This window comes from Amphiprion ocellaris, chromosome 4 (genome assembly GCF_022539595.1).
Source record: "Amphiprion ocellaris isolate individual 3 ecotype Okinawa chromosome 4, ASM2253959v1, whole genome shotgun sequence".
NCBI lineage: Eukaryota > Metazoa > Chordata > Actinopteri > Pomacentridae > Amphiprion > Amphiprion ocellaris.
This window is the reverse complement of record NC_072769.1, coordinates 16338907-16456949: the sequence shown is the minus strand read 5'-3', so window position 1 is coordinate 16456949 and position 118043 is coordinate 16338907. Positions and strand designations below refer to the sequence as shown.

Sequence of the window (118043 nt, the reverse complement as noted above, 5' to 3'; positions counted from 1 at the left end):
GTAACTAGAATGAGGTAATTGAGTACATATAAAGGAACAAATTAAAATGTTGCATACAATATAGTTATTTAAAAACACAAGTTCATCCTATTTTGTTGGCTTTTAAAAAAAATAGACGAGCAAACGTGATGGTCTTTGAAACAGTGCTAACAGATAAAGGTGATACAGCATTCTTGAACAACAATGCAAGAAAAAATGTAATGTTTAATTATTTATTGAACAAAAATACCAATGAATCTAAGTTCCTTCTGTGGAAAAAGTACATTTCTGCATGGCCCCAGAGGATATATTTGCTTCTTTTGGCAAAATAACCTCCTCTGGATATTTTGCAGATTTGCTGTCCAGTCTCTCACGTTGGTTTGCTGAGATTTTTGACCTCTCTTCCATGTAAAATTCTTTCAGTTGGGGGAGACTTTTTTTTTTTTTTTTTTGCAAATCCCACCACATCTGTTTGTCTTGACTAGGCTGTTCCAGAACCCTTCTTCTTTTTTTTTTCTTTTTGAGCCATTTCTTGGCTCCTAACCCTAACTCTTGGTGGATTTGTTGCTTGTATTGCATCATTTTTCTGTTGAAATATCCACTTCTGGTTCAACTTTCAGACAGATGGTGTCACATTATCTTCAAGCACTCTTTGATATGATACAGAATTCTTAGCTGAATTAATTACTGAAAGTTGCCCCGTTCCTGAGACAGCAAAGCAACCACAAACCATAACATTTCAACCGCCATGCTTCACAGTTGGTATGAGGTTCTTCTCCTGAAAAGCTGCCTTTGGTCTGCACCAAACATGTCTGTTGTCACTGTGGCTAAACAACCCAGTCTTTGATTCGTCTGTCCAGACCACATCATTCCCAGAGGCCTGCTCTTTGTCTTTATATCCACTGACAACCTGTAGTCTTAATTTAATGATTCTTTGTGGACAGCAAGGGATTTTTCCTGGCACACCTCCCATGCAGGTCAGATTTGTGCAATGTCTGTTGGATTGCAGATGCAGAACTTTGGCACCAACAGTTGCAAGAGTTACTAGCAGATGTGATGAAACTTCGGGAACCTCTGAGACATCTTATTGCGTCAAACAGTCTGCGGTTGGGCAGAATCTTCAGCCAGTTCTGGACAAATTGGCATCTGACTGAAATCTACAACACTTGTAGATGATTATCTTTAAATAACTTGGAGCTCTTATTAAACTCCTCACCTTACTTCTTCCATGTGACTTGTCTATTTTCGTTGATCAATTAATGAAAGCAACTACAAAATTTAACTTTTATGTAATTTGTTTGAGGATCAATGTTTATTCGATCAAATAGGTAAAAAAAAGTCTACAAGTTTTAATATTTTTTTAACTGTATATGCAATACATACATAGTGTGTTTCAAATTTTAAATACACCCACATTGCATATATATATGTATATATACACTACTGTTCAAAAGCTTGGGGTCACCCAGGCAATTTCATGTTTTCCATGAAAACTCACACTTTCATTCATGTGTTAACATAACTGTACAAGGGTTTTCTAATCATCAATTAGCCTTTCACCACCATTAGCTAACACAATGTAGCATTAGAACACAGGAGTGATGGTTGCTGGAAATGGGCCTCTGTAACCCTATGGAGATATTCCATTAACCCTTTGATGCACAACATGGGTCAAAAGTGACCCAAATCCAGTGGAAAACGGATATTTCTTGACCCACACTGCGCATCAAAGGGTTTAAAATCAGCCGTTTCCAGCTAGAATAGTCATTTACCACATTAACAATGTCTAGGCTGTATTTATGATTAATTTATTGTTATCCTCATTGAAAAATTTGCTTTTTAAAAAAAAAAGTAAGGACATTTCTAAGTGACCACAAACTTTTGAACGGTAGTGTATATATATCTACACCGATCAGGCATAACATTATGACCTTCCTTCTAATATTGTGTTGGTCACCTTTGTGCTGCTAAAACTCCTCTGACCCAGTGGGGCATGTACACAGGACCTCTGGGGATGTCCTGACTGGGATGGTGGCAGTGAATTCTGTGGGTTGCAGGGTGGAACCTACCTAGATCAGGCTTATCCTGGAACATCCCATAGATGCTCAGTAAGATTTGGATCTGGGGAGTGTGGAACCCGGGTCAACACCTTAGCTCTGTCGTGTTCCCTGGGTCACTCCTGAGCAGTTTTTGTGGTGTTTCAGGGTGCATTGTCCTGCTGAAGGTGGAAATTGGCATCAAAGGAGTGTTGCTGCCATGGGGGGTCTGGAGGGTTGGAGGGCTGCTTAACCTGAAAGGTTTAGGTGGGTGGTATATGTCAAATAGCCACATGAATGTCAGGACTCAAGGTTTCATTGCTCAACATTGCATTATAACAATATGATCGATGTTATTTTATTCACCTGTCAGTGGTCATAAGGTTGTGGTTGATCGGTGTATATACTAGTAACATTTAATTTCTCTGTCTCTGAAACTTATTGACACAAAACAACAACAAAAAAGGGCACTTAGTCAGAAATTAACTCATTTATTGTTTAAACTGAATTCAATGGGATTTCTTTGTAAGCTCAGTCATGATTAAATAATAGAAGATTAAGACAATGTATTGGGCAGAAAGGAATTTCTGCATAGACCAGTGTTTTTACATTTAACCTAACTTGAACCAGGAACATTTCTGTATGGAATTAATGCACTTATGGAAAATATTCTTCTTGGACCAAGAATTTTTATAAGTTCCTACTGTCGCCTTGCTGGAAAGAGAGTTTCATTAAACCTCATCAGGCCACAGTTCCAGAACACTTAAATGATGCATAGCACCTTATTACTGGAGTTGCATGTGATATAGGTAAGTCTTTAAATTATCTGCAGGATGAGCTTCAAAACATTTAGAGATAAATGGGGAGCAACCGAGGCCTGAAAGGTATGAGTTCAGTTAAACAGAGGAAACATATAGGCTACTTTGTGTACACAATATTGAGTTAATAGACAAAAAGTGAAAAAGCTGTAAATTATTACTCTTTAAAGTTGCTGAAATGTAAAAGAGCATAGCCTAGTTTGGGCTGGAGACAAAGAGGACAAGTTAGTCTGTAAGGAAGACACACATAGAAGCATGTTCCAAAACGATAATTAATTAATTTCCTTTCCAGTTCAGCATTATATTTTAATAATCATTTAATTGATTACATGAAAGGAAATGCAAATGTGTATGGCTTTTAAACATAGCGACGTTGGTGACCTCCTGACTGGTTCCACTTGTCTGCTGCTTCATTTCCCTTCAAAGACATTTCTAAAGCTAATGATCACATTTCCATTGTACTTGGCATTAGCATGCTATATACGCTAATATAATTTAATTTTACGGTCTCACAGGGCTAATTAAAACAGGCCTCATCCTTGTTTAATTTGTGATACAAATAGTTGTCCACTGACTAGAATAAAGAACATGCGGTGGTCTACATTCATGAACATTCTGTTTATCACATATATTTATCTAAATTTTAAATCTGCATTGAATTTAGACATAACTTGGGCATACATGGTATTTAGTACATATCACTGCTGTACGGTATGCTACAGTTACAGCACAAGAGAGAATGGTGTAATAAAGGGATGACACCTGGTGGTTACACTTGTGTACTACATTATTTGAGACGGGGTTTGGTCATACAACTGGCCACATAAATAAGTTTGATTTTGAGACATTTTTAATCCCTACTGTAGCGCAATAATAACCAAAACCAGTGCACCAGAGATTTGAATAAGATAGTAAACATGCAAGAATAATGATCCCCACTATTCACTCCACAAACCCATGAATCCTCATATATACTGAATACTGCTCATTGTGTAGAGTAAAACAGTAATTTTATTTAAAGGTCTGAGGAAAAAACACAGAATGCTGATGACACCAAACCATTTCACTTTCTTTATTTGAATCAATGGGAATTTGTAATAGAGAATAAACCATGTCATACTTTGTGATTACATACATTCATAGACATAGATTTTAGGGGCAATGCAGGGATATTTAGATCAATATTTAGAAGTGAGCACACACCTGTGTTGTATCTCTTCCATATAAAGTGATTCACAATTGTTTCACCTTACAGTAATTAAATCACTTCTAAGTTGAACATCAGGGTATTTGCTCTGATGCAAAATTAAAAACTAATAATCGCAATTTACTATATTAAAAATACAGGCACCTCAGTGGGAATATCTTCCATTATTAAGATGAAAATCTTTTTTTTTTTTTTTAAATACTTCTTATGATCGCCTTTGTTTTTTAAATTGATTAATTCTGCTTGACCTGGAGAAAGTTTGCAGTGTTGCACAAATTTCTAGAGAGATGTTCTGCCATTCTTCAGAAACAGCTTCTTCTAGTTGTTCTTTGCTGGAGACGTTGTGTTGCTTTGACTCATTGTCATGCTGGAATATTCCTCTTCAGTAGCCAGTACCCTCAGCCAGTATTTTGGTTACAGACATTTACTTTACCATCTATAAATGTCATCTCTGCAACACCTTTTGCACTCTGTCAGAACTATGGTCTGACAAATACAGAACATTCACTGTGATCCACCTCTAAAGGTTCATACCAAGCATGCTGCACCCCATCTGAGCAGAAAATATTGAGCTTGGTGTCATCAGACCAGCATGCTCCCAGTATTCTGTCCTGGTCTTTAGCAAAGTTTCATGTTTTGTGCTAAACAGCAAGTAAGGGTTTGTTGCTTGCTACCATCCAAAGCTTTTCATGCTATGCAATGTCTGAGCTGCCACCAAAACTCAGATTTCCTTTGCTAATCCTGTGTTATCTTTTTTTTCAGAGCTAAATTGAGCAAGTAGAACCATGTACATGGTGTCATTTTAGGAGGACAGTCGGTGCACCTTTGATTAGTGGTGCCATGGCTCATACATTTGCTGATTGCTGCAAATGTGATTTGACAGATTTTTTTTGTTGTTGAAAGATCATCCTGTATCCTTTTCCATCTTTGTGAAGCTCTGCAATTGGATTTTGTAGTTCCTCTAGCAATCCTATTCCATTTAGATGCATGATGCAGATATGGAGATCAACACAGTCCATAGGTTCAACACCGAGAAAGTTCTGGAGGTCATGTAATTTTATAACCTGCAACTGGGTTAATTGGAAATCACAGGTGTACTCAGTGTTGTTTCAGGGATCAGAGGTTTTCTGACTTGTGTGTTAGTATTGTTGGACTGAGTGTCTACTTCTGGGCCTGTGTTTTCAATATGGTCTTTGTACAGAACGGCTTGTTTTAGATTGTTCATAGGAGGAAACACTCTATTTGCCAACTTACAAATAATAAAGTTTATGTGAGCTGATACAATTTTAAACAACATTTGACATTTAAATGATATTGTACATAGGTATACTTACTTCTTTTGTGTGCTGTATTTTTATTAGAGGTCCGGATTTGGTCCACAGACCGCTGTTGTCTCCCAACAACTGCAGCCTGCCTCCTCCAGACTGTAATTACTCCAACCCGCCAGGTGGCGCTGTGGTGACATCATCAGGTGCTTTTGACCAATCAGCGGCGTTCAGCGGTTTGAACAAGAAGCGGGTCCTGCGGCGGATTTGTTAAATTTATAGAAGAAAATAATGAAGAACACATAAAAAAGAGATACAGATAAAACTACCGGTCATGGCGAAGGGTTGAAACAGCTCTTCGGGTCGAGTTTAAATAAGCTTCGTCGGTTTCTGTTAATAAAATGTAAGAACGGTATTACAGTGAATTGTGTTTGTCTGTTAGCCGAAGCCGAGCTATCCGGCTAGCCTTCAGTTGACTGAGTTATGTCAGTTGCATTTGAACTCTGCTCCGTTCATTTTATGTAAACTTGACTTGTTAACACGGTTTTAGCTGCACTTTTAAACATGAAGCCGTTAGTTCTGAAGACGTACGGTAAACAGAGGCGAAAGGTGTCCGCCTGGATTTCACCTGATGTCCGCAAGCAGGCCTTCGACAGCAGCGTGTCAACAGATGATTCCGTGTTTGAAATCCGAAAAACGACGAGGATGAGGTTTGTTCAGTCCAGTAGTTATGACTGTCAACTTTACGATCAATGCGCGGTACTATGATATTTATATATCCTATATCACATTGCTTTTTCATCAGGCTTTCCAGTTACTTATATTTAAGGGGATTTGTACAGAGCAATATCTAGCAAAGGTTACCACATATAAGGTTGCATAAAGTTCATTATTATTAGGGAAAGTATGCCAGGATACATTAAATACTTAAAAAGAAACTACAGTGGTATGCACATTTTCACACAGGAGTGTCAGCTTTGTAGTCTTGTACTTTCTTCATAAATCCATTACTTGTCAGCTATCAAATTGATTCCCAACTATGTTGATAGTCGTTGAACAGATCTGAGTCGTTTTTGACGAAAAAAAGTAAATTATCTGATACAAGCTTTTTAAATATTCAGCGTTTTCAAATTTCTTTCCTTCTGTCTTTGGGTTGTGGACAAGACATTTAAGGATGTCATCTGGGGCTTTGGGAAACACTGATCACCATTTTCCACAATTTTCTGGCATTTTACAGACCTAATAGCTAATGAATTGATCGAGAAAATTAACAAAAGAGGAATCAATAATGATAATAGTGCAGTGCTAATACCACCATATCTAGTGTCATTATGAGCTGCAAGTTTATCATCACACAAATCTGCAGTAACGAAGTGATCTGTTTATAAAAATGGTTATTTTAAACAACCCAGCACCACAGATCATTGATCAGTTTATCTCTCAGTTGTGAAATATCTATTTCAGTCTTTGCCTTGGTTACAGGAAAATTAAAATTTAAGGGATCCTAATCAAAATGTCTGTTTTTGTTTAGTGATTAACATGTTAAGAAAATGAACAGATGACAATCTCAATTTGGTTTTTTTTTGCTTGTTTTTGCAGTGAAAATTTATAGATTTTTTTTTATGCCATGTACGCAGACCTCTGGCAGATATATTTCCACGCCAGGAGTGTAACTATATCTGAAAATGGCTGCATAGGTGGCACGCACAGATTGCACATATGGAAAAATACTCAAAACTCTCTGTGGATGTAGCATACATCATTGTACAGAAATTAATTTTTTTTAAAATTACCTTCTGAAATATATAAGACAATAATTCTGGTTTGATTTGTATTCAGTTTTCTCTCTAACCTGCTTGCGCTCATGTTTAAAAGCATATCTTTATAGCTGGTTAAGTTTCCGCCTGTCTTTCATTTCACAGAGGCAAGCAACCGGAGGCTGGTGGTCGTCAAGCAATGCGTCCTGCCAAGCAGAAAGCCATGCTGTGTCTGACTGAGAAGAGTTTTAATGAGGAGAACATCATGGTTCATTCTCCACCTTCTCAGCAAATTAAGACCAGGTTGATGGATGGATGGATATTTTTATTTTATTAATGCACATTTTGTAATACTTACATCATTAATAACGTGTAACACATTTGCTGACATTATTAATATTTTTTTATTATTCTGAAAGATTGTGTAATACTTTTATCAATCCCAGGACAGATATATTTGAGGTTCACTGTATGGTCTTTGCATCATTTAATATCATAGTTTTTTCTGACGTATTTGTGCATACTTATCTTTTTTTGACCATCCTTAGAATGAGGAGGAAGACAAGTGTTGCTGTTAGCAGAGAGGTCCATCCTGCCAGGAGAAAAGCCAAGCTCTGTCTGTCACTGACCAGCAGTGATGAGGAGAACAAAAGTAGACCTTCTTCTCCCCCTCCTCCGCTCACTCAGCAGAGCAAGACAACCAGGTCTGTGCATAAAAAACCATAAGCAGAACATTATTTAAATGCAAAGGATAGTCAGCATGTGTAGAGGTTAGTGCTTCTGTGTTTTTATGTTACTTCAAGAGTGTCTGCAAGCATCTATTTGACATTAATGGCAAACATAGGACTTAAGCTTTGATTGTGGAGGCCCACATGGACAACTGCAACACCACCGGCACCTACTTGTAGCTATTATGCTACTTTCTAGTGTGCTCGAAAGATGTGTCCCATAAATATGCAGTAGACGGGTGTCCTCCTGTTTCACTCTTGCACAGCGCTGCCTTTGTAATGTAGTGGCTGTGTGGACATAAACTTTAGGCTGCAAATGGACATCTGCAGAGGGACCCGCTTGGACTCTCCCAGATGCAGAATGTATACACTGGCCTTGTGTTTTTAAAAAGAGCCAATTGTTTTCAACAATCCACAAACCCAAAGAAGTGCAAATTTATGATGACAGACAAAAGCCTCAAATGTTTGCTTTAGTTATGTGGAAACTAGATTAAGTGTTTGTACACAAGAAAAGCTGTTATAGTCATTTATTTTCTGATGGTAGATTTTGTTGACACATTGACAACTGGTTATATACTAAGATTTTAACTGCATTCCCACAGATTTCCCTTCATGAATGCACATTTTAAGTCATTACTGTGTGCCTCCTTGAAATTAGTCACTTGCAGAATTAAGTTTTGCATCTGTTAATGTATTTCTGAAATAATCTTTGTCTCTGAACGCCAACAGAAAAAGCCGGCTTGTGTCTGAACCAGATGTTGTGGCAAGGCAGAAACCCCAGCGAGTTTTTTCCACCAGTAAAAGTGAAGAAGAAATGTCTGCACCAAAACGCCACAAAAGTTCACTTCAAATGAAGACAGACTCTGAGTAAGTGCTCTGTCTAGTTTTTAAGGCCTCATTACTTGTTTTTTTTTTTTTTTTTTTTGAACTTGTTTATGACACTTATCCAGATTTTTCCCCCTGACTAGATCCTTGCTTGTGCTGTATCCACACTCAGATGTACGTCACTTTGGATAAAAGCGTCTTATAAATGAAACTGTAGAATTAAAAGACTGAAACTCCTCCCGCTCCCCCATCCAAAAACATGCACAACCCAGAGATGGAACGCTTACCCACCCCACACCCCCCTGCTCTCAAACAGAGACTCACTGATGGACAATAATCATTTTAATGTGCAATAACCATTTCATACCGAGCATTTTACTTGCATCAGTCACTTTAAAGCAGATGTTGCACCTCATTGCACTACTACACTTTTACACTTTAAAAAAAAAAAATACTTGTCTCTACTTGTTTTATACAGCTGTTTGTTGTTTGTTATATTATGCTGTTTTTGTTTTTTTGGAAGTTCCAACAAAATTTCGTTGCAGAAATGCAGTGACAATAAATATCCTTGAATCCTTGAAAAGAGACCGTTACATAAATGTTCTTAGTAATTGCGGTAACCATGAGGTCTTCTTCTCTTCCTCTTTGTGTTCTTCAGTGTTCATCCTCCTCCTGCTGGCCGTTTTGTAACCCACCGCAGACGTACAGCTGCCACGAAACCCAGAATCTCCAAAGCAATAGCCAGCATACTCAGCTCTTCTGATGATTTTACTCGCGGAGTGTTTGGTTCCAGCAGGATTCATCGACCTTCCAGGAAAAGGAAGGTCCCACCAACATTTGTGGTGTCAAGTGCAGAGAACTCGATGAATGCTGCAGGGACTTCCAGCTTTGCCACCAACCCCTTCCGAGAGATATCTCTCAATGAGTTGGCAGATCACAGTCTGGGACCCTGCCCCAGGAAACCCATCTTCTGCTCTACGCCCTCAGCAGCCTCTTCGAGCAAACGCAGACATCCTAAACTGTTTCCTATCAATGATCAGTCCTCGGCTTCTCAGTCCATATCAGTAAGCTGCATAGGTGGCTTGAACACATTTGAAGAGGATTCACCAGAAAAGCCTGCCCCGCCGCCTCTTTGTGCATCAATTACTGGACTCGACTCTAAGGAGAAGCTGCAGCCAAGCCTTGATGAGCTGCAGGAAGAACCAGACCTGCATCACCATGAAGAACCATCTGTTAAATTATTTATGGAGCCCAGGAGAAGGCGCTGCAATGACGAAGCAGTGAGCAACAGTAAAGACTCCGGGACTAAGAATGATGGGCAATTACCAAGTGTAAATCTGCTCTCCACAGACAGTGGAAGCAGCAGTCATTTTGTGTCAGCAGCAGCAGGGTTAGAGTGGCTGATAGAGGCTCTGAAGGAGAAATGTTTGACCGAGCGCTGCACAGTGCAGCTGGAGAGATTAGACTTCCTCACTGTGACTCAGCTCTGCAGTCAAACAACTTACTCATCCTGTTTGGAACATTCAAGCTCAGCTCACAGCCAGCAGACTGATAAACACCTTCACTCTGTAGATGGTCAAATGGATGATCTTTCACAGTCTGTAGAAGCAGCACTTCATTTATCTGTGACAAGCAATAAAAACAGTGATTATTTACACTCAGTAAATAGTTTTGAACAAACATCTTCAGTGACTGACAGTCCCAGCAGGAACATTTTATCATTAGTCAACGGTAAGCTGTCTGCTGAACACTCATCCACTGAAGCGTTCATGGAGCGGCCAGAATCGGTGCTTTATGCTGAATCTACTCATCACACAGAAAGCAGCTTTGAGATAGCCATGGGCACACAATTACCAGCCAGTAGCACGTTGCAAACACGAAAACAGAAAGCTTTAGCTGTGAAGGAGCAGTGTCTTACTAAGAAACTTTCAGTTCAGACTGAAAAACTGTCTTTGTCACAACTCAAAAGCTTCGCCCAGCAGAAAGAAGCAGGTTTGCCTTGCAATGAGAGGCGTGTTAACCAACATGCATACAAGCGTGAAAATGACCACACTCATAACATGGACGACCCAGAAGACATCAAACATTCAGAAGGAATTACTGAAAGATTTGTGGTTTCTAATGATCAATTAAATGACCGTTCAGGAGCAAAGAGAAAAAGAGAAGAAAAGGCAGCGATGTTGAAGGAGAAATGTGTAACGGACAAATTTATTGTCGGGATAAAAAAACTAACTTTGTCACAGGTTAAAAAAAATCTGCAACTCAAAGATGGCACGCTTAAATCATCCACAGATGTGTCAAACTCAATGAGTGATGATCAGACAGAGACTGACCGCTTGTCTGAGAGTGACTCTAATCACTGTAATGAAGACACTTCTATGAAAGTCAATGTAAAAAACCAAAGCTCAAGTTGTTCGGAGGATAAGATTACCTCAGACAAAGAGCCTGAAAAGAACTCCGGCAATTCTGTCCATAAAAGGAAAAAGACGTCCTTGGCTCCTAAAGAAAAGAAAAGGAAGAGCATGTCCACAGACCGACCTGGGACAACAAGGAAGGCGTGTGTGAGCGGTATGAGCGTGAGTCGCTGGAAAATCAAAGGCAACACCAGCACACACGCATTCAGGGGCAGGACTGCACAAACAGGCCGGACCAAGGCTGTGGACTGTAGCATCAATGAGCTGATCCCCAAACAACACAAACAGCCAAGGGTGAGAACAGCATTCACAGAGACACTACAAAGTACTGCTTGGACATTATGGCCATCTAATAAATATCCACAGACATGATTTAGACATTTAGATTCTTAGAAGGTTAATCAGTGAAGGTAATTATGTTGACACTAGCATTTGATGGTTAAAACCTTTAAAATGTGATGATTTGCTGCAGCTTTTTGATATATCACTGGACATTTAATGGTACATGTCTGTGAGCACATAATGGAAACTCTGTAGGGTATTTTACTGTATATATTGTTAGCTGCTGCCCCCTAAAGAAGCATTTTCAGTAATTAAAAGCTGAGTATGCAATTCTAATGTGATACACTTTTTGTCAGATTCAGTTAATATCTGGTCAGTCTGCTAGCTGTCCGTTCTGAATGCGGCTTGATGAAAGTCTGGTGTTCATGCACAGCCCTGATACTGTAAGGCCTTATACTGTCTACATCCATGAGCACATGATGGAAGGGTCTGAGTGGCATGAATTTCACCGTAAGTTCAAATCCACAAGAGTGCACATGGACACGTCTGTGGACACCCACATGTAGCTCAAAATTTGTGTCCACTATGAAGTTACAAAGGCAGTCCACATGCTCAGCAGTAGCCTGCATGCACGGTATATGTAGGCCGCGATTCACTGTGCATATATAGAATGGTTCCTCGAAGTAGACGGAAAGCTGTAAAATTTAGAACAACTATACATCTGTGGTGTCTGGAGTTGTCCATATGTGCAGGGGAGTATAAATCCGGCTTAACAAGGAAACAAAGTGGTACGGACTGATCCAGACAACACTATTTCAGCGTATCCTGTGAATGGTTGTGCTCATTTACAAGCTAAATATGTGCAATCTTTCTTCAGAATTGCAGACTCCACTTGTAACAAATGTATTTGTTCTCCCACTTCCTTGAACACAGCATTATGGCAGTGGAATTTTGTTTTTGCACTCAAAGCATTAGAGGTAGACAACAACAGTATGTCTATTCAGTTACAGTACTCTGGTTGCTCCACAGACCACAGAAATCTTTAGTGCTTATTTTCACAGTAAAAAGAAGGTTCTTCATAAAAACAGCACTGAGGCAATTTCTAGTCATAGGTGTCGTCCAAACCCCAAACTATCCATGTGTCCCTAAAGCTAAGATGGAAAATATCTTTGTTGGTGATTTGAACATAAACATGTTGCATATCTGTTTAAAGTGTGTTCTGCCACAATCCACCCAACAGAAATTAAATATCAAAAGCTAGGAAGGATTTAAAATATGCATTGCGTATCTTGTGTGCAGGATTTGTGGGCAGCGACTACAAATTTCTCCACTCCAGTGAAAGCGAATCAGCTCAACCTCTCGTCTCTGTTGGCGGATTTCACACCGAGCACCCAAACCTGGAGCCGACTCAAAGCCGCTCTCTCTGTCCACCGCAAGGCCATGGGTAAACACACACATCACTAAGTTTTAATCAGGCCGTCAGTGGTTTTTGGCTGTTTACATTTTACACTCACAGTTCCAGTACACATGTCACCTCTGATCGATTTTGCTCGTCTCTGTTCCCTCTCATCAGTGCTGCTCACTCCGAGGAGTTTACGTCTCTCAGCGTCACACTCTCCGATGCTAGCAGACGTCAGCCAGGATCTCTTTGCCACTCCGATACGGACACTGCTCCCCAGACGCCTCCAGTCACAGCTGCAAAGCCGACAGTCTCTGGTACAACACACAGTCAACTAATATGAAGTGATAACGGCACATTACTGCATTCAAGTCCCAAACTGACAGGCTTGACATTATATTCAACTTTCTTCCTCTTACTTTCTAAATACTTGCTGCACTACTATGAACGTGGTCAGTCTGTGGATGTGTGTAACCTCAACCATCCCATCTTCTGTTGCAGGTTGTGTGTGAAGATGCAGAACTGTCGGATGCAGAGAAGGTGTATGCTGAGTGTGGCCAGCAGCAGCCCCTGCCTTGGGAGGAGTGTATTCTCCCGCATCGAATGAAAAAATGTGTGAAGATCGGGGAGGGGACCTTTGGAGAGGTCTTCTCTACCACCAATGCCTCGGGAGACACCGTTGCGCTCAAAGTATGTGTGTTTGTGTGTGTATGATTTTGTGTTCGTGTTGTTGTTTTTCTTAGCATCTGACAGTGTGATGTAAACCATACTGCATCATGTGTAATGTCACACCTTTGAGAGGGTTGTACATTTAAGGTTCACTCAATAGCTTTTTCCAGATCTTCTGACCACCTGCCATGGTGATCTTCAGTGAAAAAAACTTGTTTTAGGTTTAGTTTAATTTTAGTCATAATGATAAGTTGTATTTGTACTTTTAAGCAAATTGTATTTACTGAAAAAGCTGTGGATTACAGTGAAAAGTTATGAGGAAAGGCCAGATTTTTTTTCACATTTTAGAAAAATACATTTCTTGCCAGGGTCAAGAATGAGCCTTCATATCTAAACGGAAGAAAACACATATATGTTCAATAATAACGCCTAGTTTTCAATGTTACATGCAAATTATGTGTACAGTGTAATCTGAAGGAACACACTGGCTTTTATTTTCAGATCATTCCTGTAGAGGGCAGCGAGAAGGTGAACGGAGAGAACCAGAAGACTTTAGGAGAGATTCTCCATGAGATAATTATCTCAAAGTAAGCAGTACACTGAGTACAGACTGACACTTCACTCCACATGAGTCCATTTGCTGAAACGTTTCAGTTTAGTGATACCTAATGATGAACCTTTGAAACCACATCAACGCAATCCGGCGATAATGAACAGCTTTGGCTTGTTTTTCTAACAGGGAACTGAGCAGCCTGAAAGAGAAGCATCAAAACCAGACTCATGGCTTTATTGGACTCAATGAGTGAGTTTTCTCTTTGGCCTTTGTCTTTATGTTTGTAAGCTTCTCAGCAGTTCTAATAGTTAATGTGACTTGATGTGTCTGGCGTTCCCTCATAGTCTTCACTGCGTCCGAGGCTGCTACCCTCCAGATTTCCTGAATGCTTGGGACACATTTGATCAGCGTAAAGGTTCTGAGAATGACAGACCAGGTCAGTGGCACTTTCTTATGACTTTCAATTACTGTCTGTGATTATTAGAGAACAAACAAAATCAACTAAAAGAAAATCTACACTGATCAGCCACAACATTAAAACACTGTCAGGTTATGTGAATAACATTATGTATCCCGTGACAGTTGCACCTGTCAGTGGGTGGGATATATCAGACAGCGAGTGAACAGTCAGGCCTTGAAGTTGATGTGTTGAAAGAAGAAAAAATGGACAAGCATAGGGATCTTGGACAAGGGCCAAATTGTGATGACTAGATGGCTGGGTCAGAACATTTCCAAAATGGCAGATCCTGTCAAGTGGTCCAAGGAAGCACAACTGATGCACTGGTGATATGTTCATGGGGACCCAAGGATCACTAATGCATGTGGCTGTGAAGGTCGGGCAGTGTGGTCCAATCTCACAGCAGAAATTGCTTAAAACTGTGTTGCTTGTTATTAAACAAAGGTGCCAGAAAACAGTGAATCACTGCTTAGTGTGGAGTCATCATGCCGATGCTAAACTCTGTGTAACACTAAAAGCATCTACAATGGGCACCTGACCATCAGAACTGGACCATGTAGTACTGAGAGAAGGTGGCCTGGTCTGCTGAATCACATTTTCTTGTAATGTGCTGAAAATACATTCACAAAGACACCACCTGGAAGCTTCCAGGACTTAAAGGATCTGCTGGTAACACCTTTTTGCCTGTTACAGGACACCTTCCAAGGTCTTGTGGAGCCTCAACAGGTCAAAGCTGTTTTGACTGTATAAAGGGGGTCATACATGATATTAAGCAGGTGGTTTCATTGTTGTGGTTGCTCAGTGTATGTATGTATATACTGTATAGTTTACTCCCTATTAATTTGACTACCAGTAGAATTTTAGTTTCATTGGATTTTTCTCTATGTATCTTTGCCTAGATTTCTTTAAAAAGGATCAGTTATTCATAATCCTGGAGTTTGAGTTTGGAGGCGTCGACTTGGAGAACAGCAATGGAACGGTAGGAACACCACATCCTCATGACAGATGACTTGCACCTTCCCTGTACCACTGTTGGAGATAAATTTTAAATGCTACTATAATTTCACTGTTTCAGTGACAGTTTCAAGCGCTCTGTCTTCAAAGTGAAGCATGATGAGCTACGCTCTCCTCTCATTACACAGGCTTCAGCTCATTACACTTGCACACTAGCTGTATAATGTGCTCAAACATTAATGAAGACAGAATGCATTAAAAAATAATACTGTCTTGAACTGAGTCATTACAACTTAATGTCAGCGAGACCATACATTAGATCCATGCCTGAGGAATTACAGAAAGACGATGCTCAGCAGCTTCACAAAACCTCCAGTTTCTGCAATTGCTGTGTACTGATTAGAAACAACAGGAACTATATTTTCTAATCATTAGCTTATGATCCCGCAGTGTTTCAGTGGTGCAAGAGTGAAAGGCAGCCTTTAATTTAAGCCTTTTTTATGTTAAGTTTACATCTTTAAGGGTAGCGAAGAGCATCCTTCATCAAGTTACTGCTGCCTTGGCTGTCGCTGAGCAGGAGCTACGCTTTGAACACAGGTGGAGTACAATCACACGCACACTTCACAAATTACACTACAGTTTGATAGATCACTACTTTCGTACACTGAGCAGGAGATGACACCATGTAATTAAAATTTCTAAAATATCGATCACAGTTTCCCAGAGTCCAAGATGATTCTTCAAACATTTAGTGTTGTCTCACATGCAAACCAAAACCTTTCAATATTATTTATTATAATTAAGAAAACCAGAAGATTGACAAGGCAGAAACAGTAAATCTTGCATTTTGTTTAATAAATTTGAATAATTCTAAAAATTGTTGATTAACTTAAATATCAATTGACTAATCATTTAAACTCTAGCTGCTATAGAGGCAAAGCAGATCTCTCTGAATTTATGTTTTAAGTTAATCTGTGTTATCATTGACTAACACACATGTAAGCATTCCATAACTTGGATAATTCTAAATACATGTAACTTACAATATGTACACTTCATGTCTAAAACGACAACAAATACTTTTAGTCTTTCCTTTAGGCGATAAACTTGAACTCTGCCGCAGCAGGGGAGAAATGTGGCGTTCAGTCAAGTCAAGTATCAAACTTCGTGGTGTAAGCCAGCGCAGTGACGCAGTTGGTGTAAATGTGGTGTGAGTGTGATGGATGATTTGTTGGTGTCTTGTAACAGTGGAGAACTTTATCCCCTCTGTCCTGTTAACTGCAGGGACCTCCACTGGGGCAACGTATTGGTCAAAACAACCAAGCAGAAGACAGGGAGCTTCCTTCTGAGTGGAACAGCCCACTCTGTGGAAACCAAAGGGGTGCTGGTCCGCATCATTGACTATTCATTGTCCAGACTAGAAATCGGTGAGATATTTTTCTACGCCCAACCTTCTGCTGTCATATTAGAGTCAGTAACTTCTTTTAAATCACTTCTGAAAACCCACTTTTTCAGACTTGCTTTTATGTAAGGTTAACTTTTAGCTTTATTTAGTTTTAGTGCTCTATTTCGTATTATGTCCTGTTTATTTTAGATGTTCTTTCTTGTTGTGTTTTACTTTTAGCTGCCTGGTTCTTTGGTGTTATGTCGTCTCTCTAATTCTTTAGTTCTCTAACTTGTTTTTAAATTTTTTGTTTCTAGCTTTAACCCTCAATCTTATTCTCTAATTTTTAAACTGCCTGGTTCCTTTGTTTGATATGAGTGCTAATCTAGCTAATTATTCAATTAATTTATTGTAATTTTTACTATTTATTTTAAATGACTGCTCTGACTTGTCTCCTATATCTTGTTTGATGGTCTGTGTTGCATGTTTTAACTGCCAAAGTATTCAGTGACCGCTGTTCTCAAGGGTGCTATATAAATAACGTTATTATATTATTATCATATTTTAAACAGCTGGTTTTGTGCTCGTAATATACAGTAAAAATCGAGAGCAGTGTGACGAGCTCATGTTGTGTTTTCTACAGATGATCTAACGGTGTCCTGTGATATTTCAAATGATGAGGACCTCTTCCTGGGCCAGGGCGACTACCAGTTTGAAGTCTACAGACTGATGAGAAAGGAAAATGGGTCAGTCCATTTATTGTTTTGTATTTTTCGTTCGCCATTAGCTGGAGTTTCACTGTGCTGTGAAAGTGTCGCATTAATATTAATGTGAATTTTATCTTAATATGTCCCTCCACAAACCATCCTCTACTTTGCCTTTCTTAGCTCCTGCATCGACCGTTGCTATTATAAAATGTGGAGAGTCTTATTGTGTTTATACCATATGATTACATGCAAAATACTATATGTATCCAACTAAAAACACTAGTCAATAGTTCTGCCATATGGCTATTTCAGATCTTGCTTTCCTAATTTGAAGTGCCTCTCTTGTCTTTGATTTAACCCCTGAAAAGTCATCTCTGTGCATCAAAATCACATATTTAGACATTTTTTCCCCTGAGAATAGCCCCTTCCTACCTTAAAATGGCTCAGATATAATGTATTTTAACCATACTACTACACTAATGGTGCTCATTGAGCTCCGTCTTAATGGTACTTTTTGTTTTTTTGTGGTAATGTTGGAGTAATTCAACCACATCAAGAGTAATGATATGGAAAGTTTCACCTCCGTGTTGACTGGATTTGTTCCTTAGATTTGTCTCGTGCATGACCCCAGGAGTCTGAATACTTTAGTTTTATATGTGTAGAAATTCTATCATCTAGCTAAACGTGAAGGTGTTTGCACAGACCAGGAATTTTGTAAGCCAGATAAGCCGATCCAACAGGAGACATTTTCACTCCTGTTAATCTCAAGAACAGAGAGAAGTGAGATAACAGATGGAAAGCACATTTTTCTCCCGTTAGAAAGCTGCTTCTCCCTTCTCTCCCTACTACCACAGCCTCACTGTCTGACTCTCACGTCTTCACACTTACCTGTGAGTCTTCCACATCTCTTTATTGTACTGTGTGGTTTTAGTTGCATCTTCTCCCTGGTTTTATCTCTTTCCTTTGCAGCTGTTCCTCAGACTGCAACTAACATTGTTAAGCACCTCTATTTCAGTCCTCTTTCCACTGTTAATATTACAGACAATTTAAATTATATTTCTGTAGAGATAACTGAGAAACTATTCATTTAGGGTGTTTTTTTTTTTGGATTGCTGGTGGTACTATCTTCCAACCTATCAAAATCGAACATATATAACAGGAGATGTGGGATAAATAGAGCCTAGATATTCCAAGAACCTTCTTATTGATTTGATTTTTGCTGAATCAGTCAATATGATGTGTAGAGAATCAAAGCAGCCAATTAGAAACTTCAAAGTAGAAGGCAAGATGGACACATCTTGGGTTTGTGATATTGTGACTTTTCCTCAATTTTGTTTAGAGTTGATTAAAAACCTCCGTCATATCCCTTTCTCACATCAGTCTGTTAAATATGAAGCTACACCCAGCAACCAGTCGTGCTTTTTCTAATGTCAAACTGTTGCTTAAACACACAAGAGCCGTCTGCCTGTGGACCATTCTGCTCTTCTACGGCGTCAAAGCAACACCTCAGAATTGTTGTGGTAGCGATTTATCGATCCCCCGCTGCTGTTTTTGTCTTCTTCCAGAAACAACTGGAGCGACTACCACCCCCATACCAACGTGCTGTGGCTCCACTACCTGTGCTCCAAGCTGCTTTCAATGAAGTACCGGGGCACTGGAGGGAGGAGCGCCAAGGACATGCGAGCGGAGCTCACTCGTTTCTATGACAACATCCTCCAGTACAGCTCTGCCACAGAGGCGCTGCAGAACTGCCCCATGTTTCAGTAGTATGTGAGTGCTGAACAAATTAGGTGTGAGAAGGCTCATGTAGGGTTGGGGTTTTTTTTTGTTTTTTTTAGTCTGAAGAAGGTGCAGTGTATTTGAGTCATCTGATTTCAGCTTCCTTCATTCCGCAGTACGTTTGTCTCCTTTGTTAAACTTAAAGACAGTTATTGATCCTCTAGTAGCATACTAGCAGAGATGAAGGTTCTTTGGAGAGCCATGTACAAAGAGCTGTCTTATGACGAAAGTTATTAAAATGACGGTCTGAAAACAATGTATTTGTGTATTTATGGAGCTTGTTTTTCACTGTTACTACATGTGTTTATTTTACTGAGTTATGCATGTTACATATAAAGGCAGAAAAAATGTTTTCAATACATTTTGGCGTCGGATTTTTGTAGATCTTTGTAGTGATATTGTGCTCAAAATTAGTTTTTGAATGGTGGATGTTAATTACCAACTCTTATAACTCATCTATCCAGCAAAAATGTTTAATATTCTCTGGTTGTAGCTTCTCAGATTTGCTGCGTTCTGATGCAGGTTGAACGAGAAATTTTAAGATGTCGCCTTTAGCTGTAGAAAATGGTGATTATTTTCTGAATTTTAATGGGTAGGATGATTAATCTATTAGCTATTTTTTAATTAGCTTATAATGAAAATGATCGGTTCATCAAGAACCAAGCTACAAATACTGCATCTGAGGAAATTAGATTAGAAAAACAGAGCAGGCCACATCTGGTCATATGAAATTTCCAATAATCTGTTGAAGCAGATGTTAAAAAACATTGTCAAAATGGGCAACTGCTGTCCAGTATACAGGTGAAGCGGGCAAGTTTACATTTTTTAAAATAGGGATGTGAATGTGTTACTATTTTGCAAGAAAATTTTGAAACATTTCAGTCTCCCTGCTTGAGATCGATGGAGTTTATCTTATTTGAGGATTAAACAATATGATGGTATTAAAGTCCTAAATTTGTCAACTGACAGACTTGTTCCTCTTAAAAAATGTTTTCTGTGGCTTTTGGATGCTCGTAATGATCTTAATTTTTAGCATTTTACATGTATTTCATTCTTGTTTTGCCTTGCTTGTAGTATTTTATGTTTAATCTGTGTTTATGTTGATTTTAAACTTTTTAATCCTGTTTTCAGTCTTGCGTTTTTGCACATGTATTTGTCTTATACATGTTGCTCATTGGTCAACTGTGGGTGATCTAAAATGTGCTGATAAAGAGATTTTATTTGACAGATGTTGGCCAATAAAAATGATATACATTTAGTTAACTGCATTATTACTGGAAATTATTAACTCAAATATCTGTTAAATTCAGAATCTGTCTGGATTTAATGGTAATTTTTGGTGATTTCTTGCAACAATTAGAAGCAGGAGCTTGATTTGAGGAACACAGTCCACCTCTAAAATTAAACCTACCTTAAACTTTTGTGACATAAAATTGTGTAACTTGATTTAATGGCAGAGGACACTGGGAGCAGTTCTTCATGTAAGTAGTACAGCATGCAGACTAAAACTGCTCATTATACTGCTTCAATACCAGCATCATAACGTCTAATTGTTTCAGTTTTGTGGCACCTAAGGAAGAGCCCTGAAACCACATCAGAGTAGTCCAGCTGGAGGGCGGTGACTGAACAGCAACGGTGTTTTTCTGGCCCAGAGAGAAGCAGCAGAGCCACACTCATGGCTTCACTGGACTCGGTAAGTCTTCTCTTTGGTCTTTTTGATTTTGGTGCTAATGCGACTTGATGCATCTGTTCCCTCACAGACTCCACAAAGCTGCGACACTTAATAGCTTCATAATTATCTGATACACAGCAACAACAAGGCCTGAAGGATTTTTTTTTCTTTCCAGTACACAAAGAAGAAGTGCTTACAAAAACAAAATATTTTATTCAATTTCTTCATTAAGATATTTATACATTTTTGCATTGAAACAAGCTTCATTTTGGTATGGTGAGTCGTGTGTGTCCATTTTGATGTGGATCTTGGTTGAATATGTCGAATGCTTCCATACTCAAAAGAGACACTTGGTTGTTTGATTTTAGGAAATGTACACTTGCCTGGAGGGACCGTGTGATGAGATCAGAGCAACAGTTAAAAAAAGGAAGACTGCCTTTTTTTTAAAAAAAAGTTACGGAGACATTCCAAACTATACAAACAAGATCCGGCAGGCCTTATGTTCTGAGAAGAGGTCAGGCATGTGTTTGAGAAGCACTTTTTGGTTGAGCTTTGAGGCAATGTTTGAGATGGCCTTGCTGGTGATGAGCCTGTATGTCCGTTAATGTAAATGTGTCTGTTTGTGTTTTTAAAAGTCGTGTATGTGTGTGGGAAGCGAACAGATGTGTATAAGAAGCAATGAACTGTATATGAGATGTACTTGCAGCTGCTGTGTGTGTGTGTTCGTGTGTGTTTTGTGCTCAGAAGGAGAAGTATTTGGTGAACCACTCCTGCTTCAGCCCTTCAGTCCCCCTCTGCTCCAGGTATGGGCCCCTGCAAAACACAACAAACACACATAGTAGTATGTTTAACCATCACTGCAAAAAAGGTTCAGAGCATTTTAACGAGAGTTTAAGACCAGAACACTGGGGAAGCTGCACATTTATGACTTAGATTTGTTTATTTCAGCTTATGAACACTGACATTTATTTAACCCTATAGAGCCCAGAATGGCGCCGGCACTACGACTGCATATTCGTTTTTGATTGGCGACAGATTTGAAACTAGGTAAGATAGATCGATCATTCTTTTTGCATATAAAATCTGTGGAGTTACACTAGCATTTCACACATTCACATGTCTCAAGGCGATTTTTTTGGTGCAGTGATGGGTTTGTAAAAACACAACAAAGTGCACATGACAAAAATCTTAGTAAACCAGTCTTTTTTTTTTTACAAACTTGAGGGATACAGCTATGCAATTTCTGTATTTTGAAATATATGTGAAAAAAAACAAAAACAATTTTCATTTTTTTAGGTTTATTGCACTTTTAAGCAATTTATTGTAGTAGTTAGTAGTAGGGGAAAAATTAAAAACATCATATTCAACATTAAAAAAGTAAGTTTGTGCAAAAAAAATTTAACGTAAAAGAGCATTTCCTATTTCAGTGACAGAAGTATTGCACAAATATTGACCAAACTGTCAAAAATGAACACGGTTTAAGGAGGTCATCCCTCACATTGTGATTTCATTGGCACCCTAGATTCTTCCTCGTCTGGCCCACAGAAAACCTCCCCAGGAATAAGTCTGATTCTTAGACCCTGTGAGCATTTACAACCCCATCTTCATTCCAAATCTGGAGCAGGTACAGCACCTAATGTTTGTTCTAAACCTGTACCTTTTTGCCTGTTATTGACTGTGGAGATGTGTTGAACATGAAGGCCTCTGCTAGTTGTCTTAGCATGCTGGATAGTGTGTACCATGGAGAACTGAGATTCATTATCAGATGTGGTCCCATTAGTCACCATTGTGTGCTCTATTCTAAAGCTAATTGGACATCTTTAAGCACCCAACGTCTCAGTCATTGGCATGTGTTTATTTACAGAACCATTCTGGGTATTGCAAGTTTTAATGTTCATTTTATCTGCTGTTTACTGTTTTTAATGTGGCCATGCTGCTGGCTTCTTGTAAAGGAGATCTCTGATCTCAGTGGGACTAAACTGGTTAAATAGATGTTAAATAAAAAATAGATTTCTTCTCTATTTCATATAGTGCGAGTGTAAACAAGCACGTATATGATGGAATTCCTATGTATGTTCATGTAACCCACATATGTTAATTCATTTGGCAACAGTGTTGCTTTGTTTGGTTGTTTAAAAATAATAAAATATAAACAAAAAACTAAATAAATCAAGAGGCACAAACCAAAAAAATATAGAAAAAAGGGAACAGAAAGCATACATTCAAATTACAGAAAACACAATTCTGTCTAAACAAAACAAAACTTTGGTATTTTTACTGGGTACATGTTTGTATGAAAAATAAAACTAATTAACTAAAGACGACAAAATTCAAAACTCTTCAATTTGTCCTTTATCCACCTATATGTATAGTAAAGTTTTTTAATCTGATTGCAAGCTTTAAGTGTTTAGTATAACACATACTTCAGTAAAGTTACATGAACTAATCATTTTCACTTAGTTATCATCTGTTTAAATAATGGTATGACCAAGAATTATTATTCTAGTAATGTCCCTGCTGCTTTTCTCTCACTTTAGTACATTTTATATGGTATTTAAAGGGTCTTAAATAAAAGTTAAAGATCAAGTAAATGTGTAAAAAAATTAACCTGTACTCGTATTTCTATGAACAGAAAAATGTTCAGGGGTTATGTTTCACTTTTACTCGATATTTTGCTTTGACATGACTGATAGTGTAAATGTACTTTTCACCCAGTGACTTAAAAGATATTTCAGATGTATTATCTTTCCTTTATTTAAGCTTTTATACTGAAGATGACTTTTGTCCTCAGTTTTTCTGGTTTGTGCTTGTCGATTTCTTAATTACATATTCAAATACAGTTTGCGACACATCAGCCTTTACAAGCTGAAACAAATACATCGTGGTTACGAGTGTGCAGCCGTCTGTAGGTCTGTACCTGATCGAGTGGGCCTGCAGGTGTGCATGTGGCTCCTGGCAGGAGGGGGACACGTATCGGATGCCCGTCTGAGGCGAGGGGCAGACGGGGAGAGGAGCCGTCGGCGCCGGAGTGGGAGGGATGCAGGAGGTCCGGGACCTGGTGGAGCGGGGGAGGGAGGGGGAGGAATGTTGGCTGAGGGACAGGGAGGTGTGCTTGTGCGGGAGGGAGGAGGTGGAGTAGTGGGGGGAGGTGTGGGGGTGGGAGGAGGACTGGTGGGGGAGAGTGGAGGAGGAGTGCTGATGGATGGAGGAGGAGGAGGAAGACGAGGACGAGGAGTGGGGCTGAAAGACGCTCCTGTCGTAGGTACCGGCGCCGGAGATGCTGGTGACACGAGGAGGCGAGTCCACGCGCTTCCTCTGTCAGGAGAACATACAGTTGGGAGATTCTTCAAAAAGATGCTACAGTGGGTTCATTATTCTTTTTTTTTAGGACATACTCTGCTATTTCTCTCTTTTCACACTAGCAGTATGTTCTCTGGTGTCAAACAATAACTCCTTCCTTTCTCATTTCTCTCTTTTTTTTTTTTTTTCTTTTTTGGTGTCTCATACCTCCCAGGTGTATGTGGAGGTTGCTCGTCGGTGGTGGAGTCAGATCTCTATTTAAGATTACTTCTGCCTTTGTACCAAACTATTTGCCTGATGAAGGTCTAGCACCAAAACGTCGTACTAATAATTTTATCAGTCTAAGTTAGACAGTGTGCGGGAGTCTGTTGTACCTGCTGGAGGTTTACTGTGGGTGTTATATTAGTATAGTTTCTCACAGTTGACACGTCTAATAAAACCCCCAAAATATATCCCAAGCCCGATGTAGCGCTTTCCTCTGCACTTCCAAAGCTCTTTATTAATGTTATTTATTTCATAGTGAAATCAGTGACCCACATATTTCTTTATTGTGACAAACACGACCTCTTTTGTTTATTTTGAGTCAATCCCTCATGCACTGTCCTGGTGCTGTAAATGCTTACTAGCATTTTCAAATGTGCATTAATCCTCAGCTGAAAATAGTCCTTTACAAAAACACTGTTCAAGTAACTTCTGCTACAATCTGCAGTGCCCAGTTGCCAAGGAAATGTTTGTCTATTTACATCTGTATTAAAATTAATACATTAATAATAATGAGAAAAGCACTGAGAGAGCAGAGCACTCTGCCAAGGCTCCTCAGTCATCATATCATCATTTTTGGGATTGATAAGTCCCAATAAGTCCACAGCGGTGGATTTGTAGTCGGATTGCAATCAAGTGATCGTCAGCAGGCAGCTGACGTAGCGTTCACTTGTCATAGTTACAGTGACGCCATACTGTTATCTCGCAGTGATACAGAAATCTTTAATAAATCCATGGATCCAGACTATAAGCTGCATCACTGCCGAAATCTAATGGGGTGGTCATTTCTGTGTCATTTCTGACCTTCCCTGAAAATTTCATCCAAATCTGTTGGTCCATTTTTGAGTAATGTTGCACACAGAAAGACAAACAGATGGACAAATGTATGTGGGCCGTCATAACGTCACATAACTATTATTACTAATGGTAATAACTATCATCAGCCTTGCTTAAAAGTAGTAGATGTGTAGCTGTTACTGCGGAAGAAGACAAAGCTTAATGGTTTCTCAAACAAGTAGCATTTATACTAAAACATGCCCCTAGTAACAGCTTTATGGCCATAAACCAAACCTCTGTAGCCTGCATTCATCACATGAGGTTGGAGGTGACGCTGTGCTTCAGCTTTTATCCAGATTTACAATCCCAGCTGGTGTGTAGTCACTTATCCGAAAATGACTGTAGGAAAATGAATGCAGGCTGCTCTTAGTTGCAGCCTCAAATTCTGATTTAGGCTGCTGAGATGCTTTTGTTTTGGGCACCACATTTTTTGTAGTGTAGCTTCTATAGCATGATATCTGCAAATTGCATATAGTCATATTTGCATGCAAAGTACTTCATTAAAACGGATCTCAAATCCAGTTGAGACAGATATCACATCAATTGAACATATGGGGCATAAATAAACTTGCCACCCATTACCTCACTTTAAAAGAAAAAAAAACTTCACACACACTTTTGTACCAGTACTGTTCAAACGCAGTGTAATTAAAATCAGTGCGATGGAGTTATTACACCGACGAGCTGCGATGTGACGAGTGGGCGAGCTTGTACGTTTTACCGCCTCATGCCACAGAAACAGAAGTTGGCACCGACCCACTGAGCCCTCCTGGCGGGCTCCCTTTGACGAATACATTATGTGCATGAGTCGAACAGACAAACTCACCCTCATGGTTGGCGTGATGCTCCCGGGGCGGGACTTGCTGTCACGGAGCCTGAGGGTGCTGTTGTCCCCGGCAACAGGAGGGTGGAGCTGCAGCTGATGCCTCTCTTCCTGGAGGGAAGGAGGACGAGGAAGGACTTTCATTGGCCTTATTCATTATTGGTGCTCTTGTTGTTGTTGTTGTGTTTGCGCTGTGGCTGCGGGGTGTGCTTGTTTGCTAAGCTGCCTCATGCCACACAGATGGTTGACGCGGCAATCTGTCAGAGGACACTTTTCAAAAATGCAATATTCTCCTACGCGTACATGACCGCTGATGATTCACCAAGACACAGTTCCAATTAGATCAAGTCTGACCAGTTACAGTAATTACATTTTTTACATCAACCCGTGGGCACAACACTGCTAACTATCTCCAAGAATGACTGGCATTGTCGCTGTAGGGGCGACGTTTGGATGATGCTTGATGCTGATTGCTAGTCTAAATGACAGATATTGGTATTTGCCATTACTTGATGGCAACTTTTGAGATGCAGACAGAAAACATGGAGGAGAGAGAGCTTCAGCAACAAAATTCCCTGCGGGGAATCAAACCAAGAATAGTTTTTAACCACTAGGACGTCGCCCAGGCTCAACATGCAGAACACAGAGATGCTCAGATAATTAACAGCTATAGTCACAAGGCTCCTGCGCAAACTAAATGTGCCAACAGGAACTGTGTGATATGGTTTCCAAGGTCAAGCATAATGTAGAAAACATCCTGACTGTTTGGCTGGTGAGGGCAAACTAAGTCTTTATTCTTTATACATTATTACCAGAGATACAGCTGACTGGAAAGTGAAATCAGGTTCTTCTTCCACAGCCTATATGGAGGAATTTTGGTTGCCTTGGGAACACAGTATATGGCACAAGCATGCTTCAATGAGCTGCCTTTGCATAATGTCACGTACAGGGACAATCCAAGAATTTAAAGATCCATCCATCCATTATCTTTTTCTAACAAATTGTCAAGATCTAGTAATAATTTTAAATACACATTATTTTCCACGTCTGTGTAGCAATCCTGACCACCTGAACTGACCCAAGATGCAAACTAAATGGGAACTGTGAAGGAAGAAGTTATCTCCCTGCCTTGTAAATATATTCAATTTATGCAAAAAATAAACACTGCCTGTCCAAAAAAAAGTCACCACTTGGATTTAACTAAATAAATAGGTAAGAGCCTTCCATTGGATAATTACTGCAGTGATGAATATGTTTCAGCTGCAACAACTTATTTAACCCTAGCTGATGCAGTGAGGAGCTTCTCATTTCTGAAACAACCATGTTGGAAGACATATCCTGTGGTCATGGAAAGGATGTTAATCTGTCTCAGAAGGGTCTAATTATTGGCCTGCATCAAGCAAAGAAAACAATTAAGGAGATTTCTGAAACTACTAAAATCAGGTCAAGAACCGTCCAACACTTTATTAAAACCTGAAGGATAGTGGTGAACCATCATCTTTGAGGAACAAATGTAGTCGGAACAAACTCTTAAATGATCGTAGGGAATCAACAGTAGAACTCACGGCTATGTTTCATAGTGAAAGTAAGAACATTTCCACACGCACAGTGTGAAGAGAACTCAAAGGATCTGGACTAAACAGCTGTGTAGCTCGAAGAAAACCACTGATCAGTGAGGCTAGTCGGAAAAAAGTCTTCAGTTTGCTAGGGAGCATAAAGATTGGACTCTGGAGCGATGAAAGAAGGTCATGTGGTCTGATGCGTCCAGATTTACCCTGTACCAGAGTGATGGGTACAACAGGGTAAGAAGAGAGGAGGATGATGTGATGCACTCATCATGTCTAGTGTCTACCAGCCTGTGGGGGTTTAGGGTTATGATCTGGGGTTGGTCAGGTTCAGCAACATTATGTTCCCAAAGAATGAGGTCAGCTGACTACCTGAATATACTGAATGACCAGGTCTTTCCATCAATGGAGTTTTTCTTCCCTGATGACATGGACATGTTCCAAGATGATGATGCCAGGATTCATGGGGCTCACATTGAGAATGAGTGGATCAGGGAGCATGAGACGTCATTTTCACACATGGATTGTCCTCCACAGAGTCCAGACCTCAGCCCCACTGAGAATCTTTGGGATGTTCTGGAGAAGACTTTGGACAGCGGTCCGACTTTCCCATCATCAGTACAAGGTCTTTGTAGAAAATTAACGCAACTCTGGACAGAAATAAATGCTGTAGAAGCTTGCAGAAGCTTATCGAAATGATGCCACAGCGAATGTGTGTTGTTCTCAGAGCTAAAGGTGGTCCAATGAAATACTAGACTGTGTGAGTTTTTTTTAGTCGGGCAGTGTACATAAAAGTTGTGGCAGCGCAGTGGACAAATTTAAAATAGCAGTAACTTTAACTGAAAGACAGCAGTTAATGTCGTCTATGTAATTTTTACACTTTGCAAAGTCGTCTCACTGTAACTGGACTGGACACTCTGACTGGCCGGCTTTGGCCTGCAGGCCGTATGTTTGACACCCCTGGCCTAGAGCAAATACAGACTTTGAGTTCTCACCACTAATCTTTTAATGAGCTGGTCTCTCTCCGTCAGTCTCTCCTGGAGTCTCCCCAGCTGCAGGTCGTCACACCGAGGCTCCCTCCTCCTGCACCGCTCCTCCCGCTCACGCAATCTGCAGTTAAATCATATACAGAAACACAAAAACTTTCTCACATACCTGCGCTGATGTTCACCCACAGGTTCAACCACAGTATTTTTTACGGTTCGTCGCGTTTCCTCGTGTCTGTCCTCTACTCACTCGTTCTCCAGAGCCACTATTCGAGCCTGCAGGTGAGTCTGAGCGCTGCTGTATTCCGAGACCAAACTCTGCATCTCCCTCTTGTGCTCCCTCCTGATCTCCTCCACCTCCTCCCTCCTCTTCTCCTCCTCCCGCTCCTTCTTCTTCTCCTCGTCCAGCTCCTCTTCCTTTATGTCCTCGTCTTTCCTCTCCTCCCAGTGTTTCTGGGATTCCTCCAGTTTCTCCATTTCCACCCTCAGTTTCTCCACTTCCTCTTTCAGACGTTGTGCTTCTTCTTCCAGCTGGGCGTCTCTCTTCTTCCTCAGTTCTGTGCTTTCCTCTTCTTTCTCTTCGGCCTCTGAATTCTTCTGTACTGACCTGGGAAGGACAAATATATACAAGGGCAGACTGAAATAATGGGCGTGGCCTCTTTGACACAATAAAACAGTTATGATGAGTTGGTCTACTAGACAAGGCATCAGGGATCCTGTAAATGATAGGATCCATTAAACCTTGCTGATTTAGGATGCTTACTGCTATACTAGATCTAATTTCAGTGTAGTATCTATTGTAGCAGGTCTGGTTTTCATACAAACCACTGCACAATAGTGCAGAAAAATCACAAATATACTCAAAAGAGGTGCACTTGGGCATATTTTGTCACTTTATTTCATGCTGCCCAAATGTAAACAACCCTTTACAGGTTTAAAAAGATGCCGTTTGCTCAGTATACAATAAATCTACATCTATTTTTCAGTACAATAACATGTAGTAATCAGACGCAACAATACAACTCAAGCCACGACGTCCGTCACCATGTTGACATTCAGAACCATGAGTGCTCAGTAGTAACCATTATATTATTACCTGCTGGAGTTGTTTTCGTCTTGTGAGTCTGTGTGTGTGTGTCGTGGCGGGTTTGAATGCTTTGGCAGCTGTTTTTCTGGATATCTGTGGACAGATTTTGTCAACATTTTGTCACAACCACGCAGGACGCTGCCAAAAAAAAAAACATACAAGTGTGTAGCTAAGATTAAAATAAAGTTGAAAAACGGTTCGATCCACAGTGAGCAAGGATGTAAAAATGGAGAAATGACTGCTGGGCTGGAATGACGGTTGTTGTGTTTGGTGTGATTCTACCACAAGTTAGTACACAGTATTCATGTGTCAGATTGTAATTACGCAGCCTTCATGTTGTTCTCAGCTACACATCTGTAAAGTTTCAGAACTGTGCCTTGTGCAGCTGCAATATCATGTTGGCAAAATCTGTCCATAAAAACACAGACATACACTACCGTTCAAAAGTTTGGGGTCACCCAGGCAATTTCATGTTTTCTGTGAAAACTCATACTTTTATTCAGGTGCTAACATAATTGCACAAGGGATTTCTAATCATCAATTAGTCTTTCAACACCATTAGCTAACACAATGTAGCATTAGAACACAGGAGTGATGGTTGCTGGATTTTCTTTCAAAAATGAGGACATTTCTAAGTGACCCCAGACTTTTGAACAGTATTGTATGTCCTGTGTTTTTTTTCACCATTTTCTCACATTTATCAACTAAAATGACAGCAGATGAATCAAAAATGAAAATAATCGATAGCGGCAGCCCCGAAAGGTGGCATTAACGTCTACATAACAGGTTAATTATTCTTACCGTTCCTTTAACTGCTTCTTTAGTGCTGCATTCTCCCTCTGCAGCTCCAGCATGGCACAGCGACTCTCGTCCAGCTGTCGCTCAAACACCTGATACTGGTTCTGCTGCTTCAGATCCTTCGCATCCACAGAAACACAGTGTCACACAGTAGATACATGCTCTGAATCTGCATCACGGTGGCGTTTCAGAAGTTGCTTTTTAAAACGGTTAGTTCTGCTACATGCAGTAATGTGCTGCGCTGGCTTAATCCCACAGACACAGAGGATTTTATTCATGAGGCAGATAATAGTATCACTTCTAAAATTGCTGTGATTTGCTTGAGTGTGCACACAGAGGCAGATTACACCAGTGAGTTACAGGCCCCACCCCCCACCCCAACACACAGATAAAGAGAGTGTGTGTGACACATTGTGCACGGTGTGTGTTTGTGTCACCTGTTGCAGAGCCATCATCTGTGTGTGCGCCTGTAGCTGGGCCTGCAGGTCTTCTATCTGCTGCATGTGTCTCTGGGTCATCTGCCTGCTCCACTCCGTGTGCTGCTGGGTCAGCTCCGCACGCTGCTTATCTGACAGCACAAAAAAATAAAAAAGCCATACAGAAAAACAAAATCAATTTGGCCCACTGTTACAGGCACCCTTCTTGCTGTTGCCATGGTGAAGGGTATCCATGGCAATGGCAACTTCACTGTTGAATTTTAAATCTCGACGTGTGCATCGCCGTGCGCGCGTATCCTTGTGTGTGCGCTCATATTTTTTTGGGTTTTTTTTGTTCGTGCGGCTGTGCTAACGCCCACTTATGCTAATGCCCGTGTGTGTTTATGTGTGCGCGTGCATGTGTTTGTTACCGAGCTCCAGGTGGTGCATTGTCTGAAGTCTGTTCCTCTCAGACAGCAGATCTTCTTTTGCCTGTCTCTCTAAGGCTTGCAGCGCCATGGCGTGACTGTGTCTCTCCTCAGCTGAAGACTGGGTTTGGGGCTCCTCCAACACATTAGCACACATTTTTTTTTTTTTTTTTTTAAAACAACATTTCCATTCTTTAAACCCACAAAATCCCATCTTTACAGTACAGATATACAGCGCTTTAATGTGCAAATGCGCACTCATGGAACAACATTGTCTTGCCTCTTCACTGCAACACTTTCAAAGCTGCTAAATTATTCATCACAGGGAAAATCTATAAAAGATTTTTCTAAAATGTGTGAGTACCTGCAGCAAGTCCCTCAATTTCTTGTTTATCTCCTTGGTGTCTTGGACCTCCTTCCTCAGCCTCTCGATTTCGGGGTTGCCGTGGCAATCATCTCCCTGTCCCGCCTTCTTTTTCTCTGCCTGCATTTGGGAGAAATCGTGAGCTTTTTTTTTTAAGGCTCTGTGTGCTGTCAGCATAATCCTGAGATGATGAATTTGCAGCAAGAATCGAATGGAGACGTCGCTTTTGTTTTAGAGTTTGAGGACTCAGACAGCTTTCCTAAAATAAATAAGAAAACACAGACTTCAGTATGTGCTCAACACTGGCTTATGGAACTAATTAAAAGCAATGTAGTACTGCACTTCCACAAAGTCTTTTTTGTTTTTCCACTTTTAGTATCTGCAATGGGTCCAAAAACGCCAGCTCCAACAGTTACACTCCACATAATCTCCTTGCCTCGTAAACGCCCACATCATTGTTTGGAAATATGTTTTTAGCTGTTGGTCAATCAAAACAAGACATTTGTTGACGCCATCTTGACAACAGTTATAATTAGTATATTTCAGTGTTTTGACAATTACAGCAGTTCCATTAAACAAACGGTGAGGCACATCAAGCTGTGTAGCTCGATGCTAGTCTGAGAATATCACAGTCATGCTGGTTTTCTGCTCTGTGTAAGTCAGTGTAAGTCAGTTAGCCTTCTCTTTTAAATGTGTTTACAAAATAAGCTTCAGAACATAACACAGGAACTATAGATGGCCACGGCACATAACAACTCTGACGGTTTCCTGACGAGTTCAACCCATAGACAAACATAGAAACAGCACCCATCAACCAGATTCACCCTCCCACACGTCCTATGTACGGAATACACTTTCCTGAGTGACAGTTGAGAAGAGAGAGAAAAAAAACGGGGCTAGAGAGAGGCGTTGAACAGCTTAGATGTCTCGTCAAGTCAAGCGAGGTAATGTAGGAGAGAAAGAGGTCCCAGGTTCTGTGAAATCTTTTGACAGATCTTTCGACTGTGAGCTTCTCAAAGTGGAGAAAAAAGATTCGATCTTTTAACCAAGAAGCTGTTTCAGTAGGGTTAGGACTCTTCCGATGTACAATATTTGGCTATGGGTCCAGAATTGGAGGACATTTGGGCTTCAAAAGTTTTGAAAAATAAACCTTCTCTTTTACAGTTATCTGCTCCATATTCACCAATAATAGGTAATAAACTATCACAAGCTCAGCTTACGCATCAATGGTACCATTTTTATTCTATGTTTTATTTGTTGTTTGCTAACCCTACTCTAATCACAGTAACAGGGTTGTTAATCCATGCTGTTAGCTTTTTCTCAGGAGTAGAAGCTAAATATTTAGCTGTTACTGCTGACCAAGAGGACAAACTTACTGATGGACAAAAGTACAAAGAATTTGTCTGATCCTGATAATATGAGGTAGAGTGAGACATTCAATCAAGGCTGACAATGTTATGAAAATATGACAAACAGAAGAGAGGACATAGCTTTGCTCTACTCATTCTTCTGGAAAACTGCTTGATGATGTTAATTCCAGCGTTTCAATTTGGTCATCAGGGGGGTGGGACCAGAGAAAAATGGCATTTTAGGGAGAACTCCAGACTTATTTGATATTTTAAAAAATATTTTCAAACATTCTTTTCGCCTAGTTTTTTTTAGATTTGGTCTCAGGACAAGTAAATTTACACAACAACTGCATGTTTTTGTGTTTTGTATATGGATTATTTGAAATTTAATGGGTGGAACGTTAAATGTCCTCCAATTCTGGAATGCCCCCTATAAGGGCAGCAACAATGTCTTCGGTAAACCTGTGTTCAACTGGGAACACACTAAACATAGCAGGTAAGAGGCAGGACGTTGTAGGGAAATATGTTAAAAAAAAAAAAAAAAAAATCAAACATCTAAAAAGAGTCAAGCATCGAGGAAGAGAACAATGTAGTATGATGGATCTTGTAAATCACTTTGAAGTGGAGCTGAACTTGAACACTGCGTCTCTCCACCCGGTTTCATCCAGATTGAGCTCCATCTCAAACTTAACTGTGTGACTCCATCCATAATTAGATCAACATGGTTCAAGACTTCAGGGTTGCTCTCAAAAAGTCAAATTTTTTTCAGCTACTAAAGCAGAATATGAATTTTTTAAAAAAATCAAAACAAAATTGCAATTCAGTCCAATTATGTCTCAAAAGTGAAAATCAGGATGGCTCTCAGCTTCATAAATGTGTTTTTTATAGTTGAGTTGATGAATTCGTCTCACCTGTGACTCGCTCAGCTGACCCTGCAGCTCAGATATCTGGCTGTGCAGCTCCTGCTCTCGGTTCTGCCATCTCTGTTCACTCTCAGCGACGGCAGCGTTCATCTCTATCCTGAACTCTGCTCTGAGACGATCTTCACACTCTGCCCTGCAGGCACGCATCAGAACACGGAGTGAGACGGAGGGTAACCTACATGCAAAATTACTATTTACGTCTTCTCGCTTCACTCTGCTGTTTAATCGCTGCGTGGTGTCTTGTTTTCTTGTGCTTTTACCTCATGTTAAAAGGACTATTTTTAAATCCAGCATGCAGGGTTGTAACCTGATTATTTCTCACTTTACTGAATAACTTGATTCCATGAAGCACATAAGAGCAAAATCTGGTTTTCATTGCCATATTAGGAGATTAAAAAAATAGTCGGCTGTATTTCTGGAGCAGAATCCTCTTTAGCCTTAGCTATCAGGTTTTATATATGTGTCTTTGAACGGAAAATATGATTCAGCTGTAAAGATAAGCAGGGGAACTGGTGCTTTAGATTAATTAAAGACATTTAAATTAAAAGTAACACTAATTATAGTCAGTATACAGTGAGAAATAAGCAGCTAAATCTGTAGAACTCTATGAGACAGGACAGGTCAATGCTAATTTGAAGCGTGTTTAATTTTTGTGATGGCGCTGACACGATTTAATGACTCACTCATGTCATTTTAACTGCTGCAACTTATTTCTTGGCATGTTTGTGTTCTGGAAAAAAACACTGTTCATTTCAATAAAACTCGTTTAAATTCAACCGGATCTGAAGCTGAAGAAGAGGTTCGCTTGGAGCCACAATTTGAATGATTAGCTCCCCACCTTTGATCTTCCCCAGTGCTCATTTACAGTAAGTGAAGGGCAGAGGGAGATTACAAGCGGAGTCAAGACTTTGTAATGTAAGCCTAAGCAAGTCTGGCAGGTCCGTGTTTACTGCGCTACCTGATCCGGTCCTCGGTGTGCCGCTGGCTCTGCTCAAGAAGACTCCTCTCCGTGTTCAGCCGGCTCTGTTCCAGGACTTTCTCCTCCAGCCGATGCTTGTCAGCTCTCAGGGATGCGATCTCTCTCTGCTGTCTGTCTCGCTGCCTCTCCGCCTCCTCCTGAATCCGAGCCAGTCGACTCAGAGCCTGATGGAGCTCCTCTTCCAGACGAGAGCACTGAGGTCCACATGAGGGTGCAGCTTCAGGGGCCACCTTTTCTTTCTTGTCTCTTTGTTGGATCACCGACTCCAGCCGGCAAACCTGAGAGCGCACAATGCAGGAGTTACAGCTGATCTGGTAAATGTTTTCATCTGATAAAAACATGCACTCACTGGCTGACTCCTCACCTCACTGGTGGCGTCTTTCAGTTTTGTCCTCAGCTCATCTGTTTCCTTCTCCATCCCGCTTCTTTGCTCCTCGGCAGCTCGCCTCTCCTCCTCCAAACGCACACACACCTTCAAAGAATATTCATTATCAAAACCATTATTACATTAGCAATTTATCTTCTTTCTAGCACTTAACCCAACCATTCTGTCTCCTTCTTATTACCAAACCTAATTCATAATTAGTCATAATGAAGTGCACATAGTAAGAAGGCTCAAAGGGCAGCCAATTATGTGATAAAATCTCTTTATATTTCTACTTTTACACTGGGGGAAAAAAGATATCCATTAATCATGCTCTTTTAGCCCAATCGGCGAGAGGCCAACCCTCCCTCAGGGGGTCACCAGAGAATTAAGTACATCAGAGAACAAAACATTTGTGCTACACACAGTGCTACTTTTTTCCCCACACATTTGCTTAATCTTTATTTTTTCCTGACAACTGTCTCTATAATTTCACCTCTTGGGTTTAATGCATGTGCAGCTGCTAAAAAAGTGAGAAAGCCTTGGTTTGTTTCCAGGGTTTACAAGCTGAAAATATTTAAGAATCAGTGATTTAGACTAAAGAGAAACCCTGCTTAGGCACAGATGGTGTGTCTAACTCAACTAGTGTAGTAGGGTTAGTTACTGTAGCTGTTATGCAGTAGCCTGATGTCTTATATGTCAAATAAAGAAAAACTACTCCACCAAGGAACGAGACGGAGGTATGTGACGATTGGTGTACGTTTGTCTGTCTGTCTGTTCGCAACATTACTCAAAAACGGACTAACGGAATTGGATGAAATTTTTAGGGGAGGTCAGAAATGACACAAGGAGCAAGTGATTAGATTTTAGCAGTGATGCGGCTTATAGTCTGGATCCACGGATTTGCAAAACATTTCTGAATCATTGTGAGATAGCGGCACTGCGTCACTGTAACTATGACAACAAGTGAACACTACATCAGCTGCCTGCTGACGATCACATGACTGTGATCCTTCTACAAATCCACTTGCTGTGGACTTATCAGGACTTATCCGTCGGAAATGATAGGAGGAACAATTGATCAAATTGTGGGGGTGTTTCCAGGTCCCATCAGTTCCAACCGCCTGCTACATATTTATGTGATGCAATTCGGTATCTGTACATAACGTACACATACATAACATACTCTTGTGCTCAGTGCAAAGTCATTTTGGTTATCATCAATAACCAATAAATAAACAAATGCTGCATTTCTAAAAAAATAAAAATAAAAATAAAATAAAAAGCTGCATTTCTCACAATGCTATATGGGAGAATGGACAGCCTTGACAGAGGACTGCGCTCTCTGAGTGCTTTTCTTGTTCTTATTAGGATCGTTAAGGTTAGATGGAAAACATTCTGACTGGACAATCCAGTCAGAATGTCTGAAAGTTTTCACAAGAGCACACAGTAAGTGCATCACAGAGACTCAGAACAGGGAAAGTTTTACTGTCACAGCTGTGACACAGGATGAAAGGAAACGTTTTTACTGGCAGAAATTTGTCCCCATATCCAAAATAATGGCATCCAAAGTCTGCCTGAAAGTGAAACTAAAATAATAAAGCCTGCAATTATTTGGCTTCCACAGCTGAACAGCAGGATATTTTTTAAAGTGGACATTATAGAGAAACTACATTGTCTTTTGCTACAGGCTCTATTGTCTTATTTAATCATCTGTCCAGAAAAATATCTCCAATATACTGTACACAGTCTTGGTTAGGAAACTGTAATTAAACATCCTGGATCACTAAACAATAGTGTAGAAATGCAGATTTTACAGTAGACAGGTTATCGATGTTAATTCTCCAACCTGATTTTTACTCTTATGAGAACTGCTGGAGATGTTGATGTGCATCTTTCATACATCTAGTGGTAATTTGTAGTTAAACAGAATAAACTCTCCCCCAAGACAGGCGCTGACCTCTTGGTTGGTTTTCTTCTCAGAGCTCAGAGCTTCCTGGACGCTGTTTAGTTCAGCCGCATGTCTCCTCATCACCTCTTCAATCGCCTTCCGCACTTGTTCCTTCAGCCGCTTCCTGTCCTCCTCGGCCTTCTCCACCAGCCTCTTCTTCTCCTCCTCCAGCTTCAGCTGCACGTTCGCTCTCTCCGCCTCGACCTGCTCAATGTTCTTGTCCAACTGGGATCGAATCCGCACCCTCTCGACTTCCAGTTCTTTGCGCAGCCGGTCCACCTCTTCCTCTTTTTCTCTCCTCACACGTTCTCTGACCTCTTCCACTTCTTTGTGCAGCACCTCCTTCTCCTCGTCTCTTTCTTTGCGCATTCTGTTCCTGTCCTTCTCGAACTGGTCCTTTTCTTGCTCCCTCTCCCTCTGCAGGCTCTCTCTTTCTCTTTCTATCTCCTTCTGCAGCTTGTCCCTTTCGTCGTCGGCATGTTTTTGGATGCGACGCAGCTCCTCTGTCTGGGCTCTCACCATCTCTGAGCGCAGACTGGACAAGGCCTCAGCATGCTAGAAACACACACACGGCATGTATCTCTATTTGCGCTCGCATTTTCGACTGCACTGCATTTCTTCATCTTTCTGTGTGTTACCTGGCGTATCTGCCGGGCGTGGTCACTGTTTCGGCCGCTACTCTGCAGCTCCAGCTCTCTGTTCCTGCTCTGCAGACGACTCACTTGGCTCCTCATTTCCTCCATTTCAGCACAAACACAAACCTCACAGCCTCCACGATTCAGCAGCTCCTCTAATACACACCAAAATGGACACAAGACGTGAACACAAGACTTATTATGTATGAAGAAGCAGAATGGACTTCCATCAGACTGATATTGGATGCGGAGGAGCCCAAAACAAAATTTATTCTCATGCAATAAATAAAATTCTGGAGCTTTTTTTTTGCTGACTGGGTGTGATGACACTGTGATGAAACTGTTTGCCTTTGTGGCGGATGAATAATGTGGATTTGTTGCATTCTCTGTATATATTATAATGTCAATGGAAACGCACTGAGCTCAGCTGAGTTTCCTTTCTTTTCGAGGAGACAGCTGGACTGTGAGAAAGTACCTGCTCTGCTCTGCAGCTCGTCCTCCTGCAGCAGCAGCCTCTCCTTGGCGACCGCCAGCTCCTCCTCCGCCCGTTTAGCCACGCCCTCGGCCTCCGTCACGCGCCTCCGATCCAGCTCCAGCTCTTCCTCCAGGTCCTGAAGGGGAGGCATAAAGGCCAGGTGGGAGTTTTTAGCATGCAGGGGAGCGTAGAGGGTTGACAAAGTGCACAGGGGAATAGGAAGGAGAGGAAAAAAAAGATAGATGAGGAAGAGACAGAAGCCGACGGCAAATTTGACACAGATAAGAAGGACGGGGAGAAAGAACACAAGTCAGACAAACTGGAGGTGCGATAGAAAAGAATGAGGGACGAAATGTGATGCGTCAGGGAACTATCTCGACCAGCTGTGAGCCTTTAATGGTCTGCTGTGAGGGCTTATGTCAGCTCTGTACCAGCTCTCACAGGGCTGCTTAATGTTCATGCGTGAGGGGGTAATGGTGGTGGTGCAGCGAATCTATCCTGCTCAAACTACTCATTAGCAGATAGTTGGCAGTGGGAATAGCACTCAGCGAGGGCAGCTTGTGGTTAGACAAGCAAGATTTCCCTCTTTTCTCTCTTGCTGCTTCTACCTCACTCCCTCCTTTCCCATCAACACAATCATTAGCTGGGTGCATCACAGAGTTGCAACATTTCAATTTCCTTTCACCTCCCTTTTCCACAGCGCTGGGTTCTATTTTTAGGATGTGTGAAAACAGAGTCCAATACGGATTGTACAAATATGGTCAATATTTGTGCAATGCTTCTGTCACTGAAATCGGAAATGCTCTTTTAAGATGCAATTTTACTTGACTGCATTTTTTGCACAAAGTTACTACCCATGATTATTGTCTTTGCGTACCTGGATCCGCTCCTGCAGTTTCACCGTGCTCCTCTTGCTTTCAGCCAACCTCTCCAGGTGACCTTCCACCTCTGCTTCAGCTCTCTTCACTCTTTCTCGCAGCGCGCTGTGCATCCCTTTCTTCTCCTCCTCCTCCCTCTCCTCCCACCTCTGCCGCTCCTCCCTCCACTCGGCCTCGATCTTCTTCCTCATCTCCTCTTTCTCCTCGTTCAGATCATTCACCTTCTGCTCCCACTGCTCCCGCTCTTCTTTCACCGCTCGCCTCTTCTCCTCGTCTGCTCGGTCCCTGTCCTCCTTCAGCGCCCTCAGCTCCTCCCAAAGGGCTTTGACTCTTTCCAAGTCCTCGCGCTGCTCTGACTCTCTCTCTTCCTCCTCTTTCTTTTTCTCCTCGTCTTCTCTTTGTCTCTCTTCTTTCCTTATTTTCTCCTCGTCAGCAGATTTCTGTAGCTCCTCACATTTGGCGTCCAGCTTCTGGAGCTGCTCCCTGGCCTTCTCCAGTTCTTCGCTCAGGGACTCGCTCTCCTCCTGGGCAGCGCTGACCTGGGCCTTGGCCTGCTGGAGTTCCCCCTCTGCAGCCTTTAGCTGCTCCTCAAACTCTTTTCTCAGCTCCGCTTCAGTTTCACGCTCCCTCTCCTCCGCCTGGATGCGGAAGATCTCAAAGTCTGCCTGCACCTGGAGGCACAGAGGATGAAAGGATAAACTGCACATTGCACTTACATACACTACTGTGTATGTAAGTGCGGGGTGTGAAAATTCACACTTTCATTCGTGTGTTAACATAATTGCACAAGGGTTTTCTAATCATCAATGAGCCTTTCAACACCATTAGCTAACACAATGTAGCATTAGAACACAGGAGTGATGGTTGCTGGAAATGTTCCTCTGTACCACTATGGAGATATTCCATTAAAAATCATCCGTTTCCAGCTAGAATAGTCATTTACCACATGAATAATGTCTAGACTGTATTTATCTTCATTGAAGCAAACTGATTGTCTTTCAAAAATAAGGACATTTCTAAGCGACCCTAAATTTTTTGAACAGTAGTTTATGAGCTCGCTGCCCACTGAGTATGCATGCTTAGTAGTGAGAAATACACCCTTTTCCTTAAAAAGTGCCCAATTTATTTCAGGCGGCGATTCAAAGGAATGATATTTTTTCCTCAGAAACATGTCATTTCTGTCATGGCACATCTGTACTACAAATATCCTGTACTACATCCTCCTGAAGGTGTTTGTAGAGCTCTAGAAGCTGCGCAGACCAATGGGCAGTGTGCATACAAAACATTTAAAAAATGCCATATCTGTGGTCATAAAGGCCAGTTACCTACAATGTTGTGACATTTAATAATATATATAATATTCAGTATGTGCCAAAACATCATTATCAGTCTGTACTGTTCAGATCAGGCAGGTTTGAGCCATAAATTTCTTCTTTCTGGCTTTTTTTTTGCCCCAGAAGTAACCAGGATTCAGAAGTAAGCCATAATATGAAGAGGGTTGCACTGAAAACTAACAACAAAGACAGAGACTTTTTCAGGTATTTTGTAGTTACAGTGAAACTATGACTTATCTTGCAAAATAGGCTCATTATTTGAGCATTATTTGAACCTTTATTCTCCATATATGTTGCACTGCATACTAAGAAATGCCACATTTTTATATTCTCAGCTGACCTGCTCAATACTGACTGCAAGAGAATAGATTTACAAAAAATACTGTGATATTTACAGGATTTTTTTTCAGATGCAGTTTGGAAATTATCACAAAATTATTCAGAAATCCCAACCAAAGAAATGAGCCACCACTGACTAACTAGTCTTTTATTTCTGAATATGTCGTTGTATTGACTGAAACTATGCTGAATGTTTGTTGATGTGTGAGTTTTAATGAATCTTTGAATTAAATTATTTTAGGTGGATATAACATGAGACTAGGCTCCACAATTGTATGTTTATGGCAACACGTTACATCATTTTCTTTTATTTATAAATGCAGCAGTAATATTAATCCAGACACATCATATGTAATTGAGAAACGCTGACAGGGATCATTTTACTTCACAACAGCCATAGAATACTTTAACATTTGATTCTTCCATTAAATTTTGCTGTTGATACTTACATAGTTTTATTTAACCTCCTAAGACCCGAGTTTTGGTTGGGCTTGCATTTTAGATTTCTTCTAGTTATGTGGGATAAAGAGTAATCAATAAATATAATAATCGGATAATATCAAATATCTGATTATTATATTTATCATATTCATTATATTTCATTCTATTTATATAGTTATTATTATTATCATTATTATGAACAATATGGTCTTTTGGGGGGAAAAAAAGATGCCCACATATGTGGACACCAGGTCTTAGGAGGTTAAATAAAGTTTTGAATTTAGAACCTTTATTTGAACGTTTTATTAGTACTTTTACTTAAGTAAAGAATGTGAATACATGAATATATACACTAATAAACACTTACAGCTGCATACTATTACGTGTTTATATGCTGCCTATGAATGTTAAACAGGAAGCCGTAAAGCAAAATGTCCCCATGTTTTAACATTTGCATTCTTTTAGTGTTGGCATCAGTGAAACTTTTCTACTCTCATAATATCTGATAACGTGTTTGTCCCACTATTAATGTTGTCGTTCTTGTTCCAGGTTGCGCTGCAAGGCACTACGATTGTTTTTGCACCTCTGGTCACCAAAACTACAAAACCTATTTGACTGCAGTCATCTGTGTCCGCAACCAAACCCATGAAGTTCACTTGTTGAATTCATGTATTTGCTGTTAGTTATGCTCTTATTACAGACCCACACTGATCCGACTGCTTTGAATCTGCAGAAAAAGGCTGAACAGAGAACCTTACAACAGGCGACAGATAAACCACACAGATGAGCGAGACGTCTCAGAATAAAAGTTTAAGGTACATGTACATTTTTTATGTCTGTAGATGTTAAGATGCATTTTTGTTCCCATAGAGCTCATAAGAAAGTCATGCGGGTATTTATGATTCATGCTGATGCTTTATTGTGCTGCACAAGGGATAAATTATTAAGTAGGGCTATCTGAAATGGTTTGGCTGTTACAGGTCACATTTGGGGCAGGTTTGATCTGCTGCTCCTGCTGGGAGTTTACACATTAAATTACAGCGATACAACGTGCCCTTGAACAGCGTGATCGGGAGGGTAAGAGTGCATCCACACACACACACACACACACACACACACAGAGAGACATGCACACACCTGGGCGCCGACTCTCTGCTGCTCATCCAGAGACTCCTGCAGCTCCAGGAGGCGGGTCCGTAGCGCTGAGCCCTCCCCTTCGTGACACGTCTCCATCAGGATGCGGTGGAGCTCGTCGTGGTGGGCGTGGCTCAAAGCTTGCAGCGCCGCCTCCTGCTCCTCGTTCCTCATGTTCAGAGAATAAATCACCTGGAGAGCAAACGGGGCAAAGATTGAACAGCTGTGATTTAACAGCGGTGTCCTTGCTTTTAGGAATATAAAATCACGCTTCACCCTTGCAGCCAAACAGGAACAAATTACCGCTGATGGGGCTTTAATATTTCCTTTTGTTCATCACTGTGTCTTGTGTTCCTAATCAGGCTTAGTTTGTAGTTATTGTGATTTTTTTTAATTAAATAGCTGTCAAGCCGCGTTTTAGGGTTCTGCATCCCAAAGGTCAAGTGATACAGAAAAATGTTTTTGTGCAGCCTTTTACCCATTTTAGAACTAACTGTAGAGTAATTTTGAGCTGAAACGGTGAATTACTGTTGAATTTAGGATGATACTAAAAGAGGGGATTTTTAAAATGATTAAACATTGACCTACAAGCCTTCCTATTTAAGTGCATATTTGGTGTGAGACTGTTTTTCCATTTTTCTTTTACGTGACTGACAGAATTTCATTTCTATATTATTGTTTGGTGATAATTTTTCAGTTGTACATTTTTTTAGAACAAAAAAAAATCTTATATTGAATTTGAGCAGACCTGATTACGGTTTACATCCCCATAGATTCAGATAATTCACTGCATGTTTTTTTTCTCCCCCCGTTCTGCCTTTGTTTAACAGAGGTACATCAGAACAGCAGCCAATACCAATACTAGTGCACACGCATTATGGAGTCAATATTTTGAGCTGGCAGCTTCACGATAACAAACATTAAACTGACTCTGATGTGCAAACACAATAACACACAGAGGTTAAACAGCAACACTGACACGTCCGTGCGCTGTAACCGAAGACCTGTGAGCCATTACAGCCCAGCTTTATGGAGTGATACATGCCAACATAGGCGCTGCGCCTCTCCAACATTCCCATATAGAGTCTGACTAACATATGAAATATGGCCTGTTTCACCCCACTATTCACTTCAACCTCTACTCCACGTCGCTTGTGTCATCATCTGCTCCTGGTGACCCTGACGTCTCACTTACTCGCTGGCAGAAGAGTGTGTGCGTGTGTGCGTGTGTGCGTGTGCGTGTGCGTGTGCGTGTGTGCGCGTGTGCGCGTGTGCGCGTGTGCGCGTGTGCGCGTGTGCGCGTGTGTGTGTGTGTGTGTGCGCGTGTGTGTTTGTGTATGTGTATGGGTGTACGCAGGAGACACATGGGCTCATATTTTACCCAGACGCCTCTCTGTCTGCAGCACACAGCTGGTACAGCACTGCCAGACATTCCCTCTATATATGTGTGTGTGTGTGTGTGTGTGTGTGTGTGTGTGTGTGTGTGTGTGTCTTCCAGATACACTTCCTTGTCGACCTCCAGTAATCTACGATGCATTTCTTATAGTCCAGCTCCTGATATCGATGTCGGATTTGACCTCTCCCCAAACCCTGTCACTCAAACACTGGAACGGTATGCCATCCTGGCTATTCAATCACGTCACCGTGCACGAACTTTGGCTTATGACTCAGTGGAATGAAGGGGACTCTGAAAGGAGGGTAGGCTCTGAGGGGAGAGCGTTGCGCTGTTCTTGGCCACCCTCTTTGGTGGTTTCAAAATGAGACCAGGGAAGGAAATATAGCAAGAGAGAAGGAAAGACAAGGTGATTTAACAATGGAATGGCTGGTTCCCATCCTGAGATAGAGCAAAGTACACTATATGACAAACAATATGATTGACTGATTGATTGATTGATTTCTTTGTTTTTGTGTTATGCACACATGAGTTTACAAGACACCGATATACCAGCATTGCAGCAGTACAGCCAAAACACACATTATTCTGCTGCTCAGTTCTCAAACACAATATGTTGCCTGTTAGTCCAGGCCCAGCAAAGAAATTCTGCCATGAAAAAGATTCCCCTTCTAAAGCACAGCTCAAGTTTTTCATGGTCATCCAACCAAAAGAAATCAAAATAAACAGCGGACATCTTCCTGAAAAGCACCTCCCTGATATCTTCATATACAGGACAGTAAAACATAAAATGAACTTCATTCTCAACTTCACCTAAATCACACAGCAAACAAAGTCTGTCCTTCTCTGGAGCAGCATTAAACCTCCCAGTCTCTAAAACTAATGGTACTGTTCCTGAGCGTACCTGTGCACAACATACAGGTACCTGAACATTACACTCACTTCTGTGATTGTGGAACATCTCAATCCAAGACTGTATTCATTAATATGCTGCTGAAAGAGCCTGCACTCTTCTGGGAAGGCTTTCTGCAAGGTTTTGGAAACTGGCTGCAGGGAATTGTCCTCCTTCAGCTGCAAAAGCATTAGTGAGGTCAGCTGGCGGTGTTGCCTGATACGGCCTGGCTGCAGTCTGCATTGCAATTTTTCCACAAACGTGCTGGATGGTGCTGACGTCAGTTCTTCCACACCAAACTCGGAAGATCATTTCTGGCACTGGATATTGTCCTTTTGGAAGATGAAAGATGCTTCTCAAGACACAAAGTTGGAGACAAATTGTTGTCTTAACTACAGATGCAGCCTAAAGAGATCCATTTTAATTTATACTAAGGGACCATGACAAACAGCTCCAAACCAAAAAACGCACAAAGCCTTCAAGACATGGTTTTGGGCATAAAGTGCAAATGCCTTTAAACTCTATGTGCTTTTAAAAAAGTACTGAAACTAATGATTATTTTCATAATTAAGTGATTATTTTCCTGGTGTGGCTGCACGGGGGCGTGGTGGTTTGCACTGTCGCCTTGCACCTAGAAGATCTCCGGTTTGAGTCCTGGCCTTCCCGGGATCTTTCTGCGTAGTTTGCATGTTCTAACTGTGCATGCATTGGTTTTTTCCAGGTTCTCCACCTTCCTCCCACAGTCCAAAAACATGCTGAGGTTAATTGGTGATTCTAAATTGTCCGTAGGTGTGAATGTGAGTGTGATTGTTTGTCTTTATATTATGCAGCCCTGTGATAAACTGTTGACCTGTCCAGAGTGTCCTCTGCCTTCACCCTAAGTTAGCCGGGATAGACTCCAGCCACCCGCAATCCTAATGAGGATTAAGTGAGGCATAGATAATGGATGGGTGGACTTTCCTGGTCTAGTAAATGGTAAAAATTGTATAAAATGTCAATTTGTGTTTCCCAAAACCCAAGATGACGCCTTCAAATGTCCTATTTTGTCCACAACCCAAAGACTGTCAGTTTACTGTCACAGAGGGGGAAACACAACAGAAAATATTCAATTTTAAGAAGTCAAAATGAGACAATTTGGACTTTTTGTTGTACTCAAGCAAATTAATGCAGTCCATCCATTATCTATGCACCACTTAATCCTCACTAGGGTTGGGGGCGGGGTTGAAGTCTATTCCAGCTGACTTAGGGAGAAGGCAGAGGACACCCTGGACAGTCTATCACAGGGCTACACAGAGACAAACAATCACACTACGGACAATTTAGAGTCACCAATTAACCTCAGCATGTGTTTGGACTGTGGGAGGAAGGCGGAGAAAACCCACACATGCACATGAACAAGCCAACTCCATGCAGAAAGATCCCAGGAAGGCCGGGACGTGAACAAGGGATCTTCTAGCTGCAAGGTGAAAGTGCTAACCACCACGCCAAAGTGCAGCCCCAAGCAGATGAATTGATTAGCACAATAGTTGGTGATTAATTTAATCGCTGACAGCTAATTGATTATTCATTGCAGCTCTACCTAAAAGATGGAAACCTTCAAATTTGCCACAAATACCTCAGTTTAATATTTTCCAGTGTCTCTCAGCCTTGCTTTTTCTCTTTTGTAACACTGGATGGCTTCACCTTTTCGTTCCTCTGAAAATTATTCAAATGACCAGATCTAAGAAGATAAAACTATAAATCCAAGCTCATTGGTATAAAGCCAGAGCAGAGCAGCTATCATTGTTTTATCTTAATGAGGCACAAGTCATAAGGGTGAGAGATCACTGATCTAAATCTCTTTAAAATGTTTTATCTCCATCATAAAGATCAGACATATCTTCACACTTTCTCTGTAGAATTTAAATAAAGTATAACATCTGAAAGAATAAATAACACGGTAAAAATGCACTCCTGTTCAATTTCATGCACTCAGGGTTTTTTGCTGCTACATTAAATTTAAAGTACGTTAAATTATCTATCTTCTGTATATATACCAGTGTTGCACTACGTTTTAGCATTTAACATTATTTCTAAATCTGTACTTGCAGCCACAGAAGCTGCTGTTTAGCTAAAAGTAACATTGGTTCACTCTAAGGCTGAGGAGAGCGTTAATGATGATATTTATCAGCCAGTCCTCTAATTTTACACCACATACAGTTGGGGAAAACGCTAGACGTCACTGTAAAAGCCTTAATGTTTATTACATCTGTGACACCTTTATTTTACAGCGCCACTGCAATAACTGAGGACTAGAGGCAGTATCACACTTTGATGTAGCTTTTGGGGCGTAAATCTGAAGACATTTGGCATGGCAGCTTGGCCAGAGAAGCGGCGAGAGCCCCTTGATACTGTAAATTCTGACTCGAGATCCCCATATTGATCCTGCCAGTCGATAATGTTATTCATGTAGCCTTGCGAGCCAGTGCCTGTGCTTAGTGACAATAACTTCATAGTCAGCAAAGCATGAAATTAATATTCTGTCTTCGGTGTAAAGGAGAGCTGAGACAGGGCAGTTGAAAGATGAGTGAGATGTAGACTGACTAGTTGAGGAGAGGTTGAGCAAAGATGTAAAAAGCTTGGACACTTCTGCTTGACATCAGCACCCCAAACCAACTAACCAACCAACCAAAGATCTCAAATTTGGACTCACCAGAGCAAAGCACAGATTTCCACTGGTGTAATGTCCATTCCTTGTGTTTCTTGGCCCCAACAGTTCTCTTCTGCTTGTTGCTTTTCCTTAGTAGTGGTTTCTTAACAGCTATTTGACCATAACGGCCTGATTGGTGCAGTCTCCGCTGAACAGTTAATGCAGACATGTGTCTGCTACTAGAACTCTGTGTGGCTTTTATCTGGGCTCTAATCTGAGCTGCTGTTAACTTGAGATTTCTGAGGCTGGTGGCTGGGATGAACTTATCCTCAGCAGCAGAGGAGACTCTTGGTCTTCCTTTCCTGCAGTGGTCCTCATGTGAGCCAGTTTTGTTGCAGCACTTGATGGTTTTTGTGACTGCACTTGGGGATACATTCAAAGTTTCTGCAATTTTCCAGCCTGACTGACCTTCAGTTCCTAAAGTAATGATGGACTGTGGTTTCTCTTTACTTAGCTGATTGGTTCTTGCCATAATATGGATTGTAACAGTTGTCAAATAGGACTGTCAACTGTGAACCAACCTGACTTCTGTACAACACAACTGATGGTCCCAACCCCATTAAGAAGGCAAGAAATTCTACAAATTAACCCTGAAAAGGCACACCTGTGAAGTGAAAACCATTTCAGGTAACTACCTCATGAAGCTCATTGAGAGAAGGCCAAAGGTTTGCAAAGCAGTAATCAAAGCATAGTGTGGCTACTTTGAGGAAACTAAAATATAAAACATATTTAGAGTTATTTCAAATTGTTTGTTTGCTACATAATTCCATATATCTTGCTTCATAGTTTTGATGTCTTCAGTATGTATCTAAAATGTAGAAAGTAGTAAAAATAAAGAACATTGAATGAGAAGGTGTGTCCAAACTTTTGACTGGTAGTGTACATACACATGCACGTCCCTCCACGCATATCACAGGCTGCTGGGCGTGCTTTAAACACTACGACAGTGTAAGTGCAGGAAACCCAAAGACAGAATAGGAGCTACCAGTCAAAAGTGTGGGTGCATATGTGCACATTGGCTTTCATATGCTGCTGTTGATCTCCGTGAGTCACGTCAAGAGACTCTTCTTCTCTCTGTGCTCATGTGGGCGTGTGCATGTTTGTTCTCGCAGCAAGCTTACGTGAACATTCACAACAGCTGGCCCGATATGGTCAGCTCTCGCTTTCTTCCCATTGGCTTGTTCCGCCGTGTAAACACACTCCGACGTGCTGCTGGTTTATCTTTAGCAGCGTCCATTCAGTCAGGGCAGACCACTCTCTGACGGGGAGGGAGGTGATGGAGGTGGAGGAAGGGGGAGGAGAGGGAGTTGTGCAAGTCAAGCAGAAGTGAGGATGGGACAGCCAGACGTGAGGAGGTGTGTTGAGTGCATGTGTGTGTGAACAGGGGTTATTAAACATCTAAGGTTTCCACAGCTGACCCATTTCCCACTTCCTCTGCTCTCCTCACCCGCCCCAAAACACTCAAATAAACCATGTGTCACATGCGCAGCGTCCCAAAGCTACAGAGGAAATGCTTACACCAAATATCAGCCTTGATGATTCTTATATTTCAACAGAGCTGCTGCAGGGTTTCGGATTTATATCCTGCGGTCACTGAAGAGCTAAAGCGGGCTGGCATGGCGTGCATAAAGTTTCACGAGTCCACGAGCTTCACGGGAGGAACACCAGGATGGAAACAGCGGAGGAGGGCATGAGAGACAGAAGGACGGTTCCTTAACAAGCACAGACACATGTGCTGACCGCTCATCTGTATCATCTTTGTCTGCGTGTGCACGAGAGCAAGTCTTTTCTTTTTAAATAGCGCACACAAACACAGATGCAGCATGTTCAGCGCATTGCACACATGTATTTGTGGACTTGCAGGCTGCACAGAGGTGCACCCATGAGGGAGGATGGGAAGTGCACAGTCATCAGTAATTGTCATAGCTCAACAAGCGACGGGTCATGCCCTGCCTCTGTAAGCATTATTGTGGAGCACAGAGAGGGAGAATCCCCACAGAGCAACGCTCTCCCTATGAAACGCCAGCAGATAACAGCTACACCTGTCAGACCTGCACATGGAGGAGGATGTATCGGCATTAATCAGGAAAAAATGTCTAAATCGCCGCAAAAACTGTTACTGACCTCTCATTAAATGTGTGTTATGACGAGAATTATCAGCAATTTGCTGGTTCCAGCTTTTATCTGCTTCATATCACCGTTAATTGATACCTTTGGATGCATTTTTTTCTCCACTGGTCAGACAAAGAAGAAACGTTTTGTTCTCTGGCCCAGTGTGATGAGCAATCATTTGTATTTTCTACATTCAACCATCTAAATTAGTGTAAATGTATGCAATGTGCAGATAATCCATAAAATAACTGATTATTAAATGCATCTTAATTGCTGCTCAGACTGTTGAAGCTACACCTAAAGCTCTCAGTGATCTGATGTCAGATTACTGTCCGTCACGAACAACCTCCTTCAAGTTGTTTTTTTAATTGTCAGAATTAGCCCAGCAGATAATGTGATTTGTAACTCATCTTATTAGAGCACGACCTTCTGTTTGTGCTGCTCCTCTGAATATAGGATTAATCTCCTATAGACTGATTTCATATTTGCATAAGCATTTACATTTCTGCTGTAGCATCTGTTCCTGTGAAATCACGGAGATGGCAGATAGTCGGGCAGCCATCGGATCTTCCGTTCAGCCGCCACACTGACACCCGGCGGCGCGCCTCTCTCCCCGGTGTCACCGGCGGATCTTACCTTGGTGAGCTGAGCGATCTTCTTGCACATTTTGCTGTGCATCTGGTAGTCGTACAGCTCCTGCTCGATGTTGGGGAAGTCTGCCGCAGTCCCGTTAACGGCGGAGCCCGGCCCGGGGGGCTGTGCAGCCTTACCGGCGCCTGAAGCCATAATGAAACCCCCCCAAGGGAACTTCCCAGACCGGAGGATAGTCACAAATGATCCTGCCGCCGCTCAGATGAAAATTCCCATCGAAATCGTGACAACTTTTTTACTCGCGCATCTCATTCCTCTGTCGGTGCATCTCCTCCCGTGGACGGTATCTCGAGGAATTCGCTGCAGAACAGTCGCTGTTGGATCGGCGGGGCTCTCCTCCTCGTGCGGTCCGGCTGCTGCCCCCCTCCCCGGCGGTCCGCCCGGTGCTCGCGGAGGTCACACGCTGGAAGTCCATCGGGGACGCGCTCGCGCCGACCGACCCCTCTCGTGCTGTCAACAGATTTTTATTTATTTTTTCCTGTTTATTATGAGGGGCAGCGCTGGAGGATGGAGGCTAACAGTCCGACCACCTGTCTCTCGGCAGGGGCGGAGAGGGGCGTGCGTATCCTCTGGAACATTACCGGAGACAGCTCAACGGAGAGGCGCACTGCTGCAGTGCCGCCCCGCCCCTACCGGCGCTGCTGTATCAGTGGCGATCAGCGCACGGAGGGGAGGAGGGGAGGAGGGGGTCTCCGGGGTCTGCCCGTGTGATTTTACTCCATCAGTCAGACGTCGTAAACAGAGAACAGCGAGAAGAGCACTTTCAGAGGCTCACGGTGACATAGCAACACGCGAGAGCACATGGTTGGCCCGTTTGTTTTCACTGTAATTATAGCTACTGGAAAAGTACATCCAGTAGGCTGGTACTTCTAACAGCCCCGTATGGAGCTATAGAAACCTGTCTCATACACATTAAAAAAAATCATATATTTTGGTTTATTTCTACATTTATTGCAAGTCTTCTGGGACAATGTCTAAATATGATGGGTCAAAAATATACATACAGCAAATCTAGCATTCAGTTAAATGTCCTCTGGCCATTTTCACCTCATTTAGCCACTTTTTGTGGCTGTCTGCAAGCTTCTGATTGTATCTTTGACCACTCATCTTGACAGAATGGGTGCAGTTCACCTAAATTCGTTGGCTTTCTGACACAGACTTATTTTTCATGACAGTCCACAGGTTCTTGATGGGGTTTAGGTCAGAACTTTGGAGAGGCCAGTGTTAATGTTTAATTCTGGCCTGATATATAGCCGTTTATTTACCACTTTTGATGTGTTTTGGGGTGATTGTCTTTTTTGGACGCCCAACTGCAACCAAGACCCAACCTTCTGGCTGTTGATTTTAGGTTTTACTGAAGAATGTGGAGGTAAAACTCCCTAAAACTTCCACTGGCACCTAAACAGCCCCAGAGTATAATACTGCCACCACCATGCTTGATGATAGGCTTGGTGTTCTTGGGGTTAAGGGTCCCTCCATCTCTCCTCTAAACATTTTTATAGTAATTTTGGCCAAATAACTCATTTTGTTTCCTTCAGAAGATCTTTTCTTTGTCCATGTGATCAGCAGCAAGCTTCAATCGAGCCTGAAGGTGCCGCTTCAAGAGGAAGCGCTTCCTTCTTGCATGGCAGCTTCTCGGCCACGGTGATGTAAAACACTCTTGACTGGACCACTGAGCAGCTTCTAATGCATGGTACACTTGCTTTTTGGTGATTCTTGGATGACTCTTGACCATCCTGACCAATTATATCTCAGCAGTAACTGATAGTTTGTGTTTTCTTACTGATCATGGCAATGACACAACTGTACCATGCACTTACATTTACAAGTAGTTGTTTGCACAGGTGATTTTGGGGTCTGTACCTGCTTTGAAGTCTGTGTAGTTTCTCATTCATCCAGGTCAACTTTGGATACCTGCTTTGAAATGGCTCCAGGTTAGTTTCCTGACTTTTTCTGGTCAATGATTTGCTTGTTCAGAACTTTGCTAAGCTTTTCAGCCATCCTCACTGTAGCATTTACGTGAGAGTTGAATGAATGTATGAAATGGGCCCTCTTTAAAGTGGCTAAGAGAAGTCAGCAACTGTCACCAATTGTGAGTTTTAAGGCTGATCAATGCATGAAAACAACATGTCTTTGCCTGAAGTGTCCCACCTTTAAAGAAGAATACCACAAACAGACAAGTTAGGTAAGAAATTCTGACATTGTATTGGTACCGCTCTGGAAATTCTGCGCACATTTCCTATAGTGCAGTTCAGCAGCATCCCTCTCTGACTTATTGTTAATGTCAATGTATTTTAAGTTCAAGTCTATAGTTGTTAATGGAAGCTGCTAAGATTTGTTGTCTATATGCTAAAGCTGAGATAACCCTGATGATGTCACAAGGGATAAAGGCTGGTTTATGGTCTGTCAGAATGTGTTTATAAGATGTGCTGTCAGACCACTATGGTAATCTGAAGTGTTTATGTCTGATCCGCATGCCTACGCTCAAAGGCGGCATGAAAAGCCGATCGTCAGGAAGAGGAGACATATGATATTATTCAAATTTAGAGATAGTGGCCCACTTTTCCAGACAGACAGTCTCTGTCTGAGAGGAAGGACCTTCATAGTGTTGTATTCAGTTGAGAACTGCAGAAAAGTTTAATACATGATTCTTTTCTCATTTCCTCAGAGCTGGTAAATCATAGTGGATGTGAATGTTGTCGGTTCAGAAACATGCAGACATAGCTGCCCACGTGACAACTAGTCAGGCTTTGTGTGAGGTGTAAAATTCTGACTTAACCCAGGTGACCTAATCCCTGATGGGGCCCTACTGATCCCCTTTACCCACCACTTGTTTATGCTGTTTGTGTTCCCTTTCACTATCCAAGTTCCTATCAAGAATAGTGGACACAGCAGACATGGCACAGCAAGAAGGTTTTGGGTTTGAAGCTGCTGGTCTCCCAGTTTTAGCCACACTCCAAAGACATGCATGGGGGTTAATTAGTGATTCTAAACTGTATGTGAGTGCAGGCATGCGTGGTTTTCTGTCTCTTTGTGTTAGCCCCATGATGGATGGAAAAGACTCCAGCTCCCGGAGATGTTCTGAAGGATAAAGCAGGTATAACTGTGGTCCAGACTTCCTGTGTTAATTAGTTTGTGGCGATTTCATTAAGCACAACCTGATTATTTACTGCTGTTGCACCATCTGAGGATTGTATATGATGATGTTTGAAAGGTTCTCCTTTGAAACCTCATTTATTCTTTATTCAGCTCTGTCAAACTAAGTGCAACACCATAAACGTCTTGCGGCAGAGTTTGTTGAAAGTGTGTAATTGGAAGGCAATTAGGGAGGCAGAAGGATTCTGCAAGATGGAGACGTTTAGGCTTTTTCCTCCTCCTTTGATGGCGACTATTTTTGAGTCTTTGGATGTGATCTAATGTCAGCCCAGTTTTTTCAAAGCATACTGATGCTTTAAGACATTGTCACACATCGTAATTCGGGACTGGTGCATGTTGTTTGGTGGTGTACATGCATAAACATATTTGCAATCAGATGATCTCAAAGAAGAGTTCCTTTGGGGAAGCTGTGGGCACATGATCCCTGGGTAATTTTCTGTTTAGCCAGTTTTATAAATCAGGCTCAGTCACTGAGTTATATCTATTGTTGCACATAAGACATTAAAGGTGTAAAAATTCTAACTCCTTTACCTTCTATGGGAGTTTGATTATTGAATGCAGGTGGTAAATCTCTCTAACAGAGATATGGATAGCTTAAGATGACTTAGAGAAGCACTATAGGTGGTTTTATCATGTTTTTGGCTCACAACATAGTAGTGGTGTGATCTAATGAAGAGATTTTTCGTCCCACTACAACATAAATATTTAATATGATAATACACCTTCATGATAATCCCTCACCCACACGCATGGAGGTCTAAAGCAAACAGCCTGGCCCAGTAACATCTATTAAATTGATTTCCAGAGATAGATGCCATAAATTGAGGAGTGCTGTCCGCATGTGGAGAAGCTTATTCCAGCCTTTCCCACGGCTGAGCTGTCCCCTCCACAGCTGTCCGGGCAGCTGCGACCCTGAACATCACTACACCAACACTGTGGCTGCACATGAGTAGCCTACAAATGGCTTATGTGACACACAGTGTACAACAGACTGTGAGCGCACCCCTGTGCAATATGACTTAAATGCCAAATAATTCAAAACTGTGCCGCCTCTCAGTAATTTCATTATTTCTAAGTTGAGCAGTGGATTGTTTTTAGTTATGAACAATCAAAAACAAATACTCTAGAAATATTTAAAACACAAGTCTAGCATGTTTACCATGCACCTGGTCACGACTGCCACAATAGATGCATAGTCCTGAAAGTGAAGCATGGAAGTGGGAGTGTGATGATTATGGGGCTGTATAAGTGCAATAGATGTTGGGGAGCAAAAACAAGTTGAAAAAATAGTCCCCGAAGAATGGCTGAACATCTTTCCAGACATTTGGTATGTTCTATGCCAAGGAAGATTTTTGTCATCAAGAATAAATTTGCACATAGGAAATATTTAAAAAATGTAAAGATCTGCATCTAACATTTGTGGGATGATGTATACTGTATTAGTCAATTAACTGTGTTTTTAACCGGAAATTAAACAGTATGATCACCTTATTCTTTATGGCTTTAAATCAGAAATCACCAAATATTCAACAAAACCCAGAATGTCTACCTTCACCATTGTGAACTAAATTTAAATTTGTTGTCTCATTTAGCCACTGATGTCTGAGTGCCTTCTGGCACATTTTCCCCCATAATTTTTTCCAAAAGAAAGAAAGAAAGAAATTCGGCTAACACCTAGTACATATAATGCAAGCAGACTGTTATTATTATTATACATGCTAATTTTATTTTAAAGACAGAAAGAATCACTTTGAACCTTTAGAAAAATAGGATATATTTTTAAAGGCCACAACTTTTGTGTGATTATCAATCTATAATTGATTATCCCAGCTAATAACATACTTTTATAATCTGTAAAATGTCAGAAAATTTTGAAAAAGCAAATAACTGTTTTTTTTTTTTTTTACTTATGTGATCAAGAATCAAAAACTTAAAATGTCTGGTTTACTAAGAACCAAAAAAGCAGCAAATCCTCACACTCCAGACGTGTTACCAGTGATTATTTTCTTAAAATAGGAAAGAGATCAACCAAATAAAAAAATCATGTTTATTAAATGTCTTTCGATCGATTAACTTATTAATAAGTTGATAGTTTTAGCGTGATACTCTGTTAAACCCACTATAGAGCTTTCAGCGCTGCCTTCAGGCTGTACGCAGGGCTCTACCACTAAACTTACGTCATTACGTAGAGTCAAGATTACACATCTCAGTTCTCGCGAGAATTCACGACAGTTGAATTTAAAAACGGGCGGCAGTTAGCGAGCAGAGACCTGACGGAAAGGTACACTGCAAAACTCACAAGAACTTTATTATTTTCTGTATAATACCATGTCTGTCTTTAACAGACTGATAAATCACTCTTGAAAATGTCTCCAGTGAGTTTATTGGCTGGGTTTCGTTGTTTTCGTGGTTTGGTTTCATTGGGGTTTGGTTCGCTAATGAGACACTGGAGACCAACGGGCTGTTATTGTTAGCTAGTGAAGCTATTACTGACACTGAAGCTACTCTGAGCACAGCTGCTGCGGCCGTTTGACTAATTCTGTGTTTCAATTTGTGTTTTTTCTGAAGCAAAAATGACTGCGGACAATGAAATAGACATCAAGGAGGCGTTTCAGCGCGCTCAGAAAGGCCACAACAACAAGGCAAAGCTGGTGGCGAGTCTGAAGAGCCGCTACAACAAGGTACGAACTGGGAGCTGATAATGGGACGCTGCTACTCTCTACAGTCGCTACTGTTTGTCAATAGATGTACACCGCACTTCTTTATAGTATTAATCAACCTTTTGTTTAAAGTTTAGTTGTGCTGTATCTTGGTCTCATGTTCCTCTGATTTAAGAATACAGGGTTAAATCTTTGTTATGAAAAAATAGACATAATTAGGCATTAATAGGAAATGCAGACTTTTTTGGATTTAGTTCTTTCAGAAACAATTCAACAAAACGAGCAAAAGAGCCATACTTTAAAGCGAAATATATTAGAAGCATAAGGCAATGTTAAAAGACTGAATAGGTTTTAAAAAATCAGAATAACTGCTTGTCAGTGTATCTGCCTGTTGTTTTTTTTTGTTGTTGTTGGGTTTTTTTTTTTTTTTTTTTTGATAATTTGGACTTTGAGATGTCAAAACTGGCTTAAGAATGTCCATCACAACCACCAAGATCTTCAGATGTCTAATTTTGTCCAATAAGCAAAAAAACCCCAAAAGATAATCATTTTACAAAGATAAAACCGAAAAAGGCATGAATGAAATGAAACAAAATCAGTCATAATACAATGCAATTATAGTTTAACGGGGGCTATTAATGTATAGCCACATGTATAACTAAGTAAAATAAAGTGTAAGCAGAAAGGTTTTAACCCATAATTCAATTGTAAATGTAACAGTATTGCAAGTTGGGATGGACCTTCATTCTTTTAAGAGTTTTTTTTCTTATTACAAATACACTGTGCTGTGTAGAAACTGCAAGCTGCTTCTCAGTGTTTTGTTTTGACCCATGGGACAGAAAGTAAACTTGTCCCAGATGGTCTGAAGCATCGGGATGGTTATCTATGCTGTTGTAAATAATTATTGTTGATGCTGATTACATTGACTCTTACCTACCTTATATTAAATCTAAATTCTGGCTTCTCCTGGTTTGCATTTCCTGTTGTGTGTCACTGATCATCTCCTCCCTCAGCTCGAAGACAAGACGCTGTTCCATGAGGAGTTTGTCCACTACCTTAAGTATGCAATGATCGTCTACAAACGTGAACCTACAGTTGAAAATGTCATTGAGTTTGTTGCGAGGTTCGCCACAAGTTTCCAGTCTCCACCTAAAACAGAAGAGGAGGAGCAACAGCAGCAGGATGAGGAGGAAGAAGAAGAAGTTGAGGATGATCATCCATTTCTGAGTTTCATCTTCAACTTCCTATTGGAGGTATAAACATTATTTCAAGAGAGTGTCCATGCAAAGTTACATTTTAACCCTATTTGTTCTGTATGTGTTGTATGATTAAAAACAGACATGTTTTGAAAAATTTGCAGTAAACTTCTTTAGAGATGATCTGTTCTGTTTTTCTACATTAATAGCAAGACCTCTCAGACTTTGTTGTAAGCATTTGTAGGACACAGAAGCCCTGATGGGATTGATGTCTCTGCTGCATTTTAATCAGCTTTTTTCATGTCCCATCTGTCTCCTCTCTTTTTCTTTTATATTCAAATCTGTTTTTTTACCTCTATATTTTCTTGTGATGTTGAACCCTTTTCTCCGTCTCATTTATCCTCTTTACTTTGATCTACCATTATCCCTGAATTGCTTGTGTTTTTTGTTCTCTCCTCTCTTTTCCTTTTCTTGTCACGCTCGTTTGGCATTTTCTACCACTACTTTTTCTCAGTCTCATAAAGCCAATAGCCATGCCGTACGTTTCCGAGTGTGTCAGCTGATCAACAAGTTGCTGGGCAGCATGGCAGAGAATGCCCAGATTGATGATGATCTCTTCGATAACATCCACCAAGCAATGCTGATCCGTGTCACTGACAAGTTCCCAAATGTGAGGATTCAGGCTGCTTTGGCCATGACCCGGCTTCAGCAGCCAAGAGATACTGACTGTCCCACCATTAATGGTATGTTTTTTCACCTCCTTACTTTCAATATTAGGAAATATTTAAATTCCATACATTGTTGACAGCCCAATCTGTGAGCATATGCATATAAACACAAGCACTTCTGCAAAAACAGTGTTCCTGCTCACTTTGTATTCCCAACCTGGTCTTTTGTCACTCGTCTTTGTAGCTTTGATATGTAAAATAATGTGTCTTTCTTCTGTTCCAGCCTATATGTTGATTCTGGAAAATGATACAAATGCTGAGGTGCGACGTGCCGTTCTGTCCTGCATTGCAATGTCCCCTCAGACCCTCCCGAAAGTACTTAAACGCACCCGGGACATTAAAGAGAATGTCCGCAAGCTGGCCTACCAGGTATGCAGTCTAATGATCAAGTTGTTTTTTTTTTTTTGTTTTTTTTTTTTTTAAAGCACACATACCAGATGTTGTAACATTTTTGTGTTTGTTTTTGTAAAGGTTCTCGCTGAAAAGGTTCACATTAAAGCTTTTACCATCGCACAAAGAGTTGGTCTACTGCAGCAGGGTCTCCACGACAACTCAGGTAAAAGTAAATTCTGTGTCTCATGAGTATGAAATGCTCTTTTCCCTCTGACAGATTTTTCACCTAAGTATGTGTACTTATCATAGTCAGTTAATCAACCAGTTATTGTCTTAATTGTTTAGTCCGTGAGATGTCGAAAATGGTTTAAGAATGTCCATCACAACAAACAGGCTCTTAAATGTTTGGTTTCATCCTATGAACAATTTAAAATTCTACAAAGACATAAAATGGGAAAAAGCAGTAAATTCTCACACTGCAGAAGTTGGAGCCTTTTAGTTATTCATGGGAGATTTTTTTTGATTTAAAGGGTAAGATAGAAACACAGCGGATGGTAACAATATTTTATAATACATTTTCATTAATCATCTTTACATTTTTGTAAGCCTACTCAATATTTCTGACTGTTTGTGTGATTTGTAGAAGCAGTGAGGGACATAGTTTGCAGTCGTCTACTGCCAGCCTGGCTGCGTCAACTGGACGGTAACGTCATCAAGATGCTGCATAGGCTGGATGTAGAGAACTGTGCTGATACAGCTCTGGAGACACTAAAAGCCGTCTTCAAAAGCACACCTACCGAAGAGCTGCTGCAGCACAGAGTAGAGCTTGACAACAGGTACGCTCACACTTCATTCTCTTACATGTAACCAAGTAGGATGTTAAAGATTCATTGTGGTTTTTTTTTTTGTTTGTTTGTTTTTTACAGGAAGCTGATCCCAGTGGACTCTCTGACCTGTGAAAGTGTGCTTTACTGGAGAGCCCTGTGTGAGTTCATCAAGAGTAAAGGAGATGATGGTGATGAAATGCTGGAGCAAGTTTTACCAGATCCTGCTACTTATGCAGACTACCTCTGTGGGTAAGAAAAGAGCAAGAGACTCTCTGGATTACATTTATAGGTTTCTTGTTGCCAGCTGTATATTTTACTATTATTGCAGACTAAATCCTGGGTCACACAACTCATCGGCGTGGCTGACATTGAATAATTTAAAGTATTCAATGTGGTTTTAGTGTCCTTGTGATGGTCAGAATTTCATAAATGCAAAATCCAATTGCCATAATGACCATGTTGTAACTCCAGGTGTCTGAAGGCAGGTCGCGCGTTCTCAGAAGAACCTGTTCAGTATGTAACTGTGTGGCTAACTCAAGGCTTATATAACTACTTCACCAATGTGGCTAACTAACTGCTTATGTTAAACTCAACCTGGTTAGTTATATTAGTGTGACATTTATATAAAAAAGATCACTGTCAAACATGTTAAATTAATTTTGCTAGTGCTCAGTACACATGTAAACTGGTGTGTTTTTGTTTACAAGATCAAAGCCAGATACCGGAGAACAGCTGTGATTAAGTTAACATGCCTCAGGGCCCCAAAAGACCATTTACCATCATAGTTGAAATACCAGATTGCTCTTATTATACAATAACACCTTGGAATTTTTTGTATCTGCACAGCATTAATTTTTTATTCCTTAAGATTTGGTTTTGCTTTTGATGGGTGGAGAACCATCCAATCATCTAGAGACCTTGTTAGAGTAGATGTTTCCTTTAAAAAGGCCAGTGTTTACCAGAGTACACTGATTTAATTGGTTATAAATATACACTAGGTTGTATCATAAATCACAGATTTCTTTCCAGAATTTGTCATACTTTTAAACTTCACAACTCAGCTATAATCTTATGCACTGATAGAGCACTGTGCTGTTTTATCACCTGCCAGATGTGTGTGATGCTGTAGTTTGACATGCTCTCTAAATGAGTTTGCTTGAAGCGAGTGGCACATTTAACATTTATCTGCTTATAAAATAAGTTTATTATTTAAGAGAAATGACAAGTTGCTGGTTTGTATAAATTTCTTTGAGGCTACTTGATAGCTGACATCGCTATATGTAGCATTTTCTTGTAGATCGTAATGGTGCACTGTCATGTTACCTACAGTGTTGCATTCAGTATGAGTGTGTTGTACATTCTTGTGACTTGAAAGCCTGAAAATTGCTTGTGCTGTCATTTAGAGCTGAATTATCTTATCTGACTGGGTTCTGAGAGGCTGTGACTTGACTTTCAGTTCGTCTCTTGTAGATATCTGAAGGCAGTTCCCATGCTGTCAGAGGAGCAGAGGGCCGACTTTAACCAGCTGGAGCTGGTCATGACCAAAGAGTTCATCTCGCAGCAGCTCATCCATCTTATTGGGTGTCTGGACACCAATGAGGAGGGTGGCAGGTAAGACAAGACGGAGATTGTTGAAAACATTGGAGTGGAATGCAGAGATGTGAAAATCATGTTAACAAACAATGTGGGCTTTAGCTGAGAACTAAATGAGGGGAATAGATTGACAGTGGCTGTACATGACAAATGCTACAGGGAGAAAAGATTTACTTTGAACACCATTTTGTGGGGATGACCAGTGTATGGCTGCCACTACTCTGCCAGTTATTTTATCAATCGATTGATCTACCCCCAGAAAATAGGAAAAAATACTCAATATACCTTCCTAGAACCCAGTCTGAAGTCTAGTTCAGATGTCTTGTGTTTTTTAAACAGCAGTCTAGATCTCAAAATGTTAAATGTATTTTCATACATAACAAAGAAAAGCAACAAATCTTAACAGTGAACAAAATGGACTCGGAGACCAGTTGCATTTTTTTGCTTGGAAAAATAACTGATTATTTTTTTGTTGGTCAGCTATTCAATTATTAAACTAAATTAATTAAATTAAATGATTTCTGGACTGACTGGTTAGATGTTATTTATTGTTGGAGCTATCCTGTGAATAAATACTTGAGACAATTTATTATTATTTAAGATAGGAGTTCATATTATTTGCTTTTTTTTTAAAAGTCATTTTCTTGTTGATCCCCTGTTTTTTTTTTTTTTGTTTTTGCTTTTAATTTTGTCTAATTTGCCAAATATTATAATCACCCCCTTTGTGGTGTTTGTATTTAGACTTCAAAGTTGTGTTTGTTTGTAGGAAGCGTGTGCTGGCTGTTCTGCAGGAGATGTTGGCTCTTCCACAGACCCCCTCCTCCCTGGTCTTCCTGCTTACTGAGAAACTTCTTGCCCTCATTCCTGATGACCACAGACGCATACAAACTGTAGGTTACATTTCACACCCAAGTATAGACCTTTTTACTGTCAAGTCAGTGTTTGTTTTATCATGACTTCTTTTCTACACAGACCAGTTAAAGGGAAATTATTTCTAAATATTTCCTAATGGACAATAACTAAAGGCCTTTCTTAGATTTGAAAATTGAACAGAATTTCCATTTCAGCTGAGACTGATGTTCAAATGAGCTGACTTTGTGCTCCACAGGTGGCAGAAATCATATCAGATGTGAGGGAGCCCATCACAGGGACCAGTCAGCCCGTGGATGAGAAGGATATCCGCCGGCAGCAGGTCCAGGTGGGCGACATTCTGCCAAATGGAAGCACCCAGAAGTATTTAGCTTTTGTAATCCCTTCCAATTGCCTTAGTGTTTTTGGATGGATGAAAACAATACATATCACCACGTAACTACTTCATGTTTTGTCGAAAATTTCAACTAAGTGCTAAATGACAGATTGAGCGTATACATTTTCCTAACCTGTGAACATTATGCTGAACAGAAAATGTCTAAATACAATAGATAATATTTAATAAAACATATTGACATTTGACTGTCTTGAAATTCGATTTCTGACTATTTTTTCTCATTTAATTCAAATTTTTTCCTATGTGCTACATTTCTTTTGCGCTCTATTTACATTCCCTCCTTGTCTGTCTGTTTCTATATTACTGTTTGTTCATCCTGCTCTACCTCCAGCTGGTAGATGGTTTATATTTTGAGGCAGAGTACTTTTCAACTAGTGAAGTGGAAGATGCATATCATGTCAACTAAACTCATCTTGGCCTACTGTATCCTGGTCCATTAGTTTTTCCTTTGTCAGTTTTTCCTTATTTAACCTCTGTAATTACCTTGGTACACATGTGTGCTGTATGCTGCACTGAAAACTACACTACACTGAAAACTATGCTGGAGTTCAAGTAGCTGCTGAGAATCTAAATCCTAGCCCAGGTGTTAAGCTTCCATCTATCCTGTGCACCTGGTGTCTCCCATTGCTTGATTTTGCAGCGAGTAAATTCAAAGTGGACTCTAGAGGGCTGTAACCTGGCTCAGAGCCTCAGCTGTTGTTTTCCTATTAGTGGAGGTGCAGTTGCCTGTCTCAGAAGTCAGCAATCCTCTGAGGTGTACTTCAACTAAGGAATGACTCTCCCCTCTTATGTCTATGTTCTCACCTTTTTTTCCCTTTCCCTCACCCATCTAGCTTGCAGAAGTGAAGGTGCGTATCTTAGAGGCTAAACAGACTCTAGAGGACTGTATTGCTGCCCAGGAGTTCAACCGAGCAGCAGAACTGAAGGACTCCATCACAGACTTGGAGAACCACAGGAACCAGATTCTCCAGGAAATCGCAGAGAGCAACCAGCCGGCTGACAAGGAGATCCGCACTGAGAAGGTAAATCACTATATTGGAACCACTAGCACTGTGTAATTACATATCAGTTAATATAATTTACCTCAACATAGTAAAAAGACTTTATCTTTCTGGAATAGCATGACTAAATTATAGTCTAAATTTGTGTGTGTGTGTTTTGTCCTCAGAATGACCCAGAGACTCTCTTGAGGTGTCTAACAATGTGTGCTGAACTGCTGAAGCAGATGAGCATCAAGACTCGAATTGGTCCAACCATAAGCGCCTTAATGTCCTCACTGGTAAAAACCTGTACCCTACAATTCACTAATGTGTGTACTGCAGTATCTTTCAGAAATTGGGTAAATCAGAGCACCATTTCCGTTCAGGTTGTGGTTAGTATGTAGGTGTAAGCTTTATCGAAGGATTGTGCAATGAGGCGTCCATTCATGCAAATGTTTAAAACAATTCCCCTACCACTATTTTGCAAGGCTACTGTTAGTACGTCCTGAGCTTTGTAATTGTTTTTGAATAAATAGAAACAAGCCAGAGCCTATTCCCTCTACAGCAGAACGAGAATGACGTGCAACCAGACCGTTCCCTGACGGTGACACAGCAGTAGAGATAAGTTTTGGCTAAGCGAGACTAACTTTGTGGTTCACAACAAACATAGGTTGCTCTAAGCAGCTCACTGAGTATCGCAAGGAGAAGCAAACTGATGTCGACAAAGCAATGAAAAAATATCAAAGTCCCTCCAATTTGAAATTTTCACATTTCAAAGTATGAAATGGCAATTAGGGGGAACTGTGGAATCAAGTCAAGACCTATGATACCAAGACAACTTTCAGAAAAAAAAAACATGCAGGTCAGCTGTGCAAAAAGGCAAAACAAACCAGTGTGTAACTGCAGAGGTGGTGGTGTTGCAGAACTGATGCACAAACATGGAAGAGTCAACATCTGAAGCACACAAAGCAACATCTGGATAAGCCAGAGTCATTTTAGAAATATGTTCTGTGGGTAAACAAATCACCAGAGTCACAAAGCATATGTCTGGGAGAAAAGGACAGTTGCTATTTGAAAAATGGTCTCTACTAAATATCAGCAAATTCCCTGATAATCTCTGGGGAGATCTTATGCTGTGCAGCCTAAAATGTCTCACATTCTCAAATTGTAGTCTTCTTTGGGGTGCCCAAACCTTTGCATACAACCATTTATGTACTGCAATAAAATGCTTGTTTTTTCATGTTTTTTGACACTACTTAACTGGATCTGAAAGTTGAAGCACGGTACATTAAATCGTTACAATGTTCAACAGGGAACTTTCAAAAAATCTTGACTAAAACAAAAAAACAAATGGAGATAAATGTTCTCACTGCGCACTAAACTACAGGAACAAATAAACATTTAAGATTGAGGACAGATAGTAGTTTTAACAAAGAGAATTGCATTTATTTTCTCTGGTATGTCTATGTTGTTTCACTTGCATTGCTAATGTCTTCTCAGCTTTAAAACTCATTACCGTACTTTGATTTGTTTTGAGCATATTGACGAGCCTCTTTGGAAGTGTAGAGGGAAGCAAAATGTTGAAGTCATTATTTTTCTCCAGATCCTACCCAGCATAGCAAATGCTCACCCTGCCGTCCGCAACATGGCCGTGGTGTGTCTGGGAACATGTACTCTGCACAGCAAGGAGCTGGCCAAAACCCACATGGTCCTGCTGCTACAGGTAATTTCACACATACACGTTTCATATACCTGAAATTAATTTGCATACAATAATGAACATGCTTCATGTTAAAGAAAATGTTTTCACATTTATCGTACTTATGTCACTTAATGTACTAGAAACACACTCAGAGAGTGCAGTACTCCGCCAAGGCTGCTCATTCCCCCATCTGACATTGTCAGAAATGCAGCTTTTTTTTTTTTTTTTTTTTTGGAAATGCAACATTTGTTTAGTTATTAATTACAGATGATCAGAAATCATGACAACATAGAATGTGTCCATTTAATATAGATCAGGGTTTCTGCAGAGCATTAAAAGTATTAATAGTCATTAAATTGATTTTGTGAAAATTAAGGACTTAAATGGCATTAAAAATCCTTAAATTTGATTCTCAGTGACATTAAAAATTCTGTATTAAAAAACATTAAATTTGACTGGCTGATCTCTGCAGAAACCCTGTAGATGTATCCACAAACAAAATGACCTTGCGCTGAGCACAGGAATGTGTTATTCATGTGTACGTTATCTACAGATACTGAATCGCATGACCTAAATATGTAGCAGGTGATGGGAATTGATGGGACAATTTAGTCAGTCGTTCCTTGTACGATTTCCAATGAATAAGTCTACAGTGGTTGATTTTTAGAAGGATTGCAATCATGTGATCGTCACCAGGCAGCCGATGTAGTGTTCACTTCTTGCCATAGTTACAGTGATGCTGTGCCGCTATCTTGCAATGATACAGAAATCTTTTACAAATCCTTGGATCCAGACTATAAGCCGCATCACTGCCAACATCTAATTGGTTCGTCCTTGTGTCATTCCTGACCTTCCCTGAAAATTTCATCCTAATCCGTTTGTCCATTTTTGAGCAACGGTGCGAACAGACAGAGACAGACATACGCCGATCGTCACATAACTCCACCTCGTTCCTGGCGGAGTAACAATATAATACTGTATATAACACGTTGTTTGGGGCGTTTTAGTATTTCTGCTGTTTTTGATAACGCTGTACTATAGCCAATAAGAACAAAGTTTTAGGACTAAATACAACCAGGGCTATGTGGAATTTTTCAATTTTTTTGTGGCCGCCCCAAAACGAAAACATGACTTGGGGACTGTTGGTGCTAAAACTGCTTTGTGTGTTTTCAGATTGCCCAGCTAGATGAGGTAAAAATCCGTATCAGTGCTCTGCGGGCCATCATCGACCTGCTGCTGCTGTTTGGCTTCCAGCTGCTCTCTGAAACCGCTGCCACCCAGGCAGCCCCGCCATCCCAGTCACCAGACAAGCAGGAGGATGAAGCAGCAGTGGCCAAGGACAAGGGAGACGCTCCAGAAGACACCGCACAGAGTATACTTCTGATGCTTTCAGAGTTCCTCGATAGTGAGGTGAAACTGAATAATTTGCTTAATAAACTGCAGCATGCATCTATTTTTATTTTTCCAAGAAATTGTAAATGTCTGCACCATTCCCAGGTGTCTGACCTGCGTACTGAGGCAGCGGAGGGTTTGGCCAAACTTATGTACACAGGCCGCATGTCCAGCACCAAGATGCTCTCTCGTCTGGTGCTGCTGTGGTACAATCCTGTCACTGAGGACGACACCCGCCTACGTCACTGCCTCGGCATCTTCTTCCAGCTCTACGCCCGCGAGAGCAGGTCACACATGCACCCACTCAGCAATGTGGTTATCCCTATAAAGCCCAGCGTGGCACGGGCGCTACAATTGCATGTTCATTTTTGACTGGCTGAAGATTTGAAACCGGATAGGATAGATCTATCATTCATTTTCCACATAAAATCTGGGGAGTTACTCTAATATTTCACACATTCACCAGATCTCAGAGCGCTTTTTCATTGCAGTGATGAGTTTGTAAAAATACACAATAAAGTGCACCAAACAAAAATCTTTATAAACAAAACCACAGGATATTGTGCAACTTTGTTTACAAATTTGAGGGATATAGCTATGCAATTTCTGTATTTTGAAATATATGTGAAAAGAAAAACGATTTTCATTGTTTTTAGGTTTATTGCACTTTTAAGCAATTGTAGTTGTTAAGACAAAAGTCAGTACGTATTATTAAAACTTGGAATATAAGGGTTATGTTGATGTAAAGCAAATAAATATACTCTAAAAAAATTGCACTACAGTATGTAAAAATGTAAGAATGTGTCCTGGCTCACTTGCACAATGGTAGGTCTTAAAGGGTTACATTTATTTATGACAACTGTGTGTGTAGTATGAGAACTTGCCAAGATGAAGCGATGATTTATGTAATATCGTCTGACATGTAGTTTGTCTTTCTGTGTGTTAGGGCTCATCAGGAGGTTGTAGAGGAGAGTTTCCTGCCGACTGTTTGGACCCTGATGAATGCCCCAGCCACCTCTCCACTCGCTGAGGTGGATATTAACAATGTAGTCGAACTAATTGTTGAACTGACCCGCCCAAGTGCACTGATTAAACCTTCAGCTAACACAGAGGTAAGAAACACCCACTGAGACTTGAGTAAATCCAAAAAACCCTCAGTAAGGTAATTTGGGTAGTCCCCCGAGAAAACTTCAGTTTGTTAGTAGACTTGTTTTTATTGCCTGCCTGAGGTTTTCATTATATTGCCTTCTTCCCAGAAATGCATGTTAATACAGTCTGCAAATTGTTTACCTGATTGCTGCAGGCAGAGCATTAATACACAGCTGAAGTGAACCATTTCTAAGTATTAAATATCGCTATTAATGTATTCTAAAATGATTCATTTGATGACATTGAGGCTAAAAAAAAGAATTCGTCTCTGACTGGTTGTGTGTTTACATGTATATCTGTCTTCAGGAGGTGTGTGTGCACGACTACTTGGCAGTTCGTATGTGTGGCGAGATGCTGAAGGACCCCACAGCTCCAGAGGTGCGTCTCTACGCCAAGACTCTAAGCAACCTGGAGCTCAGCAGAGACGACACTGTCAGGAAGGATCTGCAGACTTTGCTGCAGCAGCTTGTAGAGGTACATACTGTAGACTGTAAATGAAGCTGGATGAACCCTCTGACGTCACCCACACGTTTCCTGAACAGTAGGTTTTTAAGCTCAGTACGGGCGCTGCAGCCGTCGCCATCATGGTGGTGCCTGCCTGACCAACTCCTGGCTAAAAAATGCCAAAGATTGACAGAGAGAGAGTTGAGGCAGGCAGTGCAAATATCTTACGGCTATGGCAAGGCAAGTTTAAATTGAAATTAATTACTAAGATGATTTAAAAGGTAGACATTAAAAGCATGCATTAAAATCATAGAAGTAAAACATAATTTCAGCAATAAAATCAACATGAAATTGTATGATAAGAAAAAAAAAACTCCTAAAAAGTGAGATAAAATAAAATCACTTTAAAAGTTACAGTGCAGTTCTGGTATTAAGATAGTCATTAATCAAAGGCAACCTTAAGTAAATAGGTGTTTAACCTTGATTTAAAGGAGCTGACAGTTTCAGCAGACCTGCAGTTTTCTGGAAATTTGTTCCAGATATGTGGAGCATAAAAACTGAAAGCTGCTTCTCTATTTTTGGTTCTGACTCTGGGGACAGAGAGCAGACCTGGACCAGAGGACCTCAGCGATCTGGATGGTTCATATAGTAACAGAAGGTCACTGATATACTTGGGCCCTAAATTATGCATACTTTTATAAGCTAGCAAAAGTATTTTGAAGTCTAGCCTCTGAGAGGCCGGAAGCCAGTGCAAAGACCTCAAAACTGGAGTGATGTCATCGACTTTTTTTGTCTTGATGAGGACTAGCATCAGCGTTCTGGATCAGCGGCAGTTGTTTTATGGACAGTCCTGTGATGGTAGCCACCACTCTAACGGCCACACCCTGAATTACACACATATTTAAGCCTGATTACAATTAAACATGTAAATTGTATGCAAAATCTTGCTAACATGCTCGCTGTGACCTGGCTGACACGTGTACAGTATTTGTCAAGTATAATGTTTGAGATGTTCACCAAAGCATTTTATAATGCTAGAAAGGACAGCTTTTGATACTTGCACTAATCACAGCTGGAGATAAAGGCATGTTATTGGTTTTTGGTCATGAACTGGAGTATTGGATAAATTTAAATTGTGCTCTGATAATAGCATGTTATGTGACTATTAACTACAATTCATCCTGAGGGGAACATGAATGTCAGCACAAACCTTCTACTCCAAATATCAAATGTAAATCTCATACTGGCACAAAGGAAGTCAGAAATCATGAGGATTCATCCTGTGGGACCCACGAATGCCTGTACAAACTTTAATGGCAATCCATCAAACCTACATCTCTTAGAACGAGGTGACAGGAACAGCAGATACTGCCGCAGCTAGAACCATGTCACAAGGTGGCTAAAAACACACCGCTGTGTATCTGTATGTCTGCATCTTGACAGGTCTAATGTTCATTTTCTCCTTCTCAAATTCTTCTGTCCTTCAGGTGGTGACTGATCGTGTTTGTCTCCGTGCTCTGGAAAAGATGGTTTCTCAGCTGGTGGACTCCAAAGAGCAGGCTGAGCTTCTCAGTGCCAGTGCACTGCAGCCCCTGCATGTCAATGCAGATGGTACACATGCAAACAAAAGCCACCTGACACCCCGCTGAGCCAACATTACCTTCTCAGTGTCTATGCCTAACTAGATTTACACTGCACATTTGTGACACCTCCTCCTGTGAAAGGATTATTACTTATTACCAGAATGTTGCTAAGTGGATTAAAAATGCCTCATTCCCTCCTATTTGGTGCGTCAAGACAAGAATGCAGCTAACAGGAAGGAGATGCAGATATCTGAATGATCTGTCTGCTGTGTTTCCACAGATGCTGCAACAGACGATCCATCTAAATCTGCCAAGAGAGCCAAAAGAGGTAACGCAGGTTCTGTATGCTCATCTAAAACCGCAGTTGCTCACAGCTCCATTATATTTTTAGAGCAGCTCTCGTCTACCTGAGTGAAGAAGTTGACTCAGCACAGCGAGGTAACCTGAGTGTTTGTGTGCACAGGTCAAAGGAAAGCCTGCGCAGCCAAAGGGGGCAGAAAGCCAAGCAGAAGGGCAGAGTCGTCAGAGGAGAGGTGATTTTAGTACAGAAGATATAATTTATTTTAAATATCTAGTGTATATTTGACGGTCTGACACTGTTTCTACGCTTTAATATTGTCATTTCTCATATATATCTTTGTTTTAGCGACAGCGACGGTGAAAACGTTCCAGAGTCAGTTCCTGTTGTTCGTCCGTCACGGAGAGCCAAGACTGCAGCTCTAGAGAAGACGAAACTGGACCTCAACCCCCTCATCAACCAGGAGGCCAATGTGTCGTAAATGCTGGGTGATAACCGTTTTTGTAATAATACTTTTTGTCATATGAATATACTTACATTTCTTTGTTTTACTGGCCTCAATAAATGTAACTGATCTTGGCACCTTTGTGACCCGAAGCCTGTCCAATGGAGTCACCTCCTAATATCAGTCATATTTCCTCTGTTCTGTTTCTTTTTTCAGTTTCATGTTTTGTCCTTTTAATCATTAAAGCAAAATATGTCAGAGCTCGTCCTCTTTTCATTTTCACTAAATTAGATGTAACCTTTTGGGTTTGGGATCAGTATGGACGTACGTCCTGAAAAAGATAAAGGGAAAAACTGACAAAGTTTGTTTTAACCCTTTAGAACCCAGCGTAGCGCCGGCGCTATGTTTTGCATATTAATTTTTGATTGGCTGTAGATTTTAAACCAGAGAAGATAGATTGATAATTCTTTTTGCATATAAAATCTGGGGAGTTACACTAACATTTCACACATTCACCAGGTCTCAGGGTGCTTTTTCGTTGCAGTGATGGGTTTGTAAAAATACACAACAAAGCGCACACAACAACACTCTTTATAAACCAGACCACCGGTATTTGGAGGACTTCTTACGTTGAAATAAGCGTGATCACGTTGTGGCCATGACCTGTCACATGATTCTTATGTGTCCATACCCGAGAGGCTCCCGTCCCCATCAACAGGAAGTGACGTGGTTGCCGGGTGTTGTAGTTTTTCAGCCGACAACTACAACTGTAGTTTTCGGCTGAAGCCTGCACAGATACGAGCTCTCACTCGTTTCAGTCCCACTTTTTTTTTTTTTTTTTAACAAAAACATTCAGACACACAGCCCACACACACACCAGACATCCACCACGGTCCGTGTACGGATCTGGTAATTGGATTTTCCGTTCTGAAACGGGTATTGAAAAACAATAAATGAGTGGTTATTTGATTTTCGTTTTAAAATACAAAAATTGAAATTGAAATACAAGGCGTTTTTCCTTTTCATGATCAAAAAGGTATATACGATTTTTTTTAAATGCTTTGATTTTCGTTTTATATTTAGAATAACAAGAAAGTAAAATCAGTCAGAGACAGAAACGAAAAAAGATCCGTTTTTTCATTTTCTGAGACCGGAAGTGGTCATCAGGAAGTGTAGAGCCAAACAGAGTACGGTGCATAGACTGTACAGACATTTTTTTCCGTTAGTTTTCATGGTCAGAATGAGAGATCAGGTGGCCGATCTTAAAATAAATCAATATTGATTTTTTTTATAGAGCATTAAAGTTTTGCAAAGCGAGGAGGCGGGACTACTTGATTGACAGTCCGGTCTGGAATGATTGACAGGTCCTATGGAGGAGGCAGCAGAGACTCTGTTCTCCTCGTTTGGATTAATTCTGATATAATAACTGTTGGTTTATTTATCGGTGGAGCAGCAGAACATTTTCCAGGCAGTTTTCCTTCCCGTTGGCTTGTTTTAACCAGTTTTCTACCTTCGGCTGATTCTACCAGCAGACACTGAAAGGACTCTGATAGTTCGGTAAGTCAATGTTTACTTTCGTATCGGTGCCGCTTTTAATGCACTTTATATGCAACTTTAGTGTCAGATGTAATGTGTGCCATGCACTCCAGATGTTGGTGGAGTTTGTTTCAGTGTGTGTTGACCAGAGAAGAAAGTTAGCATAGTAAATATTAGCTTTAATGTTAGCGATGCTAACCGAGCTAGCTGCTCAGTCTTAGCCTGATTAAAGCTAACGTAGCATCAAGCTAATGTGTTGAGTTTCATGTAAACAGCTGAAGTGTGTTGTGTTCCTGTAATGTGGTTCATTAAGTTCATAAAACTGTGGCTGGTTGACATTAATGTAACGTTCAGGAAACTTAAATGTGATTAAAACAGTAATGTTAATGTTCTAGTTGTCAGTAATCAGCTTTAATTTGACACTAAAACAGACTGATAGTTTTAAATGACATCAGTTTCATTAATTTGTTGAAAATTTTCTCATTTGTTGTTGTGATGTTGCTGCTGATTCATTAAAAGCAGATGATCCATGTTGAAGATACGTTTAGTTCTACTATCAGAAGTACAAGAAGGAAAATGGAAGTTTAGTTCTGCTACATCAAAGATTTTAGGATTAAAATAACTAAATGGGTCTTTATGCCTCAAACTTTATTTTTACAAAAAAGAAATAATGAAATAATCACAGATAATAAAATATAAATAGCAGAGAAAACCTGAGAGAATAATTTCCTGAAAAGTCTGTGAAGGAAAAGCAGCTTTTTATCCTGAAATATCAGAATCAGCTCCAACATGTGCATCTGACAACATCAAGTCAACCAGAAAGAAAAGAAAAAAGAAAATGACTTCTTTCTGATCACATCTGTTCCGCTGCTCACAGTCTGCTGCTGCTCACATTCTTCACATTTATAGTCCACTTTTAAAAGTTCAGCAGACAGGTGCTCTGCTTTGGAGTGTGACGATGTCGTCGGTGATGTGGAGAGTGAAGTTTCCATTTCACCCACAGCGTGCTTTAGGGCAGCCAGGTTGGACTTGATGTTTGAAATACTGACCTACAGCTCAGATTTAACTGTCTGCAGTTCCGTTTTGATGGGTGTTAAACTTTCACTCAAAGCCGCCAGGAGCTGGGTCTTTAAAATAACTGCCATCTCGTTACAGAGTGAAAGCAGCAGTTCCTCCTTAAGGTCAGAGATTGCAGCATCTGAGGACCTCTTCAAAAGAAGATGTAGTTGATGAAGGCGTTCTGGAGCAGGACCAGAAAGACCACGACCAAGCAGCCTTTACATCTTAGGCAGCGTCTCCCTGAGGTGGGTGTCAACGGTGTTCACAGTCAGGTCTGTGGTAATCCCGTCAAAAAACAAAACAGAAAAAAATCTAGATTATAAATCAACATGTAACCAAAGTACTCTGTGTATAACGCCATAGTATAGGATGTAGTTCAGAAAATGTCAAATTATAGTATACTTTTCAAGAATAACATAGTATGGCCTGTAGTTCATGGTATAGCATGTCGGCAAAAAAACCCAACTGATTATTATGTGGTTCAAAAAGTGCAAAATGATAGGATGTTGCCTAAAATTGTCATGTGTGATACGTGGTTCAAAAAATGTCATAGTGCAGTATATTGTCAAAATAGTATGTTTTTCAAGAAAACATCAGAGTATATGTCATCTAAAAAATGCCATACAATAATATTTCATTGCACAAGTAAAAGTATAGTAATTTTTAAAACTGTTCAAATTCTTATATGTTGCTAAAAAACAAAAAAAACTAAAACATAAAAAGCCATAGTAATATGTCAATTTAAAAAGCCTATAGTATAGAGTGTCGCCCAACAAACGTCATAGTATAGCCTGTCGCTCTAAAAACGTCATGGTATGGCCTTTGGTCCAAAAAAAGTCATAGTATAGCATGTCGCTCTAAAAATTTCATAGTATAGCATGTCGCTCTAAAAATTTCATAGTATAGCATGTCGCTCTAAAAATGTCATAGTACAGCATGTCGCTCTAAAAACGTCATAGTATAGCATGTCATCCAAAAAACATCATGGTATAGCATGTCACTCTAAAAACATTATAGTATAGCATGTCACCCAAAAAACGTCATAGTATAGCCTTTGGTCTAAAAACGTCATAGTATAGCATCTCGCTCAAAAAATGTCATTGTATAGCATGTCACTCTAAAAATGTCATTGTATAGCCTTTGGTCCAAAAAAACATCATGGTATAGCATGTCGTCCAAAAAATGTCAGAGTATAGCTTTTGGTCTAAAAACGTCATAGTATAGCCTTTGGTCTGAAAACGTCATAGTGTAGCATTAGGGCTGGGCGATATGACCTAAAAGAAAAATCTCCGATTTTTTCACAAAAAGTCCCGATTCCCGATTTATCCAATTTTTAGTTTTTTTTATGCCCCCTACCTAATCTCCGCACACCGGAGTCCAGTCTACTTTATGCAAATGAGCTGCAGCCCTCTCCAGGTAAACACACCTGATCGCAGCTGGAAATGCCCCGCATGTGGCATGCTGGTCCGGTTGCGGTGCGTTTACCACTGCGATCCGGTGTGTTTACCTGGAGAAGGCTGCAGCTCATTTGCATAAAGTAGACTGACTTCTACTTAATGCAAATTCAGTGAGGCGTGTTGAGATTCCACGCATCGTGAAACTGTCCTCAAACTTCTAAACTAGGCGTCAGTGACCTAAAACGAGGACAGATTCAGCTGCTGCACAGATTATTTCTCGCCTCAAATGCTTTCAGAAATACTTTTTACTTTTCGCTGACGTGTTTTTTTGAAATAAAAGGGAAAATTTGCGGCTGAACCGCTGTGTTTATCCGACTTGTCTGCCGGACTGTCCAGCTGAAAGCTCGGTCACGTGACCACTCTAAAAACATCATAGTATAGCATGTCGCTCTAAAAACATCATAGTATAGCCTTTGGTCCAAAAAACGTCATAGTATAGCATGTCGCTCTAAAAACGTCATAGTATAGCATGTCACTCTAAAAACGTCATAGTATAGCATGTCGTCCAAAAAACGTCATAGTAGCCTTTGGTCCACAAAATGTTGTTTTGTCCTGGCTGTCTGAAGTAGGTGAGGAGCAACACCAAAACAGTCCAAACGCTGGTTTCCAGAGGGTTAGACGAGTATTTATTTGAAAGAGGAAGTTTACAACACAACATGTGAGGGGGTTAAAAGCAAATGGGTGTTAGTAAAATAAAAATAAACAGAACTAAAAGTGAACTTCATGTTGACATTGATGGGCATTCCCACCAGGAACAAAGTAAAAGATAATCAATACGAAAGAAAAACCTCTTCCTGTTCACCTCTTCAAGCCCAAAAACACACCGCAGTAGCACCCTAAACTAAAACTACAAATGGGTTCCCTGTTGTCCTTTCTGAACAATTCAAAGGTCCCTCTCTATCTCCACACACATCCACCAACCACTGGAACACATCTCCAAAGTTCTGCCGGGCCAGCTCAGCTTCCCCTCAGAAGAAGTGCTACCAGATGAAGGAGCCTTTTGAGAGGCAGCTGGCATCGTGATTGGACTGTACTTTGGTCTGTTCCAATCCAGCTTCAGCTCCAGAGACGGCAGGCGGGACGAGTCAACGGAGGCCGGGTGGACGAAGGCATGCAGCTGAGTACAATCCAGAAAACAACAGAGGAGGAGTGCAGTGGCCCAGGGCCAGAACAAGCAGAGTACCATTGTATGTCTCTTAGAAAACATCATAGTATAGCCTTTGGTATGAAAAAAACGCCATCATATACATCGTATATTGTACAAATAACAAGTCAAAGGAAAGAGACATACATTGTAGAATTGTAGTAATTGTGGGCTGACTGATTTACTGATTATCAGTATTTTATTTTATACTGATTTATGGTAATAAATACATTTAAAAATGGCGCTACTTTGGCTCTGAACCTTAATCTACCTGTGGTCGCTCTGTCTTCTGGAGTGATTTGATTGGTTATACGTCACGAATAAAATTCCTTTAACTTAACATCTGTAAACAAAACAAAAACATATCAACAAAGTTTCCTGTTAGAGTTTGTGTTCTTCTAAGTTTAACTCCAAGATTTTAAATACTTTCATTTACTGCAAATGAATATCGACTCCAAATGTCTCAGTAATAATCATTATCAGCCTTAAAAACCCACAAAACACCCCTCTATACTGGACCACACTTAGTACAGTCCGGTTCCCCCTTCTATAAATCTGCTTGGAATCTTCCACTTCCTGTTTGTCAAAGTGGCCTTCTACCTGGACAGGTTTTGTTGGAGCTCATGCAACAAACATTTTGGGTAACTGCACTTTAATATGGATGGATGACACTGAATTAGAGTCTGTTTTAATGAGACTGAGTTAAGATGTGTAGCTGTCATTAAATAGTGAATTATTTCTCAGAATTCACAGAGAAAAGTCTGAAATGTTTGCTAGGTTAGCGTCCCACATGTTCTTTGGCTCAGCTAAAGCTAACTCTCTCCAACTTCTGGATCTCTTGAGTTGCTTGTTGTTAAAATATCTTGCTAGAGGTGCTGAAGCTCAGAAAGTCTGAGATGTTTGTTCAAAATAAGCTCATTCTCAAGTCTTACCTGAACTGTCCTGTTTTGTTTGAACTTTCCCTAAACTTAGGAGTTAATGTAAGAGCAGCACATCCAGACTCAGTCTCATTTATGTAGAGATTAAACTTCAGTGTCATTCATTGATGTTAAAGTGCAGTTTTTCAAATGTTTGTTGCACATGCTCCCGACCAAACCAGTCCAGGTGGAAGACGAGGTGAAGAGAAAGCTCCAGAGGATGAATATCACACATTTACGTTGGAAATAAATGTCCTTTAATTAGACATTGTCATATAAAAGTTGGATTTCCCTTTAATGATGTTCAAATCTTTGTTTTGTTGATGTTTGTTTCTAAATGTTTTCTGACACTCGGCCCCAAAGATTAAAACCTTCTACGGCTCACAAGCTGCAACAATTCACACATTATCAACTATCTTTCTGACTAAACTAAGATAAAAAGTGAAAAACTGCCTGATTCCTGCATCATGAATGTAAATCTTTTTGGTTTTTATGGCAGTAAACTGAATATATTTGGGTTTGACATTTTATAAACCAAAACAAGAAATGAATTAGTGGAGAAAACAATCAACAGATTAATGGACAAAGAAAATCTGTTTTCCAACATATATGGCTGAATTACTCCATTACAAGATACATACAATTTTAATTCAGTTTTATTTATATAACGCCAATTACAGGTCAAATTGTCTCAACGCGCTTTATTTTTATATTTTTTGTCATTTAAAATATGACAAAGTAAGAAATTTTAACCTCTTGACTAATCCAATTTATTATTTGGTTTTTAAGAGACTAATGGACAATTAAAATAAGTTTCTCCACTAAAACTAATAAACATGAGGTCAAATAGAAGGAACAGTTTTAAATACTGCAGTCCCACAATGACAAGAATAAAGTTTGTCAACAAAAACTAAATCTGCTGGTGGATTCCATTAAAGTCCTAATAAATGATAATAAAGTGTGATACTGAAGGTTTGTGGTGCTAAAAATGTCCAAGTAAAGATATGAAGTTGAACATCTGGATGGAGGCTGATAAAAGTTGACCTCCCTTCATTTCTGTGGAGCGACTCCATGGATTTTATGGATGGTGGTTAAAGACCTGCTCTTCTAGTGGTCTTCCTTCTAGTCGCTGTAAAAAGTCAGTCCATCCTGGCCGACTTCAACATCTCTTCATGACAACTTGTTCTGCCTCGGACCTGGTGGAAACTCCAGAAACTCGAGAAAACCTGTCGAGACTCGAGGAACTCATCGAGACTCGAAGAACTCGTGGAGACTCGAAGAACTCGTGGATACTCGAGGAACTCGTCGGGCGGGGGAAGGTGTGGTGGGCAGTAGGGGGAGGTGGGGGAGTAGAGGGGGGAGGCCACCACCCACCTCCCCGCCTACTCTCCGCCCTGACTCCACCCAGACTCCGCCTTGGCTCCACCCATGCGGTCACTTGAGGAACTACGATGCCAAAGGGACGACGAATTTATGTCTTTTCATATGATCTGTAGCTCAGTGAGTTAAGGATTTGCCTATGGAGCTGCAGGTCGCTGGTTCAAGACCAGACAGTTCTTAAATTTTCTCAAAATCCTGACAAAGACAAAGAAAGAAAAGTGCCGGTGGTGGGTCTTGAACCAGCGACCTTCCAGTTGGTAGTCACTCTTCTTATCCCCTGAGCTATACACTCAGATACTAATTCTTCTTTTTTTTGCGCATTTATCATCTATTTTTTGTCGTTTTCGAGTTTTTTTTCAACTCGAGTCTCGACTCGACCGTTTTTCTCAGGAGGTTGGACTTCGGCCTTTGTGCTGGAGGGTGGAACCCTCAGTTCCAAGACTTTCCAAAGCCTCCACACCTCCCGAGTCCTCAGGACCTGAGCTTTCAGACAGTCTGAGGGCTGAAATTTTCTAAGTCCCACAGTAGTTCTCTGTTAGTTTGAACCTTCAGACAGTCCAAGGACTGAAATCCTAAGTTCCTGAGTAGTTCTCTGTTAGTTTGAACCTTTAGACAGTCCAAGGACTGAAATCTTAAAAGTTTCTCAGTACTTCTCTGTTAGTTTGAACCTTCAGACAGTCTGAGGACTGAAATTTTAAAAGTTTCTCAGTACTTCTCTGTTAGTTTGAACCTTCAGACACTCTGAGGACTGAAGTTTTAAAAGTTTCTCAGTACTTCTCTGTTAGTTTGAACTTTCTGGTTAACAGAAGCCTTAAAACTTGTGACCATGAGTCTTGATTTCACATTTAGACCATCCATCTGAGTTCTTCTCAGACCTTCACCTGTGGGTTTTTTAGAAATCCTTAACAAACTTTGATTCTCTTCACTGAACAGTAAAGTTTGTGGAGATCAGAAGGTAACATTTGTTTGATCCATGCCTTCAACTACTAGTAGACTTTATCTGGAAAGCAGTTTTTTTAAATGAGTTCTTAGTAAATCTGTCCACAATCAAACCAAGAACATAGAAAGAGGAAATGTTTGAAGAAACAACTTGATGTTTTCATTTCAGACTAGAAAACGCTTTAAGAACTTTATCTGTTTTTACTTTTTGATCGTTTTGTCTCTTCTGTTTAATTTGATCTTCTAAAGTTTAACTGGTGTCTTTTCAAATGTTTTGTCTTTAGTTTGATTCTTCTTAAATGTTTAGTTTTGCTCTTTTCTCACCTTTTATTCTTTTCTAATGTCTGATTTGATTTCGAAATGTTTTGTCTTTTTAATGTTTAATTATTTCTTCAAATGTTTTATCGGCTTGTTTGAATTGTTTTTTCTTTCCCAATATTTAATTTTTCGATTAAATCTTTAAGGTTTTTCTTTTTAAATGTTTTACCACCTTTTAATGTTTAATTTTCTTTTTAAATGCTTCATTGTATTTTCAGTTTAATTCCTATTTGAAGTTTTATTGTCTTTAAGATGTAATTTTATAATGAAACATTTACTTTTTTAATTAAATGTTTTTGCTTTTTAAAGGTTTAATAATCTAATTAAATGTTTTGTATTTTTTTAACTGTTTAATATTCTTCTTGTTTAATTGTATTTTTTAAATGTTTAATTATTGAAAATATTTTATCTGTAATTTTTAATATTTGTATTTTAAAAATTTTGTTTAATTTCATAGTTACATGTATTGTATCTTGTTTAATTATCTAATTCAATATTTTGTCTGTTTAATATAGTTAAACATTAAATACAATTACATTATATTCAGGGAAATAAACCCTTAAATCACAATGAAAATAATTCTGTTGTCACAATCATTAGTTAGTCAATTATTCAGTTTATCAATTCAACTTTATTTGTTTAGCCCCTTTCACACAGATGACAAAACTAAACAAACATAACATTTAACATGGTAATAAAATATGTTGTGTCCAGGGGATGGAGGGAGTTTATTGAAGTCTTCTTGGGCTCACATGGGAAATCATTTAACATATAAACTTGATATTCAGTCTAAGGAAACTGCAGAGCGACAGAAGAACCAACAATATCTCCTGTTTTTTCCTTTAATGAGTCGACTCTTCTTGTGCTTTCAGACCAAAGAACTACAGACTCTTCACAACCTGCTCAAACTCTTGGTACAGGACCTCACCACACGGGTCAAGAAGGTTTCTGTCTCATTTCTACTCTGAAGATCACCTTCTCCTGCTCAAACTGCTGACAAATGTTTCTGCTGCTCTAAAGTCTGGTCTCCAGAACTTCCTAAAAACTCTCAAAGTCTCTTCTGCTGCAGGTTGCTTTGTAGAACTGTCGCAGAAAACCTCACTAAACCACATGGAGGGGCCTCAAGATAGTCGTCCAAATGAAATCGTACAAAAACCAAACTAGCACAACCCAAACACTAAACTCTCCTGCAGCCTACCAGAGAACCTCTGAGAACAGAGAATCAGGACAGGAACTCTTACCTTCTGGACAACCAACATTGGTTCTCAAACAAGAATACAGAATGTGTCTGACCAAAAACCTCTAAAGACTCACTACAGCCAAGATAAAGACACAACTCAGCTGCACCAAATCCACTAATCACTGCACACATTAGGACCATGTGCTAACTGTGGCTAAAGAACCACATTTACCAAGACAACTATCCAGTACAAAGCCATAAAACACACCAAGAAACACATTAAAGACGATTTTACTGCTGGAAGCTGCAAGCCAACACCTAAAGAACAAACTGAAGCAATGGCGCTAAACCTGATTCAGTGGTGAATAGAAGCAGAGGAAATGTTTGTCTGCAGCTAAATAAAGCAGGAAGACACTGAGCTGCTCAGGTGTTCCTGATAACACCAAGCAGCCACCTGGACAGCCAATAAGAACACAGCTTCCTGGAAGTCCAGAGGGCTGGGTTAGTGAAGGAAATTTAATTTAAAGTTGAAGCAGAAAGTTAACAAAGAAAGTTGAAAACCACCTTCTGATACCTGAAATCTCTGAGTTTTCACACAAAGAACACCTGAACATGTCAAACTGGTTTCATAGTAGAACCATCATTGTAAAAACGTCATAGTATGGTGTGTTGCTCAAAAAACATTACGACCCGGCTGTCTAGGGTCACTGAGGAGCAACACAAAAACAGGACAAACGCTGGTTTCCAGGGGGTTAGGCGGCTATTTATTTGAAAGAGCAAGTTTACAACAACACATGTGAGCAGAAAAATCACAGTCTGTCTTTCGTTCAGCTGAAAATATTAGTTTTTGCCTTTTTTATTGACCAAATTTTTCAGGAAGTAGATGAAGAATAATTAAAGCTCTCATGTAGAAGTCCAACTTATTTTGGCTCCTTGTGGAGAGTTTAATCTTAGAGTTTGTACAGCTGTTTAGTTTTTAGAGTCACATGGATTGTTTTGTCTTCCCCTCTACCTCTTCTGTCCCTCTCAACCCGCCCGGTCAGCAGGCAGATGGGTCCCCCCACATTAGAGCCGGGTTCTGCTCGAGGTTTTTTTCCCTGTTAAAAGGGTGTTTTCCTTGCCACTGTCACCTTTTGGCTTGCTCTGGAGGTCAGGCATATTGGTTCTGTAAAGCGTCTCGAGACAATTTGACTGTAATTGGCGCTATATAAATAAAATTGAATTGAATTGAATTTAATAACTGAGTCCTGAAATAAAATTACAGTTGTGGATTTCTGTCATTTAGTCTGGACTAAACAAATAACAGCAGCATAAATCTCAAATGTCATTATGAGGAGTCTGGATTGAGGTTTCTCACTTGATAACGATCAAAACATGAAATTTAGGTTGGTTTAAAGGAATATTCCACCTTAAATCTTTGAATGTTGACCTAAAAGGTTGGTTTCAGGAAGTATTCCACCTACAAGGTCCTCAAACATCCACCTTAAAGGAACATTCTACCAAAAACCCTTGGACATGCACCTAAAATGTTGCTTTAACCGAGTATTCCATCCAAAATCCTCAAAGAGACCTGAGGGGCTGGTTAAAAGGAATATTCCACCTAAAACCTCAAATATAGACCCGAAAGGGTTGTTTAGAAAAAATCCTTCAGTGTAGACCAAAAAAGTTAGTATGGAGGAATATTCCACCTGAAATGTAGACCTGAGAAGTTGGTTCGGAAGAATATACCATCCTAAACATCCTTAAATGTAGACTAAAAGACAGTTTGGAAGAGAATTCCACCTAAAATCCTCCAATGTAGACCTAAAAGGTGAGTTTAATGGTACATTCGACATAAAATTCACGACTGTAGACCTTGGAGGTTAGTCTGATGATATATTCCACCCAAAATACCAAGAAGTCAGTGTAAAGGAAATGTAGACCTAAAAGGATTGTTTAAAGGAATATTTAAACAGTTATTTTCATTATTTAATAATCTGTTATCAGTCAGAACCCTGGCAAACTTATTTTCATCAGTTTTTTAGTGGAAGTCACAAATAAAGGAGCTCTTGGTTTTTCCCAGCGTTACTGAGTCAAAAGCTGCTGTTTCAACACAGACACGTTCACATGCATCCACAAACCTCTCAGCACTCAAACACCCACAGACAGGAGGCCGGCTGGACCGAGGCTCGGCGGCGTCCTCAGACCCACGAGTCGGGGAGTCGGTGAACTTGTTGGTCCGGTTTGAAGGCCTCCGTGTGGTCCAGTAGAAGTCCACGTAGTCGGTGTTGGCTTTGAACCACAGCGACTGGCCGCCATCAGGTGGACCGGCTCGTACTCGTAGGGCTCCTCCTGTAGCCTTGAGGGAACCACAGGAACATTCAGTAGCTGTTGGAGTTCTTCCTGTCAGGCTCGTAGTAGAACGGCTCTGAAGAATCTTGTACTTGTCTTATCTGGAACAATCTAATAGCCTAAACTGTTAACAGCGATGTAAAGAAGCAAACACACAGGCATAGATTAGGACTCAAACTAGATTTATTTTAGAAAACAAATCAGCTTAGAGGCATTTGTTCACACGTGGCTGAATAGGAGGCCGTCCAATCAGATTTGAGGTCTTCACTCTGTAGGTTGTTTGTTTGGTGAGACTCTTGGACCTCCATCAGCTGACATGGATGTTTGATGGTCTTCTTCTCTAGTGCCAGATGATTCATCCATGAATTCAGCAGCTACAGACTGAAATGAAGCTCATGCTGCCGTTATTGAATTCCTGTTCCAGATCAAATGTTCAGAGCTCACCTTGAATGCAGCTGTCTGCTGTCTGATAGTTTTTCTCATTGTAGTCTTCAATAAAGTCTTTTTCCTCATGTCAGGATGTGGTGAGACTCTTTCTCAGTCTCTGCAGACGTCCCTCATTGTGCATCTCCAGAGAAGAAACAGAAAAACTGGTCACTGCTTCAGCATCACAAACGCTCTCCAGCATTGAGAGTGTTTTAGGAATTCATTCATTGTGTTGTGAACTTTGAAGGAGCAGAAACTTTACAGCTGCCAAAGATATGAGCTCCAATTCTGGATGTTTTAGGAAATGAAGTTCATCAAATGAACACTTGATTATTGCTGATAACTCTCATTAAATTACTGAAGAAATCCAACATAAAAACCTGTAAACTCTCAGGCAGCTTTTGTTAAAGTTTGTCTATAATTCTATCATCATGTTCTGGAACCAGGACTCTGCAGAAGTTCCTTCAATCAGATACTTGTGTGTTTCTATTTAAGGCCTCAGGTTTGAACGTACAGCAGAGGATTAGAAAGGGGTGATTTTAATGTTTAAATCAGTCCAGTAAATGTTTGGCGTGAAAATTATTAAAATTTTGATTTAGATAGATTTGTGTCAAATACTATTGTAGAGTCTCACTTAAATATATCCAAATGAGTTCAGTGTATTTACATTTTATACAATATTTGATTTCTTAATCTCAATACTGTAGGGTCTGACCCTAAATATTATAATAATGATGTCAATTTAAATAATGTTTTAGTGCAGAGTCATAAACTTTAATCAGCTAAACTTACATAATAAATATCACTGTACAATCTTAACCTGAACATTCATATTATTGAAGTAAATTTACATAAATCATGATATTCTAGAGTCTTAACTGGAATATTTCTACCATTAATCTTTTTATATTGTGCTGATAAACAACAATAACCCGACTTTCAGATAATATTTATTGTCTGTGATTGTGAGACTAAATTCCTCCACATTCTGGAACTGGACTGAATTTCCCAAAATGGAAACATGGACAGAATTTAACACTCATGTATCCATGGCAACGCTAACGTTTCTGCTTCTTACCAAAGTTCACAACACAAGTAAAGATTTTAATGTAAAACTTCAGGGATGACTGCTAACCATAAGTATTCTGATCAATACTTCATGATCAATATCAGGACAGATGTTACAACTCCAGCTGTTGCATTAGACTGCAGTTATTCACAGAGAAATTAAAACATCACATTCCTCATAAAAACTAGATGGGACTTTTATTAAATAAAGTGTTGGTGAATAAACAGTGTAAAAAGTGCAAAGCAGCTCCATTAAATCAGGAGATGTGAGACTTCCACAGCATGGATCACCATCTGCTGTGTTGATTCATAGCTGAATGTCAGAATGAACTGAGATAGAAAAGCTGCTTTGAGCTGCAACAATACGGTCTGACAATCCAACACCATCACAGTTTTCATCTGGTTGTTTTGCTTCAACATGCTGTGAAGTTCAGTTTTTACCTGAATCAATACAGAGATTCTATTTCCAACTAAGACTGGAATAAAAATTAGAATGTTATGAGGTTATTAATGCAACTAAATCCTTTCAGATGGAAGGATTTACTTCTAAGTTCTAATTCAAGTTTCAGTTGGAGCACATTGCATTCACAAAGAAAAACAGCGAAACTTTCATAGCAACATTTAATAAACCTAAAGCTTCCCTGTTGGCTCATTGGTGGAGTTTGTTACTGAGCATCTGAACCTTAAATCCAGTGAGACGACTATCTTCAGTCGAGGCCAGTCAGAGAACTTCAAGACCTTCCATCAGCTGGACCAGATGTGGCATCATCTCCCTCTGAACATCTGGATGACAGGAGAAAAGACAGAAATCAAACACAGATCACAGAAATACAATTTATTCACTTTCATCACTTTATAAAAGTAGCATGAACTTTATTAAAACTTGACAACATCAGTAATGGAAGTAAATGTTTTTATCTCATGTTGAAGCTAAATTTAAAGTCAATATTAATGACAGTTTATCCTGAGAGGAGTGAGAATGGAGCTTTTCTTTCCTTTTTAGAATATTCCCTCAAAATATTCTGTTTATTATTGGCTTTAGAAGCATTTTTCTTTATTTATTTTTAAATACCTCAAACTGATACACTTTGCTGGTTTGCAGATAATTTCATGTACAATGACAATAAAGATCTTCTGTTATAACATATTTTGCTAAAACAAGAACTGCAAACCTTCTCAACCATCTCTCAGGCTGCAAAATTCCAACTGCGAACAAGAATTATCTTATGTAGTTATTATTATAATAATCTTTACTGAACCAGCCCTGGAATTAATAAAAATCTGTATATGGATATGATTTTCTCTGATGGAACCACTATGGAAGCCGTAGTAACAATTAACCATCCTTTGAAGGGAAAGATTAGGTCTTCTTCAGGTGGATAAAAAAAATGCTCTCCCATAAAAAACAAAAAAAACTGCATACAATAAAGTAAATCTCTTCTGCACTGCACACATACTACACTTTTGTATAACTCTGGATGTCAGAGTAAAGGCAGACAGATCCACCAATCAGCCACAACATTCTGACCACTGACAGCTGAAGAGAACAACATCCATCATCTTGTTCTAATGCAACGTTCTGCTGGGAAATCTTGACATTCATGTGGATGTTTGACATGTACCACCACCTAAACACTGCAGGACAAACAACCCCCTAGTCTCCATGGCAACAGCAGTCCTTGATGCCAGCTGCCTCCCTCAGCAGGACAAACTAAAACTACTCAGGAGTGGTCTGAGGAACACGACAGAGCTAAGCTGTTCACCTGGGTTCCACACTCCCCACATCCACATCTGATTGAGCGTCTGTGGGATGGTCCAGGATCAGCCTGGTCTAGGTAGGACCCACCCTGCAACCCACAGGATCCACAGAATCCACAGGACATCCCCAGAGGTTCTGATGAACCACTGGGTCAGAGGAGTTTTAGCAGCATAAAGGGACCAACACAGTATTAGTCAGGTGGTCAGAATGTTATACTGTTATATTGTCATGCTGATTATATGATCAGTAAATGTTACCATCAATTATAACGTCCACATTGATCAGGAAAAAAACAAACTATCGGTTCATTCAGAAACTGTGGGGTTAAACCTAAAAACACAGACCTCAACAGCAGTTTGTTTCAAAGCAGAACACCAGCTGGTTTTCACTAAAGAAGCTTTCAAAGCAACAATTAAATGACAGTTTTGTTCTCATTAAGTTCAGTGTCAGCCAAAATAATGTACACACATCAGGAAAAGAAAAACTTTTATAAATATTTCATTTGTATAAGTACTTCTACACATATAGATTCCTCTTTCTAAGTTTGATCAAATCACGATAACTCTGTGTCCTGTTGTACGATGTTTTCCCAACAGATGGCGCTACCCTCATGAATGGAGCATCAACAAGTGACGTCTACAACACAACAGAAATGTCTGGAAGCCAGTGGCCACCACTTTGAGCACCTCTTGTAATTGTAGAGGCCAAAGATAACTTTTATTAATCTGGTGATGTCTGAATAAATTTGGTATTGAAATATTTATGCAAGTTTTTCTTTTCCTGATGTGTGTAAACATTACTTTGGCTGACTCTGTATAATGGGTTTCTGACAGGTCACCAGGCAACATCTTTTTATAATAATGACAAACATACCTGCATTCTACAGGAGTGATTTTCCTCATGTGCAGGTAAAGATGTGTGAGGAGCTTAGAGATGACAGGAGCAGGAGTCATCCTCACTAATTCAGCTTCCACCTAGAAACAGAAAGACCACAAACACACACACTGATATACTCTCAAACGTTCAACCTCACAGCCTCAAAATATCTGATTAGGAAGTGTTGTGTTCCTAAATTCTACTGAAAGCATTGACAGACATTCTCTTACAAGGTTGTGTAAAAAGCAGCCTGTCCTCTGAGCTACTGAGAAATTTTCCTGAACAAAGTTTCTACGTGTAAATCAGCTCAACAAAAACTAAAGCCTCAGTCAGAGATAACAGGTATCACAAATTATAAAGAACTTTCTTTGTTAACGCAGACTTTCTGCTTCAACCTCACATAAAAAGGGGAGTTTAACTCATCAGGTGACTGAAAATGAACGGCTTGTGCAGTTCTAGATCCAAAAGTAGGATGTTTCAACTCGTGTTTTACTACAAATACATACAGTAATAAATAAATACAATGGCTGGTTGTTAGTTTATTCACTATTAATGTCATTTTATATACTGGATTGAACTTGAGCAGTGGAAGAGAGAAGGAATTTAATGAAATTATGGAGATTCAGAGAGGTAATGTTGCGCAATGTTAAGTGCAGTTTAATTCAAACCAGCTGAATGTTAAACTTCAGTGCAGCTCAAAGGGTTTCAGTTAATCTTAAAGTAAAATAACTCTTTTAAAAGCTAAAATACATAGCAGAGAAATACAGGTTGAGAAGGTCATTCTAATAATGACGGACAGGCAGCAACTAACACAGGTGTTCAGCAGTAAGTTAGCCACCTGTGTTAATTAGCCCGCTAGCTAACTTAGCCGCTTAGCTAGCTAACGCGTCCGGACCAGCTGCTCAAACACGACAAAACACAACTCTTCACAAGTCGCTGACTTAACGTACAACAAAATAACGCTACAGGTTAGAAGTATTTATCTTCTTACCGTGTTTTACACCAAAAACAAGGTCAACAGCAGCCAGAGACGCTACCAGATAGTGATGGTCCTCTGATACCGGAAGCTTCGACACATGCGCTGTAGCTCATGAAGCAAACGTATGGAGCCACTGTGCCGAGGCGTGGTTTGACACGTGACTCGTGACGTTTGAATCACTTCAGTGACGTTTGAAGCACTCAACTGCTTCGAATCACCTGATTGGTTCGGTTTGTTATGTGAATCACTCAGCGGGCTCGAGAGTGTTCCGGGATAGGAGATCCCTATTTAGTGTTGTTCATTAGGGTCCGAGCACCACGAAGTGGTGCGAGGAACCTATTGAAACCCTAGGAATTATTAGGGTCCGAGCACCGAATGGTGCGAAGACCCTATTGGAATGCAAGGAATTATTATTATTTTTCTTTGTGCGACGGGGGAAATGCATTTTTGGCGACCTTATCATACCCCAAAACGCGTGAAAGTTGGCACACACATCAGGACTGGCGAAAAATTTGATATTTTGTGGGAGGTGCGCATGTATTTGCCAAAATGGCTCCATAGCGCCCCCTACAAAGTTGCAAAAAGTGGTCATTAGGCCAACTGGCAGGATGTTTGAGCTACAGCTACAAAATTTTGTGTGCATATTCAGCACATCAGGACACACGAAAAATTCAATTACAGACACGCCCTAAACCCAACAGGAAGTCGGCCATCTTGAATTAGCTTTAAATTTTCTGAGATTAATAACTCAGCGAAGATAAGTCCGAGAGACGCCAAATTTGGCCAGTATATGCAACAGCCCTACCTGATCAAAAGTTATCAAAATGCTGTGCGAAAGTCAAAGGGCGTGGCCATGGCGGTCATCAAAAATATTGATCCTTTGCCATGAAACAGGAAGTGGTGCCTAACTTTCATGAACATGCTCCAATCTGCCTGAAATTTTACATGTGTGATCAGTGTCCAGCCCTGACGACATCCATGTGGTTATGTACATTGACAGTCATAGCGCCACCTTGTGGTAGCAGGAAATAGACATTTTTTTACACTTTGATGTACTATTCTTAGCAGGTTGATCAAATTCACCTCAAATGTGGTGACATAAGCCAGAACACATTGATGATGATTCCCAGAGAAAATGGTGACTCGTCGTCAAGGGGCGTGTCTGTGGCGGCGCGGCGAATTTCGATTTCTCGCCATGAAAATTGAATTATTAATATCTCAGCTGGAAATGATCCAATCCGGACCAAACTTGATGTGATGGACACCAGTCCGGTTCTGAACACATCCACATTCATAAATTTAGAAATACTCATAGTGCCACCTATTGGCAACAGGAAGAAATTGTCATTACATTTGCATGTACCATTGCCTGAAACTTTGTCATATCATCCTGAAAATTGGTCAGCTCAGTGTTCCCCCCTTGACAATGCCACAGTGTGAAGATTTTGACAATTGATGAAATTCTGTTGCCGTGGCAATGCAATGTTTTTCCGTGACAGACAAAATACTTTTTGACAGGTTAGGAACGCTCATATGCTCGCCAAAATATCTACACACATCAGGACTGCTGAAATATTTGATATTTTAGACGAATTGCACATGATTGTTGCAAAATGGCTCCATAGCGCCACCTGGAAAATTTCAAATATTTACTACGGCCGTATGTGTGACCTACAGTTCTGAAACTTGGTAGGCATATGTAACTCGTCAAGACGCACAAAAATGTAATTGACACCCATGGCCAAAACCCAACAGGAAGTCGGCCATTTTGAATTATATGTCATATGTTTTGACGATTATGGGTCATTTTTAGACATTTTCAAAAGCTATAAACTCAAACAGGGTACCACTGAGAGAGCTGAAATTTGGCCAGGATGTACTCCAGGCATGGATGATCAAAAGTTATCAAAATGCTCTGCAAAAGTCAAAGGGCGTGGCCATGGCGACTCCCAAAAATACTGATCCTTTGCCATGAAACAGGAAGTGGGGTCTAAATCTCTTGTACATAATCCAATCTGCCTCAAACTTTACATGTGTGATCAGAGTCCATTCCTGATCACATCCATAGGCCGACATTAAAGTCTTGGTCGCAGCGTCACCTGGTGGACGTGCGTGGATTCGCCGACCAGCAAGGATGCGATGACCCGTCCAATGCTGCTTGCAGCTTTAATTTTTAACTTGAGTTTGGACTCGACAGTTTTTGTGAGGAGGTTGGACTTTAGGCTTTGTGCTGGAGGGTTGAACCCTGATTTCCAAGATTTTCAAAGTGTACAGACCTCTTGAGTCCTGAGGAGATGAGCTTTCACACAGTCTGAGGGCTGAAATTTTCGAAATTTCACAGTAGTTGTCTGTAAAGTAGAACCTTCAGATAGTCCAAGGACTTGTGTCTTCTATGTCCATGTGTAGTTGTCTGTTAGTTTCAAATGTCAGATAGTGTGAGGACTGAAATGTGCAAAGTGTCTTAGTACTTCTCTGTTAGTTAGAAATTTCTGTTTAATCGAAGCCTTAAAAGTTGTGAACATGAGTCTTGATTTCACATTTAGAGTATCCATTTGAGTGTTGGTGAGACGTTCACCTGTGTTCAATTTAGAAATGGTGAAGAAACTTTGATTGTATTCACTGAAAAGTATAGTTAGTGGTGATCAGAAGGTAACATGAGTTTGATCAATGATTTCAAGTATTAGTAGACTTTATGAGGGAAGCAGTTTTGAGAAAAGAGTTATTAGTAAATCAATTCATAGTGCAACCCAGAACATTGAAAGAGGAAGTGTTTGAAGAAACAACCAGATGTTTTTGTTTCAGAATAGAAAACGTTTTAAGATATGTAAATTTAATTTTTTTTTGGATTTTGTTATTGTGTCTCCTGTGTAATTAGATATTCAAAAGTGTCACTGGTGTTTTTCAAATTGTTTGTCTGTATTTAGATTCATCTTAAAAGTTGAGTCTTGGTCTTTTGTCATTCTTTATGAATTTATAATATTAGATTAGATGTCCAACCGTTTTGTCTTTTGAATGTGTAATTGTTGAGTGAAAAGTATTATTGCATGTGATGAGTGAAAATATTATTTTAAATAGTAAATGTTTAAAGTCTTGTAGTTTGTAATGTGAAGAACTTGTAGTAGATTGTAATGTGTAATTGTATATTTAAGGTTTTCATAGGAAATTGTGTTTAATTCCTAGTGAAAGTGTTATTGTCTTTAAGATGTTATTTTGTAAATAAACATTTAACTATTTAAAAAAGCGTAGTATTTTCTTTCACTTTTTGTTTGGATAGGCGTAGTCAGAGACAGCCACACAACGGGGTTAAACATAAGAGTTAGGTCAGCTCATACAGCATGGGGTGTACAAGCGGGAATCGAACTCGGGCCACAGTGGCGGGGACCTAGTACATACGTTAGAGTCGTAACCCATAGAGCTATATGAGCACACATGTTGTCGCCTTAAAAACGTGTATAAATCCAGTGGAAAATCAAGGGGTAGGGTTAGGGCTAATGAGCAAGGTCCTTACAGCTGTAATAAAAAATTTGGGAATTTAATATGGCACATAAATATTTTTAATATTAAAACTAAGCAGCCGAATATTCTGAGAAATTAATTCTCGGTTTTTCCGTCCGCATCGTCGATATAGCTTACCTAAAGGTGTACTTTTTCAACCCCTAAAGGTGTACTTTTTCAACCACGATGCGGACGGAAAAACAACAACATCATTTTAGGAATTTTTTGGGTTAGTCTGACTTATTATTAAATTATGGAAAAATTTAATTTTTTGAATAAATCATTTTGATACATGACTACTGTCAGGACCTTCCTCTCTATCTCTAAGCCTAACTCTACACTTTCTATTGGCTTTATACACCTTTGCTGACAGCCAACACGTGTGATCAGATAGCGCTGCGGGTTAAACCACTGACGCATGTAGTAGGTCCTCAACGTTAAGGCCCTGGTTCGATTCCCGCTCGCAATCCCGTACTATATTTGTTGTTCTTTTTTATTTCTACCCCTTTGTCTGGCTGTCTCTCACTACGTCTATCCGTCTATTAAATGCAAAAGACTACAACACTTATTTACAAAATTCCTGTTTATTTATTACATACAATTCTTACATTTCTTACATCTTTTTTTCCCCACAATTTATTAAACTTTAATTGTCTTTACTTTGTCCCATTTATTTAATTGCTTCTTTTTTATGTCTTCTCTTTCTTTAATCTTCTTCCTTCTACAATTTAACACCAATCTTAAATTTTGGGTCATTTTTTGACATTTTTAAAAGCTAAAAACTCTAACAGGGTATCCCTGAGAGAGCTGAAATTTGGCCAGGATGTACTCCAGGCATGGATGATCAAAAATTATCAAAACGCTCCGCAAAAGTCTGAGGGCGTGGCCATAGTGACCAGCGGAATGTGCCCATTTTTAATGTCTCGCCATGAAACAGGAAGTGCTATCTAACTAGCCTGTACATGCTCCAATCTGCCTGAAACTTTACTCTCTCAGTTGCAGCGCCTCCTGGTGGATATGTGTGGGCATGCCGGGCCGCTCGGATGCGAGGACCCGTCCAACGCTGCTTGCAGCTTTAATTGTCATTATTATTACTAGTAATATTATTTTTGTGTCTGCTAGAACCCATACAATCATCTAGTGTAGTCAAAGAGGAATGTGTGCATGGCGAATCAAATCCAAAACAATCCATGAACCGACCACGTCTTGATTGCACTTCATTTTATTAACCACTAGATGTCCTACTCGAGCACTGTGTGTCATTGAGGCCTCGAGTAATGAACCATGTTTTGAATGAAGTGTCGAAGCTTCAACAAACCTCGATCAGCCATCACTAGATATACATATACTAGATACGCTAGCGTGCTGTCTTCTATATTATCTACGGTCTGACCAATCGCTGCTCTCTGGCTCCGCCCTCTGAGAATCTTGTTGTCGTTTGCCTCCACACTTGCTGATGACCACTTCCGGTCTCAGAAAATGAAAAAACGGACCCTTTTTCGTTTCTGTCTCTTAATGATTTTACTTTCTTGTTATTCTAAATATAAAACGAAAATCAAAGCATTTAAAAAAAATCGTATATCCCTTTTTGATCATGAAAAGAAAAAACGCCTTGCATTTCAATTTTATTTTTTGTATTTTAAAACGAAAATCAAATAACCACTCGTTTTTTGTTTTTCAATACCCGTTGTTTCAGAACGGAAAATCCAATTACCAGATCCGTACACGGACCCACCACACACACCTTTGACACACTTCCACATATTAGTTGAGGAGCTGCGAAAACCTGGTCGCGCCAAACTATTTTACATTTGACGAAGCTCTCCAGCAAACTACAGTCGGATGAAGAGTCCAGCCACTCGTCTGGCCCGGATTCTGCCACCAGCGCGGATGAAGCCGATCTTATCGAAGGAATTGATCATTCCAGTGACATGTAAGTCTGTATTCATGAGAAGTTGTTTGTTTTGAGTTGGAGAAAAGCAAAGAAAGTATAATATACATGGAACGCCGCCGAAAGCATTCCGCGCAAAATACGCATCATTTTTACAAGTCATGTGCTGCGCACAGCTAATGTACCACGTAACTTTTTCTGTGTGCAGCATTTACAATGTTGGGAAGGAGGAGGAGGAGGAAGAGGAGAGAATGGAGGTCTCCTGCTGTCCTGGTACCCAGCGAGAGGTAGAGGCACAGACCGCCTCCAGCCAGGAGACGCTGCAGCAGCCGCTCCACCAGCGAGCGCTCCGGGCCAGAGGCGCTCCCTACAGCTGGCTGGAAAACTGAGAAGGAACCTGACAGCTTACCTTCTCTGCCACATTTCCTGCCTGCCGAAAAGCAGGCCAGGTGTCCAGCCACCTCTGTCAGAATATGTGGACAGCCCTTCTCCATCAGACCTGTCCAAGTACTTGGACCAGGAGACCATCAAAATACTGTTTCTGATTCAACTCAGTAATAACGATTTTCTTTTATTTTCAAATGCACTTTTTATGGTCTGACCATGGTTTTGTACATAAAATATGTGTGTTCATAAGTATCTGGCACACTTAGAAATTTGATTGCACTATTGTTAATAATTTGTTTTGATGTTGATGTTGTCTCTTTGCAAATTTTGCAGTTTTATTTTCGTTTTTTTTTACAGGTTACAAAATTGACCATATCTCAAAAAGCAAATTATGTACAGACTCCAAATAAATTTCCTGTGGTTCCAAAGGATATTGTGCAACTTTTTTACATTTACAAATGTGAGGGATACAGCTATGCAATTTCTGTATTTTGAAATATATGCAAAAAAACCAAAAACGATTTTCATTTTTTTTAAGGTTTATTGCACTTTTAAGCAATTTTTTGTAGCAGTTAAGACATAAGTCAATACATATTATTAAAATTTGAGATATCAGGGTTATTTTTGATGTAAAGCAAATAAAAATACTCCAAAAAAATGGCACTACAGCATGTAAAAACGTAAAAATATGTCCTGGCGGACTTGCACAATGGTGGGTCTTAAAGGGTTAAAAAAAAAAAATCTGATTTATGCTTCTAATCCCCTCAATAGCCATGCAAGTTTTCAGATTAATCTTCGACTAACAGGATAAGAACCATTCAGGTCATTCTGACATTTATCAATGCCGAATTTTATCAACATGAATGTAAGCTATAGAAACAAAGCATTATTCAGTATATAAAGTCACGATGGGACAGTTAGCTAAAGGATTAATGTGCTACCTGACCTGCAGTGACTTGTGGTGTTTCCTCTCATTTCTTCCCATCTCTATATTAATTTCTACTATAAATCACGCTGCTTGCAGTTTATTTCAAAAGACTCTTTATTGTTCCAGTCACAGACACCTTGTTTGTTGCATCTGTAATGGACAGTATAAAAACACGATAAAGAAAATATACAACAGATGTTTAGCACCAGGTTCTTCAACAAACAAAGGGCTGTTTATCACAAGACTGAGCCTCCCCACCTCCCCTCCGTTGAAATGGCAACCATAGTGACGTACATACAAGGGGAAGTCAGGCACAATACACACTACGGGGTTAAATTTTGACCTACAGCCAGACCTCTAGGATCTTACCTGCCCTCCAAACTGAAGGCAGGCAGGGGAAACATCATATTGATCCAAGATTAGTGTTTATCGATCAACTCTCTGGCCTTTTCTATTACACGGTGGATAAGCAGAAGAGCGGTAGGCCTAGCTGAGACCCACTGGAGGTAGGCATCTCTTGTAACTTGAGAAAAAGCGGAACTCCAGGGAAACAGCAACACATCTCCCACCTGCATTTAAACAGTAAATAATGCTAGAATGTTTATGATGAAAAAAAAAATAATGCAAATATAACAATTAGGTATTCGTTATTTTTCTGCTCCGTTGAGAACAAAGCATAGGGAAAAACAAGAGTTTGTATAGCATTATCCTATAAGATCACATTACATGGCTGTGGAACCACTGAAGTAACATCCCAGGCCATTGGTACTGGTGTACATCCATTCGTCTGTCAGCAATAAAATAATTACTACATACTGATAAATCATCTGGGTTTGTATTGCACCAAACAGATTCTCTAGTTTTACAGTAGGGGTTGGTAGTGGGACACGGGCTGTGCAAAAATATGGGAGGAGGGATCTGTGTAGTGGGATTAATAATCTCAAAATGGAATAGTGCAAGAAGTAGATCTGACACTGGCATACAGTAAACGCTTTGGATGAAAACGAGACACTCACATAAAGGTAACTGAATCAAAACGACACATCCCACAAACCAACAAATTTATCAGAATCTACGTTCTACGACTGCATAACGCCATTTTTCTTCATCACTTCACAGACACCTGGGGCTGAATATGTAGCCATTTTGATTACACTGTGTGTAGCAATTGTAATTTGGTGCTGAGACTGGTTAAAAATACTCAAAAAGAAATGATGGCATAAAATGTTTGGTTTTAGTGCAGGCTAGTGGCTAATTACTTTATCACAATTATATAGTTGGGGGTGATTAAAGTAAAAATGCGGCTTAGACGATCCAAAATATTCCTTCATTAAAATCAGGTGTTTGGCTACTTGCCTGCAATACAACAACAGCGACTGAAGCATTGACAAATATTGCAAACAAGGCTCGGATTGAAAGAAAGTTTAAAATTAAATTTCAATATACTTTACCACATCTAAAAAAAAAACACACAAAGCAAATTTTTAAATTGGCAATTTGGAATTTAAACAGTGCCAAAGTAAGAGTCACAATAGATTTTAAAAAATAATAATTTTAGGGGAGTTAAGAGCTCGAGTTAAAAATGGTAAAATGGTAAAAATTGTTACTAGTTTCAGGTTAGGATTTACAGTAAAAGGTCATTTTCCGGATGAGGTGCTGGCCTTGATAATGAGGTATGTTTCCAGGGGAGACGGCACTGTCTTAATGCAATCTGGCTTCGTCTTTCTTTCCAATACACCTATTCAGACAGGACTCACTGTATAAGTGCTTATCCCATTAAAACTCTTCTTTGATGTAATGATTTGTTCTACTATACACGTTCAGAAAGACAAAGGCAAGTTGACCAGAAAAAAAAAAAAATCTGTACATACATATCCATGGATAAAAATAGTGCAACATCAAGCTTTTAAGTTAGACTGCTACATAATTGCTGAGTGTAAGACTGAACCATAGTGGGATGGTCAGTCCACGTGGTCAGCTCAATGTCCAAAGGCACCACGTTAAACCACAGTCCCTTTCCCAGGAAGAGGAGGCCCCACGCTTCATTTAGTTTTCTGTCGAAAAAGAAGAAAAAAAGAGCACAAATTCATCATGTGGTGACTGAAATCTAAGCTGGACCAAAGTCATTGTCTCAGTGAAATTCAATAAAAGAAGCAAAGTATTTACCAAACACATAGTCACGCCATTTTAGCCCGGTTAGGCCCCTCATTCGCGATTGTCTCAGCATTTTCGCTGGTGGTGGTTGTGATGGTTCAGTAGACACAACCCCGGGACTTCTGTTTTTGCGTTTCATCCTTCCCACTGGCATTTCACCCTGCTCCTGGACCGATCTAGGTGCAGAACCCGCCAGCTCTCTCGAGGCAGTCCTCCTGCTCACGCTCCTTCTCCTCTCAGTTTTCACAGCTTTAACAACTCCTACCAGTTCCCTCTCTCTTCCTGCAAAGAGGCATGCAGAAGGCGACCCGTCATCCAGTGTCACAGTACAGGAGTCCGACTCCTCCTCAGCTGATTCGTTGTCTGGAGAGTTGATCTTCCTCAACAACACCCGGCATTCCTTCAGGGACTCAGGGCTCCAGGCTTTCGAGCAGAGGTTCCGCTCTTTGCGTACATCCACAGGCTCCTGAGTCTGGTAAGCAGACCTGATCACAGATCTGTTCTCCATCCACTTCCAGCTCCACCAACACCCAGAAAATAGATCTCTTGTTGATCTGCGTAATGCTTTCCGTTTTGGTTGCAGTCCAGTTACTACATGTCCATTTGAGCAACTTCTTGCTACATTTATGTTTTTTCTATTCCTTTGCCTCTTTCGCCACCTCTCCCTTTCTTTCCGCGTTAGAAGCCTTTTCCTTGCTCTAAACAGAGCGACTTGGTATTTAAAATATGTTCTGTTTCTCCAGCACTGGACTCCTTGACTGAACTTGCCTGTTGGAAAGCTGGGTTTGAAAAGTTGTCGTCTGATATTATGTGCTTCCTTATTCCTATTCCTCAGCCGTCTCTGAGCCTGCCGATGTTGCAAAGGACTTTTTGGCACAGTTTTGGCAAACTTCTTGATGTGTTTACGGAGTCGCTCTGCCTGAGGACTGTAGCAAATACTTTTTGTACTGGCAGAACGAGGAAAGTGCCGAGGTTCATAAGGACGGGAGCTTGCCTTCTTGACAATAGCCAGAGATTGCGTCTCTGTGGTCTGCATAAACCAGGAGCAGATCTGCTGCATGCTATAGGACCTTGGCTTGTTAGCTGGACAGTCAAACAGCGTTCGAACCACAGAGGAATGTTTTGACTTCCTGGTAAATGAACTGTTGCCTTTAGTACCTAGTTGGGAGTTAAAGGCAATTTCTTTTTCTTGGTTCTCTACAGTGTCTGAGACCCAGGTGTCAGAGATGACTCGTATTCGCCTGGCAAGCTCCTGGTTCATTGTCTTCTCCTCAGTTGATGCTTCCCACCACCGTAGTGTCTCTTTAGGTGTAAAGATTGAATCTACAGATACTCCTGCCACTTTGCTCAGGTCCTGAGAGCCACCCTTCCTCTCTTGTCCACAACGCTGTCGTTTTTCCCCTGAAGTTTCCACACTAGTCTGTTGCTCCTCCAGTCGCCTTTCATTGCTGGCCTTGTTTAGCAGGAGTTGTTTCGAGCGCCGCACCAGAGCGTTACTGCGACTGTACGATCTGGAGGTGGCAACAGCATGCAGAAAGTGGATGGAGGGTTTTCTCACTCTCAGTGAGTGTCGCACTGCCACAGGCTGATCTGGCAGTCCGTCTTTATTTTCATCTGTTGTCTCGCTCCCTTCCACTGTTTGACTCCTTTTGCTCGTTAACTGGTGACTGATTGTCCAGGGCTCTTTGGCAGATTTGAATTCTGGTAGAATTACTTTCTTATGAATTATTGTGCCAGGTGACTGCCGAGAATCTTTATTTATTTGAATTTTGCGCTGTCGAGGTGAGACTGTAGTCACTGTGACTGAAATTCCAGAGATTTTAACTTTTGCTGGTCTGCCTGGTTTCCTCGAGGGGACAGATTCACTTTGCTTCTGACATTTGATGTTACTGCCAGATTGGGGGGCAAGCTCTTTCACAGGGCTGACAAAATCCAACTCCTCTGAGGCTGGTTTGATACTACCTAAGCTGCTCTTAGAGTTGTGCAATAAAATGCCCAAGTCACTTTTACAACCCGCGGCTTGCCAAGCATCATTGAATTCTGTTTGCAACTGTTCAAAGCCTTCAGACACGATTCGCTTGTTTCTCCTTGAACGACCATACTTTACTGTTATTTTGAGGTTCTTGTTTACATTCTCCTCAACATCAGATGCTAAAAGACATTTTCCATTTACCGTTTTTTCCCCAATTGCTGCATCCACAGCCTTCTGCTTACGTGGTCGACCAATGGGCCTCTTCTCTTTCTGTTCTTGCTGTGGTCCCAGCTTCTTTGGCCGGCCTGGACGCCTTTTTGGAGGAGTGGTTTCATGGAAAGATGACAAGTTACCTGGTGATCCCTGGCTTTCGGTTCCAGCTACACGTTTAGTTGGAGTGCCGTCACCTGATTTTCTGGAACCATTTTTAGGTGATGAGGAAGTTGACCTGGGCGAACAGGCAGACTTAGTTGGTGAAGAAGTTGACTTGGCAGGTGAACAAGTAGACTTTGCTGGTGAAGAAGCTGACTTGGGCGTTGAAGAGGCAGACTTCGCTGGTGAAGAACTAGACTTAGTTGGTGAAGAAGCAGGCTTGGGTGTCGAAGACGCAGACTTGGGTGTTGAACACGCAGACTTGGGTGGTGAAGAAGCAGACTTGGGTGTTGAAGACGCAGACTTGGATGGTAAAGAAGCAGACTTTGTTGGTGAACAAGCAGATCTTGTGCGTGAGGTAGCAGATTTCAGTGGTGAAAAACTAGATTTTGCTTGTGATGTCACAGACTCATTGTTCTTGCTTTTGTGCTTCTGAGGTGTCCCTGACCAAGAAGACTCTTCACAGGGGTCAAAAGACTCTTCTGCCTGTGTACCAGAACCATTGCTTGCTGACTTGAGACTATATTTCACTCCATCTTTATCCTTAACTGGTGATACAAACATGAGCTTAATTGGACTAATGTACTGGACTTGGAAGTTGGTAGGACTCTCTACACGGGTAGTGGGTTTGATGGTGACATCCTCATCTGATGGGCTTTTCTGCATCTTTGAGAGCTGTAGTCTTCTCGGAGATGATCGTAGCCTTCCATAAGGTGTGGCAGCCAAGTCGCTGATATCTGTCCTATTGTCCAAGCTGCGTTTTTTAGGATTCTTCTCTTTGGCAGCCACACTTTGGGGAGAGACCTGGCATTGATCTTTTGTGCAAGATGGCCCATGTTGTTCTTTCTGTGTTGATTCAAAGGCAGGCTTCCCTGTGTGCTCATTAGAGGACAGACAGGCTTCATTTGTTGATTCATCTGGATCTTTGGATAAGGCATGCAAGGTGCTAGATGTCAAAACCTTGTCCTTTTGTGCTCCTTGGTTAAAGATGCTTTCAGAGAAACATGCAACAAAGAACATCTTTCTGGGCTCTGTGACATAGGAGGAGAATCGCTGTGGAGGGACAATACTTCTTCCAGACTTTCTGGCCCCCTTGGAGTGGTTTGATTGACATTTCTGTCTTTCTCTACTGCAGTCTTTACCATTAACTGGTCTGTTGCCAGTGTCACAGCTTTGATCTAATGGAGTTTCTTTGTGGTTACCATCACTTTCAGCGCTGCCACCCTTACCGTCTTCTCTACAGGGCTGACCACACTGTTTAGCTGAGGTTGCAGTCACTGTAATCACCTGTGTTTGAACACTGTCATCCTTTGAGCCTTGTTTGCTATACTTGCACTTTAGCTCAGGGGTTTGTACTTGAATACCTGAGAAAGTAAGATCTTTTTCTTCACTTGATATTTCCCTTTCTTTCCCCTCTGTTTTAATGATCTGAATTTCTTCTGTTACTATAACTGTTTGAATTTCTTCCTTTACTTCATGCCTGTCACTTTCTGCAGACGGCATGTTCAGTGGTCCCTTCCTTTCTCGACAACTGTCTACATGTGCTACACCTGCTTCAGATTCTCTTTTAGACACCTCTTTCACTAGGTTTGGGTCTGGTGAAATGCATGTAGTTACAGAAACATTTTCATCTTTCAGTTTTGCCTTCTTTCCTAGTCGCACCTTTCCCCTACTGCAGGACTGATCAAGCATAGCAAGCTCCCGTTTGATTTGTAAGGTATGCCGTCTGGTTGAAGCATCATCAGCAGGTGTTGCTATAGCAGCAAGGACTTCCTGGCGACGACGGGAGCGGGTATTGGGGGACTTGGCCTCTCCATTATCATGGCGACTGAAGAGCTCGCTGAGATTGTAGTCACTGGCACTGCCTGTGTGAAGCACTGTGGTGATGATTTCAGTCAGGTGGGCATCAGCATGAATTTCCAGATTCTGACTGGTTGAGGGTGACTGCGTCTGCTGCTCCTCAGAAACACAGATGGCCGTGGAAACCAGAGTTGGGTCCCTGTCGAGCGGTCTGATTGTTTCCAGTTTCTCACTGAAGCGATTCATAACGTCTTGCAGTAAAGCGCCACTTGGGTTCTGTTCAGCCTGACTACTTCCTGGTGTCATACACTGTAGCTCGTCTTCTGTAGCTGTATCCACATTGGCTTCCTGGTGGTTAGCACTCACAAGACTGTCTTTAACCATCAGGTCATCTTCCTCTTCTTGTCTATGATGAAGAAGAGAGGGTGGTTTTTCATCAGTTTTCTTACCCATGTCTGAGGGGATGGGGGAAAGAGGGGGAGGAGAGGGGCTCTGCTCTCTTTTCAAGACAGGACAAGGAGGATCCCCATCTGCCGCCCCTCTTTCTACTGTATTCCTGACTTGTGTCAGACAGACCTGGTTTAGATAACAGGGACAAGAGTGGTGGTTGTGTTGGTTAGAAGAGTTCGATGACGGAGGGCAGAAATTCGTGGAGGGAGTGCACAGTGGAGGGGACTGGGATAACGGGGACAAGGATGCAAATGAACACACTATTTTGTTGGTATGACCATCAGCCAGGCTTTGGCAGGAAATGCAATGCAACCTCTTGGAGGATAAAACAGTGTAAGTTTCCATCCTGCACCTCTGCACACAGTCATACCTTGATCCTCGCTGACCTTCACTGTTACAGTCTTTCAAAGAGAAGTGATGGATGCTACAGTTGGACTTGGAGTCTCCTAGATGGTACCCTGTGCTGCCTTGACTTTGATGCTCACAATCAGTTAAAGGGTAGTAGAGGCTGCGGTTGTGGGCTTTACATTCATTTAATGTGACTGAATGAGGGGTACTGTTGTCCTGTGGGTTTACACCACAGTGACAGCAGTGAGATTCAGTCTGGCCTACAGGTCTGTGATTAAGGAACGACAGTAACTTTTCCTGGTGTGCCAGCTTCAGGATCTGGGAGAGTAAGGATCGGTGTGGTGGACAGAGAGAACTTAGAACAGCATCCAACGCAGAACTGTGATGAAACTTAGCCCCTCGCTGTCCCAGATCTCCCAGGTCCTCTGTGATTGACGGCAGCAGGGAGCTGGAGGCAAAAATGGAAAAACTGGAGTGAGGAGGTTTTAGTAATAGCAGAGCCCAAATTAACCACAAATAAGTACTCACCAAGAATAACAACAGAGTCTGATGATATTTTTAGGAGTAACTTTATATTGTGTTCTAACATACTACTGCCTAGTATTTGACTTTCACTTCTCCATGTGTGGATATTTTGTAATCCCCAGGCTTGCTTACTGCAGCAAACATAACCGTGCCTGATAATTTTCATTCCACTGCAGAATGAGCCAACTGCAGCCCACTACATTATTGCCATTTGTAGCATTGTTAAAGTAGTCATTTATTGTAATATATAGGTATCCTTTGTTACCATTGCTAGGCTTTGTGAAGCCAGTGTTTGTCAAACCAGCAGGAAAGAACAGTTCCTTAAAAACAGCAAAAATGAACCCAGTCAAGCAAACCGTTATCTTTGTAAAATTATGACAAGCAACTCAATAGATTAGAGAACTGTTTTATTGAGAAGCTGCTGAAGGCAAATGATAACATTCTGCTAAATGCAGAAGGAACGATTGTAGAAACGCTCAAACTTAAATGTTTTTTTTCATCACCACTTTTGCCAACAAACTAACAGTTCCAAAAAAAAAAAAAATTCTAATGTTCAAATCAATCAACAGGTCCTAAAGGTGATATATTTCACTATAGAATCAAGCTATTTATCTATTAACAATAAATGTTTTGCATGTTTGATATTGGACACTATTTCCAGCAGTTTAAGTACTGTATGCATCCAAACCTTGTCAGGGTTCAACGAGTTTGAACGCATTTACATTCTGTAGTGTTGATGTTGAATTCTATAAGATAATCAAATTATTTTTTAAATCACTTAAATAATTTAATTGCCACATAAGCACTAAACAACCACAATAGGCAAGAGTGTAATTTCTGGACGAAATAAATTATATAAGCTAACATTTAAAAGTGTTCATGCAATTGTAGCAATACACATATCACATTGCATCAAAGTGCCCCATTACAAATCAAGAACTACTACAATCAAACTAGTAAAATCACAGTTCTGAAGCACAATCAATAAATAAGTATGCATTAACAACACAAAACAGGTTTCTACAATAAAAATGCTTCCTTTAAATCACAGTGCAATTACTGATTTATGCATAAATAGCAGATTTATAATATGTTGCTTTAAACATTTGCCAGCAGTTCAGTCCAAAAAACAAAAGAACATCTTAAGCTCAAAGCCCTGGTGTGTTCCCAGAATATAATGCAATTAAGCTTGAACAATGACAATTATCTTTTTTCTATTTCTCAAGAGGTGTTCGGGCTTGTATACAAACTGGCCCTTTGATATAAATAGAGAACTCCCAGAGTAAAGATATCATGCTGCACAAAGCTGTAGCCCCAGACACAGGCACTGTTTACCGTTATGAGCAGAGACATTCAGGAGCGGAGACATCAGTGTTGCAAAGGCTGAAATTCTACACAATCATGTGACAAAAAAAGCTTAAAAAAATTAAACTGCTTCACAAATCACTCTTAAAAATGATCAGTAACACATAAAAAGATAACCAAAAGGGGCAAATGCTTAGCTAAAAACATGGCAGATCTCCTGTAAATGCCACAGGGCAGAATTTCAACCATCTTTAAAAATTATTTTACACTCCACCAAATGGCTGACTCCGTAATAATTTACTTGCAGAAGTTTAAGTGTTATTGATGGCAATAAATTTACACTTAGGTGTTGTTCCATGAGAGACAAAGAGCTCATAAGTGTTCCTAAACTAATAAGAGCTCCCACCCCAGCAGAGTCAGTATCCTAACACAGAGGTCTTCGATGTGAAACCTGACGCTGGGCTATAGGCAGAGAGAGTTCAGAGGTATATGTGGCAACGAGGTTAGAGAGTGTGAGTGAGAAACAGGCAGGCTGACATCACAGCAAAACAAATTGAAGCAGCAGTTGTGTGGGTAACCCTGAAATGCTGTTTTGGTAATAGCATTGTTGATGGAAAAAGGTCCATCTGAGAGGCAGATGTGAGTGTAGACGCAACATTTTGCATTTTCCCAGACACAGACAAAGAAGCCTATAAGTCTTGCACTGAAGAACGTTGTGGTCACATTGCCAAATTTTCACCAATACCTTAAACTACTGTAACCCCCAGTAGCCGACACAATCAACCATCAATAGCGGTTAACCCTATCCATACAACAAATACCAACCTAGGCTTCACGCATTACACCGTGAGTCGCCTTTGAATCATTAGCTGAAATGAGTTTCTGTCTTTGTGCCAGGCAAACAGTCCCGTAAAGTAAGGTCAAGCAGCAGTCATGTATGAGGTTTACAGTAATACAGCTACAGTAGCAGAAGTAGTAAATATCTGAGATAAAAGAATATTTTTTCACAAACAGTACACAAACACAATAACATACATTTCCCAAGCTTATCAGTGCACATTTTACAACATGCTGCACATTTGCATTCCAACTACACTGAATACAATGTTCAGACTAGCTTGCACAAAAAGAGAGGAAAACCGTGGACACAAAATGGCTTTCTTAAGCTAATCTCTTACACAAAAACTCATAGGTAAAATGTAGCCACCACAGCATTTTATACTGTACAATCTCCCTGTTTGTAGAGGTGTCTAGCAATAGTAATGAGTTTTTAATTTGTTATAATGGCTCTAAGTCACTTGATTAACCTAGGTAAGATACCCAGAGAGAGATAGAAAGCTGCAAATGACAATCATCAGCACTCCTTTACCAAGGAGCTTTAAGAATTGAATTAAACCTGAATAACCTAATAATCAGCTATAAATAAACAGCTAGCAAAGATGAAAGTCACACTTTATTTCTTAGCTCCAAAAAGGGCCACAACAGTGTTGCTCATACCTGATTCTCAGCAATCTTTTAGACAACAATCAATTTCAGCTTTTCTTCTTCAGGAGAAACCAAATTGTATAATATGAAAACCAAGTCAACAATTTCCTGCAGGTCTTTAAGGATAAAGCTGGTATTAATTTATTTCCCAAAAAATATATTTTTTGCCAACAAATATAACAAGACCAAAGCCAACAATTGATTTGTTCTTACAAGTAGCATTGCAACCAACCATAATTTAAAAATAAAAAAAAATAAATAAAATGAATTCTCTCAATGAATCACTATGGCTATAAATGTCTGAAAATTGCCCACTGACATAACCTGCAAACTAAAATACCGAAGAATATGAAAAAAATTTAAACAAAACCCAGCGATATCCACTTTAGTATCACACAGGCCAAAGAACATAAGAATCTTGCTTTTAAGCTTAAACATGACCATATTTGGTATTTTTTTTGCTTGATGTATATAATAAGAGTCATAAAATAATGAGATGTCACTTAAAATCGATAAATTATCCCGGCCAGAATTCTTTTTAGGTTTGGTCTTTTTATGGGATTTGCTGGTAACAGAAAACTATTAAAATAATTCCAGCCATATCCTTCAAGATCTTTTAGCTTTAGTAATTCAAAACAAAAGCTATGAGGAGTTTGTTGAGATAAACAGCCGCTGTAAACAAAAGCTGCCTGCTGAGCACCACTGCTTCTTTAAAAAATGCTGTACTTTGTAGCTTTTTTAATAAAGCCCAGGACGAAGCTAGAGAAATACAGCTTAAAGTATGACTGTCACATTACAGACACAGTTAAAAGACCTGAATATTAATATCCATGTATTTTGTAAAGGCATGTGTTGTGTTTTAACAAGTGTCTCCAGAAAACATGTATGTTGTAAGAGGTTATGTGTTCAAGTGTTGAGGAGTTCTCGAGGCGTTCTGTGGTCTAGAACCTCTTTGCATTAGCAGTGGAGGCAAGACTCCCTGAGTTGGTGGAACTGGTCATGGTGCCAGAACCAGAAGAGTTGGATGAACAAAAGTTGACAGATTTCTTCTTGGGAGGGTTCTTCAGTGTTCCAGTACGTTCTTTGACTTTGTATTCCAGTGTGCTATGAGGTATCCCATAAACCCCCTGGGCCTTGGAGACACTCATGCGACCAGCCATCACCATAGTAATGGCCTCCTCCAATAGTTCGTGATCGTACTGCCGATATCTCCCACGTTTCTTACGAGGTTGCTTGTCCTTATCTCGGCAACCCGACCCGTCTTCTGAGTCGTCCAGTGAGGATCCACGTGGTCCCAGGCAATGAGGTGACTGGCTGGCACTGCCTGGACAGCCTTGTGCCAAGAATGGAGGTCTGAGTTTGAAGAGAGATGAAGGTCTGGCAGCTGCTGTCGATGAACTGGCAGTACCCTCAGTTGATGAGGTACGTTGATGTAGGTTTTCAGCCCTGCTGCCATTCTCAGCTGAGGCTGACCTGTTGTGGTCAGACATGGAACGAACCTGAGGAATACGCAGGGGTGTGGGCAGCTCCAGACTTGGGGTGGGGCTTGGTGGGGGCTGGAGAGCATCCCTGAGCTGGGGAAAACAGTGAGGGAGAGTCTTCTGCAGACCACTCGGCTGATAAAAGGTAAGAGCAGATGAAGGAAAACTGAAGTCTCCATTCTCCTCTGCAGCTCCTCCAATCTCTGCCCGCTCTGCCCACGCCGCCACCTTCTGCAGAACAAGACGGGCTTCACCGCCGAACATGGATGACATCACATTGTACGACGTCACTTCATCCCTGAAATCTCTGCTTCCTGGTGTAAGTTGATGCAGCATCCCCAGCCTTCCCTCAGCCCAGCCGTCCAGACCTTGCCTCAGGGTTTGAAGAGGTATTCCATAAAGCAACGCGGCCCGCTGCTCCGGCAGCCTCCCTGAACGTATATCCTTCAAAGCCTTGGACAGCAACCCCTCAGACAGCTCCCAGCTCCTCTCATTGTACTCCTCCTTCTGCCTGCGCTGCCTCCTAGGAATGGGAGGACCAAACAGCAGGGTCAGGATGGAGGTGATGGAGGGGGTTTGATTTTGGCATAGGGAACAGGGGGTGTAGAGCGAGGGGTCCACTCCTTTATGCCTTGTGTTGGTAACATCACTGCGACTGTTAGTTTCATGTCTGTATGTTCTCAGTCTGTTTCTGGGCCCTCACACACAAACTGCTGCTGTGTGTCTCTCACACACACACTCTGTGTGGCAAAGCCTCTTCACGTCCAGGTGGGACAGTCTGTGAATGGCTGGGGTTATTTTGGCGCTCACATACAACCCTTGTAGTTTGTGATATCCTTCAGTGAGAGTCCTACAAGCTTGAGGGTTGAATAATCAAACTCATCATAACTGGATCAGTAAACAAAGAGGTAAAATCGTTGTGAGGTACTGCAATGTTCTCCTCATTGTACAATCCTGAGCTGTTGGCAAATGTTATAACACGGCTATTGCTGTGACGTTACCGCTCAAGAGATAAAAGAGTCAACCCCATAGAACCAAAGCAATAAATCTGAACTAGCTTCTCAGAATGACTCAGATTTACCCCAAGTACCGCCAAAAAAAGAGGCATAATCATTTGGAGCGGAGAGGTGTCAATTAGCTGACTAAAATCAAGCAGTGCACGTAAAAATAACAGCAATAAAAGACGGTATTAATACTAACTTCTCCCCCTTTTTTTTTTACCATTTTATACATGTGTAAGAAAATGCAATAGTCACCAATACAAAAATCTGGAAGAATTAGGTATTTCCTCACATGCAAATTGATGTTTTAGTCATAGTCGATCTGAACAAGAAATGCTGTGGTCACATAAATCTGTTCTTATAATTCAGAAAAACTTCAGTTTTAGCTAATAATAATGATAGGTCTCTCATATTTTGACATAAACAGGATATGAAAGAACCTTATAGAGAAAAGAAATCAGAGCGTAACAAAACTCTTACCCTGACGCTTTGTGATTGGATGAAGTTGCTGAGCAGGCAGAATTCCGGTTGGAGAGGTCTAGCACGCCGTCTGCTACAACAAAAATTGATTTAAACTAGTTACAGTGTCAGCACAGTGGTTTCTTTCTTTCTGGAGTTGCCCATATCATACTCTGGAAAATATAGAAGCTTGAATCATTTATTTTCAAGCTTTGAATTCAGACTGCATTTAAGGCTTTCCCTACCTGGGTCAGGTTGACTCTCTTTCTGCTCCTGTGTTCGGCTCACGGTGAGGTCAAGAGGGGCATCTGATGTTTCTGACAAGGGTGAGGAGGTCCTTGTAACACCATTTGTATTGGTGGGGAGTAGGCACTTGGACGCGTACTCCATAGCAAACTGATGTATCATCTTCTTCATCAGCTCCTGGGCAATCAGAGGTATGTTGGAATCACAGCCCGAGGGCACATCTAAGAGAAAGATAGGACAGATAGGAGTTAAAATGACAGGTGTAAACTTGTAACATAAATATAATCTCGAGGACATCTTGTAATTTAGTTGACGGTACACTTTTTAGGTAGGAACTTTGATGGAGATTCTTGTTTTGTTCATACCATAATTATTTCTTAATTGTTTTCTAAAATTTGTTATTAGATGACAACATTTATCAATACTGAGATTTAAAATCACATGAACCACGATGCAGATTTTCATTCATATCAGTCACTCCTACCTTTAACTAAGGTACAAGGATTGGTTATGTGGAACATGGAAGTAAGCCCTGACCTGATCAAAGCTGAGTCACTTATTTCAGATTCATAACTGGTCTCAACCTTGGAAGCATTTTGATGTTAAATTACATTTTCTGTCCAAGCCCATGGGATGACTTCAAGGACCCCTTCCCAGCTCAACACCCACATCAGGAAATCTTGAGCTGGCATATACAGTAAAACGACACCCACAATAGACTGTTAACCTCAAGGGCAGGACTAGTCAGAGGAACCAGGACATTGCTTGTGGTAAAACAGATCAAATATAATGTTTAAATCAGTACATTTGAAATGCAGTGCACCTTCATTGCACTGGTGTAGCAGCAGCAATATCAGAAGATATCTCAAATCTCACTACATACTGTGTGTAAAGCAAACACTGCTTTGTGGGGGGAAAAAAATGGGATTTGGCAAGGCAAATGTGAGGCCTTTACACGTTGACAAATCAAAGCAGAGCGGTGGGGTTTTTCAATCACACTGATTTAGAGCATTGCTACTGTTGCTGCTCATTATTCCATCCAAGATAGTGACTGTAAACAACAAGCAGAAAGCTGACAGCTGTGCACCTATGGCAGGTGTAGATTATTACAAGCTGACACATTTGCGCAATGTTCCACAAGGCGGAAATTCACCTGACTCACCTTTCTTGTGAAACACAGCTTGGAGGAACCTATGTGCTGACTGGCTGCTCTCAGAGTAATCAGAGGGGGAGGACAGGGGCGACGTGGCTGCAGGTACTTGATCCTACATTAAAAAAGAAAGTTACTTTACTGGTGATTTTTTCATTGTTAGGAATGTGTTACATCTTATAGTATATATTATTCTTCAAATATAAATACATACATATTTGCTATATGACTGTCATGAGCTAAGAATGACTACAATCTTGACTAGAATTCTTACACTGAGTTTGTCCAGGGGAAGGTTGCAGAACGAACACTGAGAGCGGCTTGACTCCGGGGACCAGTCGTCCACCGCTTCGGGTTCACAGTCTGAAAGATAAAATAACATATAACCAGGAATTAATAAAGTAGGAACATCTTGTACATCAGCAATCAAACTGCCACCTACTAGAGGCAGCTCTGGTTTTCAAACTGCCTCTTCACACCAATTTTCCACCAAGAGAACATGTCAGACGCTGTGGACGCATTTCAAATCTCCTGTGTGCTAAACTGTCATCTTGCCCAAAGCCAACATGACAATACACGCTGCAAGACGACAATTGTTTCATTATCTTTCTGTAAGATTTTTATCAGACACACTGACTGCAAAAATCTTGCTCACCAGAAAGTCTTGATCAAAAACTGCCTGTGAGAGGACCTGTACTGTTGTGCAGGACATTTGGTTCTTTCACTACTGACTAACACAGTCATTATTTTAACTAATTCCTATTCTTTATTGAATTACTTTTAGTATCAAATGTAAAAGCAGACAATTTTGCACAATGTTAAAGAAAAATCAAAGAGCAGGACTGCTTTATGACAATAAATCTGCCATGAATAAACACAGTACAAATGCACTAGAGAAGCTTTGGCTGATATTCATTAAAAATAATTAGATCAGGGGCAAATAAGTAAACATCATTCAAACAATGTTTTCACTCAGCAATTCATCATGGCTGCCAGGTCCCTATCACACATCATCTGATTATGTTCCAGGCAAGCCTCACTCAAACTCCAGATGGCACTGCTGACTTCACTGTGAGATACTGCCAGATAGTGTCAAACGAGCGGCATGTTTTGGCTGCTGGTGACTCACAAACGCTGGGGGCCTGTGAAAGCATGTTACAAGCTAAAGAGAAAGCGTAGAGCCACTGCGAGTAAAGATAATTTCAAGGTTATTTCCCTGAATGAAAATAAAATTGCAGAGGATTGTTTTTTGGATCTTCGTGAATACGTCTATAGGTATAAGCATGGGTTTGATTCAAGGGTGTATATCAATCCCTTATAGCTCATACCTGATATGACAGGAGAAGCTGCAAGTCAGTTTCTTATGTTGACATTTTATCAAGTCTAAGAATTCCGATTGCATAACTTACAAAAAAGAGAGCAGGCAAAATCTGTCAAAAACTCCCTCCTAGGTGAAGGAACCATAGACTATACAAAAGGAACTAAAATTAAAAGTTATTATGGCAACCAGCAGAGACCAAATAACTTGAAATAATATTTGCAGCCACACAATGAGCAGTGAATACACACAGCAACATTTAGGGCAGTCCCCATAGATAGACATTTATTTTTTCACAGAAAACAGATGATAGGATTTACTATACCTTGTTGGTATGGTCATACCTTTTCTGAAATGCAGCATAATCTTAAAATATCTCATTGTGTAATTTATTTGACTTCTACAGGGCACTGTACCATAAAAGTATCTCTTGATGCTAGTGTTTATCTTAGTTCCTTGCTTTGGGCTGACTCCAAGTTTGATACCATGCTGCTTCCTCAATTTAGTACCAACCTTGTGGGTACTGCTGCTACATTTTATGGCTATTTTTATGACATGACTATGTATACACTAACTATGTTTTGCACTGAAAATGTTACATAACATCCTCCTTTGAGTCTGTAGTCTGGCAAAACAATGCAGACAGGACTGGAGACATTTTCTAAGGTGTGTGTGTATCGATAATTCTAAAGATAAAAAAAAGACTGAATTAATCACTTTCAAAAATATTTATGTCAAACAGTAAACATGCACGTGACACAATACAGAATATGTGCTTGTTGCTTGGTGACTCGCACTCAAAGAGAAAATCAAATATGTGTCAATAAGTAGCTGAAAAAACCCAAATCTCCAACAAATGCACATCTGGCAAAGCTAGACTTAAAGGAGAAAACAAGAGAAATAACTGACATTTTTTAGGCTTTAGATTGTAAATATAGGATTGAGAAGTCAAAAGGCACTGAGAGAAACACTAATGCATTGTTTGTTTGGATATTTCATCATTTTTGTTGAAAATAAATGCACAATCCTCTTATGATTTCACAAAAGGATCAAGACTTTAGAAATGTGCACACTCAGTAACCCACCATCAAATAAATTGAGGTCTCTCAGCAGCAATGGGCCATAGATTCCCTCCAGAATAGTTTCAAATCCTGCAAGACAAAATAAACAGATACAATCCATCAGTGCTGATATGGACAAAATCTACACACTTGGAATGCTTGACATTTGGGTGCCGTCTATTCTCTCCATTTTATTCCCAAATTTACACTAGTTTTACTGCAAGAGCACAGATTTATGCAGGCAACAGTGCTACGATGTTGTCAGCTTCAGGGAGACACCCAACACGTTCAATACTAATATCCCGTCTCTATAATAACTAGCTGAGCAACACAGGATTCGTGAGTAGTACTGATATTGATTACTTGCTTTTCTATGTATTCTGATATCACTCTCACCAAACGCCACAAACAGTAATGAATCCTGCTAACTTATGGTGAGCTAGCCTCGACGCTAGGGGCTTCTGCAGAATAAAAACGGTGTTCAAAATAACAAACAGTACGAGGAAAACCGTTACCCGAGACCGCTGAAATGAATGCTTCTCTCATATTGCACTGACATTAACGTAGCAACAACCCCCTCCCCCAAATAACATCAACGGTGTTAATGTTAGCTTAGCATGGCATTAGCATAGTCAACATATATGTCAATAAACAAACGAAGCTAATCTTGTAACTATCTGTTCGCGACAAATGATATGCAACGCCTTAATACAAGACTACGATATCTTCATGGTCATAAAAGAAGCTCTGAAAAAGCTAACACCGGAGAGCAGCTAGCTAGCTCAGAGGGACAAAGAAAATGAGCCAACTCGAGCGGCTAGCCAGCTGGTAGACATTAGCCCAAGAGCTTAACTTAACCGCTAAAGCTCACCACCTATGGTGCCAGGCTACGGGCTAGCTGCTAGTTAGCTAGCATTAGCTACCGACCCAACATAGCGATCCCTCTGCTGCCGGGCAAAATTTTTGAAGCCCGGCAGTTTTTTTTATACACAATATGAAACTGCACATGGATCATACCAACGCAGTGTATCAGTTTGTGTCGCCAAGAATCAAGTTCCCGCCGAAACCCTTTTCTTTCTGCCGTGCATTTAGTGCACTGCACGGTCGCCATTCTCCGTCCTTCCCCCCTCTCTCTCCCTCTGTCTGAACGACAGGAGGCGGCTGTGGACGCTTCACCGCTGCAACACAGCGACTACCGCCGCTCACCGCCAGGGGAATCTGCTCCTTCTGTTTGTGTATTTGCCGCAGGATAGGTGCCTTGAGGCACATTGCTGCCTCTACGAGGGCAGGGTGTCAAATATTATGTACCTGAGTCCTGAGGTTGCAGTTTCAGGACCGCAATTCCAGGACCCTTGTTTGTCCAGAGGATAACCAAACTGGATGACTCGGGGTTTGGGTGGGGAAGTGAACGACTTGTGGCTTTAAAGGTTTATTCCACCCAAAGTACTACTTTCTACCCACGTACTCCAAGTTTGAAAGGTTTATTCAGTTCAGTTAGTACTTTCTAACTAAGAACTTACAATTTTAAAGGTTTATTCCACCCAGACTACTACTTCCTGTCCAAGAATTAATCGTTTTAAATGTTTATTCCAGACATGTAGTACTTTCTAATGAGCAAGTAATGGTTTAAAAGGGGTATTCCAGTCAATGACTACTTTCTAACCAACAAGTTAGGGTTTGAAAAGTTTATTCCACCAAAAACACAGTTTTCTGTGGCTGTAATTTTAAAACTTTATATTTCACAATTTGTACTTTCTAATGAATGAGTAATGGTTGTAAGGGTTTATTTCAGCCAGTGAGTACTTTCTAAACCACAAGTTGCGGTTTTAAAGATTTATTCCACCAAAGTTATTACTTTCTGTCCAAGTACTTCTGTTTACAGTTTTTTCCACCCAATGAGTACTCTCTAACCAACACGTTATGGTCTGAAAGGTTTATTCAACCAAAAACACTATTTTCCGTCCAAGTACTTAGGTTGCAACTTTAAAACTTTATGTTACACAATTAATACTTCCTAATGAATGAGCAATGATTTTAAGGTTTTTTTTCCAGCCAGTGAATATTTTCTAACCAACAAGTTATGGTTTTTAAGGTTTATTCCACCAAAGTTATTACTTTCTATCCAAGTACTTCTAATGTTTACAGGTTTTTCCACTCAGTGAGCACTCTCTAACCAACAACTTATAGTTTGAAAGATTTATCCAACCCAAAACACTATTTTCCATCTAAGTACTTAGGCTATAACTTTAAAACTATATATTACCCAGTTAGCACTTTCTGATGAATAAGCAATGGTATTAAGGCCTTATGCCAGCCAGTGAGTACTTTCTAATTTACAAGTTGTGGTTTTAAAGGTTCATTCCAGTAAAACTGCTACTCTTTGTCCAAGTACATAGTTTTAAATGTTAATTCCACCTAGTTAATACTTTTTAACTAACGACTTATGGTTTTAAATGTAATTCCACCCAAATAGTACTGTTCTACTCAACAAGCTGTGGTTTTATAGGTTTATTTCACTCAAACTACTACTTTCAGTCCAAATACATAAGCCATAATTTTAAATCCTTATTCCAACCAATTAGTAATTTATAAGGAACAATTTGTGGTTTTAACGGTTTATTCCACACAAATGGTACTTCCAAACTAACAAGGTGTGGGTTTAGTGTGTTATTCCACCCAAAATTGAGTAAAGAACTGGTTGCCATGTTGTCTGGCCCAAAAAAGAGTTGATGAAAAACAAGGGTTCCACTGAAAGAATGTGGTCCACACCTCTGAAAATGCAAATGCAGCATCCTGTGCTGTAGACAACACGCCCGCTACTCCAGGGGGTTGCAATTTGAAGCTACGTGTGTTTCAAAAGATGAAATCCTATTTAGGGGATCATTTAAGATCTGCTTTCACAGCTTTCGACTGGTTCTATTTTGGGGGGATCCATCATCCATTACATCATAGGATTTTGTTTCAGTGAATACAGTCTCAGAAATAAAACTCCCCCTTTTTGTTAGTGGTGGAAGACGTTCAGGTCATCTATATAGGTTAAAGTAGCAATACCGCAATGTTAAGATAAGTCCATTATCCATCCATTATCTATACACCGCTTAATCCTCACTAGGGTCGCGGGGGGGGGGGGGGGGGGGGGGGGGGGGCTGGAGCCTATCCCAGCTGACTCGGGCGAAGGCAGGGGACACCCTAGACAGGTCGCCAGTCTGTCACAGGGCTACATACAGAGACAAACAATCACTCTCACATTCACACCTACGGGCAATTTAGAATGATCAATTAACCTCAGCATATTTTTGGACTGTGGGAGGAAGCCGGAGTACCCGGAGAAAACCCACGCATGCACAGGGAGAACATGCAAACTCCATGCAGAAAGATCCCGGGAAAGCCGGGACGCGAACCAGGGACCTTCTTGCTGCAAGGCGAAAGTGCTAACCACTACGCCACTGTGCAGCCGTTAAGATAAGTCCTTTAGTCAAAATGACACTTCCGTATAAAACAAGCACAGAAGCACTATCATCAAATTGTACTTAAAATATTAAAATTAAAAATACACAATTTACAGAACCCTCAAGATTCAGAAGAAGTAACAAGAAGTGTGATTAAGGCAACCAATTGGAGCAAAATGACTTGAAATATTGTTCTCAGCCGCAAAATAAGCAGTAATACAGCAGCTTTTGTTGTTCCCATGGATATACTTTTATTTGTATTTTTTCACAGAAAACCAGCTGACAGAGTGTTGTGTACCTTGGTTGTGTGGTCATTTTTAATTCAGACTTTTCTTTAATGCTGTATAGGCTTAAAATATCTTATTGGTTAATTGATTTGACTTGCCAACGGTGTAATCCTGTTGTGGCAAAGAATTGAAAAATTGATTTTGCAGCCCTTTACTAGTTCTCACTAAGGGGAATCCATCATCCATCATACTGTGGGGTTTTATTTCCACGAATTCTGTGTTAGAGCTAAACCAGACTCCCACTCTTTGTTAGTCGTGGAAGAAGTTCAAATCCTTTATTCACTTTAAATGAGCTCCATTCTATGTAAAGTTAACGTACATAGTTTATGAAGCCCCCAAAGTTCCCGAAATTGCATGAATACAAAAGACTTGTGGCATTTTTATGTGCACAAAACAAATTAAAGAAAGACAAAAGCAACAACAAAATTTTTTTTTTAAAGTTTTCAGGCTCTCCTACTTTTTGTGTCTGCTGTAGTTTTGCACAGATTCAATTTGAGCAGTTTATCCAGAAACACAACTGAAAGTGCCTGTGTGAGTCTGCAGGGCCTTTTTAAAAAGGATTTTATTGAGTGGTTTACAAAATCTAGTAACTTGACACTACCCACAGCTGTCAGATGACCTGAAGTACCTAAAAATACAGTATTTCTCAATGAAATGTTGTAGAATAGAAATGCATGAAATGGAAATACTCAAATGCTTCAAAACTGTACATGTATACTACTCAAAATGTACCAAGTTACGCCACATTAATGCTTTCTGTGCAATCAAAAGTCTGCAGAAGTTATTTTGAGTCTTAATGTAATGATGACATCAGTGACTCGATTCTTTCGAACAGATGCAGTCATTGGATCCTAAAAAAAATACATTCTAAAAGCTGACACTTTCTCAGCCATGGAAGCACACCCATTAGCCACAATATTACAGTTTTTCTCAGTCACTTTGGTGCATTTCTCGATTCATCTTCGGCATTTGCAAAACAGTAACTGCATTTCTCAAAACAATTCTTACAAATAGCAAAACACCACGGATTACGTGCAAAAGCCAGTCTCTTGCTCAAAATCCTTAGTTCATCTCTCAGAAGTAAATATCTGTGTCAATAAACATGTCAGCGCCATCAGAATGACTAGTCCTTGTGTCATTGTGTGTGGATAAGACAGATTGTTTAGTCATGTTGTCATTATAACAGTGTTCTCTGGAGGGATGTTCTGATGTAAACTATGGCTAAAGTTTTGATGACAATTATTGTAAATTATAAGTTACACCTTAGTGTATGTGGGAGATTGATTGCAAGAGACTGGACAAGATTCACATTTATGCTTTTACTGTTTGTATTGTAATTTGTTGACAGACCATGTCATTATGATACACAAAGGAAAACAGCGCTGCATAGCACAAAGAAAAAACAAAAGTAGGAATGTGAACATAGGACAATCTCCTTAGCAAAAACTGTACATGCAGTGCTGTAGGAACTACAGTACAGTCTTCCTACACCTCCTGATGTTCCTGTCTGTTGGACCACAAATTCTCATCCACATCACAAATATCTTCTCGTGTCTTTGAGCGATTTCAGGAAACCGTAACCCTTCATATATTTCCCCTTTGTTAGAAAAAGTCAAGATTCACCTGGGAGCAATTTACCAATTCAGGACAGATTTAGACAAAAAAAGTCTAATGGAAATGTATAGAAATATCCTTGATATATTCTGACAACTTGTTCAACCATTTTGCATGAAAAGACTTCTGCGATGAACTGATGCCTAAATATTGTGGGGGGTGAGACTATTCAACAGAGACCCATTATAATACATTTTGATCAACATGACATAAACAATTGATAATGTAGGAAACAGCAGAGAATCGTACATAATCATTTACATGGATGTACCAAAGCATTTGCAAACTGTTCAAAGTAATGAGAAACTGCTTTTTTGATGTGCACAAGTGACACTGATGTGAAGATTGAACAAGTAGTTTTGAGAATTTCAATTCTGATCTGAGAAATGTACCAAAGTGACTGAGAAAAACTGTAAATCCACTGAAAGATGAAATAAATACCATTGATTGTCATGTTATAATGCAATGTTTTACTGGTAATCTCGAGTTCTGGCACTTAAGTGGATGTTATTGTGATACTCATTCAAACATTGCTTTAGCCAAAACACACTCCATGTGGCAATGGCAGCACACTGCAAAAACTGCTCAGAAATGGCTTGAGGAACATGACCAACAGCTCAAGGCACTGAACAGGCCTTCAGGCTCTCCAGATCTCAGTCAGAACCAACATCCATGGAATGCCCCAGAACAAACCCAACCCACAGACACCCACCACAAAACCCACAGTAGCCAAAGCATTTGCTGGTAACATCCTAATGCCAGTAAGCACAGGACACCCACAGAGGCTCTGTGTATATAGCCAAATGGATTTAGAGCTGGTTTGGTGACACAGTGGTAACCAATGTTCCCTGTAATTTTTCATGAGTCTGAGCAAACACACAAACTCCCTGAGCGTCCCTTGGACCACTGTGAGCAACATCAGATGTGTGCACTGTGGTCACACCAGCATCACATCCATTCAAGTTACATGGTTCATTAAAAGAATCAAATTACAGCATTTACATTTCTGTTAAAACACTTTGTCAACAGGAGCCAGTTGAAGGCTGCAGTGATTTTAGTGACACTACAATGTATAAGAGTGAAGTTATTGAATATTTGTCTCTCTTTACTGTTGCAGTGGTTTTGCAAATTGCAGACGGACCCTGTTCACTCCATAGACACCAATGTTATTCCTGTAGCTTGAAAGACAGCTACTTTTGATAAAACTGGGCTTGTAGCACATTGTCTGCCTTGCAACAATGGGAAAAAGGCACCGTTTATGTTTTGACAACCTATATCTAATGAGTTATTGATGCTTGATGCAAAATGTAATGACCAACCAGTGAGCAATACTGGATTCTGCAAAAACATAAACAACTGTTTTTAAAATCTAAATCTTATCTTAACACAGTTAATGTATTAACTTATTTTTGTGTTTATGCATGTATTTATTGATTTATTTAGTACTGTTAACA

General features: G+C 40.4%; 4 protein-coding genes and 3 long non-coding RNA genes across 13 annotated transcripts; 4 read left to right on the top strand and 3 right to left on the bottom strand.

The window, feature by feature from the left end:
• Positions 1 to 5534: 5534 nt before the first annotated feature.
• haspin (histone H3 associated protein kinase) lies at positions 5535 to 20481 on the top strand. Its single transcript, XM_035946154.2, has 16 exons — positions 5535 to 6015; positions 7228 to 7365; positions 7611 to 7766; positions 8520 to 8657; positions 9274 to 11323; positions 12611 to 12755; positions 12885 to 13027; positions 13212 to 13400; positions 13881 to 13966; positions 14119 to 14181; positions 14277 to 14368; positions 15289 to 15368; positions 15852 to 15940; positions 16628 to 16770; positions 17371 to 17473; positions 19000 to 20481. The coding sequence occupies exons 1-16, from the start codon at positions 5870 to 5872 to the stop codon at positions 19199 to 19201; spliced, it is 3963 nt and encodes a 1320-aa protein (XP_035802047.2). The 5' UTR covers positions 5535 to 5869; the 3' UTR covers positions 19202 to 20481.
• Positions 20482 to 21078: 597 nt separating this feature from the next.
• LOC111565574 (protein FAM184B) lies at positions 21079 to 50905 on the bottom strand. Of its 4 annotated transcripts, none has more exons than XM_023265720.3 (19): positions 50275 to 50905; positions 42556 to 42744; positions 39304 to 39975; positions 38427 to 38562; positions 37955 to 38106; positions 37326 to 37871; positions 35366 to 35473; positions 34981 to 35279; positions 34011 to 34155; positions 31751 to 31870; positions 31390 to 31522; positions 30980 to 31110; positions 30546 to 30661; positions 29754 to 29837; positions 28908 to 29264; positions 28667 to 28793; positions 26110 to 26217; positions 23803 to 24200; positions 21079 to 21698 (listed from the first exon to the last, which is right to left on the bottom strand). In XM_023265720.3, the coding sequence occupies exons 1-19, from the start codon at positions 50422 to 50424 to the stop codon at positions 21626 to 21628; spliced, it is 4044 nt and encodes a 1347-aa protein (XP_023121488.1). In that variant the 5' UTR covers positions 50425 to 50905; the 3' UTR covers positions 21079 to 21625. The 4 variants fall into 4 exon arrangements, with proteins under 4 accessions (XP_023121488.1, XP_023121489.1, XP_023121490.1 ...); XM_023265721.3 differs by having other exon boundaries at positions 28667 to 28781; positions 50275 to 50904; XM_023265722.3 differs by lacking the exon at positions 29754 to 29837 and having other exon boundaries at positions 50275 to 50904.
• A 4743-nt stretch (positions 50906 to 55648) lies between these two features.
• On the top strand, positions 55649 to 70302 carry ncapg (non-SMC condensin I complex, subunit G). The gene is made up of 22 exons (XM_023265724.3): positions 55649 to 55726; positions 56014 to 56126; positions 57119 to 57358; positions 57816 to 58044; positions 58253 to 58398; positions 58501 to 58585; positions 59006 to 59198; positions 59289 to 59438; positions 60660 to 60800; positions 61549 to 61672; positions 61891 to 61980; positions 62883 to 63071; positions 63218 to 63328; positions 64633 to 64752; positions 65905 to 66141; positions 66229 to 66410; positions 67070 to 67235; positions 67579 to 67746; positions 69204 to 69327; positions 69580 to 69627; positions 69763 to 69832; positions 69946 to 70302. Exons 2-22 carry the CDS (start codon positions 56019 to 56021, stop codon positions 70076 to 70078), a joined length of 3054 nt encoding a protein of 1017 aa, XP_023121492.2. The 5' UTR covers positions 55649 to 55726; positions 56014 to 56018; the 3' UTR covers positions 70079 to 70302.
• A 926-nt stretch (positions 70303 to 71228) lies between these two features.
• LOC129348722 (uncharacterized) lies at positions 71229 to 82820 on the top strand. Of its 2 annotated transcripts, XR_008601381.1 has the most exons (4): positions 71229 to 71599; positions 72734 to 72882; positions 74984 to 75281; positions 79665 to 82820. It is a non-coding gene; the product is annotated as an uncharacterized LOC129348722 (long non-coding RNA). The 2 variants fall into 2 exon arrangements; XR_008601380.1 differs by lacking the exon at positions 79665 to 82820 and having other exon boundaries at positions 74984 to 75481.
• LOC129348721 (uncharacterized) lies at positions 82469 to 87561 on the bottom strand. Of its 2 annotated transcripts, XR_008601379.1 has the most exons (4): positions 87424 to 87561; positions 86430 to 86530; positions 85561 to 85702; positions 82469 to 84580 (listed from the first exon to the last, which is right to left on the bottom strand). It is a non-coding gene; the product is annotated as an uncharacterized LOC129348721 (long non-coding RNA). The 2 variants fall into 2 exon arrangements; XR_008601378.1 differs by lacking the exon at positions 85561 to 85702.
• Positions 87562 to 92651: 5090 nt separating this feature from the next.
• Positions 92652 to 93615, top strand: LOC129348724 (uncharacterized). The gene is made up of 2 exons (XR_008601383.1): positions 92652 to 92839; positions 93006 to 93615. It is a non-coding gene; the product is annotated as an uncharacterized LOC129348724 (long non-coding RNA).
• Positions 93616 to 96022: 2407 nt separating this feature from the next.
• Positions 96023 to 112420, bottom strand: lcorl (ligand dependent nuclear receptor corepressor-like). 2 transcript variants are annotated; one of them, XM_023265713.3, is made up of 8 exons: positions 112257 to 112420; positions 111264 to 111329; positions 109135 to 109223; positions 108873 to 108975; positions 107710 to 107931; positions 107486 to 107558; positions 96279 to 101656; positions 96023 to 96166 (listed from the first exon to the last, which is right to left on the bottom strand). In XM_023265713.3, exons 1-8 carry the CDS (start codon positions 112348 to 112350, stop codon positions 96159 to 96161), a joined length of 6033 nt encoding a protein of 2010 aa, XP_023121481.1. In that variant the 5' UTR covers positions 112351 to 112420; the 3' UTR covers positions 96023 to 96158. The 2 variants fall into 2 exon arrangements, with proteins under 2 accessions (XP_023121481.1, XP_023121482.1); XM_023265714.3 differs by having other exon boundaries at positions 107486 to 107555.
• Between the last annotated feature and the right edge of the window lie 5623 nt (positions 112421 to 118043).

Excerpts from the sequence above, each read along its gene's own strand:
- lcorl (XM_023265713.3), bottom strand. The coding sequence starts at position 112,350 with ATGGCGACCGTGCAGTGCACTAAATGCACGGCAGAAAGAAAAGGGTTT. Across the intron at positions 111,330-112,256 it reads CAAACTGATACACTGCGTTG|GATTTGAAACTATTCTGGAG; the intron begins GTATGATCCATG and ends TTTGTCTTGCAG. Across the intron at positions 107,559-107,709 it reads AGAGAGTCAACCTGACCCAG|CAGACGGCGTGCTAGACCTC; the intron begins GTAGGGAAAGCC and ends TTTTTGTTGTAG.
- haspin (XM_035946154.2), top strand. The coding sequence starts at position 5,870 with ATGAAGCCGTTAGTTCTGAAGACGTACGGTAAACAGAGGCGAAAGGTG. Across the intron at positions 6,016-7,227 it reads CGAAAAACGACGAGGATGAG|AGGCAAGCAACCGGAGGCTG; the intron begins GTTTGTTCAGTC and ends TTCATTTCACAG. Across the intron at positions 15,941-16,627 it reads GAGCTACGCTTTGAACACAG|GGACCTCCACTGGGGCAACG; the intron begins GTGGAGTACAAT and ends TGTTAACTGCAG.
- LOC111565574 (XM_023265720.3), bottom strand. The coding sequence starts at position 50,424 with ATGGCTTCAGGCGCCGGTAAGGCTGCACAGCCCCCCGGGCCGGGCTCC. Across the intron at positions 39,976-42,555 it reads AGCAGAGAGTCGGCGCCCAG|GTGCAGGCAGACTTTGAGAT; the intron begins GTGTGTGCATGT and ends CTGTGCCTCCAG. Across the intron at positions 35,474-37,325 it reads AGAAGAAAACCAACCAAGAG|GTGTGTGTGCGTTTGGAGGA; the intron begins GTCAGCGCCTGT and ends TATTCTTTGAAG.
- ncapg (XM_023265724.3), top strand. The coding sequence starts at position 56,019 with ATGACTGCGGACAATGAAATAGACATCAAGGAGGCGTTTCAGCGCGCT. Across the intron at positions 56,127-57,118 it reads TGAAGAGCCGCTACAACAAG|CTCGAAGACAAGACGCTGTT; the intron begins GTACGAACTGGG and ends CTCCTCCCTCAG. Across the intron at positions 69,328-69,579 it reads CCTGCATGTCAATGCAGATG|ATGCTGCAACAGACGATCCA; the intron begins GTACACATGCAA and ends GTGTTTCCACAG.